The sequence below is a fragment of the Anas platyrhynchos genome, chromosome 15 (assembly GCF_047663525.1).
Source record: "Anas platyrhynchos isolate ZD024472 breed Pekin duck chromosome 15, IASCAAS_PekinDuck_T2T, whole genome shotgun sequence".
Lineage (NCBI taxonomy): Eukaryota > Metazoa > Chordata > Aves > Anseriformes > Anatidae > Anas > Anas platyrhynchos.
The window spans coordinates 16,921,941-17,028,903 of NC_092601.1; the positions used below are offsets into that span (position 1 = coordinate 16,921,941).

General features: G+C 54.2%; 4 protein-coding genes and 1 long non-coding RNA gene across 17 annotated transcripts; 1 reads left to right on the top strand and 4 right to left on the bottom strand.

Annotated features, from left to right (window-relative positions):
* The first annotated feature begins 4,756 nt into the window (after positions 1-4,756).
* On the top strand, positions 4,757-71,402 carry MPRIP (myosin phosphatase Rho interacting protein). 11 transcript variants are annotated; one of them, XM_072023960.1, is made up of 26 exons: positions 4,758-5,331; positions 14,926-15,003; positions 15,993-16,058; positions 30,929-31,080; positions 32,708-32,792; positions 36,239-36,449; positions 37,704-37,863; positions 37,951-38,220; positions 43,489-43,630; positions 44,087-44,203; positions 46,802-46,858; positions 47,695-47,763; positions 47,960-48,049; positions 48,186-48,295; positions 52,311-52,896; positions 53,649-53,765; positions 56,880-60,746; positions 63,242-63,389; positions 63,671-63,788; positions 64,409-64,568; positions 64,962-65,081; positions 65,319-65,405; positions 66,147-66,309; positions 66,743-66,828; positions 68,008-68,073; positions 70,214-71,402. In XM_072023960.1, exons 1-25 carry the CDS (start codon positions 5,212-5,214, stop codon positions 68,038-68,040), a joined length of 7,212 nt encoding a protein of 2,403 aa, XP_071880061.1. In that variant the 5' UTR covers positions 4,758-5,211; the 3' UTR covers positions 68,041-68,073; positions 70,214-71,402. The 11 variants fall into 11 exon arrangements, with proteins under 11 accessions (XP_027324742.3, XP_071880061.1, XP_071880060.1 ...); XM_072023959.1 differs by having other exon boundaries at positions 68,008-68,069; XM_072023956.1 differs by lacking the exon at positions 68,008-68,073.
* Positions 56,531-57,416, bottom strand: LOC119718466 (uncharacterized). Its single transcript, XR_005269616.2, has 2 exons — positions 57,288-57,416; positions 56,531-57,140 (listed from the first exon to the last, which is right to left on the bottom strand). It is a non-coding gene; the product is annotated as an uncharacterized lncRNA (long non-coding RNA).
* A 3,889-nt stretch (positions 71,403-75,291) lies between the features above and the next one.
* Positions 75,292-80,401, bottom strand: PLD6 (phospholipase D family member 6). Its single transcript, XM_027468946.3, has 2 exons — positions 79,642-80,401; positions 75,292-79,525 (listed from the first exon to the last, which is right to left on the bottom strand). Exons 1-2 carry the CDS (start codon positions 80,051-80,053, stop codon positions 79,284-79,286), a joined length of 654 nt encoding a protein of 217 aa, XP_027324747.1. The 5' UTR covers positions 80,054-80,401; the 3' UTR covers positions 75,292-79,283.
* A 1,198-nt stretch (positions 80,402-81,599) lies between these two features.
* Positions 81,600-90,961, bottom strand: FLCN (folliculin). Of its 2 annotated transcripts, none has more exons than XM_038186796.2 (12): positions 90,823-90,961; positions 90,085-90,364; positions 89,341-89,487; positions 88,567-88,788; positions 87,923-88,083; positions 87,100-87,191; positions 86,720-86,910; positions 85,715-85,828; positions 85,251-85,374; positions 84,765-84,896; positions 83,832-83,937; positions 81,600-83,047 (listed from the first exon to the last, which is right to left on the bottom strand). In XM_038186796.2, exons 2-12 carry the CDS (start codon positions 90,331-90,333, stop codon positions 82,846-82,848), a joined length of 1,740 nt encoding a protein of 579 aa, XP_038042724.2. In that variant the 5' UTR covers positions 90,334-90,364; positions 90,823-90,961; the 3' UTR covers positions 81,600-82,845. The 2 variants fall into 2 exon arrangements, with proteins under 2 accessions (XP_038042724.2, XP_038042725.2); XM_038186797.2 differs by lacking the exon at positions 90,823-90,961 and adding an exon at positions 90,512-90,649.
* Positions 90,962-92,384: 1,423 nt separating this feature from the next.
* COPS3 (COP9 signalosome subunit 3) lies at positions 92,385-106,215 on the bottom strand. 2 transcript variants are annotated; one of them, XM_027468940.3, is made up of 12 exons: positions 106,060-106,215; positions 104,138-104,267; positions 102,510-102,622; positions 102,338-102,387; positions 101,441-101,533; positions 100,489-100,668; positions 99,081-99,221; positions 98,035-98,208; positions 97,009-97,095; positions 96,552-96,665; positions 95,868-95,948; positions 92,385-95,619 (listed from the first exon to the last, which is right to left on the bottom strand). In XM_027468940.3, exons 1-12 carry the CDS (start codon positions 106,112-106,114, stop codon positions 95,566-95,568), a joined length of 1,272 nt encoding a protein of 423 aa, XP_027324741.1. In that variant the 5' UTR covers positions 106,115-106,215; the 3' UTR covers positions 92,385-95,565. The 2 variants fall into 2 exon arrangements, with proteins under 2 accessions (XP_027324741.1, XP_012954895.1); XM_013099441.5 differs by lacking the exons at positions 104,138-104,267; positions 106,060-106,215 and having other exon boundaries at positions 95,283-95,619; positions 101,441-101,601; positions 102,510-102,580.
* Between the last annotated feature and the right edge of the window lie 748 nt (positions 106,216-106,963).

Genomic DNA, 106,963 nt, shown 5'->3' on the forward strand with positions numbered 1-106,963 from the left:
GTGCCAAAAAGCCGCCTTGCCCAAAGCCAGTGTGGATCAGGGAAGGAAAATGTTGTGCAAACCAGGCTGTGCTCGAGGCCAGCGCCCCAAATCCGGCACCTGCTGGGGCGCAGGGCTGGCACCGAGAGTAAAACACCACCAGTGCCTGCCACGGGGAGGGAGAGGACGGCGTCGGTGCGTGGGGGAAGCAGATAGGGGAGATGAGTCAAAGAACAACCTTCGGACGGAGCAGTTGATGTGAAAAACGCAGGATTTTCACCATCACCACCTTCGATATTGCCCCTGCTCCAGATTACGCACGGCGCTCGTTCCTGGCCCGGGCTCTCCCGCTGCCAACCAGCTCCACCAAGGCTGGATCTTCACGGGGACCACAACCCGGGGCTGTTTTTTGTCAGGCCGAGGGATTTTTTCTCTTGGGACCCTTGCAGGACCAGGCTTGCAGGCTGCCGGAGGAGCCGCGCTGTTAATTTTTAGCGCTGCGAACCCCTGGGGAAATTCCAGCGGGCTGGAGGGCGGCCAGTGGGAGTCTGAACGTGTAAAAAGGGGATAAAAGGGCTGACCCTGGGAATTAGAGACCAGGTAGGCTGATGGCAGTCCCTGGGCAAATTATGGGCTGGGTAATTGGGGATCCTGTCAGCCAAAAATTAGAAGCTAAAAATATAATTAAGGTCGTTAGCTCGGTTTCATGGATGGCAGCTCCTGTCAAGTGAGTCGGCTCTGCTTTTTTGGCATCACTCTGGGCTGGCTGATAAAGCTAATTGCGTTGCTGCGTTATAATGGGTTTCTCCCGAGTATTTAATTTACAGCCGGGCGACGTGGCCATTTGTAAAACCTGCATTATGTGGAGTCACCGGAGCAGACACCCGACGGCTGCGGCGGCGAGGGGCTGGCGATGGAGGCACCCAGCCTTGTGCCGTGCTGGGGCTGGCGGCGGGCAGGAGGGTGGGGGGACATAGGGGGGGACCTCACGGGGTGATCCCAGCCAGACAAGGCTGGGGGAGGCACACGTGGGAACAAAAGGGCCGGATTTTTCCCCCTCCCCTAAAGCGCAGCGAGGTCTGATGGCAGGAAGCAGCCCTGATGGCTCGGCTGGGAGCGCAATTAACATTTGGCCCAATTTTAGCAGGGTATGAACTCGCAGGCATGGGAGGCTGCGGGTGAGAGGAAATCTCTGCTTGGTGGGACAGGATTTAGGGCAGCTCCTGGGGCTAGCTCAGGCGTGTGTGTGTGTGTGTGTGTGTGTGTGAGCACCCAGTGGAGCAGAGGGCTGTCCCGGACCCTCTGTGGGATCTTTCCCAGCTGCTCCCTCCTCTCTGGGCTGCAGTGGCGTTTCTTCCAGAGGGTGATTTGGGTCTTTTTGGGGCATCAAGATGGCACTGGGGCAGCCCAGGGGGTCTCCTCTCTCCATCAGGCGGTTTGTCTGCCCCATATTTCTAACCTATAGGTTCGCCCTCGACATCAGAAGCATTGGGGCATGGGGACACCCGAGCCCCTGGCCCCATCCAGCCCCCCCATGGCTGGGCAGGAGCAGGGGAACCCCATGCCCTGTTTGGCACGGGGCAGGAGAAGGGAAACCCTCGCAGGCGCCAGCTGGTCCCAGCCTGGATCCAGCAGGGATCCCAGGGCTTTAAACACCAAATCCTCCCCTCTCCCCTGGGCATCCGTCCGTCTGGCTCCAGCGTAATGACAGCGAGGTGGAGGCACAGGGAGACGAAACGACTCGCCCGAGGTCACGCGAGGAGCGATGGCCACGCAGGGGGAGCACCCAGGCGTCCTCCTCCTGCCGCGGCAGCGCCCGGCCCTGCAGGAAGAAACATCCCATAAAAGTTTTCCTACAAAACAGGGTGGCTCCTGGGGTCCTGTGTGGCACAGCCACACATCCCATGTCCCCATCCTGGTGATGTCCTCACAGGTGGAGGTGGCTGCTTGTGGGGAGCACGCGATGGGGAGTGGGTGCTGCTTTGTGGCGGGGTTTTTGGTGCCACCAAACCCTTTTTGTGGGGCAGGAGGGGTCGGTGGTGCCCTTCCCGTGCTGGGGCCGGTGCAGCCAGCCCCGGTGACTAACACCTCCTGGTTTTCAGCTTGTTTACCTGGCGCTGGGGCTTCGCTTGGGATCGCTGACTCACCGCAGCACCTTCCCCTTGTGCCACCGCAGCTCCCTGACGAATACTTTCCATTTTCCCATTCCTTTAATTGCCCTACTTGGAGAAAACTGCTCCGGACCGGCTCTGGGCTGCTACGCACAGCCGGGCATCCCCGCAGCGGGGGCGTTGGGGACGGGATGGGGGGGCTGCCCATCACAGCAGCATGCACGGGAGCACTCGGTGCCTCCGGCCGTGCCGGGACCTGCCGGCACGGGGGGGGGCACGTGCAAGGAGTCGAGTTTTTTGGCAGCCCCACTCGCTGCGCCCATCCACAGCAGCAAGCGGGCGGCCGGCGGCAGCGCACGGACGCTGGCTCCTGCCTGGCTGAATGCAGCTCGACAGGTTTATGGAGAGGCTCGTCCCGTTCGGCTGGATTTTTGGGAAGGCTGGAGCCAGCCCCGGCACCAGCCGCTTCCCCGCGAGTGCTGCTGGCCCCGGCGCCAGGTCGCGGCCCCGAGCCGTGGCACCACTCTGGGAGGGGATGCTGGCACCGTGGCTGTGCCCAGCGTGTTGGGGCAGCACCCTTGGGCATCCAGGGAAGGGACACAGACCCCGCAGAGTCCCCTGAGCATCATTTGGGGGTGCAGAGGTCCCCCTGTGCTCCTCTCCCCCAGCCCCGTAGCCAAAAGTCTCCGGGGAGCATTGCCATGGCTGTGCTGGGGGTCGCGCCGCTGCTCTGGGAGGTGCTGGGGAATAATTCAGCAACAACAAGGGGGGGGACAGGGAAAGGGGGAATTGGGGCAGGAAAATGAAATCCAAAAGGGTGTCCTGTGGTCATGTGGATGGTGGGTGTTGGGTCCACGGTGATGGCATCAGGGACTGCAAATCCCCAAAAGAAAACCCCTCCTTGCCTGGAGGAGGGCTGCATCGCTTCTAGGGCTTTAGGGTCAAGGGAAAGGTGAGAAACCCACCCCAAAGCAGCAAGGCACAGGGCTGGGAGCTGGGAGCATCACATGAATGGGGCTAATCGCGTGGGCGATATGGGGCTGGGGGGCACACGGCGGTGCCACCGCTCCCCATGGGCAACCCCAAACCTTCCCCATCCCGTCCCCACCGCGGCACGTCGCGCCGTGCGTGCTCCGAGTGGCAGGAGGGCTGAGGGATGATTAAAGAGGCCTTTGATGAAGGCAAAAAATTAATAAACAAGCTCGCAACCCTGCCGGCCTCTATTTACCGGCGGGTGCCGGCGCGGCGAGGCCGCTGAGGCCTGGTGCCACATCAAACGCTGGGGCAGCGCCTGGCCGAGGGGACGGCGGCCTCGCCTCCCACGGGGTTTTTTTCCTGGTCCTTATGAGGCCGTGAGGAGGTCTGCGGGGCCGATCCTAAAAGCAGGGCCCCGTCCGGTGCCGGCGGGGCCTGTGGGGGCCATCCTGAGGCACACACGGGTCGGGGTGTGGTGTGGAGGTGCCGCTTGACACGCTCGCCCCATCGCCTTGTGGGGTTGGTGTTGTCACATCTCCATCCCTCATGGTGCCCCCCCCCCAGCACGCCCGGTGTCCCCAAGTGTCCCTGCTGGCCCCCCGGGATCAAGGCCGGCACCCAACCATGGCACCCATGGGTCCCTCGGCCTCCCCCTTATCGCCCTGCCGGCTCCTTATCGCCCTGCTGGGCAAACAGGAGCTCCCCACAGGCCCCAGGGTGGTGGCACGGGGCGGGGGGGGGCACCCCTGTCCCTGCTTGTCCCTGTTTGTCCCTGTTTGTCCCCCCCCCCCATGGGGCCAGGTGGGTGGGGACCCCTCTGTGTGCCCACCTGGATGGGGTCGGGGTTACCGGGGTGGTGTTTTTGCTGTGGAGGGTGGCACCTGGGGGCTGGGGTGTGTCCCCCTCCCCAATTTGGGGGGGGTATTTTGGGGGGGCAGCCCCTTGCTGCTTGCATTTCATGGCTGGGGGGGGGCTGGGCTGTGCATAAGGCTGTATGGGGGGGGTCCCAATGCATGGAACGGTGCCGGGGGGGGCTGTGCAATGCTGGGGGGGGCTTGTGCATGGTGGGGGGGGGTCGTGTATGGTACGGGGGGGGTCGTGCATGATGTTGGGGGGATCGTGTATGGTATGGGGGGGTCATATATGGTATGGGGGGGTAGTATATAGTGTGGGGGGGTCTTGCATGGTGGGAGGAGGTTGTGTATGGTATGGGGGGGGTCCTGTATGGTATAGGGGAATTGTGCATGATATTGGGGGGGGGGGTCCGTGCATGGTATGGGGGGGTTGTGCATGGTACGGGGGGGTCGTGTGTTGTATGGGGGGGTCGTACATGGTGTGGGGGACCTCTGTGCACGCCGGGGGGGCTGTGCACGGTGTGGGTGCTTTGCACGGTGCCGGGGGGCCACGCACGGAGCTGGGGGGGCCCAGCCCAGCGCCCCCCCCCCGCACAAACCCCCGCCCCCAGCCGTCAGCACCGCCCGCCGCGCGCCCTCCCTTCTCCTTGCACCCCATTGGCCGCAGCGCCCTATTGTCACCAACCTCCTCCCACCACCATTGGCCACAACGCACGTCAATCTCCACCCACGCCCCGCCCCTCCCTCCCGGGCGCCTCGCAGCCCGCGCCCCCAGGCCACGCCCACCTCCCCCTAAGCCACGCCCACCTCCCCTTTAGGCCCCGCCCCCTCAATCCCCGCCCCGCGGGCGGGGGTTGGGCGGCCGTGCGCGCTCCCGCTGCGCGCTCCCGCCCCGCGGTGCTGCGCGCTGCCCGCCGAGGGGGCGGCCGCCGCGCCTCGCTCCCGTTTTTCCGCCGATTTATTTATTTTCCCGATCGTTTTTCATTTTTTTGGCGATTTCCGTTTTCGGGGGACAATTTCTCATTTTTCTTTTTTTTAATTTTTTTTTTCCGTTTCTTTTTTTTATTTTTTTTTTCCTTTTTTTGGCCTTTTTTTTTTTTTGCATTTTTTTTAAACTCCCCCCAAATTCTTTTTGGCTCCCCCCCAAAAAAAAATAATATAAATCCGGCCATGGGCTCGGTGCTGGCAGCAGTGCCCTGGGGGCGGCCGGAGGGGGGGCGCTGATTTAAGGGGGTTTTGGGGGGGGGGGGGTCGGGGGCGCGCAGAGCTGGGGGGGGGGGGGCGCGCGCACCATGGCCGCCAAGGACAACCCGTGCAGGAAGTTCCAGGCCAACATCTTCAACAAGAGCAAGTGCCAGAACTGCTTCAAGCCCCGCGAGTCCCACCTGCTCAACGACGAGGACCTCAACCAGGTGGGGGCCGACCCCAAAAGCCATGCTTTTCGCCCCAAAAAACCTGCCCCGCGCTGCTCGGTGCCCAACCGCCCCGCTTGGTTCCATGGGTTGGATCCCGCTGCGGGGTCCTTTAGGGTGGTGGGGGGGTCCTATGGGTGGTGGTGGGGTGCTATGGGTGATTTCGGGGTGGTGGTGGCACCCATGGGTGCCCCCCAGGTGGCCCCAGGCTCCCAGGGGTTCTGTAGGGTCCCCTCGGTGCTTCCCGGCCCCGTGGGTGCTGTGGGTTTCTGCTGGCCCCACTGTTGGCAGAGGGACCCGTGGGTTCTCCGGGGGGTCTCACGGGGTGCCCGCTGGCCCCATGGATACTGTGGGGTCCCATGGGTGCTGCCCCTCCTGTTGGTTATGGGTCCCATGGGACGCCTGCTGACCCCATGGGTAGCAATGGGGCCCACGGATCCCTGGTCCCATAGGGTGTCCGGGGGTCCCATAGGGTGCCCGCAGGCCCTATGCATACCTGGGGGGCACCCAGCACCCCACAGGCACCCTCTGGTCCCCCGTCCCACCCCAGTGCCCCCCTCCCTTTGGGGTCACGGGTACTTGGGGGCGACCTCAGCCCCTATTGGGGTGCGGGGTGGGTGGCAGCAGGCAGGGGGGATCCTATGGGTGCTGTCGGGAGATGCCAAAAGTCCCGGGGAACAAAAACTCATCTAGAACCCAACCAGCCCCCCCGGGTGCCGTGGGCACGGCCCCCCGGCCCTATAGCACCCCATATTTCCCGGGGAGGGGAGCGGAAGGCGATCGCCGCCTGTTCCTGGGCAGGCTGGGGCGGGAATGGGCCTTCCTCCTCCTTCCCCTCCTCTTCCTCCTGCCAGGCCTCACGCAGCCCCCCCTCATGACCCCTTTCTGGCCCACCCAGCACCCAACACCACAAGGATTTGGGGTGCAGGGGGTGTTAGGGGGGGGACGACACCGCTCTCCCCCTTTTTTCCCCCCCCGGTGCGGAAAGGTGCCGGGATTTGGGGGGCTGCCATCGCCGCCGATCCTATTATGGCAATGAGATCAGACATATTGCTTGGGGTGTGTGTGTGGGGGGTGGGGGGGGGTGAGCGGGACATAATGAAATCTGAGGGCTAATATGGAAAAAATGTAACTGGAAAAAATGCCGTGGTGTGTGCGGGAAGGGGCGGGCGGGGAGCGTCGCCGCCGTGCCCAGACAAAGGAGACGGCCCGGAGGGTGCTGGGGATGAGCCCCCCCCCCAAAAAAAAGGGTCCGTTTGACCCCCTGGTGCTGCCCCGTGTAGGGTTTCGCCGCCTCTTGGATGCGATCATATTAAATATATTTTTTTTTAGGGGGTCAAAGTGTTGGCTGTGTAGGGCCCGATGGCACCGGTGGTTTGAGGAGACCCCTCGGGGGCTTTGTTCCCCTGGGGGCTGACCCCTGGCAGCCCCCACAGGGACAGACGGGGTCACCCCAAACCCCACAGGCAGGATTGGGGCTTGGAGCTCTGCTTGTGGGGGGGAGAACACCTCGATCCCATACGGCTGCTCCCTCGCGGCCTCGGGGAAGCCTGCAGAGAAGATGGAGGCTCCGGCAGCGGGTGGTGCACGCACCCCCTCCCGCCCTGTCCTCCCTCCACCAGGACCCCCACTGACCCCCCGGGGGTGCACCCCTTGGGCTAACAGTTCGTTTCCCGGCCCCGAATCATCTTTTATTATCGTTATGGGGTTTTATTTATGTATTAAAAGAAGCCCGGTTTGGGGAGGGGGCGTCCCGTGCGGAGGGGCCGCGGTGGGGCTCGCCCGGAGCCGGGCTGGAAAAGTCCTTTTGAGTCATCTGACCTTTCCGCTTGGCTGGCAGGGAAGGTGAAGGTACTTGGCACTTACGCACTCGTGTCCCTTTTGGCTTTTTATCCTATAAAAATCCCTGCGGGGGTGTCGGGAGCCACCCCTCCGGCTTCCTGGGTGCTCCGAGGCTCCGGGACCCGCTCCCCTTGTGCCAAGCGTCCCAAACGTTTGGTGGTGGCGCTGGTTTTGGGAACAGAACCGGGAGTGGGGCCGGGGGCGATCCGGCCCCAAACATTAGGATTAACGAGCTGCAGCTCCCTAATGGTAATCGGACTTAGCGCGTCCAACTTCAAAGGGCTGCGTGGATGCTAAGTCCCAAATCCCGGGAGCGCTCCGTTCACGAGTTGTTTTCGTGTGCTGCCGGGGGGTCAGCACGATTTGGGGTGGCTGCGTGCGGTCCTGGCACCTTCTGGGGTCCTATTTATTCCCTATTGGGGCTGTAGGTGACGCGTCCTTGGCCCCCAAACCTTATTCAAGCCTCTGGGGCGCCCTGGTGGCACGGAAAAAACTGGGTCAGGCGTTTCATCCGCTTCTTCCCCGGGGAATATTTGCTGCTGCGTGCGCCCCGCTGTGGGTGCTCGGTGCCCCGCCGATGCGTGGTGCTGCGGGCAGGATCCGGACCCTGCCCGGCCGGGACGTGGAGCATCAGCGGGTTTTGGGGTGCTGCTCAAGTGCCACCCATCGCCAGCTCCCCTTGTGCTGCCCCATAATTCCCTTTTGGTGGGATTTCCCTTTTTCCTGGCAGTTTGCGCCCAGACCCTTGTAACCTCCTGGCAACCCCATGTGTGGATTCTTCCTGGGACGGATGGTTTTTGGGGTTCCTAGTGACCTTTTTCCATCGCCAGTTGAGAGCCCGGCCCCGTCGATGGGAGCCCCAAGGAAAGCACCCGGGACTTGGCAGGGCTGTGGGGGGATGAATATAGGACCAGGCGTATGTGAGCGTCCCTGCATTTGGGTCGTAGGGAAAACGAAGCCCCCCCAAAACAGGAACAGGCTGGGAATTAACCTCCAAATTACGCCTGGCCTGAATTGGAAGAAGAGCAGGGCGTAAAGCAGTTGCTTTTAATTTTCTCCATGCGTGCGCTCTCTCGGGGCATGGGGACTGGCACAGATAGAGGAATTTGAGGACGCCTTCCCAGCTACCAGTGTCTTCTTTCTTTTCTTCTTTTTTTTTTTTTGGGTTGTGAGATCATGGCACGGATGCCCGAAGGACCACCCAGTTAGAAAACGGTGCTGCAGACTTTCCCACCGCCTCCTCCTGCCCTGGCCCGTGGTGCCCCGGCAGCGAATTTGGTTATTTCCATTTTCCTTTTGGACCTTATCCCTTTCCTCCCGTCCTAAATAGCCCCGAGGCTTTCAACTGGTGGCCTTGGGTGCAGCGGGTGAATCCCCACTGCCGGCCACCTCGCCCCGAGCATCGTTCCTGTAGCTGAGCCCTTTGCCCCGGCGCCCCGAGCTTTGCTCTGGGGCGTTGCATTGCCCTTAGGGCCACGGAGGATTAGGGCTCGCGTCCAGCCACGGCTGAAGCAGGAGGCTGGGGTGCTGCCTGTGGGATGTGCCGACCCTACAGCAGCTCTGCTTCGTGCCACGCAGCACCGCCGGCCTTAAAGAGAGTGGGAAACCAAAGGGGTTTTGGGGTGGTTTGCCCTGATGGGGTTGGGTTGGGGTCATATCCTGGTGCTGTAGGGGCAGCAGAGGTGAGGGGTTGTGTCCAGGGCGTGCTCTTGCCTCCCCCTCCTGCTCCTTGGGGGAGGAGAACCCCCCTCTTTCCTGGAAAGCAGCCCCCGCGCTTGCATTGCCGGCTGCTTGTATCATGCTGCAAAAATCCGCCGTTAATCGACTAATTATTAGGGCCAAACAGGGGGGAGATTCTCTGCAAATGTCAAACCCGCCTCCCCCGGCCGCTGCAGCAAGCAGGAATTCGGGACCGGGGGGACGCTCCCCGGTGTCCCTGGGTGGCTGCCCCTCGTGGGCCACATCCCGGCCTTGGGGAGCACTGTGCAAGCTGGGGAGGACTTGGGAAGGATATAGGGTTGGGTTTAGGGCCGGCTTTGGGTGCTCTTGACCCCGTTTGTTGCCCTGGGGATGGACACGGCGGTGCCCAGCGCTGCTTGCGGCCCCTTCGCATGCTTCTGTGCTGCTGCGTGGCGCCGCACCTTATCTGCTCCGGCACCCGAGGAAGCGATAAATCCCCTCGCCGGCACTCTGGAGAGATGTTGTGGCTTCTCCAGGGCGCCGGGGGGGCTCCGTCGTGGGTGGGAGGTGGCTCCGAGCCTGCTCGCTGCGGGCACGCTGCGCTCTGGGAGCGGGATCGGGGCTCGCAGGACCCTTGCCTTCTCTCCTCTGCTCCTGTTTCGCTGCCCCTTGATAAATTATCCGTGCAAACTGCAACCAGCCTCCCCAAAATCTTGCTTCGACTGGGGTCAGGGCTCAGGGGTTGGCACGAAGGCTGAATTTGGCCTTTCCCTTCCTGCTCCTCCGGTCGGTCCTGCTGCCCACGCAGCTCTCTGCCCGGGCAGCGCCCGGCTTTGGGGTTAGCTCTGGGCAGCCCGGCCTGGTTTGGCCTCGTCCCGCATGGGTGGTTAAAGCCTGGCCCCGCTGATTTGCAGCTTCGGCCACGGGCAGGCTGTGCAGATGGGTTTTTTGTGGCAGAGGTGGCCACAGCGTGCTGGCCCTGCTCACCTGGGGCACGGCGAGCGTCGGGGTTTGGCCCCACGTCCCCTGCACGTCGCCAAGTGGCAAGTGGCAGAGGGGAAATACTGCAGGAACGAGGGAACCCAGATGTGAGCAGCTCCACTGCCGGGGCCGGGCTGCACCTTCCTGGCCCTCGGGGTGGTTGTTGGAGTGTGGATTGGGGTTGGAGCGTGGATTGGGGGCACTGCCGGAGAGCGCTCGTGGGCTGGGGTCGCTGGCTGGGTGCTGCAGGGCTCCGCGGGCTGTGCTGGGAGCACGCCGAGCATGAAACGATCGCTGCCTGTTCCTAGAAGCTGTGCTCGGGAAGCCTGCTTGGTTTGCTGACCCCGTTCCCACCCCGAACACCTTCCCCATTCCTGCAGGGTGACGGCCGCCCCAGTGACGCTCTCCGGTGCTCAGAGGTGCGCAGAACCGAGAGCGGGGCTGAAACCGCCCGGATTTCCTCTTTCGAGGTTGCAGGCACGGTGCTGGCGGTGATATTTTCCTAGGACTTTGCCAAAAAAACACGTCCCTGGTTCAGGAGGTGGCACGCAGGGGGTGCTGACCCTGGGAGCTGCGACCCAGAGGTGCACGGGGAGCAGCAGGGGGGTTCCCCTTTGCTGAATATTGGGGCTAAGCCCCAAAAGCTGGCAGGATGTGAGTTACCGTGAGCTCAAACACAGCCAGGGCCAGGCTGGGGCTGTTATTTTCTCGCAGAGCTGCTCAAAACCACGGGGCTGACCCCCAAGTGCAGGGCTCCGGGTGCTGAGCGTCGCGGGCAGAGGTTACAGCTCTCCAGCAAAGGTCCTTTTTTTATTATTATTATTATTTTTATTTTTTTTTTATTTTCCCCTTCCCACTCGGTTGCCAAGCCTGAACAAAACAAGCCCTGCCTCCACCCGAGACAGGCTGATTACGTCTGCCGACAGCCTAAACAGATTATCCCTCCCGCCACGCGCTCGGAGCCAGGAGGCTTCTCCCGGCGATGGGTTCGGGTTTCCCTCGATGCACCCCAGGGTGGGATGGGACCGGCTCCCAGGACCCCATCCCCACCCTGCCCGGTGTCCCCACAACCCTGATGGGCACCCGGGTGCTTTGCCATGGGGCTGGCCACAAAGGGAGGCTTGATTTTCGGTCCCCAGCTCACGGGGTTGCTTCTTCCTCCTGGAAGGTGGCTCCTGGCGTTTGGAGGAGATGATTTTTTGGGGGAAATTGTGTGGTTTTATGGGCTGAGGCTCACAGCACGCGTGCACGGGGCAGGGAGGAGCGAAGGCACCATTGCAGGCACAAATCCAGCCAAACGGGCGTGCTGGTTGGTGTCACAGCCCCCCTCCGGCCCCGTAACCCCCTGCTCCACGTGCTGGCCCGCTCCAACAACCCCTCCTGCCCGTTGGAAGCGGGTCACCTCGCCTCCTCCACCCCATTGCTGGGGGTCCCTGCGTCACCCCGCTCTTTGAGAGGCTCCGAGCAGCTCCCCGCGCCCATCAAACCCAAGCCCAGGCTGCTGGGAGCTGTGCCGGCGGGGCGAGAGGGGCGCCTGGGCAGCGTCAGCTTGACAGCCTGGTGTAAACCGAGCTGGGGCCGCTTCCTTCTCCGCTTCCTCGCGCTCCTCCTCTGGCCCGGCGCACCTCTGGGTGCGACCCATGGATGGACAGACGGATGGACGGATGGTGACACCTGAGAGGAGGTGAGGGGGGCACTAGAAGCTCCGTCCCTACCTGGGCACCTTGCCCAGGATCAGAGGAACCTGGGTGTTCCCCGGAGGTGCCACCAGGAGCTGCGCAGGGACAGCACCACGGGGGTGCTGCGGGGCTCCGACCTGGCCATGCACCCATCCCGGTGGTGCCCTTACACACACACACATCGCTTCTTTTCCAGGCTGCACGTTCCTCTCCAGGGCAGCTTCGGCACCTCCCGTGCCGGGTGGCGGCGGGCGTTCGGCTTCGTCACCGCGAGCCGTGCCGGAGGAACCGGCTCTCCTCTTCCTGCCCCACCCCGGGAGTGGATGCGCCGTGGTGCCGTCAGCGCCTGCCCTCTGCTCGGCTCCGTGCTGCGGCTCGCCGACCCGCTGGGTGCTGCTTTTTGGGGAGAGCAAACCCCCCCGGCACCCTGCGAGGCTGCTGCCTGCGGTAAAGCAGCCAGGAGCTCCCCATCCGACAGCCCTCCAGATCCAGGGGGGCATCCCGGGAATCCCAGCCTCCCTCTTCCATCTCTCGGCGCGAGGTCGGACGGATCAGCTTGGCCGGGAGAAGTTCTTGCTGCGAGTCGTGCTCGGTGCTGGGCGTTGTTTCCTCCTTTTCCTGAGCTCCGGAGGAAGCCGGAGGCTCCTGGCACGGCACCGCTCCCACGGCGGCATCGAGCAGGTTTATTCCAAGCCTCGCTCCGGCAGGGCAGGCTCCATGCAGGTGCGATGGGTTTATTTCAGGCTTTCTCTACTCGTTTCGGTCATCTCCTTTTCATTTAGGCTCATCCCTCTCTGGGCATTGCCTTTTAGCAGTGGCTTGTGTTGGTTTGGCTTTAAAAAGCGCTGCCGAGCGCTCATCTGCGGGGAGACGGAACCGGGCTGCCCACGCCGGCTGCCTCTAATTCGTACCTTTCAGCTATTTTGGTTTCAATATCCGCAATTGGACGCTTCTGCTGGAATAAGTATAGTCCTCGGGTGCTTTTTTATCACGCCGGTAAAGAAACGACCGCGCTCTGCGTTAAGGTCGTGTATTTCAGGTGCTGGGCGCTTTGTACGCAGCCGGCTGAGCCAAAATTGGAGTGTTTTAAGGCAAAAATGATGCCTGCTGAGGGGCAGGTAGGGCAGGGCGGCAGGCCTGGGTGGAGGCTGCTTGCTGCTGGCCCTGGTGGCGGTGGTTTAGGATTGCTTCATCCCCGGTGTCAGGCGTGGGCGTGCTGGGGGTTCTGTGCCGTGTACGGGGTCTGGTACGGGGGTTTGTGCACGGGGCTGAGTTTTTTGGGGTTTGGCTGTGCCCAGGGGCATGGAGAGAAAGGTTGGGGCGAGGAGGAGGGCTGTGCCCTGGTGGTTTGGCTCCTGGTGGCATCGCCACCTCGGGTTCCTTGGCGTGGTGGCGCTGGGCGTCGGGGACACCGCGTCCTGCCTCCGCTGTCATCCTCTTCCTCGTTCCCGACAGCGAAGGGCGCACGTGAAACCTCCCAAACCACCGGGGCTTGGCTCAGGGGCTCACCTCGGGTGCTTTCCGTGTAATTTGGAGACCCCTCACCCGTGCGCCCCGTTTCCACAAGAGTGGGGTCGCCTGGATTAATGTGGGATTTCACAATTCTGCTTCTCCCCGGGAGCGCAAGAGGCGTTGAGGAAAAGCCACTGCAAGCCCGGGCCGCGTGGGCGGACGCAGCCACAGCCCGGCACGCCGGGGAGCGGCCGTGACAGTCCCAGAGCCCCCGCTCCAAAGTCCTGGCGTGGGCACGGGCTCGGTGGCGTCACCGGCACCCCGGGGTGGGGACGCGCCGGGGGAGCGCCACACGGGGCTGGGGACCATGGGGACCGCGGGCGAGCAGGGCTCCGGCACCCAGGTGAGCAGGACGGGGGGCACTGGGGGTCCCCAGACCCCATTAGGGCTGGGGGTGGCGGTGCCATCGGGTGCTGCCCTGCACCAGCAAAGCCCCCCCTGGATTTTGGGGCCGCGGGACGGAGCAGGGAGCCTCTGCCAAAATTTGGACCCCCTCAAAAAGAGAGGGGGGAGGTGGCTCTGCTCAAACCGTGTTTTCCCAGCTGTCGGGAGAGCAGCACCTAAAGCCCATACGTCCCGCGGCGGAGGGGGGTGAGAGATTTTTGTTATTCCTTCCCGCTTTATAAACAGTAAAACGACTCCTCCGGTTCGCTTCCAGTTTGCTTACTCAGTGCTTCATGCGTTTGACAGTTTTTGGTGCATAGGCAGTTTTCTTCTATTGTTTGCAGGGATTTTTCCAGAGGGGAAACTTTTCTTTCTTTTCTTTTTTTTTTTTTTTTAACATTACAAAACCACAGAAACTGGCAGGAGGAATCTAGGGGAGGTACGGAATTGGAAACAGTCTTAAGATTTCATGAGTAAAAAAAAAAAAGATTAACCAAACATTTCGAGGGGTGCTGGGAACACAAATTCCCTCTGCTTTGTGGATGGCCATGGACAGCCCATGGTGGAAAGCAGCATCCTCGGAGCCGGGGGGGGGGCTCCTGAAACTGGACCTGCCCCGGGTTTCCTCCCTCCTGGCCTCTCCCCGGAGCCGGTGTGGCAATGCCGGGCTGCTCTTGCGCTAGGAATTGGCCCCAGCCCTTGCCAGGAATGGGGCTGGCTCAGGTCCCGGAGGAGGAGCGGTGCCCACGGGACGCTGCGGGGGCTGCCGTGCCCCCTCCCCGTGCCCGGTGCCCGTCCCCATCTCACCATCCCGTTGATCCGGGGGGGAACCACGGGCGCAGCATCCACACCAGCTCACGGATGGCTCCTCACCAAAACCACTGGTGGAAAGAGCCCTTTTTTTCCCCCCCCAGCTGATAAATGGCAGTGCTGTGCTGCATTTCTTTCCGGGTATTCTTTCCCTTTCTGCCTGTGGCTGAGCGAGCTGTGTTTTCCCCCCCCCCAGGCTCTGACCTTCCTGCCCGCTCGGCTGTCGGCCGGGTGGGGGGGGGGGGGCGTGCCGGGTCTGGCCGCGTGCTGGATCGCCGCCAGCACTGCTTGGTTTTTCCTCTGTTAATTAATAAAAGGAAAAGGGTGAGCTCTCCCTCGGAGCACGTGTGGGTTTTTAATTTTTCTGTGGGACAGGGGCACGCTGCAGATGGCCAGGAGAGCTGCGGGTGAGGACGGGCTCTGTGGCACGGCACTCGGTGCTCTGTGGCCAGGTTGCTGGTTGTGGTGTGGATTTTTGTCTTTGCAAACCTGCATCTCGGTCTCACACACACCACGAGTTGCCATCGAGCCTCCAAAAAGTCATCCTGGGCTGACTTTGCCCGTGGTCAGGAGCTGGAGCTCGTGAAGCCACCTCCTCCCCGGCCACATCTCTACGCAGGCTCCTGCGCTCCCCTCCCACGTGCCCCCCGGTGCCGATGCCCCCTGTGCAGGCTCCAGCTGACGCTTCTCTGCTGTTTCTTTGCAGGCCAAACCCATTTATGGTGGCTGGCTGCTGCTGGCCCCCGAAGGAACGGACTTTGACAACCCCGTCCATCGCTCCCGGGTAAGCACAGCTCCACGGGGTGGGTGCGGGCAGCCCCGGGGGTGACGCAGGCTCCTGGGCCCCTCTGTCACGTGCCAAAAAGGCTCTTGGTGCTGCTAGCCATAATAAAACCTCTTCCCTGTGTTGGGTTTTGACCTCAGCCCGGGTTGTGTGCCATTATTTGGAGTCACAGCTGGTGGCAGGCCTGTTTGTTGCACACCGTGGGGATGTGGGACTTTGTTTCCCCCCCTCCAGGAGCAGAGATCCTTGGCAGTTTTGCTTGTCCCCGAGCACCTTGGACTTTGCCCGACGGGCTGAGAAAAGCGAGATAAGAATTGCTGCACTGGGGCTATGAATCTGGGACCTTTCTTTTTTTTTTTTATTATTATTATTATTTATTATTTCAGCCTGCTCAACCAGTTTCTGCTCTGGGCTGAAAACAGCCTGGCACACGCACAAAAAGGCAGATTTCCAGCCAGATCAGCTCTCCAATCTGGTGTGCCGTGCGGCTGCACAAACAGCGAGGCCAGGGATGGGGCTGCTGGGGGCGTTTGGCACAGCACCCTGCCCGCCGCTGGTCATTTTTCTGCACAATTAACCCAGGTGGCTTGGGGTCAGCCCCAGTGAAGGGAGAGGAGTGGGGTTACCAGGTGGGGAAACTGCCCCAAAACATCCTCTTCTTGGGTGCCCACAGAGCCAGGCAGCAAATGCGCAGTGAGCGATGCGCTCTGGCATGAGCAGAGCTCCGCACCCCAAATGTGTTGTGTGGGACACCATGGGGCTGAGCACAAACCCTGCTGCAATTCGTCACCTTTCAGGGCCCATCCCTGCATCTCTGGGGGCTCCTCTCTGCTTTTTTGGCAGCTGCTTCTCTTTGCAGCCCTGTGCTCGGAGGCACCGGGGTGCGTGCCCCGCTGTCACGCGTTCCCTTGGCTCTGGGGGGGGGATTTCGGTGCCTTTTTTCCATCTCTGCGGGTGGGAATAACCCTCCTTTCTGCCTTCTCTTGCAGAAATGGCAGCGCCGCTTCTTCATCCTCTACGAGCACGGGCTGCTGCGCTATGCCCTCGACGAGATGGTGAGTGCTGCCCCGCAAACCCGGGGGCATTGCTGGTGGCGGTGGCGCTCCCGGTGCGTGGCACGGGGACATCCCTGTCATCCCCTGGAGCTTTGTGGCCAAGCCCAGGCATTGAAGGGCGCTGGGGAAAACTTGGTTTTGGTGTAAACCAGTAGTGGGAGCGTGCTGCTGGCAGATCTGGTGCAGGTGGGGGGTCATCTGGCTCACCATGCTGTCCCCAGGGTGCTCCACGCCTCCGTCCCGTCCCATTCCTCGGTGCTCGCTGAGGTTTGGTGGCAGAGAATCACCTCGGCTGTGTCTGGGAAGGAGACAGCGATGCCCGTGGAAAGTAGGTCAGCTAGAACACCTTCCCTGGGAGCAGCATCCCTGCAAAAAGAGAGGTTGGGGAAGGAAGGAAAGAAGGAAGGAGAGAAATTCTCCCATCTGTTGCAAGCCCCCAGCGGGATCAGCCCTGCCGTGCCCACCATGGGCACCGTGGGGCACGGATGGTGCGTGGAGCAGAGTGAGAGCCCTGCTCGTGTGTGTTTGTTTGTTTGTAGTGTTTGCTGGGGTCGCTCCAAGTCCCGTGAATAATTTAAATGCCTCGGATGGGAGGCGTGGAGGCTCTCGGTAGGGTTTGAGCGTTGCAGCAACCTGGCCGCACGCTGGGCCGGTGTTTCGGGTCGTGCTACCAAAGAAAGGCAGCGTGCAGCTGGCTGCTGTGGGGCAATGCCCTGATAACGAGGAGGAGGCGTGGAAGGGTGTTGGGAAATGTCATGTTTATGTTTTTTTTGTTTTGTTTTTTTTTTTGCTGCTTTGCATCCCAGGGAGGGTGACCTGCCCCAGGCACCGCTGCGTTGGGGCAGGAGCAGGCAGGCAGCACCCCAGCCCCATGCCTTGTCCTTGTGTCCCCATACCCAGGGGGCACGCAGAGGTCTGGGGGAGCATCCTGCAGTTCTCTGACACCCCTTGGGCTGGCTGGGAAGGGAAAAAGTGGAAAAAACAACAAAAATAGAGCACGAGAGGAGCTTCACCTCTCCATACAGAGATGCTCTCCTGCATCAGCCTGTGGCACGGTGCCGCTGCAGCCCACCGGGGCTCCCCACCTCCTCCACCACCAAGGAGGAGCAAAACGGGGCCGGGGCTTTGCACAGGATAATTCTGGCTTTTTGCACAGGGAGGGATCTGCCTTGCAGCCCTGTCACAGGGGCGATTTACTGGTGTGCTCCCCGGGGGTGCCCCTGGAAGCGGGGTGGGGGTCCCACGGAGGGGACAGCCGCCGCGGCGCACCAGGAGCCGGGCGGCAGCTGGCCGGAGACCTCCCAGGCAGCCGGGTGAGCGGATGGAATTGCTCTGCCCTGAACCTGTTAGACATTAATTTTTGCGGCTTTGGCAATTTCTGCTCTTATTAAAAGGCGGGGAGGAGGGGAGGAAGGCGTGGGATCGGGAGGGGAGCCCACGGGCTGGCGGCAGCGGCGGAGACGCCGGGCTGAGGTACCCACGGGCAGCCCCGGCCTCTTCTTCTTCCTCCCCCAGCCCCGAGCGGTGTGTTCATCAGCAAAGGGCACATCTGTTTGCAAGCTGGGGTCAGCAGCTAATGAGCTGCTGCCCTGAAAGCGGGCTGGGAGGGGACCAAGGGCCGTAGTTGGCAGCGGGGCCGGAGCCAGGCCTCCGGGCACGGCGCTGCAGCGGTTCTCACGGCTCGCTGCCGGGCCGGTGGAAAACTCTGGGCACAGTCCAAGCGGCCGCAGCCTCCTCCTTGCCCCAGGAGCCCGAAATTCTGCCCGAATCCCATCGGTGGGACGGGGCGTGCGGGCGGGGAAGGCACCGAGTTTGGAAGCGGAGAGGTCTCCGGAGGAGCCTGGTTTGGCACCGCATTCCTTGGCTGAGCCGCTGGCCGGGCTGTTGGCTTTTTTTTTTAATTTATTTATTTTTTCCTTTTTTTTTTTTTTTTTTCCTTTTTTCCCTTTCCTTTTACAGTTGGAAGCCACGCGCTGCTCTGTGCTGGTTTTATGACTGAGTGGTTGTAAGGCACCTGCAAAAAGCAGCCGGCCCCGAGCACCCCGCTCCCCACAGGGCTCCCTGGGACCCCCAAGTGGGGGGGGTGAAGCAGCGCGTGGCGTCCCTTTCCCCTCCACCCCAGCTCCCAGTGAGCAGGGAGCGTGCCAGCGGGGCTGTTCCCAGCTCTGCTGAGCCCTGGGTAAGCCGAGCCTGCTCAGACGTGCACAAATTCCTCGCTCCCAAACAAATGGCAGCAGATACGGAGGCCGCCCACCCCTCCTGCTGCCCTCCCTGCAGCTGCTGGGGGGCTCAGCCACCCGATTGCTCGGGGGTCCCGTGCCCGTGCTGAGCCACCAGTGTCACCCCTCGGCTTCCTGGTCCCGTTCTGTAGAGCTCCGTGTGGGATGGGTGCTGTAGAGGGGCTGATATTTCCCCCCCCAGCAGCTGGTGGGTGATGAACCCACTCCTGTGTTGATTTTGGGGAAGGGAGAGGAGCACAGCAGTGCCACGAGCCGTCCCATCCTTCTTGCTCCCAGGAGATGCATTCCCCAATTTCCCCATTGTTAGATATTTCCCCATGGTTGGTTTGAGGCTTAGGCCTGGTTTAAAAAAAAAAAATAATAAAAAAATAAGCTAAGCCAGATGCATCCAGAGACTTGTTTTGGAGGTGGAACAGTCGCCCAGGAGGAGCTTAGACCTTTGGTGCTTTATCCTCTCCGGTTTCAGATATCCCAACGCCCTCAGCCCGCGGGGGAGCAGCCAGCTGGGAGGCATTGCCCTGCTGCTCGGGGACGAGGGGGGACCCGTGCCGGGATGGGGAGCGAATCCTCTCCCTGCAGCCCCATCCCAGCACGATTCTTCCAGCGGGGAGATGCCACTTTGTGCTGTGCAAGGGCTCAGCCCTCCTGGTAAAACACCCCATGGGCTCTGCGCTGCTGCTTGCAGCAGGAGAGCAGCTCAGCACCGTGATGCTGGGGTGATTTGGGGAAGTTTTGGCTGAAGCAAGGGAGCTGCCACAAAAACAGCGCCGGGGTAGGGGGACGGAGCCGGAGAGCGGACGGCATCCGGGCTGCGGGGTGGTGGCGAGCGCAGGGAGATCGTGGAGAGGTCGCCTCCTTTTGTTGTGCTTGCTGCTGCCTATAATTAGCTGCCGAGGTTATAAATAGAGCCCTGCTGCATGGGAACGCCGCGGATGCTGTGGATGGGGTTTGTGGGGACCGGGAGCGCTCTCCTTTCCCCCCACCTGCCTGGGGACGGATCCTGCCCCATGGCTTTGGGTCAGAGGAAAAGGCCTGCACGGCCACGGGGCTGCATCCCGGGCTCTTAACGCAGGAAATTGGCCTGTTTATGGTGGTGTGAGCCTAAATAGGATGGAGCCTATGTCTCCGCTCCAGCCTGGGGTGGGCTGGGTGGTGGGGAAGGAGATGGGAGTGGGGAGGGGGCGGTCAGGAGAGTGCCGGCACCGCCGGGTGGGTGCGTAAATGGAAGGAGAGGGGCCAGCTTGGAAGCAGGAGGTCTGGCACCACGCAGAGGGCTGCTGGGGTCACACCTGGAGCCCCACACGGCTCCCTGGCCCTTGAAGCCAGGATGGAGGGGCTGGGAATTGGTTAAAGGAGGAAAAATAGCAGCTGGCGGGGGATCCGAGCGAGGGAGGGATGCGCACGTGTGGGTGCCGTGGTGCGGAGCCGCGTGTGGTTATTATTTCCCAGTCGACCCCCCTCCAAATTCCTCGTCCTTCAGCAGAAAGGGGCAGATTTGAAGATTGTCACCCTCAGCAGATCTGCGCCGTGCTAATTCTCCTCGTGGCTCCCTCCTTTGTCATCTGCATTGTTGCAAGAAGCCAAGAATCTGCGTGTGTGTGTGTGTGTTTTTCTTCTCCCCTCCTCTTTAGATCAAAGCAGTTTACTTCAGTCTTGGCACGGGATGCAAATTCATTGGCAGGGATTAAAAACGAACCTTAAACATCCTGGCTTCTCCATCCTTCCTTTTTTTTTTTTTTTTTCCACCCGTTTCGCCATTTAAGCGTTTCCAAACCCTCCCTGCCCCCTCCGCAGGGGCAGCGCGAGGCTTGGCGAGCCCGCGCTTCCCTCGCGCACGCAGCTTTTTCTCTCCCCCCCCCCCCTGCAGCCACGGTTTTGCTGCCGTCTTCTGCTCGCCAGATCTTGGGAGACTTTCAGTTTCTGTTTAGCATAAAAAGCTCTTGGCTCCAAGCGGGAGCGAGGTTCAGATTTCAAGCAAGCTGGAACAAAAAAAGGGCTGGAGCGGAGCAGCTGCGAGCTGGGCAGCGGCGGTGGGAAGAGCAGGGAAAAGGAAGGCGTTTGCCGGGGAAGGAAGATGCTCGGCGGGGAGGCTTTGCACGGGATGCCGAGTGCTTGTGTAAGAGCTGAGGCAGTAGGAAGAGGGAAGCGTTGGGAAATAACCAGGGGAGCAGCGATCTGTGCTCCTCCAGGGCTGCAGGGAAGGAGCTCCCTGGTGCTGGGGTGTAAAGGAGAAAGGGAGAAAGCGCAGCCGTGCGTTGGCTCTGGGGGATGTGTCGAGATAATAAATGGTGGTGGTCCCCGACTGAGCTCAGGGGTCTTTGGAGAGCGTTGTGCTTCATTTCCAGGACTGCTTTTGGGGAAAAAAAAAACACTTGAACCCACCAGGAGCTCTGGGAACTCATTGCTTGGGGCATTGCTGAAGCTGAGCGATGGGACCGCTGCCAGAACCCCCGAAATTGGGGGGATTTCTGCAAGCTTTGGCAGTTGGAGCTGGCTGCTCCTGCTCACGTTTTCCCTGGTGTGAGTGGAGGAAGCTTCTCTCCGTGCCTGTGTCCTGGCCCTGCTCTTGGTGCCTGCAAAAGCCTCCTGGGAAGGGGTCCCAGAGTGAAAGGCCCTGGTGGGAGGTTTGGGGAGCAAACAGAAAGGACGAAACGTGGAGCTGGGAGAGCGAGATACAGCCAGTGGCCTCCTAATTAGCGAGCAGCTTTGATGGCCTGGCCCAGGTGCTTCCTTCCTGAAAACAATGCCGTGCTTATTGTCTTCTGCAGGGCTAGCTGCAGAGCTGGGAGTGCTCCCACACTGAGAAATGGGCCTGGGTGCAAGTGGCTCTTTTTTTCTTTTTTCTGCTTTTTTTTTTTTTTCTGCTTTTGCCACACGTGCAGGAGCGATGAGGGAAATGAGCTGGATTTTAAATCCCTTGTCCCTAATTTACTGGAGATGGAGCGATACAGGCGCTTGTCATAGCTGGGGTCGTTTCTTCGTGACTCCTGGCAATTTGGGCTTCACCCCCGTGGCCTCCAGCCCGGCTGCGGGGATGTCAGGGCGATGGGGAGGTGACACAACCCATGGCCGAGCACGCAGCCACCCAAACGTCACCCTCTGCGTGCCCTGGTGGCCTCGGACCTGGTTTTCCTCCGGGTCCCACCGCACTGAGCACATGGAGCAGAGCGTCTGACAAAGCGCAGCCCTCCAGCAGCAGGCGACAGATGGGAGCCCTGCTATTTACCGTGGGCAGTTGCTCCAGCTGCTGGTATTTAAAAAAAAAAAAAAAAAAAAAAACACACACAAAAAAACAGAGATTGCAATGGGAAACAAAGCAGGGAGCTCCTGGCTGTAGCAGGGAAAGCAGAAGGCTCGTTTGGGTGCATTACAGGGCTAACTAATTTGTAATTCAGCCTTGGTGGGGCCATTGCCTGAGGTCCTCGAGGACCACCGGGAGGCTGTGGGCTACGGGTTGGGTAACACGGGGCACCCGTGGTGCTCTTGTGTAAAAGGAATCCTACGGGGGAACGGCGTCCTGGTGGCCGGCACGGCTCTGCTCCTGGCTCTGCTGGTGGCACCCACTGGGATTCGGCGCTGCAAAACGCAGCGAGCCCTCGGGGACAGCTTGGGGTAGGGGGGGACGTTCATCGAGCGAGGCGAAGCCGCTCCGAAAATCAAAGCGAGTTCTCCCCCCTTTTTTTTTTTTCTTTTTCCTCCCCTCCTTTTCCAGAGCCATCCTGCAATCCCCGCTTGTTGACATGACATATGTGGGTTGGAGGGAGGCGGCGGCAGCTTCTGGCAGGGGAGGAAGGGTTTGGGGGGGGGCTCTGCAAGCCGAGATGCTGATTACCAGGGGCAGCAAATAGCTTGCAGCTGCCTCCGCTCAACACGCTCTTTGTGGCGCTTGCAGCCACCCTTTGGACACAGCTATTTTTAATTTCCCCCAGCACACACAAAGCAAAAAGGGGGGGGTGGGCGATGCCGCTGGCGGCCCCCTTTCCTGCTCCCCTTCTTCCCAGATTCCTCCCGATCTCTGGAGAATTTTTGGGGGGGGGGGGCTGGAAGGGAAGGGGACGCCCCCAGCTCTGTTTGATTTGGGTTTGCCTCGGGAGCCGGCCTCGGTGTCCCCCCCCTGGCCCTGTGCCAGCGTGTGTGGGGAGCTGGGAAAATGCAGAAATAAATAAATACACAATTAGGCCGGCGTCCAGGGGTGGGGGGGTGGATGGGGGGGAGCACTGCAAAAAGAGGCTCCGGCCAAATTTTGGAATGCCTGAGAAAGCGGCCGGAGCCTCGGGCGAGCTCGGGGGCTTCCCACCGCCGCTGCTCCTCGCGGTGGCCCCCGAGGAGGAAGAGGAGGAGGAGGAAGAGGAGGAGGGAGGCAGAAGGCAGCCCCCATCCTCGCTCCTGGGGGTCTGTGTGATGAGAGCAGGGGGCTCGGCAGGGCAGTGCCCAGGTTAAAAGTTGAGTGGAGGCGAGCTCAGGGCTTCGGTGGGGCTTTGTAAACGGCCTTGCTCGGTGTCACCACAGGCAGGGGGATCGCTGGCATCTTGTGCCGCTGGGTTTGAGGCATTTCTGGTGAAAAATGAGAATTCCCAGGCAGGTTTTCTTCCTTTTGGTTAAGGACTTGGCCTGCACGCAGCTCTGCCTCGCCGCGGGGCAGCATGGCTCCTTGGCCACCTCTTTGCTTCCAGGAGGGTTGTCACCGCTCCCCAAGCACCGGTGCTTTGAGCTTTTCCCTCACCTTGTTGGGGTCCCTGGGGAGAAAAGGCTCAGCAGGACAGGATCAGTTTTGGGCATGTCCCCCTAGCACCCTCTGTGGGGTTTGTGCCCGTTGGGATGCTGCAGCTGGGGAGAAAGGGGGGGGTTTGTAGCACCTTGACCATTTCCTCCTCGTTTCCTCCATGGATGAAGTCCTAGCAGATGACCAGGGCGCTGGGGGGGTTCTGGGATATAATCATGATGGTTTTGGTTCGCTTTTTTGGCTGCTTTCCCACTAGGGGAGGGACGTGGGGATTATGGACGGAGCAGATGTGCGCAGGAAGGGGACGTTTGGCTTGCATGGCTGCTGCTGCCCTGCACAGGCTGATGCGGGGGGGATGGAGAAACCTCTCTGGGCTCGAGCCCCTGCCCTGCACCACCTCTTTTCTCCCCACCAGGGCCTGCTCCCTGCTCCATAGGAGCTCCCAGGAGCAGCTCCTGGCCACGATTTTCCTTTCTCAGCAGAGAAGTGGGCTGGGGAATACAACCCCCAAAGCTTGGTGTGTGCACGTGCCTTCGGGCTCTGCTCTTCCCCCCTCCAGCTCCATCTGGAGACCCCCGCTCACCCTGGGAGCCCAGCCGCGAGGTCTTCCCAGCCCCGCAGGAAGCTCTGCAAAGCTCGTAAGCAGAGCGCTGGGGGAGTAATGAGGTTTCCAGGCTAATTGGGCAGGATTCGACAACTTCCACCCAAGCATCTGCGCCTGTGGGAGCTGCCCCAGCCTCTGTAGGTCTGGCTTTTGGGGGCTCGTCCTCTTTGCCTTGCTTGTGGTGGGCACCCGTGTGAGGGGCTGCTCGTGGCAGCGCTTGGTGGGGGTGGGATTTAGGGGGCTGCATTTGGGAACGCTGTGAATTGGGGAAGTGTGAGGGTCTGGCGGTGCGTGGGGGGCTGTTATGGGGCTCCTTGTGGCTCCCTGTGGTGGGGAAGCCCCAAAGAAGCCAAATGGGAGAGAAACCCTGTGGTTTGTGCTGGTAACCCACAGCAGCATCCCGGGCATGGAGCTGTTTGGGTTCAGCAGAGCTGGGCCATGATCGGATGGCATCAACTCGAGTGGGTCTAACCCTGTGTTGTGTGAGGTGGGAGGCCTCTGCCGACCAGGTCTGCTGAAAAGCAGCGCTTCCCTTCCCTTCTTTTTTAGTGAAAAACAGAAAAATTCTACTTCATGTGGAAGTTAAAGACTTTTTTTATTTTTTTATTTTATTTTTTCCTGAGACTGGGAAATGTCTTGCCATTTTATGTACTCTTTTCTTGTGGGAAGCGCTTTTGGCTTTTCCCTTCACCCTGGCGTGCAGTCTGCTGTGCTTGCTGGGCCTACCTAGGCCCTAAAATGAAGCAGAGCTCAAATCGATGGCTGTGGGTGGCTTCACGTGGGTGTCATGGTCCTGACGGTCTGTGTGGCAGCACGAGGACCTCCCCTCAGTCTCGCTGCCACCATTTGCTCCAATTCCTCCTCTCGGTGTGTTTGTAGGAGAGGTTGTGGGATGGCTGGAGACCAGCAGGCCGAGCCCTCCGCACCTCTAGGCCGGAGGGGAGATGGGTTCCCCTTGGGGAGGTTTCGGGGCTCGGTTTTATTCTCCCAGCCCGGCTCAGCACAAGGGTGGTGGCATCTCGGGTGCCCTGGATCAGAGCAGTGCTGAGCAGAAGACCTTGGGAGTCGTTCCAGCAGCACTTGTTGCTGTAAATAACGCCGGGGCCTGCATCAGCTGCGGTAATTTTCCTGCCCTGCGAGAAGGCTGGCTCCAAAAACAAGCTCCCTGGCTTCCTTTCCTAATTTTTTTCCCAAGGAGCAGAGCCCTTTTTATTTTTATTTTTATTTTTTTGCACCGTTTCGTGGCTTCCTGAAGGATCCTGAGCTAAAGAATCTCCCCCTTGCCAGTTTTATTCCATATCTGCGGCCGTCTCTGTGCACAGGTCACCCCCACGGGGGTCCTGCTGCGGGGACCTCGTTGGTGACATTTTGGGGAGCCCCTTCCCTCCTGGGAGATGGGGAAGGACATCGTGGGCATGGCAGGGACCGCCTGGGGCTCGTCCCCTTATGCTGAGGGGGCAGAGAACAAAGTCGAGGAGGCCAGTTCGGAGTGTGATTTAAAATTTAAACAGCCAAATGCAAATGGGTCCTGCCTGTCCTTCCCACCCCCTGGTGGCTGCCGTCCCCTTGTCCCTGCGCCCTCACTGCAAGCAGGGTCTGGCTGCAAGGCCTCGTTGGGTTTTTGCTGTCGGGTTCTTGCCGTGACAGCCCCACAGAGATTTCTTCTCCCTCTGAGCGGGTGCCTGGGGAGCGGGGAAGATTTCATGCTGGCAGCTGCGAACAGATGGGGTCGGGTGGCTATCATCTCCCCCCTCCTGCTCCAAAGGGAGGAGATTTTGCACACAAAATGCCATTAGCCCTTGCCATGTGTCCGTGCCGTAAGGAGAGCAGGAGGGAAAAAGAGCTTGGAGTTTGCAGGGCTGTGAGATGGCGGCTTTGGCTGGAGGTGTGCCTGCACCGGGCGATGCTGGTTCCTTTGGTTTGGCCCATGAAAACCTGGGACCTTGCTTTTGTCCCCAGCATGGTGCTGATGTTCTCTGCATCTTCTGTCCTTCTTCTGCATCTTCTGTCCTTCTTCTGCATCTTCTGTCCTTCTTCTCCTCCAGCAGGGTTGGAGATGGAGAGCATGCGCCTGAGCACCCACCCAGTGACCGCAGCCATCCCAGCTGGGCATGGGGCACTCCCCGACCGTCCCTACCCGTGCAGGCGGTTGTGCCCTCACACGCGGGGCCGGGACGCGGCCATCCCAGCCCCGCACGACCCTCTGGAGGCCCTTCAGCAGGAAAGAGGTTAACAGGAAGGAGGCAGGCGAGGCGCTGGCTGCCAGCTCCAGACCCCGCTTTGGGGTGGGGAGCAGCTGGGAGCTGCATGCTCAGCGCGAGAATCGCCTTATAAGGCCAGGACGAGCCAGTTCCAGCCTCCTGCTTCGCTCCGGCACTCGCTCCCCGGGCGGGCGCCCATGGGGACGGGGACACGGAGGGGACCCGTGACCCCAAAGCGATGCCCAGGGCGCTCCGCGGTGCTGGTGCTGCCCTCGGCACCGGGTGGGAGAGGAGCCCGAGGGTGCTGGCGGCCAGCTCGCGGCCTCACTCCGTGTTTAGACTCGCTGTCGGTGGACGTAAACACCGGTTCGGCTGAAAAGCGGCCCCTGGCTGAACTCTTCCTGCCCAGCCCCTGCGCTGCGCCCCCTCCCCAAACTGCTCCGGGGGGAAGAAAATTCCTTCCCCCTGGCGAAAGCGGCGATGGAATTGTTTTATCTCCTGGTGGAGGCTTCGGGGGGGCTCTGGAGGGGCCTGGTGTGCAGGGACAGGCGTGCGAGGGGCTCGCACACCCATCCTCGGAGCCTTCAGCCGGTTCCTTGGGGGGTGACCTGGGGTCCTGGGGAGCTCCTCCAGCAAAATGCATTTCAGGAGCTGGCTGTCGGCATCCGTGATGAACAAACAGGGGCTGCCAGTGAGTGATGGGGCTGGTGGGAAGCAGCTCAGTGCTTTTCCGAATGGGATGGCACAGTAACAACGTCCTTCCCTATTGCCTGGTGCATGCCCTGGAAAACCAGAGGTTTCTCAGCAGCTTCCCTGAGCAATGTGTGCTGAATCCAGGCAGGCTGCAGGTGAGGAAGGTGCTCAGGTGGCTGAAAAAAGATTCTCCCTTGCCTGCTGGAATGGTGTGGAGAGAGGAGAGAGCTGCTGGGGGTTCGCAGAGGATGGGGAGCGCTCCCACTCGTGGGGAGGTGCAGAGGGAGAGCCCAACCTTCACTCCCCTTTGATGGGCGACTGCTCCATCCATCCTTTCTTTCTCAGAGCTTGCCGAGGTCGTTTTCAAGCTCCTTTGTCTAAATCCCGCTCGCTTGACCTGCCAGATGATCTATAAGTGTAATAAAATCCGCCCGCGGCACAGCTCCGGTCGCGCTGAGGCCGTATCGATAGCTCTGTGCCTAGTGGCAGGATGCCTACAGCGCTCATTAAAACCGTGCTCATTAACGTCCCAGCCCTGCTCAGGCAGCACCAGGACACCGGTGACCGAACGTCCCAGGGGCAGGCAGTGCATCCAGCCCCAGATCAGCAATCCCACTCTCTCCCCACCCCGAGCACGAGGCCAGGCACCAGGCACGGGCGATGCTTTTAGCAGCTCCCCGTGGGGAGCGCGCTGCTCGGCAGCCACCCTCATGAATATTTCAGCTCGGAGAAGGAACATTTGTCAAGAAGCATTTACGGAGGCGGCCTGGATGGTTCTTCCCTAGGCGTGCCCAGCTCGCTGCTCATCTGGGGCAGCTCTGGGAGCCCGGGCAGAGCAAACCCACACCCGAGCCCTTCCCCGTGCAGCACCCGGGTGCCAAGGCAACCGGCTCGCCATGCGAGATAGACAAATGGTGTGTTTTTTTTCTTTAATTTTCCTTTTTTTCTTTTTTTTTCTTTTTCCCTCCTGGTTCTTGGCAGAAAGTAAAATGTCCCTTTTGTTTGGTTTCCTCCTCCCCCTGCCCCATCGCCTTTCTTTAAAGGTTGTGCTCCAGATTTCATCCAGGCGCGTTGTGTAACGGCCACGGGCCCTGTGCCCCCGAGGCACAGCTGGTCCCCGGGAGTTTGAGCAGGGGGTTACCTGCTCCAAAAATCTCTTGTGTGCAGGTGCTGAGCGAACCTCTGCTACCCAGATTTGATATTTTGGGGTGCCAGGGGATCACTCAGGACCATGGCCCACCCCAATGAATCCCTGAGCAGCGAGCAAAGCTGCTTGGATCGCCCCCCCGAAGCACAGAACTGGGGGCGCTTTATCCCTTTCCCCTCAGCTCTGACGTTTCTGGTTTTCAGAGAAGATGGAGCTGCGTCAGGAAATGATTCACAGCTCAGGGGAGGCGGGGAGCAGACGCCTCCAAAAGTCCCCGAGCCTCGTCCCATCCCTGGGGGCTGCCGGCGTTACGGAGGGCACGGCGCAGCGGGGCCAGCATCCCGGGTACCTGAGAAGGCAGAAGCGAGCCTTGTAGGTTTTGTGCTGGTATCGAGAGGGACGCAGCCAACACATGCGTGTGTAAATAGGGATCTGTCATACCCCAGGGAAACGGCGCTGCGATCGTTTCTTGGCGCCGGGTCCCCTGCTGATACTGGCAACGCGGAGCCGCGGCTGCTCATCCGGCGCTGCGAGCTGCTCTGCTCACGCCTGGGCTGCTGCTCACCCTGCTCGGGTGCGGGCTTCCACCCCAGCCTCGAGTTTTCCCCATTAAAAAGCACCCACCAGGCACTGGAAGGGGGTAGCCATGCCCTCCGTCCTGTTGATGGCACAAAAGCAAGGCCAGTGCCTGGGGACGGGGCTGTCCCCGAGGTGGGGACCGGCAGAAGCCGGGTGTCTGCTCCTGCCTCACCCCGGTGCAAAGCTTCCCGTGGCCCCGGGGTCAGGCCCAGCACGCAGGCGGGCGCTCAGCCTTATATCAAAGCCTCTCTGCTCTTCAAAGGGCTGCTTGAACTCCCTGCCTTGTTATTGTTTTGGTGCCTGCGCCGAGCAACACCTCCCTCCTCCTGCATTTCGTTATTGCCTTCCACTTGCCGGGGCCACGCAGCCCTGCCCTGGCCCAGCAGCAGCTCAGGGCCCCTCTGGGGAGCCCCGCTGGGTTTTTGGGTGCTCCCCAGGGAGCTGCGTCCTCGCCCCGGGGGGGGCTGCGTCCCAGCCTTTGGCTTGTGCTCGTGCGTGCTTCCACCTCGCAGCATTTGCATCTCGCCCTGGCTTCAAAGCGCCTTGCGTTGGCTGCAAGGAAGGAAATAAAGAGATGTAAAGGGATTTAAATCCCTCCCGAGCGAGGCTGCTTGTCCGTCAGGTTTCAGCTCCTGCCCAGGGGTGTTGAGGGGGGCTGGTTTGGCCACGGTGCCTTTCCTCTCCCCGGCTGTGGGTAATGGGGTGCTCGTGCCCGGCACTGCTCGGGGTGCCCTTCTTGGTGACCCTATTCTGGAGCTCTAAGTGAGATTTTGGATGAGCACTGGTGCAAATCTGGCTGTCACAAGGAGGGGTGCGTGGCAAAACCACTTCACAACCAGACTGGTGGAGGGGGGAGCCCGAAATTGGCTCCTCTGCTGCGTGCGAGCTCAGGTTGGGGCTGGATGCGAGCCGTGGGGAAGCTGCCCAGGGGTTTGGGAAGGAGGAGGGCAGGCGAGGTTTGCAGGGAGCCTGTGCTCAATTTGGATGTGCCAAATCCATGCCAGGTACCTGCGGGGCCTCACGGGGATTTGAGGGGTGCACGAGGCAGCAGGGAGCGAGCCAGCATCCTACAGTGCCCATAGGGCTCCCTCGTGGAGCCACCCTCAGCCCCTTTCCTCCCGTCCTGGCCGTGTTTCCCGGTGCACAAAGGCCGTGGGTGGGGAAGGGGTCAGACCCACACGGCCGGCCAGAGTTCATGGTCCTGGAGGCCTTGGCACAGCCAATGGCTGGGGAGACAAAAACGTTTCCAAGGCTCCGCTTGGAGCCGGAGAAAGTTTTTCCGTAGGGTTTTTATAGCTACCGGAAAGCGGGGTTTTATTTTTGTTGTCTAAGACAAAAAATCCTCTTAGGAGTTGACTTCCCGCGGCAGCGAGCGGGGAGGGCTGCGCTCGAGGCGTGTGGGGCTGCGCTGGGCTTTTCTTCCCCTTACCCCCGCGGGGTCTGCGGACGCTGGTGCTGGTTTTTATGAAGAAAAAGAGGTTTTGGGGTCCCTGGTGTAAGGCTGGTCCCGTCGGTGTGCCTGCACCGACACCGCAGCATCCCCGACAGCTCCCTGCGTGGGATGCTCACGCTCTCTCCTTGGTTTGTTTGGGGGCACAGCTGTAGGGAAAGCTTTTTTCCTGGGGGAAGGGGGATATTTCCCACCTCCGCACATGGCATAACCGGGGGCCTCGGGGGGCTGAACTGAATTTCCTGGGGTCACAGGCTGGGGCTGGCACAGCTCTCCCCGCTCGCCTCTCCTTTGCACGCCGCAGGCTGTTTTGGAGGTGGTTTGCTGGCAGGGGAGCCTGTTTCCATGGGAGAAATCTTCACAACGCCTGCCAAAAAGCCGTCTCCCCGTTGGCCTGGCCATCTGGAGGGCGAGAGGAGGCTTTGCTGGGGCGAGGAGCTGGTGCCGGGTGCTCCTTTGGTGCCATTTGGTGCAACTCGGAGAGGTCCCTGCCCGGCTCCTTTATGCCTCAGTGTGGGTTTGTGCCGGTCCCCGGTGAGCTGGCGTGCCTCGGGGGGACCCCAGTGTCACCATGCCCTGCTGGCAGGACACGCAGCAGGCTGGGGATGGGGATGACGGGGACGTGGCATCGCCGCTGTAATCGGATGAGCCGCTGCTGCTCCAGATGGAGCCGTCAGCTCTCGTCAGCGCTGACACCCCACCGGGTCCCTCGGCGTCCCCGGGGGACCAGGAGGTGACACCGTGCTTGCAGAACCTATCGTGGGGTCCCTGCTGTGCCTCTGCCTGATGAAAAAGCAGATTTGTGCCCTCTTCCCTTCCCTGCTCCCCTTGGCTCAGCCTCTTCCAGTGAAGATCAGGCCCGGAGCAGTGCGGGTACGCAGCGGGGAGCATCGTGGTGCCCGTGCCACCCCTTTTATCCCCTTTGGGCACCCCCTGGAAGTGATCACCTCGTGCTGATGTTGGGCTTGCAGCCCTGGGGCTGAGAGAGGAGCATCCCCTGGGGAAGGGGGAGGACGTCAGGGTGGAAATAACGCTCCCTGCTATCGCACAGCTGGGATGAGCAGTTTGCAAACCCTTTGCCGTGTGCCAGCGTGGTGCAGGATGGGTCTGAGCATCGTGGGCAGACCATCGGGGTGCGCAGGGAGTTGGGGTCTGCCAGGAGAGGTTTAGGGCGAGCGCCGTGCCCACCTGCCCCTCTCTCCTTACGCGTTCTCCTTTCTCCTTCCCCTACAGCCCACGACCCTCCCGCAGGGCACCATCAACATGAACCAGTGCACGGACGTGGTGGACGGGGAGAGCCGGACAGGGCAGAAATTCTCCTTGTGCATCCTGACGCCGGAGAAGGAGCACTTCATCCGAGCTGAGAACAAGGAGATCATCAGCGGGTGAGTGCAGCTCCGGGGCCCAACCAGCTGGGAGGAAGAGGAGGGCAGGGAGCACAGCCCCATGCTTTGGATGTGCCAGCAGGGACCACCCCGGGGCTGTAATTGCTGCCTCGGGGACTGCCTCGGTGTTGGATGGTGACCTGGAAACATCTTTTTCCTTCTCCTTCCCGTCCTTCCCGAGGCATGGCACCTCCTCCGTGCCAGGCTGGTGCTTCCTGCTGAGATATTTCTATTTCCAAGCGCCTCTGCGGGTTGCGCCTCCCCCGTTTTCAAAGCTTAAAGAGGCATTTTCCTGCCAGGAGCTTGGGATTTGGCTCAGAGGTGTTTTCATGGGTCAAAACTGCCCTGATCTACCAAGACCAGTGGGTATGGGTGACTCTGGCTCTGCGCACGATGTGCAGCAGTGAGGACAGAGACACCAGGGGAACACGGCACAGGGATCTGGCACGGCTCCTCTCCTCCAGCCGAGGAGGGTGCTGTGCTTGTGCCCCAAAACCTGGCGCTCCCCCGGCTCCCTTCTCCCTCTCCCCACGCTCCCCTTTGAAGCTCAGCCTTTGTTCCCGGCCCTGCCAGCGGCGCGAGGGGAGAGGCATTGCAGAGCAAGGTGGGGCTGATTTATTGTTCGCTGGCCCAGCGCTGGATTTCGAAGCAGCGCGTTTTGCTCCTGACTGCAAGCATTAATCATCCCGCAGCAGTCCCGCTCTGGGCCCGAGCCAGGCGGGTTTCATTTGCAGTTGCAGCACGACAGGAAGATTTCCCCGGCTCGGGGAGAATTTGTTTTACGTTTGTTGCATGCTTCTGGCATTTATTGCTTAACCAAAACCCACTTGATGTGGTCATCTCAAAGCGCTTTACAGCAGCAGCGTGCGAAGTGGGAGGAACAGGAGGGCAAGGCACGGAAATCTCAAGCACGAGCCTTTTCCAGCGGTCGGCGGAGCCTCTCCGAGCGCACGGGGATGGAGGGGGCAGCCCGTGGGAAGGCATGGGAGGGTGCCCCGAACGAGAGGCTCGTGCATGGGATGGGCTTCTCCCTGCCAAGTTCACGCTGCTCTTTCTCAGACAAAAGCTCATTGTTAGCGCCTCTGAAGGGAGAGGGTCCTGCCAGAGGCTCTGTCCCTCCCCTCGCTCGGCAGCTCTCGGCTGGCTTTTAGGATCTTTGAATCCCTGCCCGCTGCCACCCTTGCCCACGACCTCTCTCCCTCGCATTGAGCCGAAGCACCCTGGAGTTGTTCCCTGTCCCTCCTGGCTTGCCTCGGGAGTTTTTTTCCCCCAGGCACTGGCTGGGAGGATTTGGGGGCACCATGGTACCCCCCGACCATCTTGGAGAGGCTGAGCTCCTCTGCGTGCAAGAGGAGGGAACATTTATGGCCAGTTTGGGGGAAAATTATGGCCGGATTACCCACCCTGGATTACCACGGGGGTTTGGGGTGAGCGCTGTCTCCGGAGGGAGCGAGCCCTTGGCTTTCAGGCAGCCTGCCCTCGAGGCAGATGGGGCCGTGTCTGTGTGACCTTCTCAGAGCCCCCAACAGTGGGATCAGCTTTGGGGTCTGTCTGCAGCTGCCCTACACCCCGAGCGCTGCCATCCCTGTGGCACAGACCTCACCCGCTGCTTGTTCTTCACCTGCAGGTGGCTGGAGATGCTGATCGTGTACCCCAGGACCAACAAGCAGAACCAGAAGAAGAAGAGGAAGGTAGAGCCCCCAACTCCTCAGGTAACCCCGGGGGGACACACCGTGGCTTGGGACCACAACTCTGAGCACCGACACCCCCCAAAACCATCGGGGTGGCCGTGGTCTCCTCGCCCCAGCCCTGCACGTGCTGTCCCAAATCCACGAGGTCCCGGGGGGGGACCAGAAGAGGTGCTGGCCACTCGCGGGCCTCTTCGGCAGAAGCAGGACGAAATTCCAGCGGGCTCCGGTTACCCCCTTGGAGATGACCCCGGAGATAATGGGAACGAAAGGAAAATAGTTAAAGGCCAGGGCCAGGCTGGGAGCTCCGGGGGCCGGAGCTGAGCTCTCCAGGGACCCGGCGATGGCTTCGCCTTCATTTTGACTATAAATGGTAAAAACCGGGGCCGGCCGTGACTCACTCGTTCCTGCCGGGCTCCCACGTGGCCGGACTGGGGGAGAATCCCACAGATTGGGAACGTGACCCCGAGGCCGAGCTCGTCCCTCGCCGGGGCTGAGAACAGACCTCCGGGTGCGCGTCCCGCCGCCGCGGGGACCGGCTGGGACAGCTCCTCCGGGCAAGCCAGGGTGAGGGTCCCAAGGAGTGAAAGTCACTTTTGGGGTCCCCCAAGCCCCATTTTTCCTGTCCCTTCCTCTTTAGTGATGTCCCCAGGATGGTGCCAAGCAGGCTGTGGGTGTCTGCATTGGGTTTCCACCCCTCCACTGACTCTAATCAACGGGAACCAAAAAAAAAAAGATAATAACGGGGCGAGGTGATGCTTTTTTTGCACGCCCTGCTGGAAATCCGAGCTGCCCCCTGCAAGGGGATGGGGTCAGCACGGCCTCTTGAGCACCAGGGATGCTGCAGGGGTGATTCCACCTCCGTGGCCACGAGCTGGCACGTTACAAGTGCCTGGCCTCCATCCCGGGGGGGGCTGCTGCATTTGGGGCACCTCAACAAGCTGGCACAGCAGGGCAGGGCACGCAGCCTGCCGTGGAGCTCGGTGCAGCCCTAAACCCAGGCAGGGTTTGGGAAAGGGGGACGGGGAAGGGGGAGGAGGAGAAGAAAGGGGCGAGGAGCCAGCAAAACATCATTCTGGGTTACATTTTATCGCCATGGCAACTTCTTGGAAACCTTACAGGATCGGAGCTGCCGAGCACCAAATAAGGGAAGCGGCTGCGGGGAGGACGCTGGCTCCCCACACACGCAGCCGTGCACCCCAGGTGCTTGGGGACAGGGTGAGCAGGGAGCCTGGTGGCCCTTTCCCCCCCCTGGTTCGGGGCACAGCATCTCGGGGGAGTTTTTTCTCCTCCAGGAGGGTGCAGGATGCTGTGCCCTGCGCCCTATCCCTTTTGCCGCCCTCCTTCCACCCTCTCCATCAGGGTGGAAGCCCCACGACAGCACCAGTAATCCTGGAAAAAAGCTGAAATTCACTTTGCAAATCCAACCTCTGCATGGGACTCTCCGCTGGCTGGGTGCTGCGCTGCTTCAGGCACTCACAGGCAACCCACAAAGCCAGAAGGAAAACGCACAAGCACCTTTGGGTGTTTTGGGGGGAGAACCAGCAGCACCCTCCGTGGAGTGGCCTCTCCTGGAGCTGGCTGCCGTTCAGGTCCCTCTCCGTGTGCCAGTGCAGAAGGGCTGGTTTCTTTCTAAAGAACATTGCTCCAAGAGCTGCTCTTCGGGCAGGGGTCGCCAGATGCAACCCCGGAGGTGTTTTCACCTTTGCTTTGCAAGCAGCTTTATGGTTTAGGAGAAATGAAGTTCCTCTTGCAGTTCGCCCCGGCAGGGTGGTGCAGGGAGAGAGCGCGCTGCCGTGCCTGAGCGCTCCCTGTTCCTGGGGAATGGAGGCGTTATCTGGGGCTGAAATCTGGGATTTGAGGTGCCCTCCTTCAGGCCTGGTTTGCACTAGGGTGCACGGGGCTCACATGCCAGAGTTAATGCAGCTGGAGGGCGGTTTGGATGATTTTGGTGCCTGCTCCTTTGGTAAGCCGTTCGTTCCAAGTGGTGAAGGGTTAATTGCTCTGCTTGTTTATAGAGCGCCTTCTGGCCCTCGTTTCTGTGTTTAATTAAATACATATCTCCAGATAATGATACGGGGGTGGATGGAAGGAATATATAGAAGTATAGATCCGACGCTGGCACTTGGCTTTAGGCTTTGGATCAATGAATTCGAGAGTTTCAGAGGCTGGAGGGGACCTCGGAGCTCATCCGGTTGCCCTCTGGATCGTTTACCTCCGACGTCACATTCCTTTAGGATGAAATTTCCAAGGGGATTTTTTTTAAAAACAGAGGTCATTTGTGGCTCGTGGAGCGGGTGCCTGTGCTCAGAGGCAGGAGCTGGTCCCTGGGAGGTGCCCGCAGCATCTCCGCCTGGAGGCACAGCGCTGCAACCCACCGGGGGCTCTGCTGACAGCAGGGAGGTGATGATTTTATGCTGTTTGTAGCCCCTAAAAGCACTCCTGTCCCCAGCCCCTGGCTCCTGGCTCGGTGTTCCCACACTCCTGGGTTTCCCCCCGGTGTGCTGAAAGGGAAGAAACAGCCGGGAAACTTTCTGCAACCCGGGGACCGTGGAGGGGGGTTAATTGTCATTGATTTATTGACGGCTTTAAGGAAAATAACCCGGTAACGCATAAGCTTAATAGGACAGCAGCAAAACATCTGCTAACGAACAAAGCCAAACCCGAAACGAGTTGTGAAAGCTGCTGCCTCTCCTGGGGCATGGATCGAACCTGGGCTGCCGTGGCCGTGGTCGCAGGGAGCCACCAGCACGAGCTGCTGCAGGCACCCACCCCAAATGGCATCGCCATCCAAACCCCTCCTGGCCTGTGATGCTTCTAAAATGATGGCTATTGTTTTAAAATAACGTAAATCTTGATGCAGTGCCCTATTTCCCTTTTGAAAAGAAGCGTCCTTTTACATAGCCAAAGCACCCGGGAGGAATACAGTGCTGGACGGTTTCTATGCTTTTTATCAATGGCCCATAACAAACCAGTTGTGACAAATTAACGATGCAGCTGCTAGTGGCAGGGAATTAATTTTCTTCCCCGTCCAATATCCTTTAGCTTGATTTCTATTTTTTTTTTTTTGACATTACTTATAACACTGAGCAAATTCGGTCCTGGCAAATGGGACCTGGGAGAGAAGCCCGGCGCTGCTGTGTGCTGGGGAAGGCAGCGGCTGCCTGCAGAAGGATATGGGGGGAAATAGGGGATGCTGTGCCTTATGTCCTTCAATTACCAAGGGTATACTGTCCACCAGAACTGTGAACGTGGAGGAAAAGGGCAGGGATCAAAAGCACTGAGGGCTTTTGGAAATAGCTGCTGTGTTGGAGCTTGAGCGAAGCTGCTCAGAGCGTCCCCAACCCATAGCGAGATGACTTCTCCCAGGAGCTGTGTGGCCCTGTCCTGTCCCCGTCGTTGTGTCACGTCGCACGTCGTGGGCTGGGGTGAAGCCCTCTAACCCCGCTGTGCCCCCTTTTTTTCTTTAGGAGCCCGGTCCTGCTAAGATGGCCGTGACCAGCAGCAGCATCCCCAGCGCGGAGAAGGTCCCTGCCACCAAGTCCACGCTTTGGCAGGAAGAAATGAGGGGCAAAGACCAAGCGGACGGGGCTGGCGGCATCAGCCCGGCGCAGAGCCCTGTGCAAGGGCAGGCGGGGGCTGCCGGCTCCCTGAAGGATCCTGTGTTGGACAGCAAAGAAGGTGAGGGCCAGGCTGGGTGACCTGAGTGTCCTCGCCCCCCTGTGTCACAGCACCGGGCAGGGGGAGGACGGGGAGCTGATGCTGCAGGGGCTGATGTCTGTGGTTTTGGCAAAAGCAGCGGTTTTTGGAAGCGCTTTGGTGCTGGGAAGGTGCCGGAGCTGTGGCACAGGGTGCCCAGAGGTTGTGGAGATCCTTGGGGTTCTCCAAAAGCAGCCTGGATGTGGTGCTGGGCACCCTGCTCTGGGTGGCCCTCCTGGGGCAGGATTGGAGAAGAGGAACCTGCAGACCCCTGCCAGCCTCAGCCCTTCTGGGATTTTGGGATTGTGAGGCCGGGATCGTGTCCTGGCCATGTGAACGAGCTCTACACGAAGCTCACCAAGACAAACTTTGAACACCTAAATGGCACCTGGCTGTGAGGTGCTGCCTGGCCTCGTGCTGGGAGGAAAATGAGGGGGAAAAATGCCTTTTATAGCACCTCTGCCACCCCCCCGGGGGAACCCATGGGGTGTGGGGGCCGCGCTGGCTCAGCCCCACCGCTGGGGCTGCCAAACCCTGAGCGCTGCTTCCTCATCCGGCCCCTGCACCAGGGCTGCTGTTTATATTTGGGCTCCCTGATTAGGCCGGGGAAGGCGCCCAGGGCCACGGCATTGTTCTCCTTGAAACAATAGGGGCTGGGGATTTTTCCTGCCCTGGGCCGAGGAGAAGTTTCCTTTATCTGCACCACGGGGCTGCCTTCCTCCCTCCTGCGCCCCGGTGCGAGGAGCCGTGCGTCCGTGTTTGCCTTGGAGCTGGGGCTGCTGCTTGGAGAGGGGCAGAGGTGGAAATGGCTGTAGGCACTCACAAAACTTCCCCGGAAAAGTTTTCTCTGCTTATATGCTGGCTGCTTGGTTTCCTCGAAGCAAAAAGCACGCGGAAGTGTGAGAATTCACACCTCTCCTGTGGTTTTTAATGGGGCAGAGCGTGAATGTGCACGCTGTCCTCTCCTGGTGACGCTGCACCCACAGCACCGGGACCCCACAAACCTTTGGGGTGTCCCCGGGGATCCCCTGCTCCCTGCAGAGCATCTCCCCTTCCACGTGGGCCAGAAGGGTGGTCAGGGTGGGAGAGCCCAGGGTGCCAAGGGGCTCAGCGTGGGGCTGGGGCGCAGAGCGTCCCTGCTCTCATTTCCTGAGCTGTTCCTGCCTGGAATTGGGGCAGTTTCTGTTAAAAGCAGAGCTTATGCTTGAAACCAAATGGACTTTTCTGCCCCTTCAGATGAGAGCTCCATGAACGGAGACCGGATAGACTGTGGGCGGAAGACGCGTGTCGAGAGCGGTTACTTCTCCTTGGAGAAGACCAAGCAAGACTCGAAGCTGGAAGAGCAGCAGCTGCCGCCCCCACCGAGCCCTCCCAGCCCCAGCACCCCGAACAACAGGTACAGTTATCCCAAATCGCCCTCGCAGGAGCATGCCCGGCCCTTTCCTTCCCCAGGTACCCGATCAGGCGACCGAATGATTCACAGCTTCTCTCTGAACTCCTTGGACTCGAAGAGCAGTTGCCCCATGCACAAGGACTCCGGCAGCAGAGATGTAGGAAGGGGAGCTGAAAAATCGGGGCGTCCCCTTTCTTTTAAAGCCAGCCGGCAGTACACCACCCTGGCCGACGTTCCCAAGGCCATTAGGATCAGTAATCGGGAGGCCTTCCAGGTGGAGAGGAAGCGGCTAGAGCGGAGAACCCGGGCGCGTAGCCCTGGGAGAGAAGAAGTGGCCCGGCTCTTTGGCAATGAGCGAAGGTAAGGGACGGGGGGCTCGCCTCCTCCTTGCATGCTTGCAGCGCTGATGAATTTTGGTCTTGCCCACCCTGCTGCAGCCCTGGACACGACGTGAAGCCCCTTTGCCTCGCAGCAGTCGGGGCACCTTCTCCGTGTCCCCTCCCCGGCACGGCACGGGGCGGGCAGCTGGCACCATTAATTAGGTTAGCTCTCCAAACGGGCGTTAGAGCCCGGGTGCGTTACGCAACTGCCTAATGAGCTGAGAGAGGTTTCAAAATGTCAGGGCAGTAATCTGGGAGAGGGGAGCTGGGCGCAGCGGGCTGCAAAACAGCTTAGTGCAAACGAGGGCGGGGAGGGCGTCCGCGGGCGCGCGGGCACGGCGCAGGCGCGCTCGGCTCTCCCCGGGCGAGGCGAGGGACGGGCTTGGCTCGCCCTGGGAGAGACGTTTTTTGTGCAACGAGGACAGCAGAGCAAACCGGGAGACGGGCCCCGGGCAAGAGGGCTATCTGCCAGTCTGATTTTCTTGCCCTGATTTTCCTCTGGGCACGTTCTCTCTCGGCGTGGTTTCGGCAGCTCGTTTCTTCACAGCCCCGAAGGATTGTTTTCCAGCCTGGCACCCGGCAGCTGGGGGCGGCTGTGGGAGCGTGGCACTGCGCCCATGCCGGGGTCAGCAGCAGGATCCTGCCCCTACTGAACCCATCCTGGCAGCGCACGCAGCTGGGGATGGAGGAGCAGGGCACGGGTCTGGCTTTCTCCCTGCCTTGGGAGTCCGGTCCCTTGGGAACGGAGGAGAAGGATGCCATGGGGGTCCCCTGGCCACCCCAGCTGGGGATAGGGTTGGAAAGAAGCTGGTAGCTGCTGCTTGGCAAAGCTGCACTGCGTTGGTCCAGGCATGGGTGGCATTGGAGCCCTGCTGGGTTGCTTACACGGGGCACCCCGGGGAGCTGGGATGTGCCAGCCGAGGGCAGAGAGGAGCAGAGATGTGCATGCAGGAGAGGACGCAGCTGCCACGGGCTGCTCGTTTTTAACGCCAGCCCCACTCGTTTCCTGCTGGCAGGTGCCTTTTCCTAGGGAAGTTCTGTTTATCCCAGCCCAGCTGGGCTCCTGGGGCTGTGAGCAGGATTTGCTGTATCAGAACGGGCAGAATTTCTCCTCTTTAGCAGAGCCGTGCCAGTGCAGGGAGAGGAGCAGGCACCGGGGTCTTGTGCCCACGAGGCTGAGTGGGGTACAGCATGGGGCGCAGCATTTTTGGGGTGATGGCAGCACCAGAGGGCTTGGGTGGGTTCAGCACCTGCGTTCCAGGTGGAGATGGAAGGGCACGGAGAGGCAGTTTGTTGTTGCACCAGAGAGCTCCCATTTGCCCAGCTCAGCTTGGCTTGGCTGCTGTTTAAATTTGAGTTTCCTCGGTCCACATACTCCTATCCCCTTTATTTTTTTTTTTTCCCCTCCAAATCCAGGCCAGGCTTTTTGAAGTTTGAGCAAATACGATAACTCACTTCCATGCTTTCGGGGTCAGCTTCTCCCCCCGGCTTTAACACCATTTCGAATCCTCCTCCTCAGTAACCCACTAACCCATCCGGGAGCGTTTGCCTGGACTCAGTTTCCCCACACACGAACCCCACAGGTGCCAGCCGGGGGCATCCTTCAGATTTGCCTCTCGTCTCAGGGCAGCCCAACTGGCTCGCTCTGATTCTGCTGGCATTTTTGGCTTTTCCTCCCATTTTCTGTTAACCCGCAGTAAACCAGCGCATGATTCCAGCTCTGGCTGGAGGAGAACTCAGTTAGGTGCCTGGCACTCCATCCCGAGTGGCACACCTGTGGTCGTAGCCCCACTAAAGCTGCTTTTCAGGCTTCTTGCCCCGGTTCCCTGCACCAAAAGCCATTACGTGACTTACGCCCATGACCGTGCTGGAAATTTTCCGTGCCGACCATTTATACCCGGCGCTTACTCCACGCCCCGTGCAGACGTCTGAGCTCGCAGCCGCTTGTGAAACATGACTCAGAAGCCAGCCCCGAGCAGGAGATAATCTCTCCCCATCGTTTTGGCGCGTGGTGGAGCGGCAGAGTGCGAGTTCCCTCTGCTGGCACACGCACAGCCCGGGGCTGCTGGCCCCACGGCTCCGCAGCCCAGCAGGGTCAAGCCGTGTCCCCGTTCTCCCATCCCATCCAGGACCTCCCCAGGCAGGGTGAATCCATTTCCAGGCAGCTCTTTGGGAACCCCAAAGGTGAAGCTCCAAGCCCGTTTTGCGCACGAAAGGGGGCTGCAGCAGCTGCAAGCCGAATCCCACAGCCTCAGACGCAGGTCCCCGTGTCCCAGCAGAGCTCTGCTGCTGCAGGGATAAATCCTGGTGCATCCCAGGAGGGTGCCAGCAGCTTTGGGAGGGACATCGCCCTCAGATGGGGTGTTCTTGGGGTGCAGAGACCCAGAGCCCCATCCTTCGCCAGGCTCTTTCCTTGGCTTTTCGTGCACGCTTCTCAGGCTGCAGCTTTTCCTTTTGACCCCACCTTCTGCTTGTGCTGGCAGGAGTCTGCTGTGGCCTTTGTCGGAGCATAGTCAGGGGGCTGAGGAGTATTTCTACCCTCAGGAAGGTGCAGAGCCACTTTTCTTCCTCCAGTTCCTTCTCTGGAGCTTCTGGAGATGCGAGGCTGCGCTCTGAATGCTGCTGCCACGGCACGGAGGGGACTGCCTGCTCTCCCAGGAGCGGTCTCTTTTCCTTTTAAACCTTTCCTCTTCCTTTTCGTGTACCTTTTGGGGAAATTCCTCTCCCTTTTCCTCACGCTGGCTGTCCCTCTTGCTGCTAAACAATGAATGAATCCACCAAAAGTAAGCCCTTTTCTTCCAATCAAAGCCAATCTCTGCAACGATAACTCGTGTCGGTGCTCGGAGCTCTCCTCCCCGGTGCGCACACCCCCCTCACCTAACAACCAACACCTGCAGCTCGGGTTTTAGCAGCCTGGAAAAAGATTAACAGCCTGCATGGAAACTCCTTGGGACCAGCTTTGTAGCGCAGAAGGCACTAAATGGCACCGCAGCTTTTCCAACGCTTCGTACTGGCGCTGAGCTGCGCTCGCAGGGACCAGCTCTCCGCAGCCAGCAGGGGATGAAAGGCGAGCCCAGCCCCTCCCGGCCCCCCCCAGGACCTCTCGCAGTAACCTCTGAAACTGTTGAGCTAATGGGAGAAACGATTCTTTCCTGTGATCCGAATGATATTAACCCTTGGGGCTGTGATTTGGTTGCCGTGATTTTATTTTATTTATTTATTTTTTTTTCTCCTCCCTTTTCGATGACGAATTACTGGAATGATTTTGATTTTGTTTTGTATGTAGATGCAGATAATATAATTTCCTCTTCTGTTCATTCATTTTCCAGCCTTGTTTTCTTCCAGGTCTTGTTGCTCTCCACCTTCTCCTGCTGTGTTGCTGTGTGACGTGTCCGCCTTTACTTCGCCTGCTTCGCTACCATCTCATCTCAATCTCAAGCCGTAGAACAACCTGGTGGTGCAGCCCCTTTCATGAGAAATCAACCTGCTTTTGATTTTGTTTTTGTTTTTTATTTTTCTTTTATTTTTCTTTTTTATTTTTTTTCCTTGATTTTGGTTTTCTTCAGGCCTTCAACCTGATAGGGCACAGACAATGTTAAGTCATGGACCTTTTACTCCCTCCTAAACTGAGGCTCAGAGAAGGCTGGGCCAGTGTGAAAAGGGGATGGCTGGGTTCAAAAACTGTGACTCCCAAACCGTTCCCCACCTGTTGGTGAAGGGAGGACGTGAATTTAAGCTCTGTGAGCTGGTTGATGTGAACGGACATCTCATCTGAGCAGAACGTCCCAGGGGGATCAGGAGCTCCGCACGGGCACCAGGATCTCTGCGCTCCCAGTCTGCAAACTGGGAGGCACTGGGGGCTGAACGGATGTCCTGTAAAAACATCAAAAATTTAAATTTTAAAAGCAAAGACGTCCCCAATGATTCTGTCCCTTCCTCTTGGTTGTGGGCTTCAGTGCCTGGTCCTGGCAGCCTTGCTCTGAGCAGCAGTGCGGGGGTCCCCAGCCCCCCGGGGCTGTGATGTGCTCGGACTGTTTGTCTCATTTTATGGAATTTGGTGTAAATGTTAGTTTAAAACTGAACATCTCATGTATTTTTTGAGTTCTAACCTGCTGTTCCTTTTTTTTTTTTTTTTTTTTGTGGAAAGTGTTAAAAAGAAAATGTTTTTGGATAACCTGTTTCCCCTCATGTGGTTCCCCTTGTGGTTTTCATGCACGTTAGAGGTTTGCGCAGAGCAGCCCGCCCTGATTTTAGATGAGGCATGCGTGGGTCCAGATTTTGGGTCAGGAACCCAGCTGGTTTGAGATTTCTGGGGAGGTTCAAAATTGGGATTTCAACCTCCCAGCTCGGAGCTCAGCTGGTGCGAGTGTTGGTGGTGGGTTATTGCTTCACTTTCCCAGGCTGTGATTCAACACCAGAGGTTGATACTTGCCCAAACCCCTGGGCATGCAAATTTGCGACCAGCAGGTCCTTTGAAAATTCCTGTTTTTCCTCTCCTGTGGGTCAGCGAACAGCTTTTCATGCTGAAACAGCGCATTTAATTCCACCTGCAGAGGCCTGTTGTGTGCTCACCCTTGAGAGCATCCCTCTGGGCTCTGGATCCATCCACGATCCATCGTGGTTCTCCTCCATCCTGGGTCACTGGGGTGCCACAGCGTGATGGGTGGCTGGAAAACCTACATATGCTCCAAATTGGGTGCAATCCTTGAAGTTACCCGCATGGGGCTGAGGTTTTGTAGGATTTCTCTTGCAGAGAAGGTGCGGGGTGGCACGTAGCCACCCGGTGCCTCTGCGCCCCAGCTGGGTCTGACTTTCTGCTCCGTGGCGTGGGGGCTGTTTGGAGCTGCAGCGTTAGGGAGTAAAGGCAGAGCTTAAATCCAAACTGTTCGATAATCCCTGCTTCTTAAATGTCTGTAAAATCGAAACGTAAAAGGTTATTGCTGGTGTTGCCAAGGTTTTCTAGATATTTAAGAAGGTGCCGCTTATGGAGCGGAGTAATGCGAGGCTTCTCCCAGCCCTGGCCGCAGGTAAATCGATGCATGCCAGGTCGGGGTGCTCGCCTTGTGTTTGTGCACCCCTAACTAGGAGAGAAACTGGGTTTAAAAGCCCGGTGTGCACGAGCAAGCAATTCTGCAGCGACCTCGCTGCCCCGGGCAGCCGTGCCGTAGCGGGATTGTGCAGCTCCACGCAGTCGCTGCTCTTTGTGCTCAAACCGGCTCTGGTTTTCCCTTTCCTCTCTGTCTTCCAGGCGATCCCAGGTCATTGAAAAATTCGAGGCGCTGGATATCGAGAACGCAGAGCACATGGAGACGAACGTGTCGGCGGGGGCTGCCCTTTCCAGCGAGACGCGGCAGGGCAGGAGCGAGAAGAGGGTTTTCCCACGGAAACGGGTGAGCTCGTGGTGGCACCCCACAGCCCATGGTGTGTGGGGTCTGGCTGGAGGGTTTTTGCCCCCAGCTGGAGCACGGTGGGCTCGTGCACGAGGCAGATTGCTGCAGTCCATGCGGGTTTGCTGCTCGCTGCTCTGTGCCCCTGGCCCAGCTGCAGATCAGAGCAGCAAATCAGGTTGTCTTTTCTCTTTCCTCCAAAATAGAAAGAGGGAAACGTCAGATCTGGCATGGCAGGACGCCACCGTATGGTGTGAAATAACAAAAGAATCAGGCAATCTAGAGAATCCCAGTTGTGATTAGATATATTGGGGACAGCTTAACCCCTTAGAGGCCTGAAAAAACATAGTGCCAGGGAAATGACACTGTTTTGGAGCTGGAGATGCCCCTTAATTATGTGGGTTTTTATGCCATTGCCCTAGTTCTGAGCTGATCTGGGCTCCCATTTTCTTCTCACAGGATTTCACGTGTGAAGGGGCGGCTGTGGGCTCCATCCTGGATGTCTCTGCGTCCCCACTGTCCCCACACCGCCGGGCGAAGTCGCTGGACAGGAGGTCCACGGAGTCCTCCATGACGGTGAGCCAGTGGGGCTGAGATCCTCCGCCGTGTAAAACCTGGTCCTCGTCCTCTGTTCCTTTCTCTCTAACCAGCTTGTAGGACGTGCGGTGTGGTTGTTGGAGCAGCCAGCTGAGTTTCAGTGACCTCAATCAGGTGTGGCTGCTCCTGGGAGTCCCAGGGGCTCAGCCGGAGAAGAGCTCTGCTTTTAGCCTCTTTTCTCCTACTATTGCAGAAATCAAAACCTTTTCAGGTAATGGTTAGGAAGCCACGTTCACGTTTGGCTTGTTAAAGAGGGCTGATGGTGGCCCAGTTTCCAGCAACACTTCTGAGATGTTTGTGCAAGTCGGTGCCAGCGGAGCGAGGTCTCCGAGGAAGGGCTGAAGCTGCCAGCCGCAGTTTTCTTCCATTTGCATGTTTCAAATGCTCACCAGACCTGGAGGCAAACAGTGCAAAACAAGCATGAAATGCCCTCTTCTCGCTCTCCACCCTGCCGTAGGAACAAAATAAATACACTTGCTAATCTCTCGCAGAGATTACGCAGCCATTGTAAATATGAGCTGCATTTTTCATAGACGGACAGCTTCTATTCAAGGACTTCTCAGAAAAATGCAGAGGCTTAGCATTTCTGTGCTAGCTTTTCACGTAGACTCGTACAGCCAAAAGAACGATTTTTGAATTCTTTGTAATAAAAAGGTGCGAGAAGTGAGGATCAAGTGACAGTGCCCATCATCTAAGGAAGGCAAGAAAACCGTGCTGTCAGTGGGAAGCATTCAGCACGCCCTTATCCTGCTGTAAAATTAGCAACATGGGAAAAAACCTGCATGCCTGCTGGCTTGCGGCCACGACTGCAAGACTCCCCTGCCCCTCAGGTTCGCAGTATCAGCCCAGATCAGTTCTCCAGCAGGATAAAAACCGAGGGAGAGTTCATCCTTTGTTAGGCGCTGTGGGCTGCGGTTCGCGCCCGTGGGTGCCTCTCCGATCAGTGCTCCATCTCTTTCTGTTTTCTGGTGTCTGCTTCCCTCGGCGGCAGCTGGCCCCAAGTTTTCAGCAGCTCTGTGTTGGGCCGAGCTCGTGCTCAGGGGAAGGCAGGGAGAGGATTGTGCTGGGAGAAACCTGCCCGCCCCGGGGCTGCGGTGCTGCCGGCTTAGCAGCATCTTTGCGGCTCTCTCCGGCTGCGTTTACACCTTGGCTTCAATTTTAAGGAAACAGAGAGGTGTAGTAAAGTAGTAGGAGTGGTGCTAAAGAGGGATTTGTCTCTTTTGCAGATGATTCTTGCTTCTTCCCAGTTGATAAATAACAAGCCCGTGAGCAGCCGTAGCACTTGTTCTCCGGTTTTCCTTCCCTGCAAAGTGCGCGGTTGGGAGCCAGTGGTTTTTGCTCTGAAATGTGGATGATTTTTGATCTGAAATGTAGATGCTTTGCTTGCAGCCTCTCCTTTAAAGGCTGTCGAGCCCTTTGTGTTTAGGGCAGCCTGTGAAGCTCCCCTGTTGTACCAGGGAGGGCTTGTGCCTGACCCAGGCCCCGGGAGCACGATCCCACCTGCACTTTGGCACAGGAGAAGCAGGCAGGTTGTGTAGCTCTCTCTGAGGGTAAATCAGGGCTGAAATGAGAATGCTCAGCGCTCCTAGCCTGCTTCAGAGATGGATGCAGTCACTGCAAATGCAGTTTTCTCTCTGGTTTCTCTGCCCCTTCAGCAGGCACTGGTGGGGCTCAGTGGGCTTCTTGCATGCAGCCACATCGTGGCCAGGCTGCTCAGGCTGGCGGCTCTCCGCTCGCTCCTCCAATTCTCTAGGGATTTGGCAAGGGTGAGGCAGCATTTACTCTCCCCTGTGGCTTTGTGCTGGATTCCCACCACCGTGGGAGCACACAAACGCAGGATGAGCTGCCCCATAGCACAGATTTGGCTGAACTGGCTCCCAGTCCCTGCTTTTCCCTGCTCCTGTTGCTGCAGCCTGTGTTGGATGCTGCAGCTGCATTTCACTGCTCTCCTTTCCTCCCCCGCTGCCCACAGCACGTGGAGCAGCCGGAGGAGCTCAGCCTCGAGGGAGCAAAAGCATTTCCCCCACATCCTTCCCGGTGCGCTGGCAGGGCTGGGGAGGAAGCAAAGGCTGGCAGGAGTCAGCCCACGCTGCTGCCTTGCTTTGCTCGTCGCTCCAGCATCGCGGTGCACCCGCTTTGCAGGAAATAGCAGGTGTCGTTTGGGTGGTGCAGAGCTGGGATTCCCTCGATTTCCAGGCCCTGCATCTGGGCACTCAGCCTGGCATTGAATCCATGCGTGGAATAACGTGTGGTTTTTCCTTCCTAGTAGGTAAGAGAGGGACAAAAATGCTTGCAGTCCTGCTAATCCCTTGCCTCTTCCTTTGAATCCTGGTTCAGCAGTACGAAATCACAAGTACTAGGAAGGGCCCAGCCCGACTAAACCATGCAGCAGATCCCTGCGCCTCCTCGGAGCAGACGTTGAGCCTCCACACAGCGCAGTGATCCAATTTCCCTGGGGCTGGTCTCTCTGGGTGCAGGCTGCGTTTTATCAAGCTGCTGCCATTCCTTGCTCCCTGGCTGGATGCAGCCGCTGGCGGCCCAGCCTGCAGCTCTGACCGCCTCTCTCCTTCCTTGCAGCCCGACCTGCTGAACTTCAAGAAGGGCTGGCTGACGAAGCAGTATGAGGACGGGCAGGTGAGTCCGGGGAACCTCTCCCCACTGCTTTTACCCCGCTTTTTGGCAGCTCACACCTCCGGCAGAGCCTCGTGGCCGTGCGAGCTCTCCGCACGCGGCTGCGGTCGGTGCCGGGGGATGGGTGGCAATAAAATAGGGACGGTGGGGACAGAGTGGGAGAAGCCAGAAGGGTGGGTGGACAAATCTGGAGGCAGAAGCAGTGTGCCAGGAATAGCTGGTGCTCTGTCCTGGGAGTTTCCAAGCCCCACATCTGGATGTTAAAACCGTGGGTTCCTACGGAGCTGGTGCAAGCACTACTGAGCCGGGGCTGGGCTGAGCTGCAGGTACCCTCTGGTGCATTGCGCCCAGGGGGCGAGGGCACGTCTGTGGGCACCCAGGGCTGAACGAAAAGCACTGGAGTGAGTGTTTTGCTAGCTGAGCTCCCTCGGATAAAGCTGTGCTGTGCAGGGAGCATGCAGAAGGTGCGTTCATATAGAGCACGTGCCAGGAACAGGCTGCAATTCAATTTCTAGGTACTGCAGATAAAACACAAACATTTTATTGCCTTTTTTGTGTTTGTTTTTAATCCCTCCAAAGCTTTCAGTGCAGCCACTAAAAGCACCCTTCTGCCAGTAGAGTTAACGGAGGGCTCCAGCAGTTCCTGGGGCTCTTGTGGTGTTTCACCATCAGGCGTGGGGTTGGTGTTCTTAGGGTCTGGCACTCGGCTGGCACAGCAGCCGGGAATCCCAGTGGCTTGAACCAGTTCAAATGCTGCTGCCTGCTCCTCTGGAGTGCTTCTTGGGGGAGCTGGGAGGGGAGAAGCTGCTGGTAACCACCCTGTGCTGGTTGTTTCCTAGTGGAAGAAGCACTGGTTTGTGCTGACCGACCAGAGCCTGAGATACTACCGGGATTCGGTGGCGGAGGAGGTAGGTGGCACCCCCACGGGCGTGAAACCCGCTGTTCCTGGGGCTTTGTGCTCCCTGCAGACCTGCTGTGCGCCTCCCTGCAGGGCTGAGGGCGTTGGGCATCTCCCCAAACCCTGCACCTCCTGCACGTATCCACAGCGCTTTCGGTTTGAAAAGTGTTCTAGCTTTGTGTTTTACCTCTCCCCTCCCTCTGCAGGCAGCTGACCTGGATGGAGAAATCGATTTATCCACGTGCTACGATGTCACCGAGTACCCGGTCCAGCGAAACTACGGCTTCCAGATCCACGTAAGGCCAACGTGGGGAGGAGGAAGAGGCCGGTGGCTGAGCAGAGCCCCGGGACTGGGTGCTGGGTGGCTGTGGGGAGCACGGGCGGGTACTGGTGCACGTTCAGCAGCTCTGAGCCTTGCTCTGCTCTCCGCAGACCAAGGAAGGGGAGTTCACCCTCTCTGCCATGACGTCTGGCATCCGCCGCAACTGGATTCAGACCATCATGAAGCACGTTCGCCCCACCACTGCCCCCGACGTAACAAGGTAAATGGGGGGGGGGGTTCCCAGCCCCTGCGGTGGTCTGGTTCTGTGTGCAGGAGTAACTCCTCTTCCCTTGTCCTCGTCCTTTCTTCGTGCTGAGCCTGTCTGTCCCTGGAAGCTCCGGCTCTTTCTCTCGTCCCTCTCTCTGGGCTTGGTTTGGATGCTCTTTGTGGGGACGCTGATAACGCTCAGTTACTCTTTCCCGCGTGCACATTTCAAAGAGGGTTGAAAATGTGGCTTTAATTTGTGCGTAGGAACATGAAATACCGTGCCTATCTCAAGGCTCCTCTGGATTCCCACCAGGTATTGTGAAAGCACTTGGAAGCAGTTGCGCTGGGTTCCCCCTTTCCTCTGGCTACTGCTCAGCACCAGCTGCCCGTCCCCGCCGCGGGTCACGGCAGCGCGAGCCCGGGGCTCGCCGAGAAGCTGTTTGGCTCCGATGTGTTTTAAACTCCAGCCAGGGAATCGCCTCCCCCCTTTTTTGATCTCCCAGATAGCAGCCGCGGCTCCTTCCCCTTGCGCCTTAGCGATATTCGCGTCTCCTCCTGCCGCCAGTGCCAGAGGAAGGGGCCCCTGGGTTCGCAGAGAACCCTCCGTGAGCGCTTGTGGCTTCAGGCAAAAAGGGCGTTTGACCTCCTCACAGCTTAACCGTGCCAGCCACGCTCCCACGGGCCACCTCTTACAGGCTTCCTGGACACGGCCACACCATTAACTCCATCTCCCATCCTTCCCGTAGCTGCGGCCAGCAGGTTTTGGCCAGGTTTGCCCCCGGTGGAGTGGCTCCTCTCACCCAGCACTCTTGGCCGGGGATTGCTCCGGCGTCTCCCGTCCCGTCCCGCTTGGCACCCGGCCGCTGCTGGGCCTCACGGGGTCGCCGCCTCTCTCCTCACTCCTCTGTGTGTTTGATTTCCATGCAATCCCAGGAAAAACTTCTCTTTGAAACTATCCGTGCTGAAGCCCAGGTTGGAAAACTGTGTTCTCTCCTGTATTAACGTTTTGTGGTTTGTATATCTTGTGATTCACTGCATGCTCCTCCTTTTCTGCACCTCGGATGGGAAGTTCCGCAGTTTTCATTTATTTTTCTTTCTTTTCTTTTTTTTCTTTTTCCCCCTCTTTATTTTTTTTTCTTCTTTCTTTTCTTTCAAACAAAAGCCAGAAAGAAGGGAAGAAGCAGCCTGGTCTTGACACTTGGTTCCCCCACACTGGTATCTTCCGATGTGACTAGATGTGAAGATGAAGACCCGGGAAATTTGAGGGGACCTCCCAGCCTTTAAAGAGCCATAAATCTTGATAGCCTAGCAGGTTACTGCATGACAGTAGTCCTGTGCTCACTGTCACTGCTTCTCCCCCGAGCCCACGCGGCGTGGTTTGACTTGGCTTCCCCCAGTGAGGCGCTCCAGGGGCCGGTTGTGCAGTAACTTGTTACGCCACCCAAACAGCCGGCGATGCTGAAGCCCGAGCTGGGGAACGAGGGAATCAGTGGTGCACCCTGCTCCTTTCTCACCGGGCTGATTTCGGGTGGGGTGCACGTGGGGGGGGTGTCCGGTCACCTCGCTGAGAAGTTGGGAGCTGGAGGTCTGCGTTCACCGAGGGTTTTTGGCAAGCCCTTCGCTACGGTAACCCAGCCCGTCGGGGCATTTTTGGGCACGTCGTGAGCCCCCTCACCTTGCCAGCAGCCTGGGGACGGTGCTGCTGGCTCCCCGCAGCCCTCCTCCGCCTCTCCTCACCCCCCTGCCACGTCTCCACCGAGCCCAGCTCACGCTTTCTCTCGTTACTCCAGTCCTAATTACTGTTTATATTGCAGCGTGTGTCAGCACCCCGGGGGGCAGGTGCTGCCCTGCTCCCTGCCCTCCGCCGTACCCTGCAATCTGCGGAGGCGCTAATTACACGGCACAAACGATAACCATGAGGGTGTAAGGCACGCACGAGGAGGAGGACGGTGGCTGCTCCAGCGCTGGCTCTTTGCTGAGCCCCCAGCCCCCGTTCCGTGCAGCCCCCGTGCGCTCCCCGTCCACCCCTGTAAAAACCGTTTTTCTGACCCATAAATACCGTCGCGAGGCAGAGTCCCCTCCTCCTCGCCACGCGATGATGGGAATTGATTTCTCTGCAGTGGAGGAGGTGGGAAATGTGTGAGCGGAATGAAAAGCCACGGGGCACTCGTGGGAGATGAACTGCAAAATTTGGGGGCAGCCCAGTGGGTCTCATAGCGCGGCTCCCCGTAGCCATCCAGCTGCACCCTGGCTCACATCCTTGTGCCCTTTGGGAGCTGAGGAGGAGGAGTGGGCTCAGGAGAGATGGCACCTCCAGAAATGCTGAGGTTCTTCTCTGTGGTGTTTAGAGCAATTTTATTTCTGCCCCCCACCGATGCCCGAGGAGCCCCAGGGCTCCCTTTCTTCCTGGCACTCTTTGTTTTAAGACGCCATCTCCTCGCTGGTTTATTTATTTAAAGTGCAGCTGTGAGCACTGACTCCAGACAGTGCCTGGCTGTACGTCTGCTCTGGAGCCAGGCAGTGTCTTCTAAATGCTTGAGGAGCAAGGAGGTTTCGCTGTGGTGCCTTTTGGCTTTATTTTATTAGCTACGAGTGACAGAGCTGAAGAAGGAATCGTCTCCAAGCTGTTTTTTAGCCGGGAACTGCCAGCATTTCTTGAAACCCAGCTCTACCGAGCCCGTGGTTTGGTGGTGGGTGAAAGTGCATCGGAAGATACCTGGCCCCATGCAGAGTCAGCCCTTCTGCCCCAGTCTTTGTCTGGGCATACGAAGGGGGAGCGGGGCTTGTTCCAGCGCTGGGGGAGCCCTGCTGCTGCTGCTGCTGCTGCTGCTGCTCCTCCTGCTGCCACTGCTCCTGCTGCCAGCAGTCCAGGCGCATGTGGGCTCGTGGGCTGGAGCAGTGGTAGCATTGATTTGCCTGCAGCGAAGGGCCCAGACAGCTGCTTTCTGGCTCTTTTTCACCGTGCCCTTCGAGAAAGCTTTTCCAGGCTGTGCTGGAGCCCCGGGGGATGCTGTGGTTGTGCTGGACGTGGAGAGCCGAGGGGCAGCCTGAGCAGCAGGGCTGTGCCCCAAGGAGGCATCTCGGGGGGGGCTTCTGGTGGCAAAGAGGGGTCAGCGAGCGCCTGCCATTCCTGCAGGACAGGATTCCTCTGCAAACTTAACCACGGCTATTTCCATTTTATTTTCTTTTTGGTTTCGATCTGCATGTTCCAAGGCTGGCATGTCTACGTTTAATGAGCTGGTATTGCATTATGGATTACCCGTAGGTTGGAAACGGCGCTGCCTCCCCCTGATAACTCTCCCTGCTTGACGAGTATGTCTCCCCTCTCAACCCACCACCCCCTAACTCGGCACTAAAAATCATCCCTTGCTTGAGAATCTGGCGTTTGCAGCGATTTCCGCGGCGTGTCCAATAACTCTTGCTCTCCTTGCTGCACCAACAACAGCATCCGTGCCATGCAGCCCCGAGCCACCCAACAGGCTGCTTTTTGTGGGGAGAGCCGTGCCTTCAGCGCAGATAGTGGCACGGAGAAGTTTTCTCCCCGTTAATGCCCGTCCCCCCGTTACCAGATGCTCCGTGCTTCTCCGCCCTGCGGTGCTGAAGCCGGGCTGGCTTTTGGTGGGACCGGTGGCACCCTCCCTGTGTGCACATCATGTGGCCGCGTCGACTGGTGTGTGTGCACGGGCAGGCACTGGAGGAGTCCTCGAAGCCTTTTTACTGCCCACGAGGATGGTTTGGGGCTGCTGCCGGCCCCGGGGCAGTTGCTGAGGAGGAGCACGGTCGGGATCGAGCTCTCCCGGGGCTGCTTGCACCAAGGCTTTGCGCACCAGCGTGACCCGGGGAAGGGCAGCAGTGGCTCCCGTGCCCGAGAGGCGGTGGGAGACGGAGGGGCAGGGGGGCACCCACGTGGCATTGGCTTGGGCTTCAGCAGCCCCTTTCCACCCGGCTCTTCAAGGCATGCGTGGGAGCACCTCACCACCTCGAGCGCACGCTGACGCTTTTCTTTCCTCCTCTCTCTGTCCTCACAGCTCCCTGCCAGAAGAGAAAAGCAAAACAAGCTCTTCCTTTGAGACCAGCCCAAAACCCAGCGAGAAGCCGGACGCCGAGCAAGCGGAGCTGGACCCGGAGCAGAAGCGGAGCCGCGCCCGGGAGCGCCGGCGAGAAGGACGATCCAAGACCTTCGACTGGGCTGAGTTTCGCCCCATCCAGCAAGCCCTTGCCCAGGAGCGTGCCAACGCCGCAGACCCCTCCAAGAGCGCCACCGCCGCCTTCCCCAGGGACGCCGGCACCGCCGACGCCGACCCCGGAGAGCTGGAGCGGGAGCGGGCCCGGCGGCGCGAGGAGAGGCGCAAGCGCTTCGAGATGATCGACTCCGTGGACGGGGCAGGGCCAGAGGAAGCTCTGAGGATGGAGGTGGACAGGATCCTGCCCGTCCCAGCGGACATCAAACCGCAGAACGTCCATGTGGAGATCGAGCAGCGGTGGCACCAGGTGGAGACCACCCCGCTGCGGGAGGAGAAGCAGATCCCCATCGCGCCCCTGCACCTCGCCCATGCTGAGGACCGGGATGAGGGGCTGGCAAAGCAGCACTTGACCACACTGCTGGAGAAGGAGGTAAAGAGGTAGCTGTAGGAGGCCTGAGCAAGGCTTAAAAAGCTGCATTTACTCCTGCTCCGTGGTAGCAGTGAGTGGGGGTGCTTGGGGCGCAGGTCCACATCCATTCTTGGTCCCAGGATTAGGTTTGTCAGCCTGCCTCCCCCTGAGGAGATGAGCACAGTAGATGCGTGTTAACCAGACCCTGAACTGAAGCTCGTAATTCTGCCAGCCTCTGCACCTGTAGGGATCTGTGTCTGCAATTATGTCTGCAAAATTATAAGCAGGGTTGAATTGCAGCGCACGTCACAGAGGTTGGCTTCTTGTGGAGCCTGTATCAAACGATCTCAGGAGTTTAGGAAAAGAAAGGAGACTCAGCTCACTTGGGAGAGGGCCACGCCTGGGATAACAGAGGTTGTTGTTAGTCAGGATTGAGGTGTTTTAGCAGGAATGAAAGGGGTGCAGGCGTGGAGTAGCCATGAGTATTGCCAACCTGAACCCAAGTGGGATTTGCCTGGGTCACTCCTGGCACGGGCTGGCGCCCTTTGTCCTTTTCTGCAGTGAGCTTTACGGATTAAACTAAAGTCCAGCAGAGTTCTTTAGGGGGTGGAACTTCGCCTGGTAAAATGAAATCCAGATCCCAGAGCAGAGCGAGGCAGCGGTGCCATTGGACGCCCTGCTCGTGCCGCTCAGCATCCCCTCCAAGCTGCTTTCTCCTGATGGCCAACCCCCTGCCCACTCGCTGGACGCTGTCTCTGTTTGTGTCCCTGCAGCTGGAGCAGAAGCAGAAGGAGGCCCTGGAGCTCCTGGAGCAGAACCGGCACCTGCAGGACCAGCTGAAAGTGGCGCTGGGCCGGGAGCAGAGTGCCCGGGAGGGCTACGTGTTGCAGGTAGGCTGGGGGGAGAGGGAAAGCCGTCTTCTCTGCGCCCAAAGGGGACCCTGTCAGGCTTCAGGCCGGGCTGTTGTGGGTGCACCCTGGTTAACGCAGAGATGGAGGGGCTCCGAGAGGTCTGACCCTCTTGGAAAAGTTGCTAGTTGTCACCTGGAAAGGATCTCCTGCGTACCAAAAGCTCTGATCTGGGATGGAGTAGGCAGAAGATAGCTCTGCCTACTGGTTTCCCCAGGAGAAAACGAACGCAGCCGTGGTAGACAGGACCTCAGCAAAGCCCATCTCTGATCCATCCTCTTTGTGATTGCCTGTGCAATCCCTTCTGAGTGCCAGGTGTTCCCCTCGGGCAGGGGGTGGACGTGAGGCTCTCCACATTTCTTGTAGTCCATCAGATCCTTCTGGACTCAGGGCATGATTCGCTCTGGGACAGCCCGGCTGCTATCTTGGAGAGCTTCGGTGTTTTCTTCTCTTGCAAGGTGCCTTTCCACAGCAAGGCCTGGAAATGGTTTGGAAATTTTGGCCAAAGAGATGGGAGAATCTCTCAGGAAGCCTTTCCTCCCCACCTCCAAACAGCGGGCTGTTTGCCAGCCCCTCCTGTGAGAGCATCCGTGCTCCGGAGGAGGCGTGAAGGCAGCTTCTGGCTCGGCAGGGCTGGCGTTTTGATCTGCTCACGTCTATTTGGCCCAAGTGGCTCTGGATCCACGTGGATCCTTGTGTGGCTTTGTGCTGTGCTCCCGCGGCAGCAAGCCTTATGTCCTTGTTTCTCAGGGGAGGAATTTCCCCTGGAGAAATTGTAAAGGCAGAGGAGCCAGCCCAGGCAAGAGCGCGTCTTGCCTCCCTTACTGGTGATCTCCTTGGAGGAGTTCCTTATTAGTGTAGTATTTTTAAGCCCCCCCAAGCTACAGTGCTTGCTGGGAGGAGTGCCATTTTCACTTGGCAATGCTGGAAAAACCTCCTTGGGGACCAGAAGGAGAAGAAAATGGCATCGAGCTAGCAAATAAATCAGAGAGGCAGCGCCATCCTCTTTTGAATAGCAGATTCAGCATCCGTAAGGTGAGCCTTACGGATGAGCTCCTGCAGGGGCACCTCTTGCAGGAGGAGGAGAAACGCGAGCAGTTTCCCCATCTATCTCGATCCCAATGTCTGCTGGATTTGCCACTCCGCAGTCTGCAGCTGCCGCCCCTGTTTTGGGGCTGGATTTAATCTGCCGTATGGCAGCAGCTCACGCTGGCCCCGAGCCCTGGCAGCAGCCCGAGTTTCCACGACAGCGTGGAGTAACTCCCGCATCCCTGGAGTACAGGCATCCGACCCCGCTTCGCCTGGGGCTTGGAAATCAGGGGATGGGGATCAAAACCAGGTGCTGCATCCTTCTGGCCAGCCTGGCTGAAGGTGGCCACGGCACCTCGATGCGAGGTGGGGCGAGAGGGGAAGTCTGCAGAAGGGCTGAGCAAATCGTTGCTGCGCTAGGGAGCGACCCAGCCTCTCACCTAGAAGCTGGGCAGGGTTTTTTGGAAGGGTCCTTTAGGAAGGAGTAACCCCACCAAACCCCACCAGCGTGAAGGGAAGGAAACCGATTATTATTTAGGGGTTTCTGCAGCCCCAAACCACAGGCAAACATCACAGCATTTTTATTGGACGTGTCACGCCCCCCACCTCCATCACGCCTAATTTTGGAGAGGTTCCTGTGTCGGTGGGAGCCCAGCCCATCCCTCCTGAGCCCCCCAGGGGGGCACCGAGCCCTCGGCCAGCCCCGTGGTGGACACCCGAGCGCTGCCGCGGCACGAGAGACGCTGTTCCCGTAAGGCAGCCGCCGAGATAACCGCCCCCATGCATGTGCCGTGCACTGCAGCCCTCTCCCCCCTCCTGTAACCCTTCTCTCGCTCTCAGCTTCCTCGGGATACGGGGTGCCCAACGGGGGGCACGGCGGGGGCTCCTGCCCTACGCACACCGACCCGAGAACATCCCCAGCTCCGGTCACGGCGGGCGGGGGGGGTCACGTACTAACCTGTCCCGGGCGGGTGTTCTTGCATGTTTTTTTTTTTTTTTTTTTGGTGTAAAGCATGAAATTTAACTTTTAACGTTAACTGAGTGTCACATCTGTGGGCTTTCCTTACCAGCAACCAGAGTACAGCAAGGCAGGCCAAATTCCTAGGCTTAACGCTGTGCTTCTCTTGCCTCTTCCTGTCTGTGTATTATTTTTTTTTTTTAAAGATACATAATTTCTGTCGCCTTTTGCATGACTCTCTTTGTGAGTTTTCTCTTTGCATGCTACACTGCTTTGGTTTGAATCTCACAAAGGTTGGTTTCTTTCGTTTTACATTCTCATCACACCTGTTCCCCCCACCCCTCCTTCACTTGTCGGGCTTTTTATTTTGTCCTTTTTCGTTTGTTTGTTTGTTTTTTTTGCAGGTAGCGAAATTAGAATCCTTCCTAGCCTTAAACTTTAGCATAACACCATCTCTCTAATGCGATGAGCAGCCAATAAGTCCTGTCTAGCAGTCACAGAAATGACATCGCCACGCCGGCTGTCCTGTCTCCCTGCGTTTCGGTGGGATGTGATGTCATTTGCTGCCACCTCACTTTCTGTTGTTGCTTTTGTTCGGTAGGACTGTGGTACCTGAACTGTGCACTTTTTGTTTCATGACAAAATGAACAAACACACTAAAAAAAAGCAATTCCTTTCTCCCCGGCCTGTTCCCGTCCCCTCCTCCTTCTCACCCTTCCAGTTTTTCTCTCGTCTGTCCGTCTCTGTTTTACTGCTGGTGTTTCTTTTTTTTTTTTTTTTCATTGTTTTTTTTTTTTTTTGGTTCTGTTTGATTTTGGTTGTTTTCTTTTTAGCCTGTTACTGTACAGCTGTTTTGATGTTACGGTCCATGTTTTCTGTTACTGGAAAGCAGTTGTCGCTCATTTAAAAAAAAAAAAAAAGAGAGAAAAAAAAAAGTTGGTTAAAACAAAATAAAATTGTGCCAAGAACAAATCATCCCAATTGGAGCATGTGGGTAGCAGCCAAATCGCTGTGAGGAGCTTTTCCATGGCCTGCCTGGCCAGAGGTGTGACACTCAGAAGGGAGAGCCAAGAGTGTTACTAATCTCGTATTTAATCAATTTTTTTAAGACCGAGGTGGCCGCCTCGCCATCAGGTGCCTGGCAGAGGCTCCACAAAGTCAACCAAGACCTCCAAAGCGAGCTGGAAGCCCAGTGCCGGCGTCAAGAGCTGATCAATCAGCAGATTCAGTCGCTGAAACGCAGCTACGCCGAGGCTAAGGACGTGATCCGGCACCACGAAGCCGAGATTCAGAGCCTGCAGGCGAGGCTCAGCAACGCGGCCGCCGAGCTCTCCATCAAGGAGCAGACCCTGGCCAAGCTCAAGAGTGACCTGAGGAGTGAGAAGGAGAAAGCCAAGGAGCAGCTGGAGGAGTGGCAGCACGGCGAGGCCGCGCTCAGCTCCCAGCTGAAGGCCAGCGAGCAGAAGCTGAAGAACGCAGAGGCTCTGCTCCTGGAGAAGACCCAGGAGCTGCGGGACCTGGAGATGCAGCAGGCTTTGCAGCGGGACCATCAGAAGGAGGTGCAGCGCCTCCAGGACAGGATCGCCGACCTGAGCCGGCAGCTGAACGCGAGTGAGCAGACGCGGATCCTCATGGAGGAGAAGCTGCAGAAGAATTACGAGGCCTTGCTGGAGAGCTGTGAGAGGGAGAAGCAGGTTTTATTGCACAGCCTGAAGGAGGTGGAGGATAGGGCCAACGAGTACGAGAACCAGCTGCAAAACAACGAGCAGCAAATGGAGATTCTGCAGAAGGAGAAGCTGAGCGCCAAGTTTGAAGGCAGCGAGCTTGTCCACCAGCTGGAGGAGCAGCTGGTGATGAAGGAGGCCAGCATCCAGAAGCTCGCCGAGCACATCGGGGAGCTTGAAAGGGAGAGAGATCAGATCAAATGTCGGTTCCACGAGCTCATGAACCAGGTCGCCGAGTCAGATAACGAAGTTGCAAAGCTGCAAGCAAAGCTGAAGATGGAAGAGACCAACTACCACAACCTGGAGCAGTCGTTTGAGGAGGTGTCGGATCAGTTCCAGGGTGTGCAGAAGGTGCTGAAAGAAAAAGAGGAGGAGCTGAGACACGTTAAGGAAATGCACTTGAGGATTGTGGAGAAGAAAGATCAAGATCTCAGCGAGGCTTTGGTTAAAATGATTGCTCTGGATAGCAATTTAGAGGAGACGAAAGTAAAGCTGAAGGCCAAGGAGGAGGCTTTAAGGAAATTAGCTAGCATAGGCACAGGTCCATGTGCTGAGGAGACAGAAGATGTTGGCCCCGGCATCGAGGCTGATGAAAGTCATCCATCTCAGCTGGGGCAGCCTCTGCAAACTCAGGATGTCCTCCCAGCTCTGAGTTACGCACTGAAGGAGGAGGAGGAGGAGGTCCTTGAGACCAGCCAGAGGCAAGCAGAGGAGTTTGGCTCCCCGTCCAAAGCTGCAGAGCTCCAGGACCAAGAGCTGGTCCAGAAAGCCTTAGCAAAGCCTGATGTAGGAATCATGGGGGCCAAGAGGCAACGAATCCGCTTCTCCAGCATCCAGTGCCAAAAATACATCCACCCGGATGGGTCAGAGAAGAACTGGACCAGCAGCACCTCTTCAGACACCAGCCAAGACAGGTCGCTGTCTGAGGAGAGCATGTCCTCGGAGCCCGCGCTCGGTTACCCCTCGTCAGGGACCAGCGACTCCGAGACCTATCTCTCGATCATCCACTCTCTGGAAACCAAGCTGTATATCACAGAGGAAAAGCTCAAAGACGTGACCATGAAGCTCGAAAGCCAGCACGGCCATAATCAGGAGACCCTCATCGCCCTTCACCACCAGTGGGCCAGCACGGAGGCCCAGCTGCGGGAGCAGCTTCAGAGCAGCTTGTCCCAAGTCAGTGCTCTGATCTCGCAGCTGGAGAGCGAGAGGCAGGAGAAGTTCAAGCTCATAGAAAATCATGTGAGCGAGCTGGGAGGCTTCCAGATGAAAAACGACCAAGCGCTGACTTGCTTAGAGCAGTGCAGGGAGCAGCTAAGAGCTTTGCCTAAGTCAGACGAGGAAAAAGAGGGCGATTTGTTCCTCGTTACTCTGTCCGGCCTGGAGACGACCTTATCGAGCGCAATCCAAGCCTTGAGAGGGGCGCCAGGCCCGTCTGAGTATCAGCAGGGCGAGGGCCTTATCACGGAAAGCCCTGCTTCAGAGGGAGGGCTTCGGAGCGAGGAGGAGCACGTCCCCAAGGAGCAGCGAGCCGAAACATTCGACGCGGGCCAGCTGAGGTGGCTTTCGGAGAGAGTGGCCTTCGAGGCCTCTCTGATCAACCAAATAGCGGAGTCTTTGCAAAGTGCAGGCTCCGAGATATCTCAGCTGCTCAGGGAGATCCAAGGGACAGCTGAGGAGGCTTTGACAGAGCCGGCAAATGTTTCTCCTCCAGCAGTTGACTTGGCCGGTGTCCTGTCTAACAAGCTGCTGCTGGAAGGGGAGTTCTGGAGCCAGGTGGAGGAGCTGAGAGTGCACTTGAGCACCAGGGAAGGAGAAGCAGAGGGCAAAACAGAAACGGCAGGTTTGGGGTTTTCTCCTTGCTTTCTCAGTGCTGTAGCAGATGCTACGCTGATCAAGGCAGAACTTGGGTTTGTGGCACAGAAAATGAGGGATTCCTTCCATCGGAGATTGAAAACAATCGAAGAGGACCTCCATAATACCAAAACAGCCCTCCAGCAGCATAAGTGCATGCTGGAGGAAATCATCAAAGCGTACAGGACTCCTGATTTTGACAGAGTCATGCACCAGATTTCTGAAGCACTTGAGATTCAGAAAGATGCTTCAGAAAGAACGCAGATCTCCTGGGACGGGAGCCGTCTCCAGATGGTGCCCTACCAGGACTCGGCCAAGGTGGGGGAGGTCTGCAGCCTGCCAGGCCGCAGTAGCGAAGCTCTCGTTTCCATCCAGGAAGATCTTGCCCAACAGCTAAAGGACAAATCCAACGTGCTTAAGGAAATATCCGTTGCCTTACTGTCTCTGCCTCCTGAGGAGGCCATGCGAGACTGCCAGAAGCTCCTGAAGATATCTCAGAGCCTTTCCTACCACTCGTGCATGGGAGACCTGGAGCGGTATTCCTCTTTGCTAGTCCAAGATGCAATTGTTCAGGCTCAGGTTTGTTACGCCGCTTGCAAAGTCCGGCTGGAGTACGAGAGGGAGCTCAAGTCCTACAAGGAGTCCTTGCAGAGCATGGACGCGCTCTGCCAGGAGCGCGTGAAGACGGTCTCTCTGCTCCGGGACGAGTACGAAGACTTGCTGCGAAAGCAGCAGGGAGAGTATGGCGAGGTGATCGCCATGCTGGAGCGGGAGAACGCCGACCTCAAAGCCAAGGTCTCCCAGCTGGACGGTCAGCGAAGGCTTCTGGAGGAAGAGGAGCGCAAGCACAGCAAAAGCTTGAGCGAGTTGCAGGGCCGCTACGAGGAGGAGATCCGGAACGTGATCGAGCAGCTGAACAGGACAGAGGATGCCCTGAAGGCCGAGAGGACGGAGGGCCTCAGCCAGCTGGATGCCATCGTCCGCGACAAGCAGAACATGGAGCGGTACCACCTGGAGCAGATGCAGCTGCTGGAGGACAAGTTCCAGGCCAAGATCAAGGAGCTGCAGGTCATCCACGGCCAGGAGCTGCAGGCGCTGCAGGAGCACTACAGCCAGAACCTGCAGCGCCTGCAGGAGACCCTCGACGAGTACCAGCGGCAGCACCCGGAGGTGTCCCCCGCGGCAGGACCGGGCGGTGGGGACCCCTGGGTGACCGGGGAGCCGGGCGGCACCGGGCAGGGTCCCGGAGGTGAGCTGGACTCCATGCACGGCCTGAGGGAGCGCATCCAGGAGCTGGAGGCCCAGATGAACGTGATGAGGGACGAGCTGGAGAACAAGCACCTGGAGGGCAGCGCTTCCACGCTGAGGGAGAAATACCAGAAAGACTTTGAAAACCTAAAGGTTTTGCCACGTTTTAACGCTTTACGCTTTCTCCTGCTCGAGTGTACCGGGGGGGTGCCTTCGGTCCCCAGGTTTGCCAAACTTAGGGGCATCCCCCATGAGAGGCAGCACACCTGAGCAAGCCCCTAAATGTTTACAAGACCTCTGTAAAGCATGGTATTTATTCCATGCTTGTTTTTCTCTGTGCTGGGGTATTCTAAATGCATTGCTGTGGGGGAGAGAGCTAATTACCAGAGGCAGTCTCAGCAGCAGGGCTGCCGGTCGTGTAGATGGAAGGAGAGTTTCCAAATAGCTTGATACTGTCAAGCTCTCCTTCAGTGTTTCTCCTCGTACCCGAGGTGTACATTTGGTTTGTGACTTCCCTTTAGAAGCATTCCTCAACTCTGTCTTTCCCAGTCTGACCAAATCTCCGCCCAGTCTGACCAAATCTCCGGTCTGTCTCTGCTGCCCTCAAAAATGGGAGATGAAACGGGGACCCGCGCTCTCCAAATGTACGTTCCCGGGGCAGGTAGCTGCAAACGGACGCCAAATTCTGTAGCACAGCAATCTCCTCTGCACGTGGCTGAGAGGGAGATCACTGGTGGCATACGCCAGCATTTTTCACGTAACAAACAGTGCACAGTTGCTGGGACCCCAGCCTTAGGTGCAGAAAACCCAGTGGCGATGAAATGCCTTCATTAAGATTGCTCCAGCAGGCAGGGCGGGCTGTAAAACCAGCCTTAGATGGATGGCACAGCTCTGAAAAAGACAACAAACCTCCTGGGTTGGGTGTTCTGCTCTTGGTTCAAGACCATTTCCAGCTAGGACCTGGCTTGAGGGTGGCGGGGGAGTCCCAGCAGCAGCCAGGTTGAGCAGCAGGGGCAAGGAGAGGTGCCCAAAAGGTCAGCAGTGGTCATGCAAAGGCCGTGCTGGCGATGCTTTCCAGGAGCAGTCGTTTGTGGAAGTCAGCAAAACCAGCCAAAATTGAGGCTCCAAACTAACAGCAAGCACAGACCCTGCCCTCCCTCCCTGGCTGTGCCAAAACCAAAGCAAGAAGCATCGGCTGGGCAGGGCGGTTTGGGGAGAGAGCAGCTCCGACTGGCCTGTGTATGCACCTCTGGAGGGAGCAGAGGGACAGAGAGGAAAACAGAAATGTCCTTTATTTGAAAGCTGTCCAGGAAATTGCAAATCAGTTTTACAGGTTAAGATTCTTCTCTTCTGAACCACACTAGGCACTGGTTTGTACCTTTCAGGGGTCCTGGATTTATAGCAATGCATTTACAATACATTCAATACTGAATCCACAGTCCTGTCAAGGAGTAGCCACGGTTTTCCTCCAGTGTTATCCAGAGGCATAGTGAAGGATCCTGCAAGCCAAGCCCAGGCAGGTTCTGGCACTGAGCTGCAAGTTTCAGAAAACAAGGCTGAGAAAAAAAAAATGCAAAATGCCTCCGGATTAAAACTCGAAGGGGAAGGAAAAAGCACCAGGGCTGAAAATAGGGGGAATGACAGAGGTTATGCAGAATTACACAACAAAGTGGTGATGCTGCAGAGTGTGTGTTAGTGTAGGTCAGTGGGTGTTGGACTTGTGTCACTGGGGGAGTGACTTTGTCCCCCTTAAATCGCCCTTAGAGTCCCCGTGGCTCCCTAGGGGACAGTCCTCGCCTCCCTTTGAAAACACAAATGTGAATCAAGAATTTAATTGAGATAGGAAAGTTGCATAAAGAGGGAGAAAAGCCCGATGTGTGACTGCCTGCAGAGGGGCTGGCTCAGTGCAGCCTGTCCTGGGGCTTGCTGCTGTCTTCAGAAATGAGAGAAGAACCCAAGGGGGCCGTTTCCCCTCATGGGTCTGACACCTGCCCCGGGGAGCTCAGGTGGCCCCTGACCAGCAGCGTGGGTTTGTGCCCCAACCCTGCCATCACGGTTGCATTTTGGCCCCTGTAAAGGCACGAGCAGGATCTGTGCCAGGGGCAGAAAAACCCAGCTGGGACTTGAGATTTCACCGGTGTCGATTCCCGAATCCCTAGAGCCCGGTTCCCTATTTTCTGGCCTAAATTCAATCCTAGGAATTGAATTAGGAAATCATTTCCCGTGCAGCATTTGAAGCCATGCTCAGCTGTGAATTAAGGTCCTGCCGTTGTCATGAGCCCTCTGTTTTCCACCCAGAGGTGGCTGCACCTGGAAGCAGGGGTTGCAGAGGAGAGCAGAAGGGGCACACCGGTCTCTTTTTGCTCTTTTACCACCCGTTTGCACTCCCCGCTCAATCTGACCCCACACCTACCCTTATCCTTCCCTCTCCCTGGAGCTACCAGGGGTCGAGCGGCTGCAGGATGAGCCCTGACCTCGTGGGGTCCATCCTCAGCCAGCTCCTGCATGGCTGGGGAGGGAGCAAACCCTGGTGATGGAAGCTGGGTGCCCACCACCCGCTGGCGTGCAGCTCCCGAGGGGCTCCCCCACCGCTGTGATTCCAGCCCCCGAGCTCCCGGGCCAACCCCTTCCCCTCGTCCCTCTTGCAGGCAACATGTGAAAGGGGCTTTGCAGCCATGGAGGAGACGCACCAGAAGAAGATCGAGGACCTGCAGCGGCAGCACCAGCGGGAGCTGGAGAAGCTGCGGGAGGAGAAGGACCGCCTGCTGGCGGAGGAGACGGCTGCCACCATCTCAGGTACTGGATGCCCAGGATCTCTGCAGTAGAAGCCCTGCAGTTCAGGAAACAGCGTGGAAATTGGCCAGCTGTTTGCACCTTATTATACAGCAGGATTTGCAGAAGCCCCTTTGCTGCACTGTGCCCAGGGGCACAGGCTGGGAAGCAGTGGGGTGGCTCATTGGGCTGATTGGGGTCTTGTTCCTGTAAAAACCAAACCGAAAACAAAAAGAAAACCCTCTCCAAAAGCCTCCTTTTGGGCAGAGCGGTGCCGGGTACTAACCCTGTGCCATCCCCTGCAGCCATCGAAGCCATGAAGAACGCACACCGGGAGGAGCTGGAGCGAGAGCTGGAGAAGTCGCAGCGCTCCCAGATCAGCAGCGTCAACGCCGACATCGAGGCCCTCCGGAGGCAATACCTGTAAGACCATCATCATCCGTCTGTCCCGTGTCTCGGGGGGGGATTAGGCGTGTGGGAGACCCCTTCTGCCCCCTGTCCCAACCCAGCTGCAGCCGTAGGCTCCTGGTTTGGGGATTCCAGCTCAATTTCCCCAATTTCAGCTGGTGTATGGTCACCAGAAGTGCAGACGATGCTGCTTTTCTCGCAGCTGTAACGTGAGGAGTACTGAACCACCTCTGAGCAGGCAAGGTGAAAGAAAGCACTTGGCTTTTGGTAGCGAGGCTGTCCTCACGCAGGAGCTGAACAAAATAGCCAAGCAGCTTGAAACATCCCCGTTAGGTGTGCACGTCCTTCGGTCCTGAGTGCAAGCCTGGCAGATCTCAGCTGTATTTTGGGAAACCTAAGGAAGGAAACCTGCCATTTAACCTGCCAGAGAAAGCCCTCCTGTCTCTTTCGATGGCCAAGCACCAAAATGCTGGGAGAAGGAAGAGTTGGCTCGCTCCAGGCTCAAAATTTTTCCAAAAGGGAGCACACGGCTCCTTGTCCCCCCTGGTTCTTAGATCCCTGCTGGCTTATCCTGGGCGGGTGGGAGGCACGGGAGGACGAGCTGGGGAGGTCACTGTCTGGTGTCTCCGTGCCAGGGAGGAGCTGCAGTCGGTGCAGCGGGAGCTGGAGGTGCTTTCGGAGCAGTATTCGCAGAAGTGCTTGGAGAACGCCCACCTGGCGCAGGCGCTGGAGGCTGAGAGGCAGGCCCTCCGCCAGTGCCAGCGGGAGAACCAGGAGCTCAACGCCCACAACCAGGTGAGGTCGTGTCTAAAACCTGAAGTTTTTTTTGCTGGAATTGTTTTGTGGCATGGGAATAGGTCTTCAAGAAATGTGGAGACTTAGAATTTAGTAGCGTGGTTTAGTGGTGGACTTTTGTACTAGGTTAAGGGTTGGACTGAGCAATCTTAGAGGTCTTTTCCAACCTGAGTGATTCTGTGTCCCTGCTGGGAATTGTCACAACTTTGGTGCCCCAAGCTGGTGTCCTCATCTCTCTTTTGAGTGAAAGTGCAGGGTTTTTGGTAAAGATGCCCTCTTGCAGCTCCAGAAGGCCATGGAGGTGACACCAAGCAGGGCTGGGAGGTGCTGCTGGCTCTGTGCTGAGCCCTGGCTGTGCTCCCCCATCCCATAACATCTCCCCCCATCTTCCAGGAGCTGAATAACCGCCTGGCTGCGGAGATCACGCGGTTGCGGACCTTGCTGACCGGGGAGGGTGGAGGAGAGGCTGCTGGCTCGCCTCTCACCCAGGGCAAGGACGCCTACGAGCTGGAGGTGAGCCCGGCCGCGGGGATGAGAGCCCGTGGGCCACCAGGAGCCCCTGTCCTTCCACACGGCTGGTGCCATGCACTGGGGGCACAGTGGGACTGGGAGATCCTGGGATCCCAGTCCTCCTTTTTCCCCATTTTGGGCTTTGTGCCCTGGCTCCGTGGCCCCCAGGTGCAGTGGGTGAGGGTCTGGGGGGCTGTGTGGTGTCCGCAGGGGTGTGATCACGCTGCTTCTGTCCTCCAGGTCCTGCTGCGGGTCAAAGAGTCGGAAATCCAGTACCTGAAGCAGGAGATCAGCTCTCTCAAAGACGAGCTGCAGACAGCACTGAGGGTAATGCCGGCTGCAGGCTCGCTTCTGCGAACCTTCCCGAGGGCTGTGCTCATCTCTTGCGTGTCTGTGCTTCGCTTTCAGCTCGCTTATCCCCAGATTTGAAACGACATTTCATTTTTGCCCCTAACTGAACTGACTACCCCTTTCGGTGTTACCAGTAAAGCACCCCACTACTCTGTCAGCCCACAACTTACCCCTTCTCCCTTTTTGTGGGAAAACATCCCCACGGGTGTTTTTTCCCCAATTCCTGTCACATCAGATATTTGAAATGGCAAAAATAGTCAGCGTTAGAGACCTGCCCAGCCTCCCAGCATTAGATCTGGCTCGTTCCAGACAGCCTCTTTGCCAAGGCCATTTCTGGGAATTCTGCTTTAATTCGGTGCCTTTGCTAAAGCCCACAAACAAATCATCCTGTAACAAAGGGACCCACATGCGTGGGCAGCACCGTGTGCTCACTGCTGCGCTCAGAGCATTCTGCATATCTCCAGCCCTGTGTTTGCTGCTCGATGCGGCTTCAGGAGCGTGTAAAATGAGCCCCTTGCCCCGGCTGGCATTGCTGCCTGCTGCCCACGACTCCAAAGTGCAGAGCAGGGAGGAGAAAAAATACAGCTAGGTGTGCAGGGCGCTGCTCCAACACGCTGCTCATCTTCCGGCGGCTTGTGCCAAGCTGCTCGTCGGTGCGTTCCCCTCGGCTCCAGCTGTCTGTCTTACGCTCTTGGGTTCTTCTTGTTCCTTTGCCAGGATAAGAAATACGCCAGCGACAAGTACAAAGACATCTACACAGAGCTGAGCATTGTGAAGGCCAAGGCAGACTGTGATATCAGCAGGTTGAAAGAGCAGCTGAAAGCAGCCACAGAAGCTCAGGGAGAGAAATCCCCTGTGAACACCACTGTATCGGGATATGGTCAGTCCTCCTCCAGCTGCTCTAAGCAATTTTGGGGTTCCTGGTCTGGCACGTGCATCCTGGCGTACGAGCCCTCGTGGAGTAACGGGTCCAAGCATAGGACTTTGCTTTTTTTGTGTGCTTTTTTGCCATTTCATGTTGCATCCCACCTCCGCCCCTTGCTGACAGTGTTGCCAGAGGTGGCAAGGAGCGGGCAGCCTGAGCTTACCTCCCGTGGCAGTTCCTCCTTCCAGCCCGAGGATGGGAAGCTCGTGGTTTTGAAAGGCTTCTGCCATTTGGCATCGTGAAAGCCTCGTGCTGCACGTGGCGCGAGGGAGCCCCGGGGAGTCCCCTGTGCCCTGGCTCATCGGGAGGCAGAAAAAGCCCCCTGGCCCTGCCCCTCGCAGGAATCCGTGGGCACTACGTTAATACTGGTCATTTTGCTTCTCTCCAGATATTATGAAATCAAAAAGCAACCCTGATTTCTTGAAGAAAGACAGATCCAGTGTTAGCCGGCAACTAAGGAATATCAGGTCAAAGGTGAGTTCCCATCTCCTTCAGACACCCAGAGGGGGTTGCAGATGGGAAGAAATCGGTAGGGGAAGAAAACTGAGAATTTCCTGGTCGTTAATGCTAGCCTGGAAGGCAACTGGGAGAAAACCAAGCTTTCAGATGGGAAATGGTTTGCTGTGCGGCCAGGCAGAGCCCGCTGCCAGGTGGTGCCTTGTGGAGCACTCGTGTTCCTGAAGCTGCTGAGATGTAGGTGTGGAGCTGCTCCTCGCCTGAGCCAAGGAGGAATTTCACCCTGTTCGTTGGTCTTTCACAGAAGGATTCTCCCAGAATCTGCTCCCCGTTTTTAGTAGAAATGTAGGTGATATCAAAGGGTGGAAATGCACACAGCATTACAGGTTTTCCAGTGTTCATCACTGCGAGATTTTTGGTTTTTATATGGAACAGCGACGCCTTGGCTCTGGACGTATTTAACACACATTTTCTTGTGTGTTAACACAGTGCAGATGGCCCTGCGTTTCTCTGGCCGTTCTGTACTTGCTCTTGGTCCCAGATCCCAATAATTCTGTGCCAAGTGCGTCTGCTCGGCCTGCTGACTGCCAGAATTGCATCATGCTACACGCTGGCTGTTGCTGTGGGACCACAGAGATAAAAAGGGCAAATAAAGCCGCTCACAGCCACCATTAAGCACAGGGCAGTTACAAGGGAGATCAGCATGGGCAAAACTTGCTTTGCCTCTCCCCGCTGGGCAGTGGGTATCTCATGCAGCTGTTTGAAGTGGCTGGGACTTGGGGCAAAGCGAGAAGCCGGGCAGAAAAAGGCTTCTAGCTGGGGAAACAGTCACCAGATGAGCTCTGCAAGCAGCAGGTCATCAGCTCGGGGTGCCTGCGCTGCACTGAGTCAATGCAGGGAGCAGCTCTGTGCATTTTGGGGTGCAGTCCAGGCTTGCAGCCTCGCTGTCCCAGCTCCGAGGGTTGGTTGCCCTTCGCCACTTCAACTCGGAGCTCTTATCTCGCGGTCCCCCACGTGTGCTGTCCGGAGGTCTCGTGGGGGAAGGAGGAGAGCAGGGGCACGCTGCCTGCTTGCGTTGCTGCCGCGGGGAGGGGGCGGGCAGGGCTGCGCGAATGCCAATGCCTTTAGGATTTATGAGCTTCTTGTTTTTGTTTTTGTTTTATTTTTTTTTCTTTATTTTGCTTTCTCCTCCAACAGTCCGTTATTGAGCAGGTCTCATGGGATAACTGAAATGAACCCGAGTCCAGGTTCCCTGCCACGTAGGTAAACAAACCGGCACCCACCAAACAGCTCAGCTGCCCGCTGGAGCGGCCCCCCTTGTGCATGCACTGCTCACACCTCCATGGCAAACGAGAGCCTTTCTTCTCTTAATGACTGACCGGTTTACACATGGTTAATGATTTTACTGGGGGAGGGGGGACGGGAGGGGAGAAGAGAGCTGACCCGAGAGCTATACGAGATGCAGCCTCTCTCTGCCCTTCCCCGGGGAACACGGCTTTCTCATCTTCCTACTCCTCCCACCCTCCCCGACACAGCTAACCAGCGCGGAGAGGATTTGGACACGGTGGGGGCACGTTTTCCTGTTTGCTGTGTTGGGAGCGCGGGACACGGAGTGTGCATGCTTGAGTGACTGTGCATGCCTCAGACTAAACTGCAGCAACTGCCAGGTCTGGGAGGAAAAAACACCTTCTTGTTGTTAGCCAGATGGAGGAGTGGAGCAGTGATGCCTCTACGTGCATTTCCCACCTAGCCCATGTAAAATAGTGCCCCCGGTCTCAGCTGCAGAAAGAATGTCCTAGGCTGCCCCGAATTTCCCTTTACCCATAGTTGCTGCTTCGTTAGGTTGATCCGTGCCTTAGCAAAATGTTTTCCTTGCCCGTTGACGACCTCCTCCTGCTCTCCAGGTGCCCACCCCGCTGCTCTGCGTCCCTTGGCACTACACCTCCATCCCACAGGCTGGCCTGAGGCTTCCGAGCTCATCCAGCAAAAGGGGGGAGCTGATGAGAAACGAGCACGATCCTAATGACACAGATGTTGAGTAACCGGAGCAATAGTTAATTTTACTGGCCCGTGGTAAAGGCTGAGGTTAGAGAATGGTGACAGGGGAGAGCTGAGAGCCTCAGGGGCTCTGGTGGAGGATCCCCATATCACAGACTTCACCCTACATTAGTCTCCCTTCATCAAACTCCCCTCATCAGCAACTCAAATGGGTCGTGAAAGTCCCTCAGGGGTGAATTTGCTGGAATTTGTACCATTAGGCAGCACAGCCTAATGGCTTCTGGTATCTGGTTCCATATAATTAGAAATCAAATGTACAAACTGGAACGCAGGGGCTGCTGCTCATTTAAAGAGGCCCAAAGCTAACTTCCTTCAGGAAGGGCGTGCTCAGAGGCTGGGATCCCAAGAGGCTCCGCTGCCGGCTGAAAAGAAAGAATACATCATGTGTGAGCTTCAGTCCGCTGCGGCGCTTTCATTTCCACGCCGCTCCCCCAGCGCCCTTCTGTGTTTTGTGAGGAGTGTTTAAAACCAACAGCACAGCCTCGTGGCGAGTTTGTACGCACCCAGCCCTTGATAAACATGAATTAAGCAGAACCTGGCCCAAAAACCCAACCTGCTGCGAGGTGAGCTGCGAGGCCTGGGGATTTGTGTGTCTCCTTCAGCCCCAGGCTGATGCTGTGGTCCCTGAAATTCATGCTGAGAGTGTAGGGCTGCAGGAGGGACGCGAGGCTGGCTTTAGCCCTGGGCTAATTTCAGATTTTGTGGGTTCGTAGGCCTCACACCACTCTTTTCCTGGGTCCCCGAGCACAGGCGACAGCAGATTTCACAGCTACGACTGCCGAGGGTTTGGTGGTTGATGGCTGCGTTGTGCCTTGTGTCTGGGTGCTGAATCTGAACCGGGGCAGCCCTCAGGTCCTGCTAGCCCCAAAGCAAGCATTTAGCGCCTCACCCCGTGCAGTAGGCAGCTCCAGCTCAGGAGGGGAAGGCTGGGCTTATTGCTGGCAGCAAAACACGAGTTTTCAGGGCTGTTTGAGCAAAGCAGCAGCCTTGCAGGCAGGTTTATGGCTGCAGGTCCCAGCCGGGGCCCTGCCAACACCACCCAGCCGCCTCAGGCCCTCGGGGATCGTTGTCCGCGTGGAGCTAACCCCGCTTCCAGCACCGTGTGCCTCCCTCATCTGCTTCTGGTCCGCCACCCGGCTAACCTGCGCTCTCCCCCTCTCTCCAGGCGCCGTGCACCAGTAACCGCACCCCACGGCTGCGTCTTTTCCACCAGCATGCCCCACTAATCTCTCTGGGACGGCCACCCCCTGCCCTTTTTGCTGCTCACATCCCCCCTTCTCCCAGCACCCAGCTCCCCGCTGCCGCCCGCCCCGTCCCACGCTGTCTTGTCTTTTGTCTCTCCCAGAGCCTGAAGGAAGGCCTGACCGTGCAAGAACGCCTGAAGCTTTTTGAATCCAGGGACTTGAAGAAAGACTAGCTCTACCCCGCTCCGCTTCACCACGCGCGCACCTCCCGGCTTGAGGCAGCACAGCACCAGCACCGTTTGTCTCTCGTTGCTCACGACCGTCCTCGCTGTCGTTCGGCCCCGATGCTTCCCGACGGCTCCGGGCACCGTGGCGGGTCCCCCCCCCCCGCCACCCCCTCGCCTCCGCAGCTCCCTTCCCCGCTTGTGAGACGCTTCTGAGACTCTTGAGAGGGAGAGGAAGGGATTGGGGTGTGGTTGGTTTTTTTTTGTGTTTTTTTTTTTTTGTTTGTTTGTTTGTTTTTTTTGTGTTTTTTTTTTTTTTCCCTCTTCGGCGCTTTGTAGGAGAATCCTTCCTTTACTGTAAAACCATTACACTAAGTGTCAGTATTAAGGCTCAGTAGCCTGTGAATAAGCTAGCTCCGTCGTACCAACGTCTTGGTATGCGCGCAGGGCAGGGTGGCACGGGCCAGCCCGCGCTCTTACTGCTGTCAAAGAGACCCAGTGCTCAGAGCACACCGGGAGCCTAATCAGCCCTTGATCTCGACTGCATCACTTGCACCTACAAGGGGAGGGGGGAGAAAAGCCTGTGGGACTCCGCCAGGGGTGCGCGAGCGGCCTGCAGGAGCCACGCTGACGCCAGGCCGGGAGAGGATGGAGAGGCGACTCCTGCCCCCGGCCGTGCCGTGATGGTGGCGATGCCCGAGCCCGGCGAGCTGCGGTGCCTCGGCGGGTGGTTTTGGGTAGGGAGCTGCTCACGGGCACCGTGACGGCGGCCCCTCGGCCTCCAGCCCCCCCTCGCCAGCGGTGGGAGGGAGGCGTTGCTGGGGCTGCGCCGCGAGATCACTTTCTTGCCTCCCCTCGATCCAGCCCAGCACTCTCTGTTTTTTTGCTGTTACTCCCTCTCGTTGAGTCCCGTGTATCCTAGGGTCTGTGCGCATGTGAAACTCCCTTTTCCAAGTCAAAGGAAAGTAGAGTAGAAAGTAGAGCCAATATTGACTGAAAAATGCACAGTGCTCGATGCATATAATGCTCCTTTTTTATCGGCTTCTTGAATTCAACTCTTCTTGTCAGCAGGGCAGCTCCTATTTTAATTCCTTAATCTTTTCCTGAAATAAAAATCTCAAAACCAGTATGTGCTTCGGACCTTCTCAGTCACAACAGCTTTTGTGTTTAGAGCAGACACTTTAGCACCACGAGGCCAATAAGTGGGTGCTCGCTGAGTGGAGAGAGCATGTAGTGCTAGAGGCCGCACGCAGCCAGCCCGCATCACGGTGGCTTTGTGCTGGGTGAGGAGAGATCTCGGCGTGCTTACAGCTGTAGGCTCATTTAGGATGGCAAAGACTTCTGAGATACCCATGGAGATCCCTGGTCCTGCCACCCAGCCAGGAGCAGGGCTGAAGCATCGCTCTGTCGCTTCCCAGTGATGTGGCCACCAAGCAACCCGCATCACATCGGTTTTCAGAGATTTTGGAGGTGAAACCAAGCTTTCTGTTGACTTCTGTGTGCTTCACCCGGGGTGAAGCTGGCAGATCTGTGCTTTTATGGCTAGTTCAGGTCCCTGTGGGCATGGTGCTCCGGCCAGCTGGGAGGTCTGAGCATGAGGAGAAAGCTCTCGCTGCTGGCAATGGGTGCGCTGCGGGTCCCAGCGGTGCCACCGGTGCAGGGCAGAGGCAGGGCTGTACGGGGATGCTCTGCTGCTGTGATGCTCTTTAACTCCATGCCTGGGTGCGTGTGGACATCCTGGAGACAGGAGCAGGGCAGGAGGGACCCTCGACCTCTCAATACGAAGGCTCTTCCGTCTTCAGGCCCTCTCTGATGTTCTGGTGTGCAGCCACTCGCCCTAACCTGAGCTCCTTGTGGTGTTCTCCATCATCTGAGCGTCGGAGGAGCCTTGGCAGCCTCGTGTCAGGGCAGTTCCTTGTCCTTCCAGGCCAGGAGCTGGACCTACCTGAACCTCCTCTCTGGTCCCCATCCATCAGCTGCTCCCAGGCATCTCAACGCTTCTCTTTTGCTCTCACCCATCAGCCTGACGGAGTCCTCCCGGCCCACCATTGAGGAGCATGGCCAAGGCACCCAAAACTACTCATCAGCAGCGTCTCAGCACGGTGGGAGCCCAAGTGATGGAGCCCTGGTGTGGAAGTGGTCACCGTAGCGCTGTCCTGGGCGCACCACGCTGAGCTAGCCCATGGCCACTTACAGCACGGACTGTTGCTGGTAAAACCAGGTGTTGGTAACACATAACAGTGTTTTTTTATAGACATGGCACGGGGTTATCCTGCTTCCCTCCCAGCTGAGGTGGCCGGTGCAGCTCTCCACAGCTGCACCCTTCCCAAATTCATCTTTCTCCTGTTGAAGGGTGCGTCCGCTGGGCTTCAAAGTCCACATCTGGAAGAGCGGCTTTGTCATCAGTCATACGTGTGAGTTTTTTTTTTCCTCTCTCTGCCCGCATCTTGCACTTGACTGCAGGGAGAGGTCTGATTCCCCAGCACAACCCCACGGTGCCCGCAGCAGCTGGGAGCCTGGCACCTCAAGGGGCAGCCACCACCAGTTAGGAGCACTCTTCGAGCTAAACCAGGGGCGCTGCCACCTGTCTTGCAGGACCAGCAGAGATGTCAGTGCTGTGGCCCAGGGTCATCTGAAATTAGGCTGTGTCTTGGTGGGAAAGCGACTACCCACTGCCTACAGCTCGTACGCCTTCCTGCCTGTGTCAGGAGATGGCTGCCTGGCCGAGGTGCCTCTCCGGCTCCTTTCCAATGTCACTTGTCCAACTCTCAGTGAAGACAACCTTTGGATTTCGTCTCTGGCTGCCCCAGGTTTGGTCGGGTTGTGCTTTGCTCTCAGGTTGTTTTCACGCCCTGCGATCTCCTGGGACGAGGAGCAAGGATGGTGCACGGCCTCGTCTCTGTCACTGCTGTCCCTTTCCAAGGCTCTGCTGGATGCAGGAGGACGCACTCCTCCTCCTCCTCCTCTTCTCTCAAGAAGTGTGGTGGGACTTTGTCCTTCTCAGCCAACCGAGCAGAACTTGCTGGGCTCCATTTCACCACGTGGACTCTGACCGTTCTTGTGTGCCCTAGGAAAATCTTTGCTGGCTTCAGTATTTTAACCATGAGGACTAAGAGTTATGGACCTTGCTATCCAGCTGCATTTGCCTGTCGGTGGTGTGGAGGACGCAGGATGGACCCTTTCCAAACCAGTTCATGCCACTGAGCACCTTGAGACTCCCCAAAGAGGGTCACTTTCTTCTGTGCACCTGATCACACCCAAAAACCCTCTCCTGCAGCTTAGCATCCTGCCTTGGGGCTAGGTATTGAGCTGAGGAAGAGTATTTCCTTGCTTCGCTGCTTTGATCCCTATTTCTGGACATAGAGAATGGTTTGGAAATGTGGCGATGTGACCCAGAGCGTGGCCAGGCAGGAGGGATGGTGGTCAGTGTGGGGAAGCTGATGGCAAGTGGGGACCATTCCTGGACTTTGGCTCAGCATGTGGAAACACATTAATACGATTTGGAAAAAAAACAGGCAAAGTGGGGCAAAAAGGTGCTGCAAGGTGCAAGCACTTGGGCAGAGGGCTGCGGGAAGGCAGAATGTGATGCGGTGGCCGTGCAAGCTGAATTGCTCTGTGTAGAGATGCTAAGAGGCGTTCTTCCTTTTTATACACACATAAAAACATTTGGAGTAACCCAACAGTGTCAGGTGGCAGGAGGACAGCAGTGGGAGCGCCGTGTGACGGAGGGAGGGGAGGCACCAGCCTCCGACGACTCTTTTTGTGCTTATAGCAATGCCTAACAAGCCAAATCAATTAGTTTTATCGCTTAATTTTGTGGCTTTAAAATATCTATCCCTAAGCAAAGGGCTCTTTTATGAACGTACTGGTGGTGGGCTTCGGTGCTGTACATTTCGGGAGCAGCCGTCTCCCACTGGGGAGTTTAAATAAATACAAAATAAAGGAGAATGCTGCGAGGGTCAGAGGCTGAGAAGTGGCCTCGTGGTGTCCTCGGGATCCACTTCACTCTCCGGGACAGCACTTCAGGGGATGGGAACGCTGTGTACAAGTGCTTGTGGCGGGAGCTGAGCTCTGGAGGTCACGGAGAAGAGGAAGAGGAAGGGGAGGAGGAGGAAGAATGCATATAGACAGGGCTTCTGACTGGATGCTGCAGGCTGTGCTCCAGGTTTCGGTCTTTATTTGCTGTGTGGCAACTACCAAAGCATCTCCCCGAAGCAGGGGGCAGTTCGTTACCTGCCTTCCCGTTAACAAGAGAGGACCAGAGGCACCAACAACAGCCAAAAATGGGGTTATTTCTGCAGAGCGCAGTGCTTTGCTGAAAAGAAACAAAAAAGATAATCAAGAAAGATCGTTTTGCTGGTAGTGACGTTCCTTAGTTAGCCTATTTCTTCCTGCTCCAGGCTTCATCCATCCTCTGAAGTAAATCAGTGGCCACGTAAATGAGAACAGGGAGCGGTGGGCGCGCTCCCCGCTTGCGCCCGCAGTGCCACGCGTGCCGTGCAAGCTGCTGCTGCCTTCTGCACAACGCTGCTCATAGCACCAAGTGTGAGGGCTAGGAAAAATGCAGCAAAGCTGCAGGGCTGGGCAGCTTGGAACTGGCTACCCGGCCTTTTTCTTTGCCTTTTTTTGCAAAAAAAATTCCCACCCTTTGCACCGTCTTCCCCCAAACCGGTCTTTTTCTATGTGACCTTCCCTTTGCCCACCTATAAAATAAGCAAACGGCGTTACTTTGAAACTAGACTAGCGTGTGGCTTTGCAAACCAGAAAAAATAAAAAAATCTGTTTGCTTTCAGTAACAGAGGGTGACAGGAATGCGTTCGTGGTGTCCCCTCCCTCCTGTAACACCGCCTCACGTTTGCACCAGCCCTGTGCTCGCCTGGACTGCCACCAGACTGCTGCATTTTTTCGTGGTTCAGATGCAGGACGTAGGTTGTTGTGAACACTTAAGCACACGCACACTCGGCGTAGCTTGCCTTTCCTCTGCGACCTTTTCGATTTTTTTTTTTTTTTTAAAAAAAAAAAAGCTTTGTTATTCTCTTTTAAACAGAAGTAATTTAAAACCTGTATAGTATTCCAGGCACGCCATGTAAATATTTATTACTCAGAACTTAGTGGAGGGTTCTCTTTTTGTGACTACGTCGTGGTTTTGGTTTTTAACTCTTGTTCTAACACCGCCGTCCCGCCGGGGGGGCTGGAAGAGGCGTGTTGGGTGCGATGTGCCCACCCCACCCTGCCTGCCCGGAGAGACTCTTTGCTTTTGAGGACTGTTATAAATATCTTTTCCAACGTTTTCTGCTGACCTGTACCTTTAGTTTTGACGATACGTGTCCAAAGATTGTGTACAGCCTGTTTGAGACCTGTAACCTTCCTGCGCTATAAACTTTTCTTTTTTCCATTCGGAGCACTCGGTGAGCTTGTATTTGACGGTGGCACCAACACCGTGCGTGTGCCAGCGGCCAGCTGGAGGACCAGTGAGTGCCGTGCGGTGCAGCCTGAGGACTGTGCATTAAGGCACTGGTGCTGTTTTTGGGTGCTCGGTGAGGTGCCGTGGGGTGGACAGACCCCCACGTACCCCTGTGCAGACACACAGCCTGCAACGGGCTGGAAGCGCACGCTACCTTGCAGCAATTTTAAGCCAAATGCTTAAAGCCGAATGTGATTTTAAGTCAAATTGAGTTCCCACGGAGCACAAACCCTTTCTGACCTAGGGATGCAGAAGTGCAGGGGCAGAATGGGGTAGGGTGGGGTGGCTGGCCCCACTGCAGCTGCACTTTGAGACTACTGAAAGGAACCCAGGGTGTGGGAGCTGCTCGCAGGAACCAGATAAGCCAGTCAAGTTGGTAGCGACCTGAGCTAAGCCAGCTGGCCATGAACTGGTGAATAATTAGTGCAATTACCAACAATTATTTTCTCATTCTTCCTGCTTGCTTCGCACGCTGATTGTGTGCAGGATGTGAGGAGAACACTAACGCTTTGTTCTAAACTAGAGAGAGCAAAGTATGTCGTAAATACTAAAGGTGATGGAAGGTAGGCGAGAGATAAGAGCGCTTGGTCTTTGACCCACGCGCACCTCCTGGGACCTGGTGTTCTGGATGGCTCCAGATTTTAAGGGATCGTTTATTCGGAGGGATAAAGTTTTTAGGGAGAGAGAAGGGGACGCTGCAAGTCTTTGGGTGGTAACAGAAGTGGCAGTGGCCGTTCACGGTCAGTACTAGCGGTCGGTCCTTCCACTGACCTGATCAGAAGTGAAGGCTGCCCTCAGCTGTGCTCCAGCACACCTTCAGCCCCCAAAAAGCAGCCTGAGGGGACGCACACACCACGCTCCACCGCCTGCACTCGGGGTCCTCTGCCCTCCTCCTGGAAATGACAAAAAGGGTTTGTGGCCCCAAAAGCAGGAGCTGAGCACACAGTACATTTTCCAGGCGCAGCAGCCAGCTCGCCGCCTCCAACCTGCGTTTGGCTGAGCAGCAGCGACCCTGGCGCTTGCAAGAAGCCCCCGTGCAGTTGGGGATGCTGCAGCCACAGCGCTGCTGGAAAACTCCGCGGCTCAAGGCCAGCAATGGTCACAGCAGGAGGCAGGGAAGCACGGCTGTGCTGAAGCCCCGTCCGTCTGCAGGTCCGAAGGGCCTCTCTCCAGGGGCATTTCTTGCATGAGATCCATCCAGGAAACGAGACATCGCACGCGATTAATTCCCCTCTGCTACAGGGGGGTGGATGTGTGCTTGAGGCTCCTGCTTCTCAGTGTGCGTGAGTCCCCCTCTGCTTCTCTCCTCTCTTCCACCCCAGTTTATTTCATTGCTTTTTTTAAGAGCCACTGCTCCTGGTAACTTCACTGTAATAGAAACGTCACTTTTTTTTTTGTCACTGTATTTATTCCTTACAAAATCTCGTGTGTCGTGCTAGGTTCCCATGGATGTAGCTGATCATTTTAATTTTGTAAATATAACTACCTAACTTTACATAAACGATATCGTAATAAACTATTTTTGCACCACCCTTCGCATGCTGTGTCGTGAGGTGTTTGTTTCAGCAGGGACACTGCTACAGAAAGAAAGAAGCAGAGGACAGAGCTTGAGCACACTTCGCTTTTATAGTCATACTTCACAAACCAAATGCAACAGGTATCATTTGAATAACAATAAAATGTTTAAACTAGCATAAATATAACGCTGTTTAACTGGATTTACTACAGAATGAACTTTTTCAGCTTCTTCCTAGCCGCTACACCGGAGATAATAGCCACACATGGATTTTTCCCCAGAACCATGCCTACTTTCTCAAACAGAACAGGGCAAATCTGCAATCTGTAGCTGTTATTCCACATACACTAAATAACACATAAGGATCTTCTGGCATTTTCAATTATTTGAATCTTTAAATCAACCAACCCACAAGAACTGGAGTACAAAAAAAAATATCAAAATGATGTTGACCTTGTGTGAGAGAATGGCGTATTTAGCCCCGCCAGTCCCAGCTGTACTGTTTATAGAAGGTTAAGACCCTTTTTCATTTTGAGAGATTTCAAATCACTTTATATTCCGTATAAAGTAGTTCTTACACAGACAGTTGAATACCCAGAGTTTGGAAATTTATCCCAAGTTTCCACCCACCTTTGTTTCCCCTTAAATTCTAGGGAGGGAGATTGTTCAGCCTCAAGCTGGGACAGTACGTTTAGACTGGCAGGATTTGCAGGGAGCAGTTTAACCTCTTACTAGACCAGCTAATACAGTCAGATTAAAACACAGATGTTTCAGATTTGGATGGTCAAACACAGACGTTTTATTCCCACCACTTTCAATGGTCTAACAAAAGACAAACCCTCTCTCTAGAAATTATCTCTCCAATTAGGCCGCCTCATCCCCAGCAGACAGCTGATTTTCTGCTCCCTCTGCTGGCAAGGGCTCAGAGCATCCTCCCCAACCTGCCCTTGGTTCATCTCCAGGACAGTGACAGCAAAACTCTAAATGCAACGGGAACCGAAGACTACATAAAGGTGCAAGTTCTGCTGACTGCAAATAAGCTCTTCGTTTTATGCGCTAGAGATAAAATAGAAAAGTTAACGAAAAAAGAAGAAAATCACCATCATCCTGCTGTGGATGGCTGCTGGGCAGGCCCGCGGTGGTCTCAGCAGCACTCTAACCTGGCCCTGCTGTCCCCAGGGCTCACCTTGCCTTCCTCTCGCTGCTCCCTCCTCATCCTCTGCCCTGCTGCTGCCAACACCAGTGGCCACGGTCACCGAGCCAGAGCAGGACACCGTGTCCTGCCACCTGCATGGACAGGGCTTCCCTCCGCCTCTCCTCTCTGAAGCCGGTGACCCACCTGCAGCTGTGTTTGCTTTTAGGACAGGACTGGCTGCTCCCGCAGAGCAGTTTCTCTCCGTTTGTGCCGGAGGCTCCTTGCTTGCTGGAAGATGAGCTGACCTTGGGATCTGCTCTCACACATTTACACTCTACTTAATCTTAAACCAGAGCAAACACATACACAGGCAAAACTATTTCCCAGATTCCCTTTCACAAACTTTCAACAATTAATGTCAACGAAAGAAATGCAACCGAGGTGCTCACTCTCTCTGTACAAGCCCCAGCTTTGCTACAGCCCTCTGGACCCTTCCTCCAGTTACCAACACAGGGGAGATGTTGGGGTAAAGCTGGTAAAACTCCATCCTGCGGTGTGACGAGTTGAAAAACACCCATCTCACTGCTCAGGTCCCCAGTATGGTACAAATGCCATCTCACCTGCCCCAGGGCACAGCACGGAGCCTGTCTGAAGCTTTAAGCTCCGTGGACTGAGCCCGGCTGCAGCTCTCCTCACAGAACAACTCACCATCAGCTGGGTCACTCCTGCTAACGTAGCACACGAGGGACCTGTGGCACTTTAGGGTAGAGAGCACTTCACTTCTGGAGGAGCCTAACTAAATTACAACCAGATGGGGAATACAATGCCTAGCCACAATAACCCCCTGAATGCCATCTGCTCAATACTCCTCCAGCCCAGGGAAGCGGCTCAATCATTTATTTTCTTTGGAAAAAAACATGTACTTGAGGGGATCGTAGAATTCCCAAATCCTTTCGAACTCCTCCAGGAAAGGCTGCACGTACTCGGCGTCCTCCATGATCAGGATGTTCTCCCGGTTGTTCTGGATCGCCTCCGTGGTCCAGTTGAGGGAGCCCGTGATGACCATCTTCCTGTCCACGATGGCGAACTTGTGGTGCATGAAGCCGCTCTCCTGGTCGTGCCGCACCTGGATCCCTACAAAAACACAACGGGGAACGGCTGACGGCCACCAAAGCTCCCTCAGCAGGGCCGCCAGGGCGGCTCCGAGCACACGGCGGGGCCGTGCGAGGCCTCGATGCCCCGCGCCTCACCGGCGTGCCGGAGGAGGCCGATCTGTGAGCCCTTCAGCGCCATGTACTGCGCGTCCGTCACCACGCGCACCCTCACGCCGCGGCGGTGCAGGAGGCGGACGGCCCGGCCGAGCTGAGGGCTGGAGAAGGCGAAAAGGCAGAGCTCGAGGGAGCGGCGGGCGGACAGGAGGTGCCGCAGCAGGCGGCTGAAGGCGCAGTCGCCGCGAGGCAGCGGGCAGGGACAGGGGACCGGCGTGTTGTCGGGGCTCTCCGCCTCAGCCAGCAGCGCCTCGGTGCAGCTGGGTTTGGAGGGGAAGAAGAGCACCTCGCGCACCGGCCGCCGCCTCCGGGCCACCAGCACCTCCAGGGCCAGGCCCAGTGCCGCCAGGGCCGCCAGCACCAGGCCTGGCCGCCGTGTCCCCGCCGCCCACATCGCTCCCTCGGTGCTTGCTCAGCTCTGGGGGTGGTGTGGGCCCTGCTGGACGCCCCCAGAAGCAGCCCCAAGCAGCCTGGTGTCCTTGTCTGGTGTCCTTGAAACTAAGCTCCCCCTCAGGCCACACAGCTGAGGCCCAACCCAAGCTCCAGCTGCCTGCACCAATATTTTTTCCCCCCTTAGGCTGCTGTGAGGTGGTTGAGGGGAATCAAAGCACAAACAGCACAAAAAAGCTTTGGGTGTCAGCGAGGCCTTTGTCATTTCATTGTTTCTGGGCAAGGGAAGTGTGTTAGGACCAGGAGAGGTCCTGCTTCTGAGGGTTTGCCTTCAGGGGGTGGTGCTCGAAGGGGAGGAGGGTGCTGAGAGGTGGCCTTCTCCACTAATTAAGTTCACAAAGAGCGCTGTGCACGTTCCAGTTCCCACTGACAGAGAGATGAGTGCCCGTGGCCTAAGCCGTGAGCTGCAGGAACTTGCCCAGGCACTCAGCTGGGTAATCCCCGTGCAGATCTGTCATGGCAGGCACGCACCTCTGCTCCTATGCAAAGCAGGAGCCTGGGGTTCACAGGCTCCACAGACTGCCCCCTTCCTTCCTGGGGATATTTTATGAGTGTTTTTATGAGTGTGAAGTCAGTGGGTTCCAGACCCCGGCTCACACACAGTACATTACTCAGAGAGGCTGTGGTTGTGTCTGTGATACTGCCCCGTTTCACAGCAGCAGAATGATGGACGTCACCTACCACTCGCATTGTACTGCCCTGGATGTAAAGCATAAAACCTCAAGCTTGACCTTATTATCACCCTTTTGCCGTTTCAGAAACAGCCACGCTTCTGTTTAGGAACTTCAATCAGGTATTAATGCACGTTCGCTAGAACAAGCTATTTTTTAAGGAACAGAAGCAGTTCGGCAGCCAGGAAGGCCTAAATGCCAAATAATGTCTCACCTGTTACAGTATGTAACTCTGATTTGTAGCTGCATAGTTTTAACTTGGAAAAATAAAAAATACTGGATCACATGTAAGGTAGCCTCAAGAACAAGCACCAACCTAGCACTTGAAATCCCAATCTTTTGTAATTACTTCTGTCAGTTTTATTTCCTTATTTGTGAATTTTTCATCTTTATTTTTCCCTCAAGGACTAGATCCAGCACATAAGCAGCAAGATGTATAATTCAGAGCTTCCTTCCCTGTGGATAGAACCGGAGCACCTCTTTTCCCTTGTTTCCTTATTGCGGGTTGAGAAATGCAAGCTTTGTTGTGAACCTTGAAATTAAACACCTTTCTTCCAAGTAGGTTTGCTGTTTGAGCATCCCGTGGTTATGTCCAGTCAAGCATTTTTAATCAATGTATCAGTATGTCTTGCTCAAAATATATTTAAAAAAAACAAACAAAACACACAAATGCCTACAAAGTTAAGAGGAAAAGACCTGTTAAAAGTGCTGTACATTAGATTCGGGCTAAGAGATGCAGGAACGATCTTGTGGATGAATTGTTCATCTTCTGGATGCTGCTTCTCCCACCCCAATACACACACACAAATCAACACAAAATTAGGCTTTGTCCATTTTACAAAAATAGCTCTTACTGAGATTTAATGCTTGTCTCCATTTTACAGATGTTACAGACAAAAGCAACCTGCATATTTTATACATAAGAACAGAACTCGTGACAAGTTCAAACACCCCCCTCTGAGCTTGATTCTTGTTTGAATGAGTGTAGTAGGTCACCTGGGTAAAAGCTGCTTCTAGCTTGTTAAAAACATTTATAGTAATGTCAAGTTTTCCCAACAATGATTGAGGAAAAAAAACATGACTTCACAACAGAAACAGTAATTCCTTACAATACAATTAAAGAATGTCCATTTAGTTAATTAAAAAATGCACCAATGTTGTCTTGAACTATTAAGCATTCAAAATAGCTACTATAGAATTATATAAGAATGGAGCACCTACAGGTTGGATCTTTTCGGCTTAATTAGGAAGCTAGAAAACTATATCTGAGGACAGAACACCAGAGACCTTACCCTGGAGAGGTTAACTTCATTACTTGGAAGTTTTGCAACACAGGCAAAACAAGGCAAGTATTTCACCCTCTAGAGAGGCAAGCAGACTGCATTTTGAGACTTCTTGTATTACAGTTCTCCCTCCCAGACACGATTCCCAAAGCAAATGCTGAAAATGTCTCAAGTTAAGATATAAATAAATTAAAGCGGAGTGACGTGACTCCAACAGGATACTCCTGACTTAACGCTACAGCAGAAAATAGTCTCTTTGTAAATCTGAACGTGAAGTGGTTTTAAATAATTTACACGTGATCCATACCCTGTGACATGTCACTTATTTTTGGTTCTTTTCTCTCAGACATTTAGGAGACTTAAGTGAGATTCGGAGAGATAAGCTACATCCGTTCCCAGGAGTTCTGGATGCTGCCACAGGTATCTGAGTCTTGCCAATGAAATCTAAAATTGATTAAGCACCATAATACTTTAGGATGACAGCACAGGATTTCAAATAATTCCCGCTGATTCTTTGAAAGTTGCTGTATTTTAGTCTTGAGTGTGCAGGTCTAGATTTAGAGTTGAGTTTCAGGACAGACAGCAGCAATATTTATTAGCACTTATTAGTCCAGTCTCACAGCAATTAGAAAAGACTCAAGTCACTCTTCAAGTTAGTTTTAGGACCACAAGAATAGTGATGAAATTTCACTATCCACCTAACACACATGCTGCAGGCTCAGCAGAGGTAACTTGGGGTTCCCTGCAGTTATCTGAAGGCAGCAAGTGAGGTTGGGCACCCTTTAGTTCCGGGACTCTGAGGACGTTGGGCTGCGAACTGTTGACATCAGGTGAGACTTGTAAGTCTTGCTCAGGCCAGTCATCCAGAACTTCAGAAGCTTGACATTGTCCTCCTCTGCAGCTCCCAGAATGCTCAACAGTTTTTGTGTGTCTTCCTTGGGTCTGCTGTCCACTTTAGTGAATTTAAAGAGGACCTTCACTTTACTGCAGGAAACAAAAACAAACTCCTGTCACTATTACAATAGACTTGCATGCATCAAGCAGGAAACAACCAACTGTAGCTTCTCTCAGCACCTACTACAACTACTTGTTTATAAAAACCTCAAACAATATTCCAAAGAAATTATTCTCAAGCTTTAAATGAAGAAACGGGGGAGAAGACAAGTACAGGAAAAGGGGAGATTAGTTAAGGAGATTACTTGTTTCAGAAGTAACACACCTAACTCTGGTTTGATTTTGCATTCATGTGAAAAGTGAAATGATTAACTGTGACAACTGGGAATCTCCCTGCGAGGCACACATAGTGCCCATCTGGCCTTCAGATAAATTTACAAAACCTGAATGTTTTGTGAATTATTTCACGACTGTTTGGTCTTCCTTTATAGCTGCTTGCATCTCTGAAATGTGGTGCCTGAGGGTGCAACCATGATATCTGTTTGGCATGTTATCTGCACTGGAATATAGTGTGCATTGACAGGCTTATATATATTTGCATACTTAATCCTCACAATGTATATAAGGCAGACAAGTATTGTCACGTAGGTAATCTCCAGATGCACGAACTGAAGCATAAAGGTGAAGAACTGCTGAAAGCCAGAAAGAGAGGATCAGAGTAGAATAATTCCAATCTTGTCAGCTCCCAGCAGTAAAGTTGACTGCTCTCAAGACTAAGGTCAAGGTTACCTGACTAAAAGTTTGTCAATACTCTGGTGTAACCATTCTAGGATTGACACCAAAGCTGTTTCTCTGAAAGCAGAGTTGTACTTACTTCATCCACTCCTCCTTCAGGCAAACAAGGCACTGATCCACAACATCTACAGAAAGGTTCTGGTTGGTCAGAGCAGCTTCAATCTTGTTCAAGATTGTAGGGCCAACTACAAAATCAGAAAGGAGGGAAACAGGGTAAGAAACAGGACTCACATCTACAGGTTACCCACTGAGACCTTCACTGGTAATAGCAGGGACAAGTCCATTTATCCTACGACCTAGGCCTGAATACTTGCTAGGATACACAGCTGCTGGAGCACAGAAAGAAATCTAGAGGGAGTGAACCTTTGTTTTGCTTTGCACCTGTATCTTCAGCAGACAATGCAGAAAGGGTTAGCTATCTGTCAAAGATACAGGCCAATGTATCTAAATTAAGACTTCTCATTAAATAAAGATTGATGGACCCGACTGGAATCACATCTAGATGCAAGTGTTTAAGTTCTTGAACAAAGAAAGCAAGAAAAGGTCTGCCATTTCTGTACCAGTCCTACTGATCTATCAAGCAGAATATGGGAGATGATGAGTAATGCCACGGTCTTTATGTGTTTAGCAGATTAAGCTGAACTGACTGAAAAAAAAAAAAAAAAAAAAAACAATACCAAAAAAACAAACCACAGACAGGTACTTCAGGATAGAAAGTGCTCATCATGGGTTACAGAAGAGTTTCCCTACAATTGCTACTGTGCCCATGTCACAGAATTAGTTTTTCACTTCTGAAAATTAACAAGCAAAACAAAAACACTGATTGGGTAAAGCAAACCCTTTTTAATTAAGCAGACTGTGGTAGTAGTAGCAGTAAATTCTCAACCCCAGTTGTACAGTGACCCAGCTTTCTACTCAGACAGTACATGAATGGCAAAAAAATGCAGTTAAACATCAGGATGCTCATTTTAATCTCAGGGATATGAGTTTCTTCTGCTTTCAAAGCACTCACCTCGATCTGCTGCGACAGGGCTACCGCTGGTGACAACAAACTCGTACTTGTTGAGGGACTGCTCATCATCAAACAGAGTTGGGTAGAGACTGGACCGGGTAGCAGAGCGAACTTCCACAAGGACTGCAAACTCTGGAGCAAGAAAAGCCCAAAAGAACACTAACTGTAATAGCTCTGATTCTAAAACACAGCTACAAACTCTGCTCCTGGAAAACACAGCTCTGGTAGCTTACAACACTTGGTCCAGCAAGAGCCTTTGCTGTAATCAGTAGGAAGCAGGACTTTCAGCTTTGGTACAATGAATGCTCATAGGTGTCACACCTTTCAACTACTGACCATGCAAGCATATAGGGAAAAGAAAGGAAGTGCTACAGGTTTTAGTTCATGCAGCATTTTTAGACCATCTGCTAATACCTTATAAAAAACACAATGCCTTGGTAGTTTGCTTTTTTAGGTTAAAGAGAGGGTTCTGCTACAGGTTCTTACCAGATGATAATATGTGGGATGGGATTTGGACATGTGGACTAAGCCCTAAGAAGTTACATCGATATGCCTCTTCATACTGGTCACTGTAGGGGATGATCCGCACACAACCAACAGGCAGCATAGTCTAGAGAAGGAAGGAAACGTGTTGAGAGAAACATTGGAGCTAAACCAGTAAAGCACACTTTTCTCCACGATTTTCACGATCAGCCAGGACTTGAAGAACTGCTGATGCAGATTCTGCTTATTTGGGGGAGCAGAAGCATCTTACTCAGCTTAAAAAACTATGCAGTTGCTATCTGTGGACAACCAAAACATCCGAAGGTTGGATTCCCCGCCAGCCACATAATTTAGAACACATTCTCCACAAGATTACATGTTAGAGATAGGTCATTAGGAAGGCCGGACTACTAGAACATATATGGAAAAACAAGCAGCCAGGAAACAAAGGAAAAACAGTTTCTAACCCTTAGCACGTCAAAAGCAGACTGGACAAGATCCATGTCTCGAGCTTTCCAGATGACCTGGTTCCCCATCAGAACATGCCAAGCCAGCATGCGGAATGCTGATGCCCCAAGAACCTGAAATGAAACCATATAGCATTCATTAGGAACATCAGTGAAATGTCCAGTCCGCCCTGTTAAAAACATGACTGCCACATAAGAAAATGTCTAGAACCAAAGAGCAGAAATTAACATAATAATTTAGCAAGTTGTGTGCACAGACAGTCATTCAGAAGCACAGCACCACATATTTCTTTGACAGGTGCTAAAGGTGCCACACTATCACGCAAAATAGTTTTCACCTCCACCTGTGGTTTCAAAAACAAACAGCAGCAAAGCATCACCTCACCACCGTGCCTAACCAGCGATCCAATTTAGCATTAAGCACAGCAAGAGAAGAGTTGTATTCCTAGGTTCTTCCAAATCCTTCAGTTCTCTGGCAAGATTACATGAATCAGCCTGGAAGTTGGCTGAGTTAGTGGCTTTGGCAAGATGGACACAGGCCTGCTTGGAATGGGACTGAACGACTTCTATTAGGTGATGATAACTTCCAGGCATTTCTCTGATCTGGGTTATGTTCACAGCAGTGATTCAGTCATGAAATATTAAACTTTATTCTTAGACAAGCCTCCAAAGGCACACACTTGCAATACAGTGCTGTAGTTTCATAACTTCAAGCATTCCAAATTAAGAGAAAGGAGAACAAAAGGAAGCTAAAAAGATAAAGGAGCATAAGATCAGAAACACAGGAGCTATTTGTCAGGAGTGTCCAGGAAAGCAAGCTACCATGAAAGAGACTGTGGGTCTAATGCACTGTGCCTTCACCCTCAGCCAGGTAACTGGAAGCACTGGAGATAAGCTACATCTGCACAGAATCATTTGGTTTGTTTGTAATTTTATTTTTGCCCTGAAGCACTTTTGTTGTAAGCAAATAATACCTGGCTTTGAAGACCCGTGTTCCTCTCTTACCTGCCTCATGTGCCTGAGAGAGCGGAACACAGACAACCTTCTGTGAGCTACATTCCAGCTGCTGCAATCTGGCATCAGAGAGGTTTCAGGAGAGCATTTAGATATCTCCTGTCCTTCTACAGCATCTGGCTGGGAAGAAGGCTTCTCTTCTTCCTCAGAACCATCCCAACCTTCTGACTCTTCTTTGAGGTCTAGCAAAAAAAGGGCAGATTTGTTATAAATATTGCTGCTATCTAGGAAAAGAAACTGCCTCTAAAGTGCCTATGCAAACTACAGTCCAAGACAGATGGTTGCACTTACAATAATGACCAAAGAACTTGGTGTTTTACCAGCCTAAGCATTCCCAGAGGGTCTTCCATCTCTGAAAACTTAGATCTCACCTGCAAGTTTTTCCATCTGAACGAGGGTGTCTTCTGTTGGTGCTCCCTCCAGAAGCTTCTCTGTAAGTCGGCTGCCACAAGCTTTCAAAAGCCTGGGGACATCGAAAAAAACAAGTGGAAGCAGCATTTGTTAAGCTTGCTAGGTGCAAAAATCTGGAAAGAAACCTGTTGCAGTGAACTCAGCAAAACATCCAACCACTAACCAATGTGCATTTCCAATCAACACATCTATGCTTTCCTCTGTGCCTCAGCTATCAGTGCATCTCACAGTTACTGCCATTCAGCCACCGAAGGGCCTGCCATGTTGCAATTACCTCGTGCAATGTGTTCATCCCCATCCGAGTCACATGCCAGTGTTGCAACCCTCTCTGTGGCAGCTTTCCAGGGAAGCCTGATGAGCAAATCAGGCACTGGACAAACATGCCGTGGACTTCCACAGCCAAGTTACTGTGCCACATGGCTGCATCTCTCCCGCTGCCTATCACAACACACAGGCACCTCCAGGTGAACAGCTGCTCTACTTCAAATGCGAATCCCACATCCACCACACTAGGGCCAGAAGCAGCTTTTCTTGCATTTTTCCTTACTTGTTTTTATACATTATTGTTTCCATCAGCAGATTTTTTTTTAATCCTAAATACATCATCAGACTGCTGCCTTTCTGTGCTTTGCTAAGTAGTTTCTGATTTAGAAGGAGCTAAGTCCAACTTACTACATCAAGATAAACCACCCCAACACTCAAAACACATTTCCACCCTTTCAGAATATTGCAGCACCCTTTTCACGAAGGATTTCTAGAAGCTAGAAACACAAGTGGCATTACCAAGCAAAGGAAGTATGCAAACATGCCCAGAGGTTTTCATCGTTGGTCAGTGATGTTAAGGAGCGGGCTGCGTTGCCGTTCCGCTGGTGCAGGAAGGGAGTGAAGGCTGTGTTCATCCTCTGGGCACGCTGAGGGCACCCATACTGCTCCGCTTCAAACACCTAGAACACAGAAGAAGGGCAGTGTAAGACACTGAAAAAGATAAAATACTTACACAGATTAAAAAAACAAGAACACATCAAGAAACACCAACAAATGAAAATGCTGTATCGCACACAGTCATCCAATATACACTGTAAAATATAGAAAAAGAAACAGAAGGGACATCTTATTCCAGATTAAGAAAAATTATTAAGCAGCGTATCTGCTCCCCAAACACTGGCCTTCACAGCTTTGGTTACACTGCTAACAGAGCTATTGTCTAGCAGTTAGGTCTGTGAAAAACATCAAGTTTGTCTTAAAAGGCCAGAGGCAGCCTGTTCCCTCCCTCCTGCCCACGCAATACGCACTAACCTCTTGTCCCTTGCGTCAACCTTAAAGACTCCAGCTGCAGTGAGCTAGATCAGCTTTCGGATTGAAATACAAAACAGCTATCATAATTTTTGATTAACATTGAGCCAAACAGATCCTCTGCGCTGACCCACCTTAAGTGCTTTGCCCTGAAGCTCATCGATGATGCCTCTGATTTTTCCCAACAAGAAAGGCCATGAGTTGATGAGGTAAATCCGGTCCATCATGATAGTGATGATGCTGTACCAGCGCTGGAAGCCTCGAGCCAGGCTGTCTTTGATAAAGAAGGTGTGGCTGAACACAAAACCATGCTGTTCGTCTCCAAAAAATATAGGGCCTTCACGTCCTGGGCAGACCTGAATTTGAAGGACATACACCAAAGTAGCTCAGCTCATCACGCAGCTGAAACAGTAACGAACTGTTTGAATAAAATCTTCCTGCTCTTTAAAACAAATATGACGAATAAAACAAGCCTTTTCTAGGCTGCTATCCAAAATCTGTGGTCAAACAGTCCTCTAGAGACATCCTACAAATACTACATAAACTTCAATTTAACTTTATTTTACAAACTCTGATCTATTCAACTACAATACTGTTGAGAATCCACAAGAAATTGCTGATCCTGGCATACAAACATTGTTAATCTATACGGCTCTTCACTTCTATGAGATGCTGAATGTTAGTGGTCTACAAAGACCAGCAATTTCTTGATAAAAAAGCAACAGATTAAAACATTCTCACACGAGCAGTTTATCAGTAAGAAAGACTTCTGGGTCTTTCTTTCCACCCCCATTCCATCCTTCTCACAGGCTACACAGACCAGCTAAGATCAGAAAAGCAGTATTTTGGATTTGAAACAATATATAAGGCCCTAAACAGGCTTTCTTCCCGTACTCCGAGGCAGTTACCTCACAGCTCAGACTGCGGACACAGGCCTGGCGCACAATGCTGAAGAGCTGGGGGTGATTTGGGTGCTGGTGACTGACGTACTTGATCGAAGTTTCCTTGTCGTGGCTGACGAACCCAGGATGTCCTCCCGCAAGAGAGCGGCAACCCTAAAGATAGAAAAGCAAATTCAACGTGAATGAACGTGCAGTTGTCTAAGGTGTTCGATCACCTCTTCATTTTCCCATCCCTGGCTGGCCTAACAATACTACTGGCCGTAACTTACACGGAAGCCAGGCACATCAACAACTGAGAACATACATTTTCTCCACCATTTTAATTGCTTTGACAATTTTTTTCTCATTCAAGAGTTACAGACTAACGTTAATCAATAGTAAGACCTGAGCTAATGAAGCAGTGACTCTCAGAGGATGAGGGAAGCATTTCTCAGCGTCACAAGACTAAAATGCATAGAGGGCTTAAAAGAGACCTCAGAAGACAATCTTGTAAAGGTCAATAGCCTCAAACACAGTCCCTTTAACATCCTGTCACGGGTAGCTGTACTGTGTAAGGACTTAGACGTTTTTTGGTACTGTCAGTCATATTCAAATACAAGTGCAGTTCACTTTTTTCCTGCTTAAAAAAAAACCACACAAAACACAAATAGCGACACAATTTGCATTAGAGAATCCAAGAGCTTTTAGAAAAGTAATAGATTTAGTAAAGTAAAAGGCCACTGATGTCCATGTGCAGCTATTCGCACTTGCCTCACACATGTCTGACTTCTTCGGCCCTGGGCTGCTGGAGTCAGCACTGGCACCTTCAGCCGGGCTGTGCGAGCGGATCCTGCTGCTCATCTGGATGCCGCCCTCCTCCTCTTCCGCCTGCTCATTCTGCCCAGCGATGTCCCCGCTGCTGGCGCCTTGGGGAAGCGGCGAGTGCAGGACCTCGGTGCAGAAGAGGGTGCGGGGCCCGTGGAGCTCGCAGAAGTGGCAGAGGGCGACGATAGCATTCATAGTGAGAGCGCGGCGCGTCCGTCAAGGCCTCCTGCGGATAAAGGAGAAAACAGACGACATCAGCACGGAGAACAAGCCTCGAACCCTCCTCAGCTGGGCGAAACCCTGCTGTGCATCCCCCTGAGGGGCGGCTCAGCCAAAGGGAGAGGCCCAACCCTACATGGGGGGGCTCTGATACCTCAGGCTTTGATGGGGGGAGAGCGAAGCGGCCTCGCCTCGCCTGGGCGCCTCAGGGGGGACCCCGGGTACCTCAGGGGGGGCCCCGGGCGCCTCAGGGGGGACCCCAGGTACCTCAGGGGAGGCCCCAGGCGCCTCAGGGGGAGGCCAGTGCCAGGCCCACCCGCCCTCCCCACACCGCGACGGTGCCGAGGCCCCTCGGGCTGCAGCCCCCCAACTCCCTCACGCCTCAGGGCTCGGCCCCGGTCCCCCCTCAGCGGCCCCGGCCCCGTTCCGACCCCTTCCCGGTCCCCCCCCCCAGGCCCCGCTCACCGCGGCCGCGGCCCCCCCGGCGCGTCCCGTGGCTGCGGGCAGCTGACAGCCGCGGCCCCGCCGGGCTGTACCATCCGCACCCACCGCCGGGGGGGGTGAGGTTATAGTTGGAGGTCACTTCTCGGCTGCTCGCTCGCCGCCCAGCAGGAGAAGGAGGAAGAACGGAGAGAACGGTGGTGCTGAGACGGCGCCCAGGCGGTGTCCTCACGCCGCAGCCCCGCTGGTGACAAGCGACGCCGCCGCGTCCCCCCCCGCGCCCCGCCGTCATGGTTCAGGCGACGCCTTCGGCCCGCAGCCGCCCTCTGCACAGGGCTGGGCGGAACCATTACCTCAGAGGGTGCGGGGGGGGGCTTGAAACTCCAAAACACGTCTCCTTCTTTTTACTCGCTGAGCCTCGCGCTGTTATCACACGGTGAAGAGAAGACATCAGTGATAGACCTCCAGGAGCCGGGACAGGTCGAGGAGACTGCGAACCCACAGCCGGAGGGGGCCCCGCTCCCCCTCTCCTACCCCCGAAAAATGGTGCGGCCCACAGGGCGGGTCACGTGACCGCCGACCCGCAGGGAAGGGGGGGGGGGTAGAGGCGGGCCGCGCGCAGGCGCAGTGCGTCCCCGCCGCGCTCTGAGGGGACGGCCCCGCCCCGCCCCTCGCCTCAGCCCCTGAGGGCTCGGCTCGGCCCCGGCCCCTGTCACGGGGAGGCGGCGGGGGTTGAACAGCTCAGTCAGTGAATTAAACACCTCAGCCGAGTTAAAAACACCTCGATTTAGGCTCTTACACACCTGCCCTTGTTTCAGCCCGTCCTATATTGCTGTAGGGTCTCACATCTTACCACAGGGTTATTGCTGTGTGGAAACTACGCCACATACACGTCACATACACCCCACAGCCCCTTGGAATCGGTTATCCTTTCAAGCTTCAAAATAATCAACTGCTGTTTTTTTTTCATCCCCCCCCCTTCCCTTTACATTGGAGCTGGCCTCTAAAGACTCTCAAGTATCCGTGTCTTTAAAAAATAAATAAAAAAGTAGTAAGTCTTCCCCAAGATAATGGCACAAATCATTCAGCTAATCACAACTCATACTGCTATAAACCGACTGAAACCCCCAAAAAAGGCAGCTACCAGCAATACCAGCACCATATATTATGACTCTGCTCTGAGCAGTCACATGTGGACTGAAGACTTGGGCTTCTGCAGAAGAAAACAATATTCAGATGGACAGTGAGATAGATGATGCTTGCAACACAATGATCAGATCTAAGTACAAAGAAGTCCTAATTTGCAGCACGTTTGAGCCAAAGCCCATCTAATTCCAGTCTGTCTTGGACAAAGGCCAGTAGCACTTCCCAAGACACAGACTGCTTGCACAAAAGAAAACACTACTTCTGTTTGAGACCATTCAGGAGAGGTCTGAGAAGCTACCAGTAGATATCTAAGAACAAAAGATTCCCCCCCAAAACAAACAAACAAACAAACAAACAACAGAACAAAACTACAAAAAAGCCAAATCCAAAAAACCTACTATCTCATTCTTTCAGGCCAACCATTTAAGACAAACTAAGAATGACTCGTTTGTTATCTTTATTTTCCAATAGTACATTTAAACAACTTCTCAGGACTAACCTCCTCAGCCAGTTTGGCCATGCAGAAGACATTTCCTAGGTTACACAGATCACCTACGACAACACACACACGGGTCGCAGTTGTACTGTCGGATAGAGAAGGGAAGTGGTATAGAAGGAGGCAACTTGAGTTATGCAAAAGCGTGTGGCGCAGTGGGTACTACTGCAGGTGTGTCAGCAAAGGTCACTAACTAGGGTTCCTCGGTGGCACAAAAGTAGGAGGGGTGATTGTATACATACAGCTTCCAGCCTTTATTATTATTTTTTTTTGAAAATATTTTATTACCTGCTAAGCGTAACTGAACTAGACCCCCCTCCTGTGGCTAAGAGGTGCAGTTGCAAGACTAATGCTACCTTCAGAGCTGTGTTTTTCTCTCTTTGCTAATTAAGATGCTTGAAAATATGAGTTAGACACCAAAGCATGCACTCAGTATTTTGTGAACACATCTTGTGGCCATGCATGATGAGAACTAGCCACAGGCCCTCTGAGAGTCTAAGTTCAAGAGCACACAGTGTTCCTATATTTGATCAAAAGTCCTTCCCTGCAATAAATACAAATTAAAACCAGAAAGCTCAAGTGTTCTCAAAGCATCTCAGCTGACCACAGCCCGTGCAATTAGTTCCAAAACGTGAAGAAGCTACTTCATTAAAAATCTGACTTAATTTCAACAGTATCTCAAGACACGCAGATGCCAGACCGTATGCATTTATCAAGCCATTACTTAAAAGCCCTTCCCCAAAACACTTTTGGTGAAGGCTTTCTCTCTACTCATTCTACAGGTGGGACCTGACTTTGAATTTTCAACAGCAATGAAGAGTGTAACAGCACAACTATCCACATCAGAAAATGAATCCCATCATCTCTCTTTCAAAGCATTTACCTTCTTAAAAATCAGATCAAGTAGTGTAATACGTCATTTGAAAGTATTACATAAATATATCTGCCATCCTTTTGATGTGTAGTATGGATTTATTTTATCTACTTTAGGAAATAAAAGAAAATATAGCAGCTATTTGCCAAGTGTGTATATTAGTTTGCCATTCTCTCAGCTGAACATCCACGCTCACTAACACGAACCAGTGCTACCAAAGCCCAGGCACTGCAAAGGGAGCATTTCTGGTTCTTCTCAAGCTCCATGAAAGCATTCTGCATACCTTCTCCCCCTGGCAAGCAAGCCCTTGGCGATGAAAGGCAAGCCATCCACATTTTTGTGTACGTGGCAGTTTGGGGTTAGTCATTTGCAATACTCGGAGTACTGCACACAATTGTAAACACTTCCACAACCCAGCTTTGTGCTCCAGCCCACAGCACAAGAAATCACGTGTTTAACACTTCCACAGTACCAGAGCAGAAAATTGCATAAGCAAGTTCAGCATTGAAATCACTGCAGGACTAACTAGGAGAAATAAAAGTTAAATACCATAAATATCTTTAATTATAAGGCTAGTAAGGCAAGTTAGGGGGAAAAAAACAACAGATTTTGCTGTAGGTGTAAGAGTTGCCTTCAAATACGGAAGTCACTAGGCTATGGAAGCACAAGGTCTCAATGGTGAGCCACTAACACTATGGACCTATGCTGTGTTCACTACTAAATTGCTATTTTATATTTTAAAAACTTCATTCACCGCCTAGAGAACAACCTGAGGATAGTTCTCTTCTACTAGAAAGCATACTGCTGTCACAGAGGCTCTGCTAGAATTAAGAGAGAGGTTTTAAATAAAACCTCCGGCAGTTCTGCATCTGCACTGGAAGCACAAATGGATTATTTTCAACCATGGGTGACCTCAATACATACAAGTTGCACAGAGCAAGAGCCAGATACGCTTAGCTCCCACTTCAGCACCTGAAAAAAGCTGTCAGGTTAGCAGTAGCAAGCAGCTCCTATTCAAGTGTTTAAGCAGGAAGCACTGGATGCTGAGCTTCTCACATTCTGCCTTGATGACAGGTGTATTTATGCCCGATAGTAGGAGATTTGCACTGACATTAAGTGTTTCAAAGGTGACTGAACAGTTAGAATCTTCAGATACATGAGAGCTACAGAATAAAGAGACCACTGATTTAATGAGTGAGCACTTGAAGGATCCAAAAGGTTTTGTTTGAAATAGTGAATTAAATAAAAACTAGATGCCATTCCAGCACCCAAATAAAATCCTGCTTTGTTAAGGTAGCTGTATAGAACTCCATCATTAAGAATTTTGTTTGGAAACAGAGAAGTGATCTATAGCACGGCCTTCAGTTAGAACTGATTTCCACCACAGAAGTATAGTACAGTAGCGTGTTGAATACCTTCATGCTGACTGTGTAAGAGCAAAACTTTAAATTTCTTTCAGTGGGAACAACTTCACATCCAGCATCCTCCAGAACACGCAGGTCTTCCAAATATCCTTGTTTAGGCCTAATAAATTTGATCCAAGAGCAAACATTATTAGGAAGTGTTTTGTACCAGAAACTTAAACTCATAAACAGCTATCATGTATAGATTCCCTATAGAGATTTCTGCTTTTCAGCAAAGCCTCCTAACAAGGACTCGTTAATATGCTTACCCTTTTGGGAAGAACATGGTTCTTATTTCATCATTTAAGAGACAGCAGCCAACTACACCGGGTATATGCAAATTATGAAGTAGAGATTATTATTATTATTTTTTACTTAAACTCCACCCCTTCTCCCCCCACCATACAATGATAAATCTGCACTTTGAGCCAACTTTAAATACAGAACGAACCAGTAATTATCTTGTAAGCGAACCAATGCTAGTTTGTATTCTTCCCTGAATAACACTTTTTTTCTGCAGAGGAGGAAAAAGAACTGCTACAGAAACACTGCAACATTCAAACCCTTTAAAACAAAAGGTAGATTATTTAATGCATTAACGATGTTAATCTGAAGATAAATAAATCCACAACAGACTTTTAAGTTTCTTTTGAGATTTCCTTTTTCTTTGCAGAGAATATTTCTGAAATTATACAGTACTGAGAGGGTGTTCTTTTATTTTCTCAATGTCCAGGTGAAAAGCAAAGCTCAGTTCTCTCTGCTCTCTTCATGGAACTCCTCAATGCCCTATTCCAGGCGTGATTCTCTTAAGCTTTTACTTGAAAGCGGAGTGGTGAGCAACATTAATTTCAGGAATAACTGGATGGTTTGGTCCCTGAGTCATCTTCTTGAGAGCCCATACTCTGGAAGAGAAAGAGTTATTTCTTTAGAAGCAGGTCTGAAGATTTACCTTTGAGACACATTTCTTTGAAGTTAACAGGTATGGAAATTAAGTGGATATAAAATAACAAGCACTTCTTTTATTTTAAACACGATGTTTATGCACATTACATTGATGTGTGACTGTTAACTCTATAAATACCAACATTCAGTGCAACATACTCACTGTACTTCATTTGTTACAAACTCTTAAAAACACTAGATCAGTTACCTTCTGCACAAACTGAGGGTTCACAGTGATCTCTTGATCCATGGCTTTCAGTCGTTCATCAAGCTCTATACATTTCAGCATCTTAAAAAAAAAAAAAAAAGCAACATACTAAGCTGATTACTTTGTCCAGCTTGTACAAGATCTCAAAGATAGTTCATGGCTGTGCTACACAGAACCAGCAATGTTTGCCATCACAAAAGTTCAGCATGAAAATCTTCTCTGCCCTCATCTCCCCAACAAAAATGTCATACCACTTTTTATTCCCTTGTTTTGATCCATGTCTTCCCAACAGTCCTTTTTAAGGCCACTGGCTGACAGCCCTATGAGAGTCAACCATCTCAACCTGGAGGCATATTATTAACAGCCAGCTGAAGTGATCCTTGAAGTCTGAACCTAAATACCATCTTTCTAATCCAGTCAGTTTGAGGAACTTCACACCACCAACATTAACCAGTCATTCTACTAACATGTCTTAAGCCACACAGAAAATAACAGGAAAGTCACTGACAGTAATTGCCTACCAACGTAAAACCTTTAAATACTGGTACTGTAAAATAGGAATGATTCATAGATCTCAATCTCTACATGTAAGTTACCTACACTGACATCTCCCAGCAGCTTTATGAATACAGACTATGGTTCTTCAGTAGAAATTCCAAAAGTATGAATATCGTAAAGATTTACCTCCTGATCAATGTTATGAAGCATAGCTGGATTGTTATATTTTTCCGGATTATCATGGAAACAGACCATACCATCTTTCTGATTAATACTTGCAAAGATTTCACCATCTTCTATCTGAAATAAGAAAGGGTTTAGTTATCAGGTATCAGTAAGAACAGAATCTCAAATAACTACACCTTGACTCCTTGTGGAATCATCTTCAACTTATTTACTTTTTATTTCTTAACAACGTCCTGAATACAAAATGATGCACACTTATTTTAGGCAGAGAATATCTGACTTTTTTTTGAGAACAGCCTAAACGCCACAGCAGACTGACAGTATTTCCTTCAACCTGGTAAGAGCCATTCATTCATTCTTCAGCCATTCGGAACATGCACCGCCAAACCAGACACATCTAAAGGCTTTCATTGGATCATTTTTTAAATCAGTAGCTTTGTCAAGTCACAAGTCTTACCATGTGGAGGACGTATTTTTCTGCTTCTTGGGGCCCCGACAACTGCACTCGACTTGCCATGTCTTGTAATGACAATGTTAAAAATGTCTGAAATTTAGAAAGCACCAAACCATTGAAACCAGATGTAAGAAACTCAGTTCTTACTGCAAAGATAATCTGTTACACTGCACATCGTATGCAGACCAAACTGATGGAGTCATTATTCCATTTCTGCAATCCCTCCTGCCTCTGAGTTGTGATCATATCCAACCTCTTCCTCCACCTCTAAACATAAATAAGGTGACTACCTATGCTTTGGATTTCCTTCAAGAGATCCATGTACTGCATTAATTCTGAAGTTAGCTCTACTGCAACTAACATAATTTCACCTTAACAAAAAATAACTTTCCCCTGATCATCTTTAAGGATAAATCCGAACTCTTCAGTGGAAGGAGCACATCACTACACTGTTTCTGGATTTCCTGTTACTTCAGACACTTCCAAAAGCTGTCCCATTCACTCATGCTTATCTAATGAAGTAAGATGTGAAGTTCAGGTTTCCTATTTTTGAAAAAGATGGAGGTCATGGGTAGCAGTGCTTACAACTCTTTTTTAATTACATATTAAGTTCTTACAGACTAAGCTCCCTAATTTACAGTAGAAAACCCACCAACTTAGATCAGGGTATTGCCAGAAGTTTCCATATGGTTTGGAAGCTCCAGTACAAGAAGGAAGCAGATAAGCGGATATATACCTGTAATTTAGATTAAAGAGCCATCCAGAGCAGTATCCAAACCCCTCTGATAGACAGATGTATCGAACCAACTTCTGAATAATGCATAAACAGCCAACAGAACTGGTTTTCTGTATAAAGCATCTTAAAGCCTCGATGCTACTTCACAGACATGAATCTGCTTTAGTTATTTCATTGTGACATTATTATATTATTATTTTGCTCTCATTTGAAGAAGTTTCAGAGATATTCTCTTTAAGGAAAACTAAATCACTCCATTTCTCAGCAAAATAAACCAAAAAAGTGCATCTTACCTTGGTTAGCCTCTGAATATTCTTTTTGTAGAGAGATGACAAGCATTGCTTAACCAGCCCCATATTGTTATCCCTTGTGAATGTTTCGCTGTGTTTGTTCACCAGATTTCGAAGCTCCGAGGGTTTATTGGTTGAATAAACTTGCGCTAATTCATGATAAGCATTGCTAAGGGGCTGCAATTAGAAAAATAATAACTCTTCTTAAAGAACGTGGTGTTCAACCAGCCTTACAAGTTCTATTCACTGCTTCAACATAAGTCATACAGATATAAAAGGAAATTTAAGTAAGCTCAAGTGCCTCTCAAAACACAGGTGATGTCCATACAAGGCTTCAGAGCAACCACAGATCCTTGTACACTCAATCTGTATTAGTGCTATGTGAGGCATCATTCAAGGACCTGTGTATTTTAGTTATGGCAAAGCATGAAAAAGAACATCAGTTGACCACCAGTTGAAGAAAGCTGAATTTAAGATCAGTAGCTTATCAACTAGTCATTTCTGACCTATTATATTTGTTCTAACCTCTAAGACACTGTCATCCTTAATCCCAATGAATCCCAGCACAGACAATACAGAACCAGAGAGTGAAGATTGTATTTTTGTCTTCTACACCTAATCAGAATGCTTAGTGACTCCAAAATTGAGCCTTTTTGGAAGGTTTGGAATAAACAATTTTACATTTTTTATTTCAACTGTATGAAGCTGCAGGTTGAACATTTTTACAACAGTGGCATTGCACATTGAAAGCCAAGTGAAACCTGAGTCATCTTTGAGTTCTAAAGTAAAAGGTCAGTAGGGGGATGTGTAGTATCAGCAAAGAGTATTGATAATTAGAGTCTGTTCAACCCTACAGTGTGTAAGAGATGTAAAAGTTGCCAGGCAATCTTTAGCCATTGTAGACTAGAAAGAAAACAAGAAACTGTACATTATTCTGCATGATCTACAACACTAAACACTACCATCAAATGAGGATAGAAAAATTCTTGCCCACATGGTTTACAAATTCACCTGCTGTTCTATTATTTGACTGTTTTTGCAAGACTTACCTTAATGAATCTACCAACTATTTGGGAAGTATATTTTGGTAGCTGTTGAACTTTGCCAAGTAGTATCAAAGAAACTAGAATATACTTTTTATATGATTCCAACATAATATGACTGACTGCCATGGCTGGAGTAGTTATTGCCTAAGCAAGAGAAAAAGAAATAAAGCAAGTTTAATATACTTACTGGTAGGTAGCAGTAGTTATTGTATTAACCAAATCTCAATTTAAAGCTGCATGCAGAAAGGTTAGAATGACATATTAAATTCACCTTTGAGTTTTAAAGCTCATCTAACTTCTGTCAAAAGTAATTATCAAAAAACGTCCTAAGTAAGTAAATTCTACACAAACTACTTAAAACATATCAAGTTACAGTGATTCCTGCCTTGCTGTGATACATAAAATCAAATGGAAACTTCTTTCTGTGGGATGCAGCTAAAGTTGTATTATAGATCACCTGTGGCTATGTGTTATGAACGATTACATAGCTCCCATGGAAGATGGATTTATACTGTAAATTAGTATTTTATTTTATAATTTGAAAAAGGATTTCATAAAGATATTACATCATCCCATATCAAATTTAAGCACACTGAAAGAGGCTTGTAGAATAGGGAGAAGGGATTTTGGTTTACTCCAAGACTGTTACTCAACAACTCACCCTTGTCTACAGAAGAAACTGATGCAAAATAATAAAATGCTGCACATTTGACTTTTTTTCCCCCCCACTGAGTTTTCCCAGTTTTGTTATTTTCTTTCACGGAGAAAGTAAAGCAGCAATTACTGTAATGGAAGTTGCACATCAAGCCTAACATAAAATTAACAAAGGTCTTAGGAAGCAAAACCACTGAGCTTATTTTTCTTAAAAAAATACATAATTCCAAGTATCAGCTTTTAAACTGTTTCTATGCCAGCAGTAATAAGCAGGCATTTGAAAAATATTTATAGTGAGATAAATTTAACATCAACCTTTGAGTTGCATAGTTTTATGGTGTAAGAGTTACTCAGCTGTAAGCGACCTTCTTAAAAAGAAAACATTTCTAAAGTCACTTTGTTTGCTACTTTACTTTGTACGCTAAAGGATACCACTTAGGCCAAACCCTTCACAAAACAGCTAATAAAATAAAAGCTAACCCAGATCATTTTTTATGTACAACTGTGATGCACACACATGCAAAAGCAAAGCCAACGTGAATGATGAACAGCAGGATAGATCTATTAATAGAACTGTATCCTAAAGGTTAAGAACAAAAATAATCAGGGCATGCTTGTACTTTATACTAGCACACAGCTCTCTTTTCTACCCTTCAAGGCGATTCAAAGATAATGTGTTAACCTGGTGCTATTACACTTGCTGCTTTTGCCTTCTAGTTCCTCAAAATTCAGACTTACCCTTCCAATTGAAAGTTACCTGTTCATAAAAGTAGAGTGCTCTTTCAAAGTTCTTTAGCCCAGTGTATATCATCCCACCATAGTAGTAGTAACATAAAAAGTGCTTTGCATCATATGCCCCATTCTCTTTACAAATATCCATCATGTCCACGTCTAGATATGGGAGGGCAGGTTTAAAGCATTTTGCTAACAAACAGAGCTATAAGAAAACAGAGCAAGTTTTCATAAATTAGCCATTGCAAATTCTCATCAGGAAGAAGTTAGAAATTACTAAATGACCTTAGTTTCAATAGATCTCACTCCTCCAAGAGTGAAGAAGCAGTGCATGTCAGCAATGGTATAATACAGATTATTCATTGTAAAGTGGCACTTGAAAAAACATTAACACTGATCACAAACTGTTATCTGAAGTTATCTGAATCCTATAAAAAAAACCCAACCAACCAAACAAAAAAACTAGACTGACAAAGCTGCTTGCAAGTCCTGGCCTTCCAGACTACTGTGCTGGCAGCACTAAATATTGCACTGAATATTCCCATCCAACCCCAAATCCCAGGAGCCAAGAACGAGACAGAAGTGCATATCCAGGCCAAAGACACTGAGACAAACATGCCTTTTGTCAAACTTGAGCAAACAGTATTTGGCCATTACACTCACACTGCCTAAAAGAAGCTCTGCATGACTTTCAGCCCAGAGAGAAAGACTTTTAGAAGTCATGAGCAAAACCAAAGAGCTGGGGGCACACACCGAACATTTAAAACAAGGAGAAAGGTGTTTTATTTCAGTATATCACATCACTGATTACTGGAAAAGATGAAAAACAAACAAACAAAAAAAAACAAACCACAAACACCCAAATCCACAATCAAAAGATATTTTTACATTGCAACATGTGAATATGCATTTCCTTAAAGGGTTATAGATATTCTACAAGCTCTTACTTTCAGAATAAGCCCTTGTGTCCCCCTTACCTGGCAGAGATCTGCATGTATTGAGGTCAGCTGGTTTGTGTTCATCTGCATCTTGTCTATGGCTTGTCTGAGAATGCTAATTCCTCGCAGGGGCTGTCAGAAATTACATCTCTTTCAGACAATTTCTCATAGATGGCAGCACATTGGATCTTATGTTGACACTTACAAATGAAAAATAACACTAATTGACAGGTTCCATTAAGTAGTAGTTAACTTGAGGTTCCCTTTTTGTAGGATACTGCAGTCTCTCAGAAAATAAAATCAGTCTTCGCCATACAACTTCTGATAAACTATATAATGCCATCAATTCTGCTCCACAACGACAATCTCGTTGGGAATACATTCGTTTGTATTGATAACAAAGCCTTTTCTTGAACCCGTAGCACTATCTAAATTCCCACTGAATAAGGAAAGGCAGAGTTCTCACTTTATTTCACTTAGACCACATTTGATCTCTGCTTTTATTTCAAGCTATATTTCACTCAAAATGCCTTCAAAAAGTCAGTATCTTGGCCTTAAAACAAGTGTCCCTTACATTTTAAGGCATTTTGGTAAGGATGTTATGTAACACTGGTGAGAATAACACTGATGCTAGTACCACTGACTCACCAGTGCTAATAGTTTTTGCAGCTCTCTCCTACTCACGCATACATTGTCTGAAGAACATCCTTGGTACTAGTGATTTCCTGGCTTGTGTGTGAGAACATGATTCTAGGCGACTCTCCCCCAAATTTTAACCTAAGTTTTCCTTAAAGAAATTTTAAAATCTCACTTTAGGTTCATTACCTCTCATTAGACTTAACCCATCAGGAGCTGCACAAAAATATTTAGCATTGAGTAATGCCCCTTTTAAGAACTTGGATATGTAGGTAGCTTAGTTGTACCAAGCTTGCTTACCTGTTTTCTCTCCACAAGGGCATTTGTTAACTGGTGGCACAGGCCAGCAACTAAACACAGCAAAAAAACAAACAAACAGAAAAGAAAATTAGTGGAAAAAAAATAACCAGTAAAGCCAAACTATACCAAAATATGTAAATTTTGATTTTATAGAAAAAACTCTTTAACTTACAAGTGTCTGTTGCATATCTAATGTGTTCCCCATTGCAAGTGCTGATAAAAAGCTGCACCTGTGAGAATAACGTTTCGAAGTCAGGGATGCTGGGCATAGAAAACTTCACAAACCTAAAACAAGACAAAAGAAAAGTTTAACATTTACAGCTTTTTGTTTATTCTTCTCCAAACGTTCACTGCTGTCTCTGCAGATGCACGTAGCCGCTTGCTAGCAAACCCAAGGTGTTTATGACAGATGGCATACGATTTCCCCAGGAGCTGCACAATTCTCAAACGTACACTTTCAGTGCATACTCCTATTGGGAATCTGGTATGAATTACAATTTTGAACAAACCATGGCAAACAAAGATCATTTCACGTGGTACAATGACAACAATCATAATAGAAACAGTAGCTAACAATCATAATTTTAATACAAAACCACACAACTTCTCTGGACATTTTACCTATCCTGCAGCCACCTCCTGCTTCAATGTGCTAAAGCTTTCTTAACCACTGCATTGTTAGACTTGTATCTCCTGATAAGAGCTCCCTCTCTTCCCTTCCAGTTCCTCTCATCTCTGCTGGTCCCTTAGCACTCTACGGGCTGCAGACTCGCACACTGCTTCTCTTGTAAGATGAGTTATGATTGCACTCATCTGCATGCACCCTAGAAATGTCACCAAAAAACAAACACACCTATTTAACGCTGTTGGAAGGCATCCAACCCTGCCCCTACTTGAGTTGCTCTGCACTATAATAGGCAGTTGAAGCCTACCTAGACAGTGAACTGCCATTCCCCACCAGGGTTAGGGCTGTCCTTTCCTGTCTCTTCACAAAGTCTTTGTGAGTTTCCCACACCAGTTTCAACCAGGAACACTTTCCTCTATGCTTCACTGATACCATCTCTTCAAATAATACATTTTGCATATTCTTTCTTACAGCTACTTTCCTTTCTCCACCTCAGATACCCCAATTTTTGTGAATTCAAGAGCACATTTTTGTGAAATGCTAATGAAGTTAATATTAAGTTTAGTATCTATATGCAAAACAGTTTGCTGCAAAGGGGTAACAACAAGTATGTGATTTCTGATCTGCCCTTTAAAAGAGCATTTTAAAATACACTCACAGACCCGTCACTTGTATTTAGGTACAACTGGAAACAACAGTTTGGACTTCATGGCCAAACCTCAGAAAAAAAACAAAACACCCCCAAAACAAAACCCAAACCCCTTCGTATCACTAAGGCAATCCAAGGATTATCTTTAAATACAGATAGCAACAAGACCCTCGGTGCTGCCTGCAGACAAACACCAAGAGCTATGATAAGAACCCCTGTGTCACTAGGGAAGAAGCCCAACAAAACACATTGCTTAATGCTCACAGCTTGGCTTACAAATGTCCTGCCAACCAAATTTTGGAAGTCAGGCTTGTATCTTTTTGCTGAATGGGTAGGGAAAAATACTTACACAGCCATAAACAAATTGCTGTGACATTTCTTCTAGTAAAACGTGCATGACCAAAGGAAACTCAGCACCATTCTAAGAAAGGCAGACTGAAAATATTTTATGTCTAAAGGAAAAACGTTTGATTGGTAATTCGATGTGTTGTCAGAACTTAGTTAATAAAAAGGAAGCAACACTTACAAGACAGCAAGAACTCCCAGCGAGTGTTCCTGCACATCCAGGGCACCAAGCACTGTATCCAGGTGGGAGAGGTTTTTTGCTAGCAGTTCTCCACTTTTATTGATCAGCTCACAAAGCTGGGTCATTTGCCCTGAAATACAAAACATCCTTGTCATACTCCAGTTAGAAAACGCTTGTGCATTCCTGTAGTTCATCACACCTGGCTTCCCTACACAACCTGGTTTTCCCCAGCATCCCCCAGAGCATTTACTTTTCTGCAGTAGGACAAGCACAGATTTTCAACGAGCAAGGTACCTACACACAGTAAGCTTTTCCTGAGGTGACAACAAAGTTTCTGGCTCTTGGCACTGCAAAGCAGGGACCTCCCTCTGCATTATGATGGACTGCTTTCAAAATCTTTTTTTCCTTTTTCTTTCAGAACTACCAGAATTAGAACTAGGTCTTTCTGCAGCAGAGTCTGTTTTAATGTTCAGTCCTTGCAGATTAGAAAAAAGTTCTTTTGCCCTTATAAAAGTCTTCCTAAATTAAGAACTAGTGCCCCCATTCATGAAGATTAGCACTATTCTCAAATCTCTAGCCTTTTCCTTTGAAAAAAATGAGACCTGGGAAGCCTTAGCAATAAAACGTTAATTTTGAAGTAACAGAGGGATCAAAAGGCCTGAATGTAGGCCCAGAGCCCAGGAACCCTCTAAGTCCACCCCAAATACAGCTCTCTACATACAAAAAACTCCAGGTGTCAGCATGGAAAGAAACAGGGCTTATAAAACCATGATTTGGTAACGCAACTGAAGCGTTGCAAAACCTGACTTCTGATGCCCTCCTTAACAGAAAAATCCTACTGCTATCACCTAGCGCTCCCTCTCCCCCTTCCCCCCAAAAATCCCAACTGACCAGCCCTGTTAGAGGCCTGCCTAGACACCCCTTGATGCCATCTCCTGTGCAGCTGCACGCTGACAGCCAAGGAGCAGCACCACCACGAGCACACGTGCTTCTCCTGGAGGCTCACGTGAGCTCCAGCAGCTTCTGGTTTACTTTTTGACAGTAAGCATCTATCTGATTAGTAATTCCATAACAAACAGCTTCCCCTTTAACCTTCTGCACCTCCAAAACCTTACAAAAATAAGCCCCCCAGCTACACTGAACGCATACAAGGAGTTGGCACCTTCTGCCTGTTCCACCTTGCAGGTACAAACCGTCTCGTGCACCTGCTGTCCCCAGTAAAAGCACTACACATTTAATAAGTTAAACCAAACTATGAGAGAATTTGAGCTCCACCCAAAAGTAACTGCAGAGAGAAAGCCTGAGGCCACAGAGGGAAATAGCAGTTTTCGATCATTCCCAGGGCAGAGGACACAATTTAGGGAGCATCAGCACAAGAAGTAGAAACTCCGTGCCCAAACGCAGGCAAAGTTTGGCAATGAATCTGAGAAAGTCTAAGCAGGGACAAAATATTTGGTGATATTTGGGGATATTCGGTTCTGGGAACTCTGAGGCTTCCCTTCTCTCACCCTCTCCCACACTAACCCAAAACCCCTCAGCACCCCAAACCCTCAGCACCCCGGAGCTGTGAGGCGGGGCTGCCCTCCCTGTGCCCCCTTTCCCTCCACCACCCCCAAACCCCTCAGAATCTCTCCCCAGGCCCCAAACTCCCCGGTAGGCCCTCGAGGAGCCCCCCACTCCCCACACCCACCGAAAAACCCCGGGGATGAGCACAGCTCCCCCCTCCCTAACCCCCCCCACCCCTCATCCCCCCCCCATCCCCACAACCGTGACAGGACCAGGCCCGGGCCCGCCCCCAACCGGCGGCGCAAGGCCTGAGGAGAGCGGATAAAGCCCCGCCGGCCTCCCCACCCCCTCGTTAACCCCTCCCCGAAGCCGGGGACTGCCGGTGGGGGCGGTGAGGCCCCGGTGGCGGCGGTCACCTTGGGCCGAGAGCTGCCGCACGCTGTTGACGAACTGCTCCAGCGCCGACGCCATCTTGGCGGCGCGGCCGCGCGCGCGCTGCGGGCGGGGCGGGGCCGCCGGTGACGGGGAGGGGGGAAAGGAAACGGAGCTTAAGTGACACCTCCCCCAGCCAATCGGATGCCGCCGCGGGGCCTCCGCCCCGCCCACCGGTGCTGCGCGTCATTTCCGCCGCCTAGGGAGATGGGGGAGCCGCGGGGGGGGAGCCCGCCGCGGTTGTCATGGTAACGGGCGGCAGGCCGGAAGTGCCGCCCGCCCCCCCCGGAGCGGGAGGCCATCTTAGCGCGAGAAGCCGTGACTCAGCAGGGCCGCGGGGTGACGTCATGATGGCGTCACCGTGGCGTCAGGCGTGGGGTTTGGGGCTGTTTCAGGGCCCTCCCCGGTGCCTGGTGTGAAAAGAGCGGGTGTGTGTGAAATAAAGCACGAGATCCTTGCTCTGAATCACAGAAGTATCACAAAATATCACAGAAATATCACAGAAATATCACAGAATCATCACAGAATTATCACAATTACCACAATTATCACAGAATCAAGGTCGTTAAGCACCTCCAAGCTCATCTGGTCCAACCCCTCCCTACCACCGCTGTCACCACTGAGCCATGTCCCCGCGTCCAACCCCTCCTTAACCACCCCCGGGGACAGTGATTGCTCCAGTGAAATAAGAATACAGTCTCAAAACTTCACATTTTCCCCCAAAACTCACTTTTATGTTACTGTTAGATACACCCAGCTGTCAGGAATTCTGTTCCTGCATTCACTCCCTTTCTGTATTCACTCCCTGACCTTCACCAAGCCGCTTGATCTCCACAGCCCGTCTGCCCTTTACGTGAAACAAGAACAACATACTCCAAGGAAAACATG

Excerpts from the sequence above, each read along its gene's own strand:
- PLD6 (XM_027468946.3), bottom strand. The coding sequence starts at position 80,053 with ATGTGGGCGGCGGGGACACGGCGGCCAGGCCTGGTGCTGGCGGCCCTG. Across the intron at positions 79,526-79,641 it reads CGGCCTCCTCCGGCACGCCG|GGATCCAGGTGCGGCACGAC; the intron begins GTGAGGCGCGGG and ends GTGTTTTTGTAG.
- COPS3 (XM_027468940.3), bottom strand. The coding sequence starts at position 106,114 with ATGGCGTCGGCGCTGGAGCAGTTCGTCAACAGCGTGCGGCAGCTCTCG. Across the intron at positions 100,669-101,440 it reads TACATGCAGATCTCTGCCAG|CTCTGTTTGTTAGCAAAATG; the intron begins GTAAGGGGGACA and ends GTTTTCTTATAG. Across the intron at positions 95,620-95,867 it reads ACCCTCAGTTTGTGCAGAAG|AGTATGGGCTCTCAAGAAGA; the intron begins GTAACTGATCTA and ends TTTCTCTTCCAG.
- FLCN (XM_038186796.2), bottom strand. The coding sequence starts at position 90,333 with ATGAATGCTATCGTCGCCCTCTGCCACTTCTGCGAGCTCCACGGGCCC. Across the intron at positions 86,911-87,099 it reads TCAGATGGAAAAACTTGCAG|ACCTCAAAGAAGAGTCAGAA; the intron begins GTGAGATCTAAG and ends TTTTTTTGCTAG. Across the intron at positions 83,938-84,764 it reads CCCTGTCGCAGCAGATCGAG|TTGGCCCTACAATCTTGAAC; the intron begins GTGAGTGCTTTG and ends CTGATTTTGTAG.
- MPRIP (XM_027468941.3), top strand. The coding sequence starts at position 5,212 with ATGGCCGCCAAGGACAACCCGTGCAGGAAGTTCCAGGCCAACATCTTC. Across the intron at positions 16,059-30,928 it reads GCTATGCCCTCGACGAGATG|CCCACGACCCTCCCGCAGGG; the intron begins GTGAGTGCTGCC and ends CTTCCCCTACAG. Across the intron at positions 66,829-70,213 it reads TAAGGAATATCAGGTCAAAG|AGCCTGAAGGAAGGCCTGAC; the intron begins GTGAGTTCCCAT and ends TGTCTCTCCCAG.